Here is a 144179-nt window from a genome sequence, read left to right as displayed (position 1 = left end):
TTGTGGCAAGAAGGGACACATTAAAAAGCAATGCTACAAATGGAAAAATGATCAAAAAGAAAAGGGAAAAGGCAAAGACAAAGACAAGGATGAAGCCAAAGATGTAAAGCCAAGATGTAAAGCCAAAGGGCAAAAGTGGAGTCAAAATTGAAGAAATCAATGTGTCACATGTAGGTGACAGTGAGGATGAGGTCCTATTTACTTCTTCACTTGATGCCCATTCACTTCTTACAGGTGGTCATGGTATGCACTCATGGATCATTGATTCAGGTGCCTCCTTTCATGTCACAGGTTGCAGAGACTTGTTTGTCAGGTATACTGCTAGCAATGAAGGAGTGGTTTATTTGGGTGATAACCATGCATGCAAGATTCTTGGCAGAGGTGATGTAAGGCTTGTGTTTTCAGATGGCTCACAGCTTATGCTCCATGATGTCAGGCATGTGCCTGAGATCAAGAAGAATCTGCTTTCTACTGGACAGCTTGATGATGCTGATTATGTTACCACATTTGGTCGTGGAAAGTGGAAAATTAGTAAGGGCTCACTGGTTGTTGCCAGAGGCTCTAAGGTGGACACTCTTTACTTCATGCATGCAGGTGTTTGTCACCATGCTAATGTAAATGCAACCGAGTTGCCAGAAATCTCTATGTGGCATAGCCGGTTGGGACACATGAGTGTCAAAGGAATGGAGCAATTGTCTCGTTTGGGTTACTTGCCTTCTCTAAAGTTTTCAAGTTTTCAATTTTGTGAGCATTGTATATATGGCAGGCAACTGCAATCCCCCCACAAGAAAGCTCTTGGACAGAAAGATGCTTAGTTAGAGCTTGTGCATACAAATGTATGTGAGATGCCTCAGCTTTCTTTGGGAGGGGCAAAATATTTTGTGTCTTTTATTGATGATGCCACACGCAAGGTGTGGGTCTATCCTCTTCGTTTGGAGAGTGATACATTCTCAGTGTTTCAGAAGTTTGTTGCTATTGTTGAGAATCAAACTGGCAAAACACTGAAGGCTTTGCGTTCCGACAATGGTGGAGAGTATATGTCCAAACAGTTTCAGGACTTTTGTGATGCTAAAGGCATCAAGAGGGAGCTCTCTACTCCTTATGATCCTCCACAAAACGGGACAGCAGAGAGGATGAACAGGACCATACAGGAGAAGGTCCGTTCTATGTTGTCACATGCTGCGTTACCTCTCATGGTTTTTGGGCTGAAGCTATTATGACAGCCGTTCACCTTATAAACAGGTCGCCTAACACGAGGCTTGGTGGGAAAGTGCCAGAAGAAGTATGGACAGGGAAGCCTCCATCATACAAGCACTTGAGAGTGTTTGGTTGCATTGCGTACGTGCACATACGCAGGGAAATGCGCACCAAACTTGATCCTAAGTCTCACAAATGCATATTCCTAGGATATGGTGACAGAGGAAAAATGGGGTATAGACTTTGGGATCCCGTGAATAGAAAGATTATACGCAGCAATGATGTCATTTTTGATGAAACATGCATGTATAAGGAGCCTGGCAGAGTCATCTTTGATGATGATGGACATCATGGACAACAACCAAGGGCTGTAAATCAGCCATTACAGCAGGAAAACCAGCCCTTAAATGGTGCTAAAAATGGTCCAAATGGACAGCCAGAGATGGCAGAAGATATCCCTATGGATATACCACAGTTAGAAGAAATATGGGGCATGATATTTCAGCCTTATGGCATGGAACAGGAGCCACCAATGGGTGATATGCAGGCTGGACAGTAACTTGCAAATGATGGTCATTGGGTACGGAGGTCCATTAGACCCTCCAGAGCCCCTGACAGGTTTGTTCCAGGGGTTGACTACTTGATGCTCACTGACTGTGGGGAGCCCTCATGTTATAAGGAGGCTTTACAGAGGGCAGACAAGGCTCTTTGGGAGCGTGCCATGAAGTCAGAGATGGATTCTCTGCATAAAAATGGAACTTGGAAGTTGGTGCATTTGCCTGCAAGCAAGAAGGTTTTGCCATGCAAGTGGGTTTACAGGCTCAAAGTTGCACCTGATGCAAAGCCAAGATACAAAGCCAGGTTAGTGGCTAAGGGCTTCAAGCAGGAATATGGTGTGGACTTTGAGGAGATCTTCTCTCCAGTGGTCAAAATGACCACACTTAGAGCTGTGTTAGCTTTGGTTGCACATGATGATCTAGACTTGATTCAGATGGATGTGAAGACTGCTTTTCTTCACGGTGATCTCCATGAGAGATATATATGCAGCAGCCAGAGGGTTATGCAGTGAGTGGAAAGGAGAAGCTTGTATGCAAGCTGAAAAAGAGTCTTTATGGGCTCAAACAGGCACCAAGGGAATGGTATCACAAATTTGATACATTCATGAAATCCCATAAATTCAGGAGGTGACATAGATCACTGCTTGTACACCAAGTCTATTGATCCTCATCTTGTATGTTGATGATATGTTGATTGCCGGGAAATCTCGTAAGGAGATGGATACCTTGAAGTAGAGGCTGCATCAAACCTTTGATATGAAGGATTTGGGTGATGCAAATCACATTTTGGGTATGCGGATACTTCGAGACAGAAATCAGCATGTGTTGTATTTGTCTCAGAAGGAATACATTGGCAAAGTTTTGCAAAGGTTCAATATGGACGGGGGGAAGAAGACTAGTACTCCTTTGCCTCCATATGTGAAACTCAGTGCTATGGACAGCCCACAGTCGGATAGAGACAGGGCTGATATGGCCAAGGTTCCGTATGCTTCAGCTTGTGGCAGTCTCATGTATGCCATGGTTGCTACTAGGCCGGACATTGCATTTGCAGTGGGAGTAGTTTCTAGATACATGGCTAAACCTGGCAAGAAGCATTGGGAAGCAGTGAAAGGTGTCATGAGATACCTGAAGGGCACACAGGATATGTGCATATGTTTTGGCAAACATGATGCATTAGTGCATGGTTACAAGGATTCGGATTATGCCGGTCATCCAGATAACCGGAAGTCTACTACCAGTTATGTGTTTACATTCACAGGAGGTGCTGTGTCATGGATATCCAGGATACAGAAGTGCACTGCCTTATCTACTACAGAGGCCGAGTATATTGCAGCCACCCACAGAGGCTTGCAAGGAGGCATTATGGCTATCTCGGTTAGTGGTTGATTTGGGTTATACAGGGGATATTCCATTGTTGCATTGTGTCAGAGTGCCATCCAGTTGGCAAAGAACCCTGTCTTTCATGCAAAGACGAAGCATGTGGATGTGAAGTATCACTTCATCAGAGAGGTGATAGAGAACAAGCAAATTCAGCTTGTTAAGATTCATACGGATGACAACCCGGCTGATCTGTTGACAAAGAGTTTGCCTCCGGAGCGGTTTGCTCATTGTGCAGACACTTGATGGGCATTGGATGAGGCCAGTTTCAGCCTTGATATGGCCTTGTATATTATCATGTACATGCTGATTTTTCTTTTCCTTCATTTAAGGGCACTTTGCCTTTAAGTGGGAGGTTGTTGGGGTAAAGGCATTATGCCCACCCTTATAGTGTGTACAAGCCCATAAGTTATAGTACATAGTACACTTAGTACTTTTAATGTACTAAGTGCACTATGTGTACTAGTGCAATATACATGTGTGATAGGGGAGTCACACACTCATTCCCATGAGTTGACTTATCCCCACAACTCTCTCTCTCTCTCTCTCTCCCTTGTTGCTTCTCTGTGTATGTCTCCCACATGAATAACTCTAACCCTAATTCTCCCACACACCTGAGACCGATGGTCAGATCCAAAAGAATAGTAAGTGATCGAGATCGGCCTACCCAAAAGAATAGTAAGTGATCGAGATCCCAAAAGAATAGTAAGTGATCGAGATCCCAAATTCATGTCAAGATTTTGGACTGCATTTTTTGAAGCAGTAGGAACTTTCTTGGATCTGAGCATAGCTTAGCACCCTGAGACCGATGGTCAAATAGAAAGAGTAAACCAAGTAATCGAAGATATACTTCAGTCATGCTATGTGGCAGGGAACCCAAGAAGTGGCTAAGCTATCTGCACCTAGTCGAGTTCGCCTACAATGCTTCTTATCACAGAAGTATTGGGATGAGCCTTTCAAAGCTCTGTATGGACAAGATTGCTTAACTCCATTAACTTGTCTGACCCATTTAGGGTTGAGATGTCCAGACATATGCTTGACGACATGGAGCAGCAGATGCACGCAATTTGCAAAGATATAAAAGCTGCCCAGTATAGACATAAGCAGTATGGAGATAAGAAGAGGACAGACAGAAAATTCGAAGTAGATATGGTCTTTATTCGAGTACGCCCTAAAAGAAGTTCTCTATCTCTTGGGAAGTACAAGAAGTTATCCCCAAATATTGTGGGCCATATCTGATTACAAAGAAAGTAGGTGACTTAGCCTACGAGCTTCTTCTGCCTCCTCATCTCAAAGTACATAATGTATTTCATGTCAGCCTTCTTAAAAAGTATGTACCAAGCCCGAATCATGTGCTTGATGAAATCTTAACTTCTTCAACCCAAGGGGGCAGATGGAACTCCAACCTGAAGAAATCCTTGATGTTCGACAAAAGATTCTCAGGAACAGAATTCTGAGAGAATTATTGGTCAAATGGAAGTTCTATCCTTTTGAAGATGCCACATGCGACGAGAAAGAAGCCGAACTGTTGCGGGATTACCCCCAGTTTGCGAGATGAGTACATCTCGCATTTTTCAAGTGCGAGAGAATGTAAGATTCCTCCCTAGCCTCTCAAGATGTCCAGCATCTTCCCCTATAATCAAATCCCTCTTCAGAAATATAAAAGATCTTGTTTCTACCTGTTTTGGCCTAGAGAGAGAAAATATTCTAGAGAGAGGTTATTCAGATTTTGAATATTTTTGGATGGAAAAATATCTATTCTTATTAAAATAAGTTCCCCCAAAACAGAAGTTCAAAAAGATTTTCAGAAGGTGCATTAGAAATCAAGTATAATCTGTTCAAGAGGCCTTATCCTAGGGGTCCAGATTTTCTAAAAATTTTAAATTAAGGTTTTGAGAGGCCAATCAGATTCATCCAAATGTGTGGAGAAGATAAATAGAAGAAATAAAGAAAATCCCCCCAAAAATGAGTAAATACTCACATAAGATGAAGAGTGGACTAAGGACAAAAGGAAATACTTAAAAAATGGATTTTTGACACCTCACAATGGGAATTCCCCCCTCATGAAGGAGGCGCCTATTTCACATGTATGGTGGAGTTTTAAATTATCAAAAATTGAGATATTTCATCTCTCTTCTCTCCTAATTCAAGTCTAGTTCCAAAAAGTAAGTTAAACTGACCTAAAAATAAAAATTGACCAAACTGATCTGGAAAATTCTAGAATCAGTTTGCTTGGTTAGGAGCTCACTTTTTCCTATAAATAGAAGTCTCCCCCTTTGTTGAAGCTTAATAGTGTTTTCTGCACTATTACTCTACTCCTCCCAAGAGCCAAGAACTGTGAATTTCTTAATAATTCACTAGTTTTTGACCATTCCCTCTTCTAAAGATTTAGTGGCCACTCTTGTTGCAAACAAGAGTAGATCCCTCAAACCATCAAGCCAAAGGAAAGCTCCCAGAATTCATGTAAGTTAGAAATCTTATATTTTTCTTTATTCTTTTAATGGTTTTCTAATTTTTGTTTTGTTTGAAATGATAAATGGATGCTATGCCTTGTTGGAAAGGCTTTCCCCCTCTCTCATTCTTAAAATCAGCCCTTCTCTATCCTAGTTAAGTAATCTAATAGTTGGAATTAAACTTTTCATATTATTCTCTTTTAAAAGTAAAAATTGATTAGTCTAGAATGCTTTAAACCAATTGGGGTTAATTTTTAAGTAAATTAAAGTAGGAAAATTTGAAAAATGGTCAGCCATACAAAGGAGGTTATGGTGAAATTTTCTAAAATTTTGTGAAATAAGTTTCATCTTTTATTATTCTAAAAGAATAATCCCTATTGTTTGTGTATTCTAAAAGTGTCATTTTCATTCTATGCATAGAAAAATGCATAGTAGAAATATATTTATTCTAAAAGTGTTATTTTCATTAGATATAAATTCTATGCATAGAAAGATGCATATTGGTTATTTTTTTAATTATAAAAGAGTGATTTTCATTAGATATAAATTCTATGCATAGAAAGATGCATATTGGTTATTTTTTTAATAAAAGTGTTACTTTCATCAATATATTTTTTTATGCATAAAATGATGCATAAAAGAAAATTTTTTATTATAAAAGTGTTACTTTCATCATTATTGTTAATATAAAAGTGTTACTTTCATCATTATTGATTTTTGTGCATAAAATAATGCATAAAAGAATTTTCTTTTTATAAAAGTGGTACTTTCATCAATATTGATTTTTATGCATAAAAGAATTTTTTTTAATTGTAAAAGTGTTACTTTCATCATTATTGATTTTTATGCATAAAAGAATTTCTTTTTATAAAAGTGTTACTTTCATCAATATTGATTTTTATGCATAAAATGATGCATAAAAGAATTTTTTTTAATTGTAAAAGTGTTACTTTCATCATTATTAATTTTTATGCATAAAATGATGCATAAAAGAATTTTATTTATTTATTATAAAAGTGTTACTTTCATCAAAATTGATTTCTTATGCATAAATAGATGCATGAAAGGATTTTTCTTTTATATAAAAGTGTTATTTCCATAGAAGTTGGATATTATGCGTGAATAGATGCATACAGAATTTTTATATCAAAATAAGAGTTCTCTTTAATCCTATGTTTAAATCCCATGAATATTGGTAAATGAATAAGAAAATACTTTGTGAGAGAAAAATTCTGCCATTTCATATTCTCTAGGATGGTAATGAGAAATTCAGAAAAACTATCGAAGTCGGAATTTTAGATAAATGATTAATTTATTCCTCATAGGAATTCGTGTTTAATTTTGAATTCAATTAAGCAAAATACTCAATGAATGAAATTCAGTAAAGTAGTAATTGAAATATTACCCTTCGACAAAGATAGTTCAGGGAGAACCTTTCAGACTCAAACCCTAAATCAGACTATGACCAAGACGTAAATTCCTTCGTCAGTTTCAAGAAAAGACGATGTGACTAGTTCAGTAATCTACACTCAAATCATCCACCGAATCTGAAATTAAATTAACTCAAATGAATAGATCAACGGTTGTGCCTGATTCAATTAGGAAAAAAGCGTTGATCCCTTTAAGTTAAGTCTGTAATAGTTTCCCTTCTATCTGGTTTATTCAGATAAAGGTTAGCTGAGTATCTTGACCTCGTTAGAAAAATTCGTTAAAAAAATATAAATAGTAGAATTGTCCTCGTTTTCCGGGCGTGGAAAATTTTCCCGGTTTCGGTTTTCGGAATGACCACCAGCTTAGTCTCGTGCTCGGACATTCAAGGGCGAGGCCCCGAGTGAGAAACCCTGCCCCGTGTGCAAGAGGAAGCTACTTCTGCTTTGCTACCTTCTAGGAATCTGGCGCACAGAGGGGGCAGTGGGATCTCACATGCCTCCAAGGCTATAATAAGTTTCCATGGTTCCCAACCTCATCAATGATCCCATGAATCATTGCAATAGTGCAAGATTCCTAGAACACCACAACATATAAGTTCTTTGCAAACTATATAACCATGATGAATGGAGGGAGTGACTGGCATGAGTGAGAGATCACACCTGTGTTTTTGCTTTCCCAAAAGTGTGTGAGACAGAGGTGATCATGGTTGGAGTTGAGACCTAAGTGGAGGGGTTCGCTAATTCTGAATTGAAGTCTTCATTTTGACAAGACCAATCAAATGTTATTCCCAATGTTCAAATAATAAACTTATGCTAAAACACAAAGATATTGAGTACACTTACTGAATCCTAATAGGTCTATGTCATCTTTCTTTGGACTCTGCATTCCATGCTCTTCACTCTCCCCACTTGGGATCATCTAATCATCACACTCCCTGCATGGGACTCTCGTCAACCAATTCTCTCATCATCCTGAGGGGCGCTCTCCTCAGCATCCTCATCATCGTCTTCCCCTTCCCACTCTGGTCATGACCTCTTTTTGGGCGTTGTTGTCATGGTTGTTGCGGATGATGGAGACACGTCTACGGTCAGCTTCTTGCCCTTTTCCTTGGATTGCTGCCCAATGGCCGGCTTCTTCCCCTTCTTCGCTCTTACATCCAACCCATATAGCAAGTATAAACTCTGTATACAAACTTCAAAGTTTATACAATCATGCTACCCTACACAATGATACTTACTCTAAAATTGCTCAGCCTCACTAAGAGGAAACTCTCCTTCAAGATAGTCTATCCATCATGGGCAAGATGTCCATGTCTCCTTGCCCCATAGCTCGTCGATCCACTCCTCAAGATACAAAAATGATACCCTACACAATGATACTTATTTTGAAATTGCTACCCTACACACATGCTACCCTACACAATGATACTTTGAAACTACTCAGCCTCACTAAGAGGAAACTCTCCTAGTTTATACAAACATGATACCCTATTACACAATGATACTTACTCTAAAACTGCTCAACCTCACTAAGAGGAAACTCTCCCTCGATATAGTCTATCCACCATGGGCAAGATGTCCATGTCTCCTTGCCCCATAGCTCGTCGATCCAGTCCTCAAGAGGGTACAATCACATCTCCTCTTTCTTGGACTGCACCCATGCATCTAAAGGGTGCTCGAGAATATATATCGATTACATTGTTAACCCATTCCTAGGGTTAACAAGAGCTACCGCCATTATCTTACATCAATGAGTCAAGGTAGATACACCAAAAGGTCATACATTCAAGATATGAAGCACTGGTGTCCAAATCTATAACTTGGACAGGTGCCCGTAATGGTCCGATGGAATACTTAAGGAGATTCTCGCTTCAAGAGCATGTCGTAGCAAGTTAGGATGAAGTCCTAAGTGATGTACTCCATGGATATATTATGAGAATAGTCATTGTAATAGCATTAGGTCTTTTATGAGCCTAAAGTACATGGCCTGCCATAGTTTAAGTGAGTGTGAACACTTATGGCTATGTATATAAGTGAATTTCTCTCATAATACAATAGACTCTCCCATTGTGCAATTGAATCTTGCTCTTGCTAATCCTCTTGCTAATCTCTCTCCCTAATACATGCTAGTGAGTGTGTGTGAGTGATGTGAGGTGAGAGGAGGGACAAGTACACATAGTAGTGCAATGTGGCGATGTGACAACACTCGTGGGAGGTGCAGTGGAATTGCTTCTGAAGGAGTTGTAGAGCTTGGAGACCTCAAGGGTTACGAGCTCAGCCATTGGAAAGATCCTCACGACAGTTGCAGTTTTCCAGGTAATCTCTTGTTGGATGTGTTTCAGGGGAGGTTAGGGTGAGCCATAACATACGCACATAATTTCTCCACCACCTATTATAAAAACATTTGGAATACTCTTTCAATACGATAGAATAACAATAAAATGAGACACACAATATCAATTATTCTACTACATACCTATACAATAGGCGTTGTGCTTGCATGGCAAGTGTGGTTGTTGATCAGGGTCCAGGGTGGCAAGCATTTGGCCTTTCCACCTTAGGAACTCCTTTTCAAAGTGTGTCTTCCTAAAAGATTTCAGGGCATCCACAATACCCACCCCATAATCGCGTGTGGCTCTCTCGTGTATGCCGACTATGGTAGGTAAGTTCTCCTCCAACTTTGCATAGAGTTGTAGTGTGTACTCAATTAATTAGAACAGGTACACATGGTGTTGTATCCAAGTGAAGAATGCTCTATCCAAAGAAGGAATCTGGGTGTCTCTCATTGGGAACCCACCACATGCCCACCAATACGTCCACAAGCCTACATTTCCTACATTGTGAACCAACTTTTTGTCTCTTACTACATATCAAAAAAGTTCAATACGTCAAGAGAAAATGTGTGATCTTACTCTGCATTCAGAGTATACACATGAGCAATCTCTGCTAGCTTGCGAGTAGTGAATCTGCTTGCCTTTTCACCCCAACCTTGGTAAGAGATCACCTTTTTGACGAACTCTTTGCCATAGTTGGGGTTGGCTATTTGTGAGACAGCTCATGTCCTCTCTTTGTAAATAGCGCCTCCATCTCCACGTCTTTGTAATTCTTATCAAACATGTTTGCATTCTGATTAAACTCTTTACTCCATCACTCAGGCAAGCCATTAACCTTCTTTTGGTATGTGGCATCTTTGCAATTCATTTTTGTTTTAGAAACAACAGATATGGAAATCAAAATATCACTTTATTATTGTGTGTTTATGAGGCACACACATATCTTAAACACTAATTGAGAGAGGAGTGCCATGGGAAGCTTTAGCCACTTAGATCTATTAGGCCCCCGCCGATGCCTAAGAGCTTTCTCTACCCACGCACGATCCTCCTCACTAAACTTTGACAACAATGACTATGGATCAACAAGCCCACACATTGTATCATGAATATGTCATGTGTCATTGTGTTTGGCATATGAATAGTAGTTACCCTAGAAATTTTGCGTGCATAATAAATTAGTAGAATGGTTACATATAAGATGGTTGTTCAATTTAATCACAAAAAAACAGTATACAAGTCCACTTACTTATTTATCATGCATAGCACCATCAAGAACTTAGCCTCCTCCTCTCTTGCAGTAATCAAACCACCCTACAATTCACCTTTAGAACCTTCTCTCTATTAGTTCGTGTGGTTCTTTCCCATTCTTGCTAAGCTTTGAGACGATGATTGCTTCGGTGATTGAATGTAATGGGCTCTTGGCCTATGAAACTCTTTGAGACAATGAACACTGCCATTGTCGTTTGGTAGGTGATCTCTTCCATGCTTTTAATCAACCTTTCAATGCAATCCTCATTCATGCGGATTATAGGGTTTGCAAGGAGGCAACATAGAGGCACTCTAGGAAGGTGGTGTTGATCATCAACCCAATTCGAATGGAAAAAGAAAATCTTGCATTTCAGTTATCTTACTAAGAATGTCTGTGGGTTTATTGATCTAATTACCAAATGTCTGTGGGTTTATTGATCTAATTACCAAATGTTCACAAAATCTTCACCGAAACTTCATAATCGTAGTATGAACCCGTTCTAAGAGGAAGATCGATCAACCACTTGGCTGAAACTCTCCTTTATGGACTCCTCTTCTTCGGTAATTAGGGCACCACTACTGGTGACACGATTAGTGTTGTAGGTACATGCCTCACTACAACTTGTGATCCATATGTATTGGTCATGTTGCTTGATGTGGTAACTCGTGACATGCCTATATCTTGAGATAGTGTAATTGTGTCTGGGTTTTTGGTGAAGCCCTTGGATTGTAAACAATTTTGGGGAGGCATTATGTTACTTTCTTGCTATACCATGAGAGGTTGTGAGTGAAATAGAAATTGTACGGGAGAGGGATTGAGAGTATGTGCTAGAAGGGGAGAGGATAGGGTTGAGATGAAGAGATTGAGGGGATGTAGAGTATTTGAGAGGGTGAGAGGAAGAGAGTGGGAAGAGTTTTTGGGAGAGAGGGTGAGAGAGAGGGGGACAATTGGGACGATTGGGTGGGAGGGAGAAGGTGAGAGGGGGGCGATTAGGGTTTGAGAGGGTGAGAGGGGCTCAAGGGCAGTTTGACATAGGATGGTGGCCGGCTTGTGGGTGTGTGTTGGAGGACTGGGCTCATCCGGGGAGAGAGAGGAAGAAAGAGCCATTTAAAACAGCGCATGCCAGTGTGGCAGGTGTCACGTGTAGCATTGCCTGAGGTCAGGCAATATATGTTGCGTTACCATGTGTGTTGTATACATAACCCATGTGATAGCACCACATGTATTGCACCCAAGCACAGACAATACATGTGGCATTGTCACGTGTATTGCCCACATTCAGGAAATGCATGTGGCATGCCATGTGTATTACCTGAGCATGGACAATACACGTGGCATGCCATGTGTATTACTTGAGCATGGAGAATACACGTGGTGACATTGTTTGTGCACCACGTGTAATGCCACGTAATATACGTGGCATGCCACGAGTATTACATGGCATTACACGTGGCGCACAAACAATGGCACCACATGTAATGCCCACGCTCGATCATTACACATGGCATGGTAAATTTGCCACTTGTAATGCCCACGCTCGGGCATTACACATGGCATAATTGATGTGCCATGTGTAATGCCTGAGCTTGGGCGTTACAAGTGGCGTGCCACATCTATTTGTGTGTGTACGTATACACACATACACACATATACATATATATCTCTGTGTGTGTGTGTGTGTGTGTGTGTGTACACACACACACACACACACATATATATATCTGTGTGTGTGTGTGTGTGTACACACACACACACATATATATATTATTTTATTGACTAATCCGAAAAGTTTATTTTTAAATCCTATTTTTAGGTTTTCACTCATTTTCTTTTTTTAAAGATGCTTTTTAATATTTTAATAATATTATTAGTTATAATTAATAGTACATATTTTAGTCTTATATTTTTAGTTTTTAACTCATCATTTTAAATTCTAAGTTATTTAATTAATTAATTTTAGTTTGTAGAAATATTATAAAAAGATTGTGTTTCTATTTGATTAGTAAAGTTCTTTACACACACACACACACACACACACACACAAACACACACAAACACACACATATGTACACACCTTTGTGAAGACTATTTTATAATTATTCCCCAGCTTTCATAAAGATATTTTCTAATCTCACGCAAAAAAATTGAGTGCTCAAGTGTTATGGCTCACCCAAACCCCCTTTGAAACACATCCAATAAGAAGATTACTTGGTGAACCGGTGGGGATCTTTCTATTGACCGAGCTAATAATCCTTGAGGTCTCCAAACTGCACAACTCCTTGAGAAGCAATTCTACTACGCCTCTTGCGAGAGTGTTGTCACACCGTCGCGTTGCACTATGTGTACTCGTCCCTCCTCTCACCTCACTTCACTCACACACACTCACTAGCATGGATTAGAGAGAGATTAGCAAGAGGCTTAGCAAGAGCAAGACTCTATTGTACAATGGGAGAGTTTTTTGTATTATGAGAGATTTTCACTTATATACATGGCCATAAGTGTTCACACTCACTTAAATTGTGGCCGGTCGAGCACTTTAGGCTCATAAGAGGCCTAATGTTATTACATGGCCATAAGTGTTTGTTGAGATTGGCATTGGCAAAGTGATGGGGGTGAGAGGCGAGTTGGTCAAATCGAGAGATTATATGCACACACCCAAGTTTACATTGAGGAGGGGTGTTGAAATGTGCAATGTAAAATGTGTGGGAGTGAATCTTGGGCTTGAGTATGTGAACTCACCCTAGAGGTGCAAGATATTATGGTAAGATAAGAATGCCACATGTGATATTGTATGGTGTGTGAGCGTTGACCAAAAGAGTGGAAAAGAGAGTAGGACATTGTTGAAAAATATGATATACAAGTGGTAAAGGGTGAGAGAAAGAGGTCATGTAGGTGTGAACACACCCCAAATAAAGTGGGCATGTGGGTGGAAAAGGGATCTAGGGTTGGCCCAACCCTAGCCCTTTTGATGGACCCTACATAAAGGGCAGGAGGCCTCACTTTTTGTAACACAAACACAACACAACCAACACTTGAAGGTGAAGGTTAAGCCAACTTTGGAGTGGCTGAAATAGAAGGTAATATAGAAGCTTTCTATACATCTTGTGTTCTTTCTCTCTCTCATATATGTTTCTCTATCTTGCCATCAAGTATTGCTTCCGTTGTGCATACTCCCAATAATTTTGACACACATGGCATGATGATGTGTAAAGTGGGATAAGGCTAGAAGGCCTATATCATTGTATGGTTCATTATGATATGCCATACAGATTTTTTGTTGAGTGTGTAATATCTCTATCTCTCTCTAGTCATGGAGCTTTTAGTGTGGTATAACCCACCTTAATCTTATGCTTAATCTTGTTTCTATCACCATGATCAATCTCATATTAGGATTGTTAACATGGTATCAGAGCTAGGTGGGCTCTTGGTCATGGTGGTGAATATTTATGTATAGTTTTCTTGGTTATGTGCTCATTTGATTAAGCATTAGTTTCATTTTATTATGAAAAAATTTAGCACTCATTGTCACTAGTATTGCATTTGAAGAGAGATTAAATGCTCATGCAAATTTGGATATTATGGTGCTACCCATGGAAGTTGAAAATGGAGATTTCAGCAAAGATGAAGTCTTGGAAGCCTCATCATCAAGGAAGGTACAAATTGTAGTTTTTTACAACATTAAAGATTAGTTTGTTGTGGATTTTACCTCTTTATTGGTGTTGAGCATGGAAGAAATGCTCATATGTTGAAGGGTTGCTATGGTGGGATTTGTGAATCCTACGGTCCTTGCAATGTAGTGAAGGATGTGGAGGTGCATGGTTCTTGCTTTGCTGCGGCAAAAGCAAGTAATGGGCTACTACGGTACTCCTTGTTGAGCATATCGGAAGGAGTATGGCTCATTGGTTTGCTCATGGCATGATGATATGTAAAGAAGGATAAGGCTAGAAGGCCTATATCATTGTATGGTTCATTGTGATATGTAATAGAGATCTTGTGTTGAGTGTGCAATCTCTCTCTCTCTCTCTCTCTCTCTCTCTCTCTCTCTCTCTCTCTCTCTCTCTAGTCATGGAGTTTTTAGTGTGGTATAATCCACCTTAATCTTAATCTTAATCTATGTTTATCACCATGATCAATCCCATATTAGGATTGTTAACAGTGTTCACACTTAGTTATGGTGGCCGATCGGGCACTTTAGGCTCATAAGAGACCTAATGCAATTACAATGACTTCTCTTATAATATATCCATGAATTAAATCACTTGGTACTTCATCCTACTTTGCTACCACACGTTCTTGAAGCTAAAATTGCCATACGTATTCCATCGGACCATTACGAGCACCCATGCAAGTTATAGATTTGGACACCATTGCTTCATACCTTGAATGTATGACCTTTTGGTGTATTTACCTTGACTCCTTGATGTAAAATAATGGCAGTAGCTCTTGTTAACCCTAGAAATGGCTTAAAATTTCCCTCTTCCTGATGCTAATCGCATCCTCGTGATTGCGTTGAAGACCTTTATGTGGGGAGAATTGAAAAGCTTTGTTGATGGCTTTTGATGTTGAGTGACATTCAATGGTTCTTGTTCCTCCGGAAGGAATAAGAAAGGCTTAGTAAATGAAAAGTTTTTAGATTAGCGGGAATTTCTAACGGGGTGGGGATTTTTATTTAGTGATTGCATTTTTATATTGTTTGTGAGCATTTTTTGGGTATATGTTTTGGTCACTTTGTTTTTGGCAATCATAAGTAGAGTTACATGTTATTTGTGTTAGTTGGGAAACTAAGAGATGTTAATAATAGGGGAGAAGACAAGGAAGGATTTGGACGAATGTAGACAACATCGTTAGAACGAGATTGTGATTCTTAGTTCTTCATTTGAGTCATTGAAGCGACATTCTTCAATTAAAGAATTTTGCTCTTGATGATGTCCCTTTTTGTGGCAGGGTTCTTGTCAAATGTTGTTGAGTAGGACTTGTTCCTGCACGCTTCTTCCCTTGTGCTTTTTATGCTTTTATGTATATTTTAGTGTTCTATGAAACAGATAAACATGAAGTACAAGAATTGAGTCAAATACACTCTTATATTGAGCTACTGCCTATTGAAGTAACCACTTATTGGTGAGGCAAGAAAGAATTACAAGCAACTTGCAAGGTTAATATAGACATCTTCACTAAGGATTAGAGATTAATGTGTTGTGAAGACTCTAGTTTTTGTTTGTGGAGGTTTGCAATTTGAAGGAAAATTCAAGGTGATAGGTTGTACATACTATTGACCAGGCTTTTACCCGCCATGGCCCCTCCCTCCAGAGATGTACGTGGAAAGTTGTCGATGGTGAGGCTTGTTGAGAGATGTAATCGCAGTGTTGTGTGTATGTGGGAAAGCACCCTAGAGGTGCAAGATATTGTGGCAAGATAAGAATGCCACATGTAATATTGTATGGTGTGTGAGTGTTGACCAAAAGAGTGGAAAAGGAAGTGCCACATGGATGATGACATGTAAAGTGGGATAAGGCTAGAAAGCCTATATCATTGTATGGTTTATTTTGAGATATGCAATAGAATTGAGTTTTGAGTGTGTAATCTCTCTCTCCCTCATGGAGTTCTTAGTGTGGTTTAATCCATCTTAATTATGTTGCTTAATCTATGTCTATCACCATGATCAATCCCATTTTTGGATTGTTAACATGGTATCAGAGCTTGGGTGGGCTCTTGGTCATGGTGATTATTTATGTATAGATTTCTTGGTTATGTGTTCATTTGATTAAGCATTATTTTCAGTTATATGAAAAAAAATGCACACTCATATCATCATTTGGATCTGCATTTGTGAGGATTTGAGAGAGATTTGGAGCTGCCATTCTCAAGTTTGAGAGGAGATTTGCACAACAAGGAGGTTGCATAGAAGCTGCCCACCAAGAGTTGCAAATGGGATTTTTGCAACATGGGAAACTTGCTCATCTCATCAAAGAAGCTGAAAATAGAGATTTCAGCAAGTATGAAGGCTATGGAGTGTTCGGTGTCAACAAGGAAGCTGCCAAGGAGACAAAGGTGTCTCAAGAAGGTTGCTTTTGTGAGTTTTGCCTTTTGAAATTTTGAAGAAGGGTTGCTGATTTGTGGGATGAGAAGATCCCATGGTTCTTTTTGCATTTGGGCAAAGAGTGTAAGAGGTGCAAGCTTGTCAACTTGGTGGCAAGCTATAATGGGCTGATTGCAGCTCATGTTGGAGCTTGTCAAGAAAATGGCATGGCTCATAGTTTGCTCAATGAAGGAGAGCAAAGAAGGGGATGGAAACCTTGGCAGTTTCCACATGTTTTGCACCCTGGGTTCATGGGGTTATGAAACCTCAAATGAAGAAAAGCACCCTTGAAAGTTCAGCATGCAAAGAGGAGAGCATGCAAGGTTTAGAGCTCATTGGGAGCTCGTAGTGGCCCATTGGTGGTCACATTGAACTACTATAGAAGCAAAGAAAATCAACATCAAATGGGGAACTTGGACTTAGAATGGTGGCAAAGAGCTAGCATAGCCAAGTTCTTGTCATGTGGAGGCAAAGACTTTGTAGCAAGCAAAGGTGCAGATAAATTGGAAGCAATTGGTAGCCAAGGAAAGAAAAGTTGCACAAGACAAGTGATGCAGTAAGAGAAGAATTGCATCAGCATGCAGATAGCCATAGGATTATGCTGGAAGATGAGTTGGATTAAATCTCCATAAACATTACTGTTATAAAGACAACACATCCACATAAGAAAAGAAGAGCTGCCAATAACAAAGAGTCAGACGCTATGAGCAGTGGTGGATTATAGGAATAAGGTCAAGTGCCAAAAGGCCACAGAAGGCGGGCTTTTAGCAGCATAGAACAGCTGAATAGCAAGCAGTGTGCATGGGAAGCTCCTGGATCGCCATAGCCAGAGACGAATGGGGGGGGCAAGTAATAAAGCAGCAACAACAGAAGAGAGATGGGCATGTGGATGCTACTGGAGGGCCTGCTGCTGCTTGTGAACACGTTGGCCATTCTGAACGAGGAGCGCTTCCTGGCACCACACAACTCAGGCTTCACTGAGATGGGAGGCACATGCACACGGGTTAAGTTCCTCAAAGGCTAGATAATCAGTCTTGTCCACGCCATCCAATACCTTCGCTTGCCCCTCTGATCTTAAACCTCATCCACGCAATCCAGAAGAAGAAGCGCAAGTCCCAAACTTGCAAAAGGCACGTAGCAGAAAATTGGCATGTAGAGCGGCATAAAGACTGGCACCCCTGTGGCAATCCAGCTCGTAGGCAATCGTCGGCGTGTAGCAGAAAATTTGGTGCCTATTAATGAAAGTGAATTAAAATGAATTTGTGAGTAATTTTTTTTAAACCCTTGGTGTTGTTAAGGGTTCACTCACACACAACCGAATTTTCAAAATTTACACACATGGGTCCCGTACTCGATTGTGGTCAAAATGACTTTGTAAAATTTCACCCATATTTTATCAGGGTCCACTGCCCAGTTTTGGCCAAAAGGCATTGTATTTGTTTCACCCATGTATGAGAAGGGTAATCGTACCCGAGCTTGAAGCTCAAAACGAAAAATTTTGTAATCACCCATGGTATGAGGGCTGCCCTGCCCGAGCTCACCAAGAAGCTCAAAATGGTTATTGTGATGTGTGCATGAGCGATGCACTTTAGGTGCATGCGCATGGATTGGTTCCCACCTGAACTTCTATGTTCAAATCGGACTCAGTGTGGTTCCGCTGTGAGCGAGTCGACTCAAAATGGACTTGGTGTCTAAGATGGTAGACACGCGCACACATAATTGGTTGATGGACACTCCAATGTATCATTGTGTTGTGTGTGTTAGTGTGTATTTGTTGTGTGTGTATGTTAGTGTGTATTTGTCTTGATTGTGTGTATGTGTTAGTGTGTATTTGTTGTGTGTGTGTGTGTACATGGTGTGTATGTTTTTATATATGTGTATCCATAGCGAGTGTCTGCATGTACGTGTGTGTGAGCATGTGAATATACTCGTGTGTACATCTATGTGTGTGCACGTGCAGGTGCAGGTGCATATGTGTGTGTGTGAGTGTATGCATGTCCATGTGTGTGCACATGTACTTGTGTATGTGAGTGTATTTATGTGCTTATGTGCATGTATACACATGTGTGTATGTGCAAGCTTGAGTATGTGTGCAAGTGTGCATATCTCTATATGTTGCATGTGTGTCCATGTGTGCGAGTGTGTGTATGTGTGTTTGTATGCATGTGTGCACGTATCATGTGCTTGTGTCTGTGTTGTGTGTGTGTGTGTATGCATGAACATACATGTGTGTGCGTCGATATACATATAAATCTATTTATATATATATGCTTACATACCTATAGATACACAAACATACATAATGGCCAGTGGGATGACAGGCTGTGTGACAGCCATTCTAGAGACTGGCATAGTTATAGCACCAGCTCATTTAGTTGGGTTCACACTATAGAGAACCCTAGTATGTATTTGGTTGAATACCTTTTCATATGGTGTGTACTCTTATCTTTGTATATGGTGTGTTGAGTGTTGTGTGAAGAAGAAGAAGATTTTCAGCCTCTCACCTTGTGTGTTCTCTTTTAGGGTTTTGTGAGTGTGTGTGTGCTTGCAAGAGCTCACGCTCTCTTCTCCCCTACATCTTTTCATGGTATCAGAGCCTGGTTCATGCTAAGGGCTGAGCTGCTGCAAGCAAGAGAAGCACAGGAAGCGGTACGAGGGTAAGACCTTCCTCTACTCTTCCCTATTTGTGTTGGCGACGACTACACCCTTGTTGGGAGATCTACGGGAGGCACCGGCAAACGATCTCTGATTGAGGAGCTTTTTCCCGAGAGTAAAGCTATAGGGCAACTATAGTGTCCTATCAGATAAAATTTTTCGGGCCGAAAATGCATTTTTGGGTGCGTTAGGACCTCCGTTTTTTGAAAAGCAGGCGATTTCAAGCACTACGGGTAAGTCATCGATTCTATGCAGAACTCTGTTTAAGAACTGCAGGAAGACAGATTGGTTGTGCAGACATTGTGTGTGCTACAAGGAGGTCAAACATTTGCCATTGGGTGTATGTATGCACATTGAGATCACTGTGGGTGACATTTGAGTGTAGTACAGTACCGCTGCAGAAAATATAGCAGTTTGTGCAGGACAAACCAGAGTGTTGTTTCTGGTAAATTTGTGTGTCTGGCAAGATGTCAAATGATGGCATAAACTAGATTGTTGCTGAGAAGCTTGATAAGAACAACTTCCATGCTTGGAGGTTCAGGTTGACAAATTTCTTGATGGGAAAGGGTTACCGGGACTACATACAAGGTGAGCATGAAGAGGCACCGGAGATACCGGAGATCAATCTGACTGCTGCAGATGTGAAAGAGTTCAAGGATTGGAACCAAGGAGCCAGAAAAGTTATGTATTGGCTCTCAGTATACAGGACACCATGATTGGGCACATACAGGATGCCAAGTCCCCAGGAGGCGTGGGACACCTTGGTAAAACTCTATGAAATGAATACCAAGGCATGAAAAATATAGTTGAAGAATGAACTTCATACTGTGGAGAAAAAGAGTATGTCTGTGAATGACTATGCATTGAAGATCAAGAGTATTGTGGAATCCCTTGCATCTATTGGTGTTTCAGTAGATGATGATGATAAGGTGGAAATCTGTCTACGTGGTCTCAGGCCACAATACAAGGTGCTCAAGAAGGCGTTCAAGACGTCTATTTCAGACTCGGGAAAACATTCCCAATTTCACTTTGGTGTCTATGTTGATTATAGAAGAGAAGAGCTTGGGTGAAGACCAACAGTCTTCACAAAACAAAAACAGTTCAGAGCAACAGGCCTTCTACACAAGTTCAGGAAGAGGATGAGGTAGAGGAGGCCGTGGACGCGGCTAAGGAGGTGGCCGAATAGGTAATCAAAATTATGGCCAGTAGCAACAACAACAACAGTCCCAGAATTCACAACAACAACAACACGCAGGTGGAAGAGGCCAATTCAGAGGCAAGGGGAGTCAAAGAGGTTGTGGAAATTGGCAAAAGCAGTATAATGATACATGTGGATGCTTTTATTGTGGGGTAAGCCTGGACATGTGCAAGCAGATTGTTATAAGAAGCAAACTGACATGCAAAATGGGAAATTGTAGCAAAACAACTATGCATCCTCGAGCAGAAACAATGAGGATAATGAAAGGTTGTTTGTTATGCAGCATGTCGTTAATGCCATGTCTGAAAATGTTGAAGCAACACATAAAGATGATGTATGGTACCAGAGTGGGCAGAATGTTTACATTGAATGTGAACATGCCTGAAGTGAGTGTTGCGATGTTTGCAAATGGTTCAGGAAGAATTTTTGCATAAAAGAATTTTTTTTTATAAAAGTGTTACTTTCATCAATATTGATTTTTATGCATTCATGATTGTGAATATGGTTAATAAAATTATCAGAGTAAATCTTGTTTCATGATGTATGATGAAATAATTATCTGTTTAAAGAATAAATCATAAAAATTAAATAATCATAAATCTGTTGTCAAAGTTAAGTTGATGAAAATCTCGTTTTGTCAGTCATGAGGCACGTAGCCCGTGCAAGGCAATTGGATCCTCTAACCGATGACGAAGAGTTAGATCCGGATGTTCAAACAGCCCTGCATAGATCCCAACCTGGCCCCTTCAAGGGTGAAAGGGACTGGTTGGGATCTCTGCACTCTTGGTCCTTGACTTCCCTGTCCCCTTGACATGGCAGGAGTCGGGCAGTCTTTCAACAACTGGTGACCAAAACCCTGGCATCCAAAACACCGTAACGTAGAAGATTCCTAGGCAAAAAGGAATCTTCTAGGTATCTATCTTGTCCCTTCTCTGAACCCTATCGTGTTATATATCAATGGATAGCTTTTGAAGAGTAGAATCTAAATATGTGAGGTCCGACAAATTTGGAGTTCGTTTGCAAAAATTTTATCCAGTGCCCCTTTTTGGAGGGAATATTCCGGTCAAACTTCCTTACAGGGCCCCAAAATGAGCTCAAAAATTTCCTAATGCCAGCCCCTTCCTATCAGTCAAATCATGGTCCATCTCGCCCAAATTAGAGTAATCCTCCCAGGAGAACTCTAGCTCAGCCGTCTGCCTCTGTCCAGAGTAGCCTCAGAACTCCTTCCCAGAACTGGGGCGACCAAAGAGAAAGAGTTCCATCTTAGACTGCAGAGCAGCCAGAGTAGTCACAATTGCAAAAGTAGTGGAAGAGAAAAGAGGACAGATTTATGCTGCAATTGAAAACCAAGGGCCAGATCGCCACTTCTTCGTCATTCATACTCCAGCTGAGTGTATCAGGGTAATCCTTTTAAGCTTTTGATTGATTCAGGTAGTACTCATTCTTTCATTTCCCCTGGATGCTTGCATAAGCTAGTCTTAGATCAAAAATCAGGGAAACCTATACAAGTTGAATTGGCTAGTGGGAAGATTCTTTTCACTCACCTTGAGACGGATCGTATTCAGTTCAAACTAGATGGGAATTTAACTGACTGTCAGTTCAGAGTTATACCTTTGGGAGTTTTCGACGGGATCCTTGGAATGGATTGGCTCCACAAAAATCAAGCTGACATTCACTGTCATAATGAAACCATTTCCTTCCGTGACCTTCATGGAAACAAGGATCCCCAAGTCTGCAGAGTTAGTAAAAGCTTCTAAGTTACTAAAAGGACTTAGAAAGAAGCAACGCATTTATCTTGTCTCATCAAAATGAATCCGGTAGACTCAAAGGTAAAAGCTAAAGGACCTGAATGGTTAAGTGATTATGTGATGATTTATTCCCAGCAAAGCTAACAGAGATGCCCCCAATTCGGAAAGTAGATCATGTGATAGAATTGACCCCCAGAGCTCTGCCTAGTAGCCCTGCGCACATACAAAATGCATGTTCCTAAAGCCATCAAACTCAAGGAATAGCTTAGACAACTGTTAGAACAAGGGTTTGTAAGACCCAGCGTTTCACCTTGGGGTGCGCCAGTTCTCTTTCAGAAAAAGAAAGATGGAACGCTTAGACTCTGTGTGGACTACAGAGGTCTCAATCAGCTGACAGTTAAGAATAAGTATCCTATCCCCAGAATTGATGAGCTTCTGGACAGGCTAAGTGGAGCCCAGATCTTCACAAAGATAGATCTCAAATCAGGATATTATCAGATCAGGATTAATGAGCAAGATATCCCGAAGACAACCATCAATACTCAGTATAGGCATTATGAATTCACTGTCATGCCGTTTGGATTAAAAAATGCCCTAGCTACATTCAATCGCTTAATGCAGGACATTCTCAGAGAAACATTCTCAGAGAATTACTTATGCAGGAAAGCAAAACTCCACATGAGTTGAACCGAGTTCAAGGGTACAGCCTGGATGATGGAATTATGTATTATAATCATAGGCTATGCATTCCCAATGATGAGGGAACTAAGGGTCAAATTCTAAATGAAGCCAGAGAGCCTTATTGCAGGACATCCAGGTTTCATCAAAACCTACGTCTGTGAAGAAAAGCTTCTGGTATAGGGTCAAGGTGTGCTAGGATTATTCACTTGAGGGGAGGTGTGCTAGTAGGCACTGGTCGCAAACTATCAAGTAAGAGGGAAACTTAGTATAGGGTCCATGTGTGCTAGGAGTATTCACTTGAGGGGAGGTGTTGAAATATACAAGTGAATAGGGTGTGTGCGGGAACAAGCCCTTGGCAAGAGGCTGTAAAAGAGAATTTGTAAATGTGAGAGAACCTTTGAAAAGGTGAGAAGTATCTACTGGGAGAGAATAAAGGGTAGCATGAGGAGATTTAGGAGGTGTGGAGATATTCTGGGAAGAGGTGGAGAGAATCAAGCAAAAGAGGTGGAGTGAATCAAGGAGAAATCAGTGGGATTAGATGCTTGGATTAGAGGTGTGGAGATATTCTGGGAAGAGGTGGAGAGAATCAAGCAAAAGAGGTGGAGTGAATCAAGGAGAAATCAGTGGGATTAGATGCTTAGATGTAAACCCTATAAATTGAGGCATTGGCCTAATGAGAATTTGTTGGTTTTTTATTATCCATGCCTACATTAAGCTATCAATTAATTTCTCACTAATAATTATCATCTAATCTCTTTGTTAATGATGTTGATTCTAGCATTTGATCCACCATAGCTCATCACATTGCTGCAAAATTAACACTAGTGATATACCCGCCACATCTAGTAGGAGTATCGAGATGGGCAGTAAAGGTGTTGCCCATGATCCTTGAATATGTGCCTTCTTGTGTTGTTGTCCTTCAGAGATTATAGTGTTGTTGGTACCTTCATAACCATACTGTCTTCTTTGAACTATTCGGCTAGTGTCATTGTGGTAATGCATCTTTCTTGTGCAGGTTGGTGGTTTTTGTGCCCTTTCCTTTCATAGTAACTATCTTTGTCCCTCGAACTTTGATTGTCGAGGTATGCAAGAGCGAGTTTTTGTACTTCATGCCTTGATCTCCAGTGTGCTAAGAAAAATGGTTTTGTTCCTGGTGGCTTGTCCCTTTGTTGTAAGGATACTAGATGGCGTCCCTTAATGGTTGTCCTTCATCGATGAAACTACTTTGAGATTGTGGATGGGCTTTGTAAGTTGTGGGCTTCTTTTTTGGGTGATGGTAACTATGGTGTGGGAGAAGAATAGAAGAAGAAGCTATGGGCTCTAGGCAATGGGAAGTGTGAGTTTCTTTAGGGGGGTTGGGTGTACATTTAGGTGATACTTTAGTTGTAGGTTTGGGGATGGGATTTTCTAAACAGGGAATGTTGCTCTTGGGGATATAGATGGTATTCTTCATGATTGTGTGCAGAGAAAATGGAAGGGAAGAGAGAGTGTAGAGGATGGTTGGAGGCAAGGGCTTAGAGCTTACGGTGGAAGGGGTTACTGTATGCAAACAAACAAAGACATATGTATTATTTGTATCCTGTGGTGGTGGGGATGTAAAAAGAGTTACCACATGTAGATTAGCACGGAGTGAATGTTGCTTCTTGATGGTACTGCATTATTTTGGTGAGTGCTTGAGGTGGATCTTTCATGATTATTGGGAGAGGAGTGACATTGTAGAGGTGATGGATGCCTAGGTAGTGGATTAGTGGGGTTATCGCATTGATGAATGGATTTGGTGGCATTGGTGCGTGGTAGGGCCGTAGGCGGTAGCCATTGAAAAATGGCTTCTGGAACCGCTGACCATTGACTGTGCCGAGAAGGAAAGTGCCATCATAGAATTTTTTGATAATCTAAAATGGTCTTGTCCACCAAAGCTTTAATTTTTCAGGATGGGGACCCATTCAAGACTAGAATAAGAGAATTGGATCTTCTTCTTTGAATATCCAAAACTTAGAGTGATGGTCAACCCATTTCTTCCTTCTCTTCTGGATGATCTTAGTGTGACAAAAAAACTTTGGAAGTGTGTTTCATCCAAGGCAAGGAGTTGATCCAGGCGATGTTGTAGTAGGGATTCCTATGGGCTTAACTTTTTTGAAATGGCAATGCGAAGACTTGTTGGTACTAAGAATTCCATTGGAACCACTGCTTCTGTGCCATATACTAATTTGAATGGAGTCAGACTTTGTATGCTGTGCAAAAAGCACTGTGCAAAAAGCCCATAAAGCTGAATATAGCTTTTCATCCCCATCATCTATCAGAATATGCAGCGAAAATGATAACCAAACTTGGGTAGACAAGAGCAAGTAAACTCCAGAAAATAAACAGCACAAGAAACACAGAGAGATAGATGTGTAAACTCTTCTCTATACACAAGATCCTGGAAAAACTGAATGAGAAAGTGGTAGGGGCTGAGGGGCTATATATACATCCCAGATAGGGCAGTCGGCTAGCAGCAAGAGTGCCCACAATTGGAGAAAAATCCCATGACTGCATAAATGCAGTCGGCCAGCATACTGATGCCCACGACTGATGAAAAGCAGTCGGCGAGCAGCCCTGAAGCCCACGACTGATGAAGATCCAGTCGGCCAGCACTGGGGTGCTCCCGGCATCATCTGGCAGCCCTCCCACCACTAGGAAAAATGGGAAAAAATAGGGAAAAAATACGGGGAGTGTGGAAAAATGATAAGACACCTCATAAGGGTGGGCACACCCACAACAAAGGCCCTGGTGTATACAAATAGACAAGAGATGACTTCTAACACCCCCTCTCAGCTCCTGGCTGTGAAACCAACCCAAGGGAGCTGGAGTGCCGCCTGAGCATAGCCTGAGGTAGAGACTTCGTGAAGAGGTCCGCCGCATTGTCCTCCGTCGAACAATAAAGTAGTAAGATGTCACCCGCCAAGATCTTCTCACGTACAAAGTGATACTGTATCTCTATGGCGAGAAAGGCCACTACTGGAGGAAGTGCCCTAAGCGGACAGGGAAGAGTGCTGATTCCTCAGCCTCAGCTGTGAAGACTCCGGCATTTGTGCACTTAGAGATGGTGGACTCCGATGCTTCATCATCTTCGAGCGAGGAGGCAGTTGGCTTCACCGCGAAGGATACTCGGGAATGGATTCTCGACAGTGGTGCTTCCAGGCACATGACTCCATCCTGTGACTTCTTTCTGGATCTGAAACGGCAGTCAGGTCGTATCTTTATTGGCGATAACTCCACTATTTCGATACATAGTGAGGGCCGGATGGAGATTATTCCTGACGGCAAGGGGGGCAAGCATGCTTCCCATGTTCTTTATGTCCCTGCTCTTGGTTTTCATCTTCTGTCAGTGCATGAGGTATGCAAGAATGGCTTTCGAGTGGAATTTGAGGAGCATTCAGTTGCTCTAAGGTACCGTGAGACAGGCAAAGTTGTTTGGGAAGGCGGTGTGGAGAATGGCATCTACAAGCTCTCTGCACTCTCCTCATTGACAAGCTCTCAGGTCGGAGATTTGTGGCACTTTTGTTTTGGCCACTTAAATGTGGATGCTTTGCGGCGCGCCTTCCGGGACCAGATGGTGGTTGGCTTGCCAGATGTTGGTAATAGGTAAGGACGCTGCAGTTCTTGCATACGTGGTAAGCAACACAGGGAATCCTTTCCGAAGCAGGCTTCCAGGCGGGCTTCGAAACCATTGGAGTTGATTCACACTGACTTGTGTGGACCACAACAGATACCATCCTTGGGAGGATCTCTCTACTTCATGATGCTGCTTGTTGATGATTGTACCAGATTCACGTGGGTCTACTTTCTTTCCCAGAAGGACCAGGCTTTTGCTCGGTTCAAGGATTGGCACGTGATGGTGGAGACAGAGTCTGGATTTCAAGTCAAGACTCTCAGGGCTGACAAAGGAGGTGAATTCTCCTCGACTATATTTTTTCAGTTTTGTGCAGATCATGGCATCAAGAGGGAATTGGCCAATATCGGATCGCCTTCGGAGAATGGAGTTGTTGAACGTAAGAACAGGACTGTGGTGGAGATGGCGAGGACCATGTGGAGCATCGTGATCTTCCTCGTCCACTTTGGGGTGAGGCTTTGGCAACGGTTGTCCATACCATTAACCGCTCTCCGACGACTTCTGTACCCCATATGACTCCATTTGAGGCATATTTTGGAAGGAAACCCGATGTCTCGCACTTCCGTGTCTTTGGGAGTGACGCGTATGTACATATTCCGAAGAAGCAGAGGGGGAAGCTTGACTCCAAGTCCCGCAAGCTGGTATTTGTGGGGTATAACTCTCTTTCCAAGGGATACAGGTTGTATGATCCAGAGAGGAACGAGATTGTTGTCAGTTGGGATGTGGTCTTTGAACGAGTATGTTCCAGCATCCACCACTGTCGAGGAGCCGCCACTTCTTGGAGATCCAGAGGGGTTTGATGATGATTCCCAGTCTACTACTCCAGTTGATCCACCTCAGTCATCACAGGAGGTTGAGCCCGCAGCTGGAGTTGAGCCCCCGCGATCACACAAGAGGCTCCACGATCTGTTCGAGTACCTAGGTGGTTGTTAGACACCCTTCGGGAGTCAGGTGTCACGGAGCTACCCTCCGAGTGGACCACAGAGGACGGCCCTCGAAAATCACATCGAGTCCGAGATAAAAGCAACACGGCGGAGTTTCTTCAGGTGAACTATGCTCTGATGTCTCGTATCATGTGGGATAAAGAGCCCAGTTCCGTAAAGGAAGCCCTTTCACAGGATACTTGGAGGAAAGCCATGCAGGTGGAACTTGATGCCATCGAGAAGAACAACACTTGGGAGTTGGTACACCGAGGCCGTCGAAGCGGTCCGTCATTGGTGTCAAATGGGTATTTAAGACCAAGTACGCGTCTGATGGGTCGGTGGACAAACACAAAGCCAGGCTTGTGGCTAAAGGTTATGCTCAGCGGCCAGGCATCGACTACGAGGATACCTTTGCACCGACAGCGCGGATGACCACGATTCGGACCGTTCTTGCCCTTGCTTCTTCTCAAAGGTGGTCCGTGTACCAGATGGATGTAAAATCTGCATTCCTTAATGGTGACCTGCAGGAGGAGGTGTACGTTGAGCAGCCTCCAAGCTTTATTGTTCCACGATCTGAAGGGATGGTTTACAGGTTACGTAAGGCCTTGTATGGTCTTAAGCAGGCTCCTAGGGCTTGGAATCAGAAGATTGATTCCTTCTTTATTCGGACTGGATTTCAGAGATCGGTTGCAGATCCGAACCTGTATCTCTTTCAGGAACGCGGCATGGTCACACTTATCATCCTTTATGTGGATGATCTCATTCTCACCGGCGGTCATGTGGAGCACATTGGAGTGACGAAGGCTGCCTTGTCAAAGGAGTTTGAGATAACCGACTTAGGCTTACTCCACTTCTTCTTGGGATTGGAGATCTGGCAGACCCAGAGGGGGATTTTCGTCTCTCAACAGCAGTATGTTCATGAGTTGCTTTTGAGGCCTTTAGGATGGAGAACTGCAAGCCTATTACTTCACCGATGGACCCAAACACAAAGTTAACCGTTACAGATCCTTGTGAGCCAGTTGATGCCTCGCAGTACCGGAAGTTGGTTGGTTCATTGATCTGGTTGCTGAACACCAGATTGGACTTGAGTTTCTCCATGGGGATGTTGAGCTCTTTTATGCAGACGCCATTGAAGTCTCATTGGGACGCAGGATTGCAAATCTTGCGGTATCTGCAGAGTACGAAGGATCTGGGACTCTTTTACACAGGAGGGAATGGAGTCAAGCTCCAAGGTTGGAGTGACTCAGATTGGGGAGGAGATCCAGACACGACGAGAACTACTTCAAGATACAATTTTACCCTCGGCTCAGGAGCAGTTTCTTGGAGCAGCAAGAGGCAGCCTACTATTGCCCTTTCTTCGACAGAGGCAAAGTATCGGGCTGCTTGCGGTGCTGCTTGTGAGGTTGTATGGCTGCGGAGGCTACTAGGCGAGATTGGGTTTCCACAGAGGAACTCCCTTGGTTAACATGGGTGTGATGCAAGGATACAGTGGGAAGGGGGTATGTTAACATTTCCCTAGGTTAACATGGTTTCACCCACCCAACCTACTGTAACTATTTTAAGGCAGGTTGCCATCTTACCTGCTTGAATGAGCACTTATGTTTTGTAGGACAATGTTGGAACACATGAAGCAGCCTTACCTTGTACTTAATGTCAAATAGGGAAAGTCTAAGAACTTCATGTACATACTTGTGCTAAAGACTAGTTATAGCGGCTTCATGCACATACTTTCTTAAGACTAGTGATAGAGGCTTCATGCACATACTTGCTTAAGACGTCATAGAGGCTTTGTTTATATACTTTCTTAAGACAAGTAATAGATGTTGGACTATTTGTGAGTTTGGAGATGGCTTAGTGTGAAAACTAGTCACTTGTATATAAGTCATTTTTTACAATAAGCAATGAATAATCATTCCCTTGTAATAGAATACTTGTGAGCTTCCCTTCTTCTCTAATCTTGCTTGCTTGTATACTATTAAATCTTACTTGCCTATTGGATACATGCTAGATAGGTTTGTTTGTAGGTTTCCCTCTTACATTAAGCTTCCTCTTCTTCCCTACATTTTGTGAGAGGGAACCATCGTGACAAATACAAATCTATTTTTGCCTCCATATAACCATAGAGAGCTCTTCCTTCACCCCATTGGCAAGGAGCATTCCAGTGTGACAATAGAGTAGGCACATGACAAGCTAGCACACCCATATCAGAAAGTTTCAATTGCAACTCTAAGGTAAGGCCCAATGGCATCATATGATTCAGCAAGGCTAAGGTAAGCTCTTAAGGAGATTATTCCATCTAGTCCTTGAAGAGATTCCAAAGGTATAAGCCATAAATGGGAGCGATATAGCCATATCCTAAGTAATACTCCCAAAGTTATATTCATCCCTCACGAGCTAATAAATGAGATCGATATGGCCATATCCTTGACCCCTTGCTAAAATTGGTGAAAATTAGGGTGTTGAAAGTTAAGCTCACCTTCATTGAAAAAAACTAACCAATCGAGGTGTTTTGTGGACTATCCGTGTAATTTGGTTGATTCATGTGTTATTCTTTGTTCTCTTCTTCTTACTTCTTGAGTATCTCTTTCCTCATCTTTGGTTTCTTTTCTAGTTGTGACTTTGGGTAGTTAGAATTGTTAACTAGTTGAGTTACCTTGTGCTTGTAAACATTCCTTAGATGGTTTGCCAGTTATTTGCTTCTTTCATTTATTTATTTTTGCTTGTGAACATTCCTTGGATGGTTTGTCAATTATTTCCTTCTTTCATTTCTTTATATTTTTCTTTTACTTTTGCTTGTAGGATTCTCCCTTATCCTTTGCATTATCATCAAAGTTGGCATCTTCCTTGCTTTCCTATTTTGGTTTCTTTACTACATTTCAGTTGTCACCCTTTTTGATTTCGAGCACTTCCTCCTTGCTTTCTAGATTTTTCTCCATTTGTGATTGGCATTTCTACTAGCTTCATGTCCCTCAATCATGCTCACCTGCCACGTTAGTTCACTAGTGCTAAGTTTTGATTGTTCTATAATGGCAAGACCAGAAGTAGTAATGGAGCTTGTAGATTCTTGATTTAATAAGCACCTTGGTTGCAATTAGTCTATTTATAGCCTTGCTCTTGATTGTTGTTATAGAGCATGTTTGGATGGTATGGCCCCCTTGGTAGGGTACTACATACTATTGTGTGGCTTCATACATGTAATTGTTGGTCAAGTGGTTATATTACCAACATGGTTGTCGGTTTCATAGTAAAAACCTTATTTGTTAGTACTTTATACACTTGGTGGTAGTAGTGAGGTTTCCTTACTTGATTATATACCACAAATAGCCCCACTGGGGTTGAAACATATGATTATGGGAGGTACACATGCGTGCTCAAGATAAGGGGTGGGTGCACGTGTGTGAATGCAAGGTATATGTGCACATGCAGTGTACAAATGTATGCACGTGCATATGTAAATATAAGTGCATGCAAGGGCATGAAGGTGTGTACACACGAGGGTGTCTGAATGGGAGTGTGGTGCACACGGGGAGGAAAAGGTGTGTGGGGTGCAATGCATATACATGAGCATGTGCACAAGTGGGATGTGTGCACGTGTAGGTGCGTGTGGTCTTAAAAATGAGAGTGTGGTTCACATGCATAGGAGAAGGTGTGTGGGGTGTGGTGCGCATACACAGGCCTGTGCATGGGAAAATGTCTATGCACAAGTGTATGTGCGGGTGCGATGTAGGTGGGTGTGTGCATAAAAATGTGAATGTGTGAGACCCCTCTGCCCCCTCCGTGCACCGGATTCCCCGTTGCTAGCAGCGAAAGTAAGAAAGTTCCTACTGCTTCGAAAAATGCAGTCCAGAATCTTGACGTGAACTTGGGATCTCGATCACTTACTATTCTCCTGGGTAGGCCATGCAATCTGAAGATTTCCTTGAGGAACACTCTGGCCACATCCACTGCAGTGTAGGTTTCTTTTACTAGGATCAGATGGGCAACTTGGTTAGTCTGTCAACTACCATGAAGATGGAGTTGTAACCTAATTGCACTGAAGGTAGTCCGGTAATAAAATCCATATTGATACATTCCCACTTCATCTGGGGGATGTCTAATGGATGTAACTTCCCATGCATTTTTACTCTCTCAGCTTTGACTTTCTGACATACCAGGCATTGGCGTACATGATTAAGTACATCCTTTTCAAGTCCAGGCCAAAAGAAGCTTTTCTTTACAGACATGTAGGTCTTGATGAAACCTGGATGTCCTACTATAAGGCTATCATGGGCTTCATTCAATATTTGACCCTTAGTTCCCTCATCAGCATAGCCTGCTATTGTAATACATAATTCCATCATCCAGGTTGTACCCTTGAACTTGGTTCAATTCCTGAGGAGTTTTGCTTTCCTGCATAAGTAGGGTAGAAATAGGGCCAAAGAATCTATCCTGCATGATCTTCTCTCTTACTTCATTAATCAATGGATTAGACACCACTGTGATTGCAAGCAAGGAGGCTTTTCTGTTGAGGGCATCTGCTACCACATTTTCTTTGCCTGGGCGGTACTTGATTTCAAAATCAAATTCCTGCAGGATCTGCATCCCTTCTTTGGCGCATGTTGAGATCCTTCTGAGTGAAAATCCACTTTAAGCTTTGATGATCTGTCATCAAAGTGAATCTTTGACCCAGTAGGTAATGTCTCCCCACAACTTCAGGGCTGAGACTACTGAAAGTAGCTCCACGTTATGGACAGCATAATTTCTCTCATGTGTTCTGAGTTTTCAGGATTTATAGGACACTGCATGAGCACACCTCCCAGGGAAAAACCACTGGCATCAGTTACTACCTCAAAGGGTAGAGAGAAATCTGGCAATTTCAGAACAGGATTGGTTACCAAGGCGGTCTTCAACTTATCAAAAGCGCTCTGACACCTGGCAGACCATTGAAATGGGGTATTCTTCTTGAGAAGATTAGTCTGGGGGAGGGAAGCTATGAGAGCATACTTAGGTATAAAAATTCTATACCAACTAGTTAATCCCAAGAATCCTCTGACTTCTTTCACTGTCTTTGGTTCAGGCCAATCTATGACTGCTTGGACTTTTACAGAATCTAGAGAAATTCCATCTTTGGATACCAGGAAGCCCAAGTATTCAACATGGTTAGCAGAGAAAGTGCATTTGCTCTTTTTTGCAAAGAGTTGGTGCTTCCTTAGAATCTCAAGAACTTTTCGGACGTGAGCTTCATGGTCAGCTCCATTCTTTGAGTAAATCAGAATATCATCAAAGAAAACAAGAACAAAATCATCCAAGTATTCTCTAAGAATGTCCTGCATTAGGCGATTGAATGTAGCTAGGGCATTTATCAATCCAAACGGCATGACTGTAAATTCATAGTGCCCATAGCAAGTATTGATGGCTATCTTTGGGATATCTTGCTCATTAATCTTGATCTGATAATACCCTGATTTGAGATCTATCTTTGTGAAGACCTGGGCTCCATTTAGCCTGTCCAGAAGCTCATCAATTCTGGGGATAGGATACTTATTCTTAACTGTCCAGCTGATTGAGACCTCTGTAATCCACACAGAGTCTTAGCGTTCCATCCTTCTTTTTCTGAAAGAGAACTAGCGCTCCCCAAGGTGAAACACTGGGTCTTACAAACCCTTGTTCTAATAGCTGCCTAAGCTGTTCCTTGAGTTCAATGGCTTCAGGGACTGGCATCTTGTACATGTGCTAGGCTAGTGTGGCTGAGCTCCGGGCATCTCTGTTAGCTCTGCTGGGAATAAATCATCATACTCACTTAACCATTTTGGTTCTTTAGCTTTTAACTTTGAGTCTACCAGATTCATTTTGACAACATAAATGAGTTGCCTCTTTCTAAGTCCTTTCAGTAACTTAGAATCTTTTACTAATTAAACTGGGGATCCGAAACCTCCAATTCCTTGAACTTTGTTCCCATGAAGGTCACGAAAGGAAATGGTTCCATTGTGACAGTGAATGTCAGCTTGATTTGAGTGGAGCCAATCCATTCCAAGGATTCCATCAAAAACTCCCAAAGGTAAGACTCTGAACTGGCAGTCAGTTACATTCCCATCTAGATTAAACTGAATACGATCTGTCTCATGGTGGTGAGTGAAAAGAATCTTCCCCCACTAGCCAATTCAACTTGCATAGGTTTCCCTGATTTCTGCTCTAAGACTAGCTTTCGCGTAAAAGCATCCAGGGAAAATAAATGAATGAGTACTGCTTGAATCAATCAAAAGTTTAAATGGCTTACCCTAATACTTAACTGGAGTATGGATGACAGAGAATTGACGATTTGGCACTTGGTTCTCAATTGCAGCATAAATCTGGCCTCTTTTCTCTTCCACTACTTCTACTATCGTAACTCCTCTGGCTGCTACACACACTGGGGCGGAACTCTTTCTCTTTGGTTACCCCAGTTCTGGGAGGGATTTCTGAGATTACTCTGAACAGAGGCAGATGGTGGGTGGTTGAGCTGGATTCCTCCTGGGATTGCCTTTATTTTTTTCGAGACATGGACCCTAATTTGACTGATATATGAAGGGGCTGGTCTCTGCACTCTAGGTCCTTGGCTTCCTTGTCCTCTTGACATGGCAAGAGTCGGGCAGTCTTTAAGCTAAAAAAATTTCCATTATGCATCTTTCTATGCATAGAAATTAAATTCAATGAAAACAACACTTTTATAATAAAAAAATTTTCATTATGTATCTTTCTATGCATAGAAATTAAATTCAATGAAAACAACACTTTTATAATAAAAAAATTTCCATTATGCATCTTTCTATGCATAGAAATTAAATTCAATGAAAACAACACTTTTATAATAAAAACATTTCCATTATGCATCTTTCTATGCATAGAAATTAAATTCAATGAAAACAACACTTTTATAATAAAAAAATTTCATTATGCATCTTTCTATACATAGAAATTAATTTTAATAATTAATATCAGTGATATCCATGCATATTCATAGGTGAATATGTACATGGAGTAAATAAGAATATTTCTTTTAGAATGCATAAACGGTGGGAATTACTCTTTTAGAATAACATAAAATTAAACTTTCTTTTTCACAAAATTCAAGAAAATTTTACCATAACCTCCTTTGTATGGCTGACCATTTCTCAATTTTTAACATTCTATTTTCTATTTAAATTAACCCCAATAAGATATAAAGGACTCTAATCTACACAATTTTCAATTTCAAGAGAGTAAACAATAAGAAAAGTTTAATCAGTTTATTTGTTTAATCAGTCTAGGATAAAGAAAGGCTGAATTGTAAAGAAGAGAAGGGGGGCCTTTTCCTCAAGGCATAGCATCAGAATTCACTTTAATCAACTATAAAAAAACAAGAAAATCGGAAAACCATAGATTTGAAATTAAAAAGTAGAAATTTTAGCTTACATGGAGTTTGTAAGCTTTCCTTTGGCTTGAGGGATTGAGGGTTCTACTCTTGTTTGGATCAAGAGTGGCCACCAATTTCTTTGGAGAGGATTAAGTCAAAAACAATTGAATTATCAAGAAAATTCAATGTAATTGGCTTTGGGTAGAAGTAGAGTAACAGTGCGCATAAACACTATTAAGCTTTTACAAAGGGGGAGGCTTTTATTTCTAGGAAAAATTAAGCCTCAAACCAAGCAAACTGATTCTAGAATTTTCCAGATCAGTTTGGTCAATTTTTGACCATTTTTTGGTCAATTTAGCTTACTTTTTGGAACTAGACTTGAAATAGGAGAGAGGAGAGATAAAATGTCTCATTTTATTGATTTAAAATGGGGAGTAATGATGAGAAAAAAGGTGCCTCTCTTATGAGGGGGAATCCCCACTCTGAGGTGTCAAAAATTTATTTTTTTAATGTTTCCTTTAGTCCTTAGTCCACTCTTCATCTTATGTGAGTATTTACTCATTTTTTTTAGGGGGGTTCTTTATTTCTTCAATTTATCTCCTCCCTACATTTGGATTAATCTTATTGGTCCCTCAAAACCTTAATCTAAAATTTTCAAAAAATCTGGACCCTTAGGCTAAGGTCTTTTGAGCCGATTATAATTTATTTCTAATGCACCTTAGGAAATTCTTTTTAAACTTCTGCTTCGGGGAAATTTATTTTAATAAGAAAGGATATTTTTTCATCCAAAGATATCTAAAAACTCAATTATCTCTCTCTAGAATATTTTCTCTCTCTAGGCCCAAAACAGATAGAAACAAGATCTTCTATTATTCTGAAAAGGGGATTGATTACAGGGAAAGAAACTAGACATCTTGAGGGGCTGGGGAGGAATCTTATTGAATGCGGGTGCACATGTGCATGTGTGCATGGATGCAAGCGAATGGGAAATTTTCTATGGATGTGTGCATGTGCTTGCACAAATAAAGGTGCATGTACACAAAAATGGGAGCACGTATGCATTGAAATGTGTGTGTACATGCAAGGGGTGCACGTGTGAGTGGGGTGTCAGGGCATGCGGTACATGCATGAACATGCAAGGTGTGTGCATATACAAGTGTAAAGATGTATGCACGTGTAAATGGGAATGCAAGTGTGTGTGTGTGTGTGTGTGTGTGTGTGTGTGTGTGTGTGTGTGTGTGTGTGAGTATACGTGCACAAATTTGGAGGCACATGAAAAGGAGTGTGCGATGAGCAAAGGTGTTGGCATGTGTGTGACACAAAGCTCAAGGGTGTGTGCACATGCATGGGTGTGCAAATGTGTGGATTGGATTCACACGCATGACAATAGTGAATATGGGGGTGTGGTGCATATGAGCATGCATCAAAAGCAATGTACGAAGGTGTGAATGTGTGTCCACACATGCATGGAGGTGTGTGCATGTGTGTGTATGAAGTGCAAAGGTGTGTGCACGTGAAAATTCAAGAGTGTATGTATGTGTAAGAGTGTGTGAACATAGGGGTGGGTGCAGCTTGTTGCACAACAGGTGGGTACACATACAAAATAATGTGCACGCATGGTGTAACTATGTGTGTACATGTGTGTGTATGGCTATGTATGGTGCATGTGCGGGTAAAAATGTATAAAAATGTGGGCGCATGGGTGCAAAGGTGGCCAAGCACATGCGAGTGCAAGTGGATGTGCACATGCAAGTGCATGAAGGTGTAAGTGTTAGTGAATGTGCGCGTGTGGGTGTGTGGATGCAATTGAGTGAGTAGATGTGTAAGAGTGTTTGCATGTGTACATGAGGTGGAAAGGTGCAAACATGTGTGTGTGTGTGTGTGTGTGTGTGTGTGTGTGTGTGTGTGTGTGTGTGTGTGTGTGTGTGTTCAATTGTGCATGTTTTTAGTTATTTTTGGGTTTTTGTGTTTTTTATCATTCCCAATGAAGGTAGTAATTATACACTTGACTGAAGGGACTATGTTTACATCTATACACATGGGCTAGGGTTCGAGACTTACCATGCATGCGTGCTCACCAAGTGAGGGCAGAGAATCATTTGCCCATTTGGAAAAAAAGCTTGTACGCCATCAGCACCCACCTCGACCGGCAAAAGTTTAATTTCAAGGACCGATTATCCTTGCATATATAAATGTGATTGGTTTCCCAATCATGAACGAGCCTTGCATCTCTCATGTAAGGCCTTTTGAGGATCATGGTGTATGACCCTCTTTGAAAATCCATCACCCGAACGTGTGGTGGACTCCTCTTCTTTAGCCACGTGGAAGAGAAAAAACTTGTGTATAATAAGAGCATAGATGTAAATCCCAATCATTAAATCAAGTCACTTTTTTTGAAGAAGAATTTCAATAGAGGTGTGAGAACTGGAGAAATTCTTTCCTTCTAAGTTGATGTGTCCAATTTGAAATGATTCACATCACATTGTGATATAAAATACAGTGCATGAGGTTTTGTAAATACATGATGTTTGTTGGCTTTCACGACGTGAAGTGGCCAAAAGCCTTATAGTGCTTATGCTAGCTTTGTTGAGCATATGAATTATTAGGCAATGTGATATTTTTATGAACTTTAATTCTTTCATGATCCAACTCTTCTTGCATTTAAACATTTTAAACAGGAATTGTAATGTCAACATGTTTATTATTTAGTACTATGTTGATTACTAATATATTTCACTACCTGAACATTTTGAATACAAAATCTAAATGCAAGCATGTTGATATAACCTCTATTGATACTAAGCTAGCAGTGATTGTGGAGATCTTACAAGCACATTTTTGGCCAAAACATTTGGACAAGGTCTAAATGGTTTTTGGCATCTATTCAAAAGTCAACAATGGAAAACAATGGACTCGATACCTGTTAAATGGTATTTAGCATCTGTTACAAAAGTCAACAATGAATATGATATCTTAAATGGTTTTTAGCATCTGTTATACAAGAGTCAACAACGGACATGATACCTGTTAATCTTATGCAAAAACATCTCAAATCTATGCTATACATAATCACTCTTTTAAATTAATTAATTGTCTAAGGTATCTATTCTAAGGTTGAATGTCTTTCTAAGGTATTAAACGACTATCATTTTTTGCCTTGCATGTCCCCCTCCTTGCCCACATGCGCCCTTTTGAAACCATCGTGCTCCTCTATGTTGAAGACCACCCCCCTCCTCTGCAATTCGTAGACATGATGAGGCTTCACACACAGAGAGGCCTCCCTCCTTTGCCTCTGTGAGAGATGGAGCTCTGAGCTGATGAGAGAGAGAGAGAGAGAGAGAGAGAGAGAGAGAGAGAGAGAGAGAGAGAGAGAGAGAGAGAGAGAGAGTAGTTCCCTTGCTTGACCACCACCTCCAAGATGAATCGCTAGAGAGAGAGAGAGAGGACGAAGGCCAAAATCTTCCCAACACATGTTACTTTAATTAGGCACACATGTCAAAATCTTCCAACCACAAGTTACTTTAATCACACACCCACCCTAGTACCACATGTCAAAAGAGAGAGTAGTTCCCTTGCTTAAACACTGCCACCTTCAAGATGAATCGCTAGAGAGAGAGAGAGAGAGAGAGAGAGAACCAAAATCTTCCCAACACATGTTACTTTAATTAGATACACACACATGTCAAAATCTTCCAACCACATGTTACTTTAATTAGACACACCCACCCCAGTACCACGTCAAAATCACACATCCCATCATTAAGGAAAAATTACAAATTAGAATTTTTACCCAAAAAAACCATCGTTAAAATATAATCATTATTATTAAAAAAATCTCATCATTAAAAAATCTTAAAGTTTTAAACTTGAAAAAAAAATTACACTCCTCCACACAACAAAATTAGGAAACATAAGTCATCTAGACATATATATATATTACAGGGCAACTTTGGAGTGGCCTAGGTAGCAAGTTTTTTAGCCCTATCGTCAGTAATCGCATCACGGGCATTGAACTAGAGAGCTTAGTAGCTTAGCCTAAAGGTCTTAATCTTTGCATCCTGAAGGACGCTTGTTCTCCAGTTGGCAAGCTTGACCACGAGGCTTGTGCATGTGACTGGTGGGCTTCCCGAGGCCACCCATTCATCCTTGGTGATTATACTGACACTGACACCACCATCCATGATTGTGGAGACCATCGTGGCATGACTCATCCTTCTCATCTTCTAGTTTAGATTCAATTATGCAAGCGTTTAAATTTTTTTATCCAACATGAGGTTAGGGTACTCCTTGAGTTTCTTCTTAAGGTTTTTGTAGTCTATGGGTTTGTCTCCATAAGGGAGATGGCTTTGGAGCTATTCTTCGAACCACTTTCAATGATCACGATGTCGTCCACCCTTGACAATTGATCGTGCAATGCGTTTTTGCATGCTCTTCGAGGAATTCTTCTTCTCGACCTCTTATTATGGTTTAGTAGCCTTTTTAGGGGTTGTTGCTTAGCCTTTGGGGCTTATGTCTCTAGCTCTTGGTTTGCTAGCCTCGAGGTCGAAGCTTGAGCTTTCTACTTCTTCATTGCGTCTCCTTGTTGGCTACCCTCGACTTGATTTGGAGCCTCTTAAGGTTGTATATATGTTGTGCAATAGGGATCCATCTTGATGTGCTCTATGCTATATGGTTTTTATAGAAGATTGCATACCAAACCATATCTCTTCGTGGGAATAGGTGTGGGTGTCTTACTTGAGGTGTTGGCTAGGGCTTTACCTTGGGGTTAGCCTTGGGGATGGCCCCACCACCACTTTTGGCCTAAATGGTTGAGTAGATTCTCTACCAACTCATCCATGCTCATGTCCTTAACTAGGAATCTAGCTAGTACTGGTTGGGCAGCCTTGCCCGATGATGAGACTTTGGATGATGTGTCTCCTATCTCTTGGTTTGGGTGGATGATTTCTACATACTTGTCTTGCAGATTGTCTACCAGGTCTATTGCCTCACGGCACCACTCATTGAAGGTGTAGTGCCTAGACATATAGAGATGGTCATAAAGCCTCTTTCTCTCAAGACCAATCATGAATCGATCGTTGATGAGCAATAAATTATCCAGTCTTTCATGGGTGCTACATCTCATTTGAAGATACTTATTAATACTACCAATATATTCCCACATTATTTCACCCTCATATGAAGATACTTGGTACTACCAATATAGTCCTACATTATTTCACCCTCCTCTCGCTTTGAGGTTGTATATATGTTGTGCAATGGGGCTCCATCTTGCTCCACTATAGGCGAGAGCCCCACTATAAAAATGTGTCTCAAGACCTCATAGTAGCTGGCCTTTTCAAGTGGGTTTAGTGAGATCTAAACCATTGGCTTGCTTTGCCTTCATCAAGGAAAAGTCCAAATGAGCTAACCTCAATGGGTTCATCAATCCATGCCATGGTCTCGCAGATTTGATCAAACTTTGTAGGTACTCAATGGGATCTCTAGTTCCGTCAAATTTGGTGATCATCCTTGAGATTTGGATTGTCTTGGTTTTGCCAAACTCTGAGCCTTTTGGTGCTATGTTGGTTCAAACCACCCTTCCCATATTTTGAAAGCCATCCTCAATATGTCTTCTACGTATTCACATGGAAGTGGAATGTAAGGAAGTGGTTGTGCGAAAGCTTAGGATTGACACCAAATTTTGAAATATTTGGGCATCAGACATGGTTTAATCGTTTCCTATGGGAGTCAACCTTGAGGTTCCTAGTCTTGTTCCTGCGCCTTCACTAGAGCTATGCCCAATAATAGGGAAATTGAGGGCACTCTTCATAAAATTTAAGGTGATGTTGATAGAGCTAGTTGGTGAATCTGAAGTTCAAAGGACCGTGGGGGGCGGCTCCTTTTTCTAGGGATTCTGATGTTCCTCCGCTCACATCTATGTTTCATTGACTTATTTCTTTCCAAAACTCCTTGCATGAGGTGGGTCCAAAGGAGTCTAGCCTTCTTAACAGCAGGGGAGCACTCTGCTGAGTGTTGGTCATTTACTAGGATCAAAGGCTTGGTGGGTTTGAGGAATGTGGTTTGATGCACTACAATTAAATGTATTATCGTTTCCAAAAATTAGTCCAGATCGAGTTCGCAACAACAAAGTTCCCTCGTATCTCTGGTATAGGTTTGAAAATGGTTTTAGAAATGTTTTTCTTTTTTGTGATTGGCTAGGCTCACATATCCAAGTTCACACCTCTAGACTCAAGTCTCTAAGCTCATGTCTGTAGGCTCACATGTCTGTAGGTTTACGGATACAAGTTTATGTGTCTGGGTTTATGCCTCTAGACTCATGTCTCTAGGCATATGCATGAGCATTCACGTATGTAGGTTCACGCCTCTAAATACGTGTCTAGGTTCATGTCTCTAGACTCACATCTCTAGACACACGCATGTAGGTTCACATGTCCAGGCTCACGTCTATAGGTTTACATTTGTAGGCTCACATCTGCAAGCTCACATATGTTATGTTCACGTATATGGGTTCATGTGTGCAAGTTCACGTGTGTAGGCTCAAATCTGGAGACTCATAACTTTTTTGTATGAAGTCGGCTCTCACGTACTTCCCAATTATGTAATAAGCCTATCTCGATCACATAAATCTAGGAAATTGGCCTATGACAAGGTTGGTGCACTTATTGGGTAATAATTGTACTTTAATTTCCCAATAATTATGAACGACAAGGATATCCTTGGAATTTATAGGTGTGGTATAGAATGTATGATAAGAAAATCTTGCAACAACAATGACATGAGTAGGCATATCCATACACAAGTCCTTATGGCATTAATAATTTATCTATATAACATTAGTATACCTATCTCTAGACTCGTGTCTCCAAGCTTACGTTTGTAGGCTCACGTGTCCCAACTCACGACTTACATGTCGTCCAAGCTCATGTCTCCAGGCTCATGGCTCACGTGATAAGCTCAGGTTTACATGCTCATGAGTCCATACTCACGTCTTTTTGTACGAGACTGGGGCTCATGTTTCCTACCTGTCGAGAGTTGGTTTGGCCTAGTTTTTTATGGTTTTATGAATTTTTAACTTAATGGGGTGTGATAAATGGCCATAATCCTAATTAAGGGTTTTGATGCAATTAACTAAATATTTTTTTGTTGTTTCTTAAGGGATTTGTATACTTCTAAGCTACCAATGAAAATGCATAAAAATAATTATGTTTTTTTTAAATGCATGAATAAAAATAATCCCACTCTAATTCACCCTAATGGAGCTTAATGCTCATGTTTTTGGAGTACAGTCCACTTCTAATCACAATTGTTAAGCTAGTCCTTGGAGCTTAATGCTCATGTTTTTGGAGTATAGTCCACTTCTAATCACAATTGTTAAGCTAGTCCTTGGATCAAAGCAATAAATTCTAAGTGTCTTCGGCTGCTCCAATTTCATGTAAATCAGCTTACGGGGTATAGAAATCTTAGAATTGTTCCTATGAGAGGGTTGGTATGTAATTATTGGATACTAAGTGTACTTTAATTACCCAACAATTATAAAGGACAAGAAATTTTCTTGAAATTTGTAAATGATACAGATTATATGACAAGAAAATTATCCAATAGCATAAGTAGTTATGTCTGTATACCATAATAATTGGTATGTATAATGTTAGATAGCTATACCTATCTCTAAACTCATGTATCCAAGCTCACGTTCATAGGCTCACATGTCCAGACTCACTGCTCACGTGTCTAGACTCACATCTTTTTGCATGTGACTGTGAACTCATGTCTCCTACCCGAGAGCCGGTTTGATCTAGTTTTGTTGATTTTTGAGATTTTTTGGACTTATGGAGATGTTAACTTATGAAAACTTATGAAATGCATAAATAAAAATTGAGAATCCCACTCTAATTCAACCTAATAGAGCTCAATGCTCATATTTTTGGAGTGAATTCCACTCCTAATCATAATTGCTGACCTTCATTAGCTGCCATGAACCATGAATAAATATAGGAGCACTTACCAAACTTGACAATTTCAATTTCAAAAGAAAAGTATTATGATGATGGGAGATTATAATTTGCTATTGAAAATGACGTGTTACTAGAAATACAAATATTGCATCTTTCGTGAAATCAAAATAGCCATGCATGACATGTACAATAGTAATTGATATGATTGAAGACATAAATGCTTTAAAAAAACAAGAATCCACTATACATTTCCTACATGGTAGTACTGTCAAATCAAGTCTTTTTTCCAATAATTAGACTTTTTAGTTGTTGTGTCATCAACTTTATGTTGAAGATGAAAACATAGAGTATGATGTTGCCAAAGTATTAGGAAAGGAAAGAAGTAGTTACATATGTATACTACATAGAGAGTATGATGTTGCCAAAGTATTAGGAAAGGAAAGTAGTTACATCTATATAATACATTGTGAGCTTGAATGAAAGACAAATAACAAAACATACCAATTTACAAGCAAAACGATAGATATTCATGTTAAGTAGAGTTTGAAGTTCTCAGTATATTTTGGTGTAACCAATGAAAAATAAACCAATAGGTAATTATTAATAAAACACAACATTATGACTTCCAAATCATTAGAAAGTTGACGTGTAATATTCTCACTTTGGTATTTTTGTCAAGTGAAGGGTACATTCTCATTTTAGCATTCTAGCAAGCTGAGTTTCATAGAAGATTAAATTCTACAATAGTGTATGGACAGTACATATAGATGTGTAAATAGACGTGTGAAAGGAAGTTCTTACAAATAGTCTATGATTTGAACCACCTTAGTTTGTAAGAGTGGAAGGAAGCTTGATAAAAATGTTGACGAGTTGGGACAGTGTATATATATGTGTGTATATGTATATATATATGTTGTTCTAGGGTTCTCTCTCTCTCTCTCTCTCTCTCTCTCTCTCTCTCTCTCTCTCTCTCTAGGTTGTGTATCTCCATATATTTTTGCTGTGTAGGGGAGTACACACGGGTAGAAGTTGTGGTCGATGCAAGGGTGATTCAAAGGGTTCACGAGAGGAGGAGCGGTGGTCTTGGAAACGAAAAGAAACTAACCACACGCATCATAGTCTAATGCCTCTACATGCTCCTATCCACACTCGTACAAGACCATTGAGAGACATGGCATACAAATAGTTGTTTTTGTGCCAACAAATAAACAATGGTTCTCTACGAAGGAACAGATCTTTCTAATTTGGTCTTTTTCCAACTTTAGATCCAAGTTATCCCTCCACAATGTGTGGGGCTCCCATCACAGAGGGGAGATGCTATGTCTACTTTGAATTCTATTATGGAGGAGGACGGTATCAGTGTATAATCGTATATCGTCATCATGTACCACCACATGGATACTTTCGCTTATGTAGCAAGTTTTGTACACTTTCTTTTCCCCTGGTACCATGTTTTTTCATGGATACATTGTACTATCTTGTTAGTCCCATAGACCCCCTCGATATTATAGACATTAATATATATACATCTCTCTCTCTCTCTCTCTCTCTCTCTCTCTCTCTCTCTCACACACACACACACACACACACACACATTTTTTTAGTAATGACATATTAGTAGTGGGAAACCTCAGTACAACGTGAAAATCTATGAAGAAATATGCACTGAACAATGATGAGTCCTAAAAGGACCCATACTAGATTTCCTCAGAAACAGTCAAAGAAAAGAGACAAAGTCTACAAATCAATACCTTGGCTCACATAATAGCAGTGTCTGTTGAAGGGAGAGCCTGAAGAAGGTGAGAGATGTAGAGCATATAGTGACATTAAAGAGATACACCACCGTCTTCAGTGGACATCCCTCACTCCGCCAGATCATGGAATCCACAGACCAACACGGATTTGGCCAGTTCTTACCGGAGACAACGCCACAAAGGCGCACTACTACGAACTCATACCACAAGGAGAGGTAGGTGACAGCTCTAGCTCACTGATTTCTTCCAAAGATCTATCCCAGTGCCTACCTTGACAAAGGAGGAGGTTACACTTCAATGCGCTACAGACCTCCGAGCCAGACAGAGACCGAGAGCACCAGGCTACCAGACTCCCAAACTACATCAGAGGAAGATTACAGAGAGACGGGCTCAACATCAACACCATATCCAAGAGCGGCTAGCTCACTTACACTCACACCCGGAGATCATGCTCCGAGGGATTTTTGCCTCGCCATTGCCTATGTTTCACATGTTACACCCCCATTATGGTACTGGTTGGAGCCGGACAGATCTGCATTGCATTCTTGTATACCCTACGGATATAGGTTGCATACTGTGCCTTTAGCAATAATGCTCCATCCATCACTCCCCCCCCCCCCCCCCCCCCACTAGCTCAATACTTTCATAGTTTATTTCATGTTTATTTTGTCCTTTTTTTTGGACATCCAAAGGACATTAACAGTTGTACATTGATTTGTCTCATAGATCGAGTTCGGCCTCTAGTAGACATTGATGCAGCTTTCTTTCTCTCACACACACACGCACACAATCACACCGAGAAGAAAAAAACAAAGGAAATACAAGGAACAAGAGAGGAAGCAAGGACTGGCGGTACACACAAGTGGCGATGGTAAGAGGCAAGACAGAAGACGCTGAAAGGGAAACCAGACAACAGAAAACTACCAACACTACGGACAGAGGAGGACAAGAGGCCGGCGTAAAAGTTCCACATGAGACGCCCATAACACACACACACACACACACACACACTGTGAAGAACCTCTCTCTCTCTCTCTCTCACACACACACACACACACACGAACAATTGGCCTTGAATCTGCAATGAGGTTTTTAATCTGTTTTGCAATCATCTCTATGTATTGTTGCTCTGTAGGGGAGTACACAAGGGTGGAAGTTTGTGATCGTTCAGGGTGGAAAGGATTTATGAGAGGGTTCTCTCTCTCTATGTACACGCGCACGCGAAACCTCAAGCTACCCAGTGCCTCTCTGTGACACTCTTATTTTAGAAAGCAAGGCGACCTCAAGGGGGGGGAGACCTTCTATTCCATTTTTTGTATGTGTGCAGTGCAAAGATGCCAGCTAGAGGAAGAGGGGGCAAAGATGCCATGCAGCTAGAGGAAGAGGAGGGGGGGAGGGGGGGTGTGTGCGCGCGCGCGCGCGCGCGTGTGTGTGTGTGTGTGTGTGTGTTCGAAAACTATTTTCCACTCCATCCCCCATCCACTTGCATCCATGTTTAAGAGGGCATCAACCACCTCGACAATCAATAAACCTCGATGTAAAAAGATATTGGATCGTGATGAATAAAAGCAAGGGAATTGATCGTCTTCATTCCACACAAACACAAACACGCATGCACGTGCACACACGTCAATAGCCTCCCATACCCTGTGTCTTCTTCTCCTTTCTCATCACACCCCGGTCTCTCTTGCATCCATGTTTGAGAGAGCAGAAACCACCTTGACAATCAATCAGCCTTAATTCAATCAAGAGGGTACAGAACTGAATCGTGATGAATAAAAGCTAAGAAAAGAAATAAAACGTCGTCGTTGTCATACACCATTTCTGGAAAAACCCTCTACCACGTTTTAAAGACTAGAGAATTTCAAATGGCTAGCCCTATCTCAAGGGCATAGAGAAACCACCTGCTTTTTCTTTTTGTATGAAACAGCTTTATTGAACTTGCCACGGCCTCTAGAGCTTTGGCCAGCATGAAAATTATCGTTTGGCAAGTCAATCAAACTTGCCGAGAGTGCTCACTTATTACTCTCATTCTATGGAAAACCTAGCCTTTGGATTGCAATAAATTCCACAACTAGAAGCAAACTTGAACACCTTGCTCCAGCATCAAAGTGAAATTTGTGTCATCCGCAGTTGGACCTGCGAATTGGATGGGACCTGAAGAAAAAACATACAAACTTGTAAATTTTATGTTGTATAAGATATCAGAAAACAACTACATGGTGAATGCCTCAAAAGAGTAATGGGTTTGAGGGAACCTGGACTGCAGAATCTGTCTTCAAAAGCCCATTCTTGTCGTATTGAAGCAAACTTTTTGAAAGGAGCACCTACATGTAACAAGATCCACTTGTGATCCTATCACTGCTAATTAATATAAATGGTTAATGGATCAAAGTAATGATTTTTCTCGTCTCAACATGCTTTCAATAGTGCAGAAAATTTTTTTTTAAAAAGGGGAAAAAACCCGCCTTCCCCATCCCAAGTGTTGAGGACCATCAAGTTTTCAACCTCGTGGAAATTTGTTATACCAATACATGCTTGAACATTTCAATGGAATGTGATGGTCAAGGCTTTACACCAATTGATCTCTAAGCTTTTCTTGGCTCCTAATCCTGGCTAAAATAGAAGGTTATGTCCATATCTGTGCATGTGACATCCCCTCCTACTAAGCTTGATGACGGGAATCCAACTGATCTTGGATGACTGACATCATCTATTTACTCCATGATGTGGACTCCATCCTTGGCATCCTGCTTCCAAAACTTGAGGCAATAGTGCTTCACCACTTGGATCTTGTCTTGAAAACCTTATGCTACAACCTTGGATTGCTCCAATCTCTACTGCTATGTTCTGCATTGAGAAAAGAGCACATGTTCTTCTTGTCCCCTCCTTGGGCTAAATCCTTGTATCTTTCTTAGGCTGAGAGTTATATCATTCTTGGAAACCTGCCAAGCTGAGCATTTACGCGAACCCACGATGCCCACCTAGGGGCTCTATACCCCATGGCTGCCCTCATTCTGGCATCACCAAGATACCTGATGTTGAAGAATCACTTGGTTGTGTTTTCCCCGGACCAAAAACCACCACCTTGTACGTATCTGCACCAATTCAGCACCTCTAGAACTTCCACCATGTAATATGCAGAAGAACTAACAATATTAAGAACTATGCAACAACACAAAGTTGAAGAGAGAGAAGAGAGATATGTTGCTGAAAACAGTGCTTTCTGTATATGTATCAAGATGTACATAAATCCTAGCCAATCATGGACTCCAAAAGGAATCTCCTATGCCCATCGCCACCAAAAACGAGAAACGGGAACGGAAACGTTTGAGGAATGGAAACGGGAAATAAGCTTTTAGGAGTGGAAACGGCCGTTTCTTGTGACAAGATCACTTGGGAAACGAGAAACGGCCATGGAAACGGAAGGGGTCCGGAGACAAAGAAACGCGTTTCTAGGGACTGAAACGGCCGTTTCCAGTGACTATGCCTATGCCTATGGCTCGTCCCACAAAGCCTGGGATGAGATGCCTAATGACTAAGTGACCCTTGCTATTTATAGGCTCATGAAACTGCCCCTTCGGCCAGGTCCTTGGACAGCAAAACACCAAAAATCCCATAGAATAGCTGGTCAATGCCTAAAAAGGCTCCTAATCCTAGCTAAAATAGAGGGTTAAGTATGCCCACATCTGTGCATGTGATAAGGTCTCCATCACCCGCAGAAATAGAGTGTACTCGTTCTATTCTGAACCATCCGTAAGGTGAAACATCTACTCATGAAGTGCTCATGTTTCTGCTCCTTGTGTTCACACACATGCACACGCGCCCACAAACCAAAACAAAGAGAGAGGCTGTAATATCCCCAAGAGGAACCGGTAAGAATCTTTCTATTCCTACTCCTTGAAGCACTCCTTTTTCTTGTTATCAAGATCTTTTTCCTTATTTCTTTAGCAGACAAAACTGAGTAGTAAAAGACATGAGGCCATTGTCACATCCGTCGGTCCTCAGATGCAAGTGCCATGGCTTCATGGGCCCTGGGGACATGTACATGGTAGACATGGCCAGAGTAGGCTATAAAGAACATTGTGATCCCTCAGTTGGCATCATATTAGGCATATAGCATATGCGGTGGCAACACATGCTTTTTCTTTGTAAAGGGAGTCCTTCCTATAAAAAGGACCCATCTCTATAATGAATTTATGCTTTCCACTACTCTTGTATTTCCCTTAAGCCCTTTTTCCTTGTGCTGATAATCTTACCCATGATGATGTAATTTATGGACATGATGTAACCTTCTGGTCTCATAGGTCATTATGGCCTTTTGTAGACGTTAATACAACTTTCTTTCTTCTCCCCACTAGCTATGTGCTTGCACTCTTACCCTAGGAATATCACCAACAATTGGTATCAAAGCTTTTTCCTTGTGCTGATAATCTTACCCATGATGATGTAATTCATGGACATGATGTAACCTTCTGGTCTCATAGGTCATTATGGCCTTTTGTAGACGTTAATACAACTTTCTTTCTTCTCCCCACTAGCTATGTGCTTGCACTCTTACCCTAGGAATATCACCAACAATTGGTATCAAAGCTTTTGCTACCTCTGCCTAGCTGCTGCCCGTGGAGCACCACGCACAGAGTCAAGCGCCACCGTCTGCCACCCCACAGAGCTAGGCACCGTTGACCTCCGCTGGTTCAAAGCCCGCCATTGCCCAACCAGACGGGTAGCGCAAGTGCTCAACTAGCCATCACCGTCGGCTCTTCACACAGCAAATCCCGGCCAGCAAGTGGCGCAACCATAGCGAGCACCACCGTTGTCGGCAGTGCGCCTGACTGCGCTATTACTCTTGGTGGTGCTACTGCAAGAGGCGCCAACTCCACCCACTGCCTGCCCCCACGTTGGCTCTGAGACTACTTCTGCCAGTTGCTCCGCCTCGGCCCAAAGAACGCCGCTCAGCCACCTGGCTCTAAGACTGCCTCTGCTCCATCTCCGCCCTTGGTTCTGAGCTCCTAGCTCCACCGAGACAGTGGATGCTCAAGCAATGGCCATGATTGCTCTTTCAGTCAAGCCATCCATTGTTCCTCACATCCGATCGTATAGCTCTGCAAAGGCTGCCTAGGTGGTCCTCGAGACCATGTTCCAATCCCGTAATGGAGCATGAGTCATGTACCTGATGCGGGAGCTACAACTTGACCATGAACGAGGGTGATTCTATCACTTCTCCATGAGAAGAAGACAAAGAAGAGCATATCCAGGGGTGATGCAAGCAAAGGAGACCAAGCCTTCTACTCTAGGGACAAAGGCAAAGTGGACTCGACATAGGGTGACACCAAGAAGAAGAAAGGAAAGTGTCGTTACTGCCACAAGCTAGGGCACTACATCCAAGAGTGTCACAAGAGAGGAGGAGGCAATCCTATATCCTTGGAGGAGCTGGTTGGATTACTTCTCCTGAGAAGAAGACAAAGAAGAGCAGATCCAGGGGTGATGCAAGCAAAGGAGACCAAGCCTTCTACTCTAGGGACAAAGGCAAAGTGGACTCGTCATAGGGTGACACCAAGAAGAAGAAAGGAAAGTGTCGTTACTGCCACAAGCTAGGGCACTACATCCAAGAGTGTCACAAGAGGATTCCAAAGCTGAAAGCTAATGAAGACTCTGCAAACTTTGCTACTTCTACCTCTGATGACAAGAAGCAATAGTCAGAAGAAATAACAAACCTAGTCAAAGATGATTGGGCTTTCTAGCCACTATAAGGGGAATGTTAAATATTAACAGCAATTAATGTGGGAATAAACAAGTGCTAGGTGGTTGTGTAAACTAGCACAATGTTTGGGCTTTAAATAAAGTGGTTCCAATATGTGTGAACAACCGCATCTTTTGTTTGGGAACAGCCTCTTAGAAGGATATTATGTAAAGCAGTGATGTGTGGCAAAGTGACACCCATAGTTGTCACAGTACGAAAATACTATACCGTACGATGCGATACCGTACAAGAATTTTTGGTACGATATGAAATTTTTGGATACCGTACGATAAAATACGGTTTTTTTTTTCACTTACAACCTATGGAGCTTCAAGCTTGAATGTGAGGGAAGGTTGAGAGGGGAGGAGTCTACAGTGCTTGAGGAACCAGAACATGGATATGTGTCTCTCCCAGTTCAATCTCCCGATTGTCTCCAAAAAAGAACCTAGATGGGTAATGCAATACTAAAGGTCTCCCAATGTAGCGTTGAAGGGACCGTCCTTGCACAAATACGAGCAGTGCATCTAGGGTGATAGATTTAGGGACTCCTCTCTAGATCAAAATGGCCGTGTCCAAATCTTCTCCCTCGTACATAACTTGAGGATCTAACTGTCTAGCCTACCTATACCAGGGATCTCCAAGTGATGTAGCAAGATTCTCTCATCCTACCAATCAAGTGTACACTACCAGTCTACCTTGCCAGATTTTTTAGGTCTCTCAACAACCCCATATGGAATACTGAGCGGACACTACGACGTATTGCGAGCATTTGGGATCTTCGTTAAGCAAGGTTTCTATATTTTTTTAAGCATTTGGAATTTTTTGTTTCAAAAAAAAATTAGGAGGGAAAAGAAAAAAAAAACTTGTACCGTACGATATCATACGGTATCGTACTGTACAAATCGTACAATACGAATGGGTTCGTACCGGTACGAGAAACAACTATGGTGGCATCTATTAGGGATACTTGGCATCATATTTGGCATATGGCATATGTGGTGGTAGCATACGCTTCATCTTTGTATACGGGGTCTCTCCTATAAAAAGGACCTATCTCTATAATGAATTTATGCTCTTGTATTTTCCTGAGTACCTTTTGCCTTGTGCTAATAATCTGCCTGGTCATCATCTCTCTCTCTCTCTTCTCCCCACTAGTTGTGTGCTTGCAGCCTTACCCTAGGCACATCACCTACAATGCCCGTGGGTGTGTGTTTGGAGGCAAACAGAAGCAACTCGATTTGGGGCTCCATTAAGTGGTCATGGAGACGTATATACCTAGATGAATCCAGGAACATGCCCAAATTCACCTTTTAGAAACATGCATGTTATATACTCATGGTAGTCAACCCACAAGACTATATAACTATTAACTCCATTATGCATAGTATGGACTAGATACTAAGACATCCCCACTAACGTCATCAATGCCCAATAGTGGGTGTAGAACTCTGTATCAAGATATGCTCTCACACACGCACTCCACACACACACACACACATAAGAGCATATATTCACACAAAGCCCTTCGTACTGAGTTTCTGTCAAACCTCCGGAGATGCAAGGCAGACTCAGCCATAATGAAGCCTAGCACTAAGGGAAGTAGCAAATAGAAAGAATTAGTACAACAAATAAGTAGTTGATAGGGTAATTGCACCACTAAAGATAGAAAGAATAAGCACAATATCAACTGGCCGCAACTCGGACGAAAACTTCACAATGTGAAATCTGCAAGTCCGCTAATACGACTGGATTATATACCTAGATGAATCCAGGAACATGCTCTATTCAAAAAGTTTCTCAACATAAAGAATAGACTCATGTTGTCGCTATAAAATTTTTCAATACAAAAATCTGAGACATTTAGTGCAGCAGCTATATATGTAAACAATCCAACAAAAAATTCAAAATCAGATTCTAAACATACCATCAAGTTCAACCATTGCCTTCTTTATGACTGGCTTGTTTTTGCCTGCAGCATCACGATAATAATGACAAGTGAAACGACCACTACTTTACTGTGATAGAAAAGTCATAGTTGTCGGGAGGCTTGATGATGTGCCTCAACCAAGCTGGATTCACTCCACTTCCACATCTTGGAACTTGTTTGAAAAGAAGTTCTTGAAAATAAAGTATCATTGATGAAATAGACACTGCAACGCAAGAAAAATGTGTATGCAAGTGTTTACCCTTCCGTCTTTCAACATCCATGAGCTGAGTCAGAGCTGTTCCTCCAACTGTCCAGTCCTTAGCGGGTTGTATTAAGTTGCCCACCTACAGAGGCACCCCAGCCCTTCCTTTTAATTAGAGAGAACTGTTTACATTGAATAATTTAGGTCTTCGAGATGGAAGACCCAGAGCTAGTTGACAATAATCAACCCCACTGGGAAAATCTTACAATGTCACAGAAAGTAGATGAAAGACTAACCGATGAAATGAGACCTGTTTCACCAGCATGTACAAGAACACCAGCAGTATACCCTAGCGCATAACAGTACGTTGCATCAAAGTTTGTAGGCATGCCACATCTTCCTTCATACCTGCAAGACCCAGGGTAAACATATTAGTACTCAAAAACTGTAGGAACAAACAAGCCCCCCCAAAAAAAAAAGGAAGCTTCAATTTAGCAGAAAACTAACATAATAGCTGTTATTACAATCAGAGGGAGGAAGGGAGGGAAGGGAGAGAAGGGTGGGGGTGCAGGTGGGGTAGGGGTGGGGTGAGGAGGGGGGTGGGAGGAGAGAGAGAGAGAGAGAGAGAGAGCACACCCAAAAAAGTGTGATTGACCCTTGAAGCTCCCAGAGTATGAGCCTGCGTTTTTGCGCCTTACAAGTTCCGTTTCAACCATACTTATCAGCATCTTTTCAGTTTCGATTTTTGCAACCTTCAGGTTAAGACAGAATCATCCAACTCTTTACAGTAAGCTCCACTTAGAGTTTAAAAAAAGATAGCTTCCTAGCAATGCACAGCAAACCTGGACGTTTCCATGGGGATCTCGCTCCAACAATAACTGATCGCGAATACTATAAGGCAAGAACTCAAAAAGGGCACGAGATTGAGGCTGAAGCTTGGCTTTCCAGTGACCATCCTCATCCACTAAACCATGTGCTAAAATTTCATTGAGCTCCGCAATAAGTTGTTGGACCTGCAGGGATTTAAGCAGGATGATACCAATTAAATCTGCCTAATTAAAACCCAGAAATGGTAGCCAGAAGTTCATAGGATGCTGAGATATTGTCTACAAACTATGACTCATCGCTAGAAAGTCCTAACCTCTGGGATAAAGTCAATCAAGCCCTCGGGAATAAGTATCACACCATAGTTTTTACCATGCTCTGCCCGCTTTACTATAACATCTGTAATAAACTCTGTAACCTGCTTCAGTGTCTGTTTATATCGAGCAACCTGTTCACAAACCCCCAAGGTAAGAAACATAGAATAAGGGCCAACCTTTAAAGTTTAGACCCCAACAATTATTTTTCATAACCCCCCTTGGTGCTTCCAAGGCAGCATCGCCTACAGGCAGATAATTAAGCGCCTACAGGCGGTGAAAAAACGGTAACTACGGGAGGATCTTGGGCCTCAGGCCAGTCGAAAAAAAAAAACTCTTAAGTGTGGCATATGCAGGTTTCAAGAAAGAGCCAAACAGGAATGACCCAAACTTCAAAGTGAAAACATGAGCAAGGGAGTACAGCAGGATTTCATGCCTCATTTAATGGGGTCAAAAGAATGCAAGTGCCTACGTACTCAAAAGCATAGGCATGCTTTCAATCATTGATTTGTAGTAGCCTGAGATGGGAGGAAGCAGATGCAACAGACTTCATTCCTCAAAAATAAAGGTTACAGGAAAAAATCACTAACTTATACTCATAAGATAAGATACCTCTTCACCAATAACTGCAATGTTGGGATGTGTTTGTAAGGCGCATTCTAAAGTGATGTGTGATGCAGCTCTCCCCATCAATCGCACAACTACAAAACAGATACATCAAATCTTCATTTCAGAGGGAAACAAATGTAATCTGTTGCAAAAAATAAAAACAATTAATACCAACAAGCAATTATTCAATAGGTAGATAGAAAGGGACAACTTTCCTAAGGAAAGGGGGCAATTTCTATAATTATATACTAATATTAAAGTTGTGTTCTATTTTCAGGGGGAAAAAGTTAACACTCAGCCCTGAAGTTTCATTAGAGAATAGCACTTACAGTGATAATATTTTCCCGTAGAACGCGCATCCACCATAACATTGCCAATCATCTCTGCATAGATCTGTAAAATCACATTACTGTGATTTATGAGACTAATGGTCACTTTGCCTTTTGGCATGAGTTAGGCTAATCAAACATAGTGGATGGTGATGAGCACACCAGAAATATTGTACCTTGCAAGCAGTATCAAAACCAAAGCTTGTAGGAACTTCCGTGCACTTCAGATCGCCATCAATAGTCTTAGGACAGCCAATAACCTGTGTCTTTATCTTTTTCTCTCTATGATGCAACACCACACATCAAGTCAAAGTGGTCAGATAAGTCATTACTTCTGAGCAAACCATCTGTCTCTAAACTGTGTTGGATGTTCTTAGTACAACTAGAAATATTCACAGAGGGCATACCACACTGTACCTGAAATATTCCCCTAGGAGGCACGCATTTGTATTGGAATCATCTCCGCCAATCACCACAAGTCCATCTAGATCCAGTTTTATAACTGTCTCCTCTGCTTGCTTGAACTGGTTTGTAAAGAAAAGAAAATGTGTTATAATTTGAATTTTACAGTAGGAAACCAAAGAAAAATAAGGCTATCAATAAGCATGTTACGAGTTTTCAAAAAGTATACAATCTAAAAACTCAAAGGACTACCATACTCTTAATGCTGAACATTTAGCACGAACTTATGCAGAGATAATCATATCTCATTCTTGCCTCCCCTATTCTTCTTATGCAGAGATAATCATATATTATTCTTGCCTCCCCTATTCTTAGGCAAATGCAGTAGCAGAGAGCAAAGAGCAGCCGGTGGATGGAAATCAGCAATATTCCAAAGTAAACAGATGTGCCCCCGACAGAAGGAGCCTGACGATTCCGGACCAGACGTTTCAAGTCCGAAACGTTTCACCCTGAAACGCGAAGTTTCAACCCGAAACGTTTCACTCTGTGATACGCACCAACTGAAATGCCGGACCGAAACGCCCAAAACGCCTATATATATATATATATATATATATATATATATATATATATATATATATATATATATATATATATATATATATATATACGTTTCACCCTGAAACGCGAAGTTTCAACCCGAAACGTTTCACTCTGTGATACGCACCAACTGAAATGCCGGACCGAAACGCCCGAAACGCCTATATATATATATATATATATATATATATATATATATATATATATATATATAAAGTCAAGAGAGATAGATGCTAGGTCTACTATTTGTTAGTATAAAAATCTCAAAATTACTCACATAATACATTACCACCATAGTTGCACCCGGTTCGTGCACCGCCGCCAGAGTTCGATTCGGTACGGTTCAATTCGATCCGGATCTCAGGCAGCTGACCGTTTTTTTTTTCTGCCCGTTTTTTGGACACTGGAAAACTTGGGGAAACTTGTGCTGTGTTACGTCTATGTGTCAAGCTGGGGGAACACATGTTTTTTTGAAGTTCGTACAGGCTGGTCATTTGCATTACACGAGCAAAAACGCTTTTTTTTTCTGTTTGTTTGCACATGGCTAGTCAGCTCGCCGGCTGATTGGAGGGCTGACCAACTGGTACTAGGCTGGTTGGGCTGACCCACGTGTCATGTGCACACACATGTACATACTAATCCCAGGGCTAATCCTAGAGGCAACATGATAAAGACTCACTAGAAAATTTTGGCACGGGTTTGACTAATGGAGGACAAAGAAGGCTGTCGGCCAGCATGTCTAGTCGTTTGCAGCAATATTCATATTATTTGTCCAGGAAGCTGGCCGACCAGCAATCGGCCAGTTTATTATGTCATATCCAGCCTATAAATAGAGTTGGATGCTCATCGTTTTTCTCATTCAGGCCAGCAATGCATAGAAATAGGCCTAAAATAGGGTTTTCACCTTTTCATGGAAGGCAACCAAGGGCTGCAAGGATTTATGTACCTTTTTGTACCATATGAAATAATGAATTTCCAGCTCTCTCTCTCTCTCTCTCTCTCTCTCTCTCTCTCTCTCTCTCCCCCTTTTGTCTGCGTTTTTGCATCAGCATGTTCTAGATGGTGTTTAGGCTGAAAGAAGACTCTTAGAGCTTCCGCATGTAACATTGGTATCAAAACATCAGGCTCAGCAAGGCTAAACACTGATTCAGTCTCGTATGAAGGTGTACAGGTCCAAGGTACAGGAAAGTGCACAGGTAAGTGGCCCAAGGCAAGGAACAGAAGATTGGGAAGAACTCCCAGGAGGTTTGTCAAATCCCCAAAGGATCTCCTCGCAGAACGTTCCTGGTACGAGACTCGAAACCTGCAAACAAACCAAACAAACAAGAAGGGGATGCAGGCCTGAGTCCCAAGGTTGCTGACGTACGTACGTACGGATCCGTACAGTACGGTACAACCGTACGGTGCAGTACAATACCGTACTGTACGGATCCGTACGCAATCATTTAAAAAATAAAAATATGTGGCGTGTGTGGTGAGGCGTGTGTTCAGGCGATTGTAGATAAGCGACCAAATTTTGGGCATTTTGTGTGTACTTGCAAAATCGAGTGTCTTGTGTGTACCTGCAAAACTTTGCAAAGCAAATTTCCTCGCTCTCTCTCCCGCCGAGACTTCATCATGCCGCGCAAGACTAACCCGAACTGGGCAATCCACACCAATGTCCTGAGGGTTGTTAACACCCCTTCTCAGCAAGGAATAGAGCAACCCCGATGGCATAGTCACTGGCATCAGTTTCAAGAACATAAGGCGGCCGACTAGGATCGGGTAATGCTAAGATAGGTGCTTCCTTGACTTTATCTTTCAAAAGTCTGAAGGCCATATCCAAATCATTATTCCAAGTGATAGGCCGATTTGACTTACGTTCACGACCTTTCAACAAGTCGGTCATCGGTAGTGTGAGCTGAGAGTACTCCCGCACAGATTTCCAAAGAAAAACAACAAAACCGAGAAAAGAACGAAGTTGTTTCACTGTTCGTGGTATAGGCCAGTCCAGAACCTTCTGAACTCGGTCATAGTCAATGCTCAATCCATCTCTAGTGATCTTGTGTCCCAACAAGTAAATGATGTCTGTCATAAAAAACTCACATTTACTTAACTTAGCATATAGTCGATTCTGTCTTAAAATATATAAGACAATCGTGAGGTGTCTAACATGATCCTCAAGAGTACGACTATATATCAAAATATCATCCAAGAACACAACCACAAATTTTTCCAAATGTTTACGAAAAAGATCGTTCATCATTTGCTGGAAAGTGGCTGGAGCATTGGTTAACCCAAAAGGTAATACGAGAAACTCGTAATGGCCATACCTAGTCCGAAAGACGGTTCTTTCAACGTTCCTTTCATGAATACGTATCTGGTGATAGCCAGTACGTAAATCTATCTTCGTGAAATATTTCGCTCCTGCTAACTGGTCAATCAGGCCATCTGATCTAGGGAGAGGATAATGGTTCTTAATTGTCAGCTTGTTCAATCTCTTATAATCTATACACATTCTCCAAGAGTTGTCCTTCTTTCTCCTAAGCAACACAGGTGCATCCCGAGGTGATTTACTTGGACGGATCTAGCCCATCCTCAAATAATCTTCGAGTTGTTTAGCCAACTCATCTTCCTCAGCTTGGCTCATCCTATGAGGTGGAATACTGACAGGATGAGCACCAGGGATCAAGTCAATACGATGATCTATTGCCCTTTCAGGTGGTAAACCCGATGGCAGTTCCTTAGGAAATACATCTTGAAATGAATCAAGTATCTTCTGTAATTCGTTGCTTTCAAATACACTTAATTCATTGACATTCATGGAAGGAATGAGAAATGAAGAAAGTGGAATCAATATACAATGGAAAGCAGTATACAAAGAAGAATCCATTATATTTCCAAAATCAACTGTATTTACAAGAGGTCTCTGAGAGGGATATATACAATCACCTAAGATACTATGCTGGGTGTTCCTAGAAAAAATATGACTAGACCAATCTATCTGGACTTGAAGAGTCTTAAACCACTCAATCCCTAATAACAAGTCTACATGTTCTAGGTACATAATATAGCATTCCAAAGTATCTTTGTAGTCCTGAATCCGGATTGGTAGCATCTCCACCTTTCGATCCCATACTTGCCGACCCGCAGGTAGGCGTACCTCATAGGTATGATCGCTGGGTGTCGTATCAAGACTCAATTTCTGCACAAGTTTGTAGTTAACAAAGTTGTGTGAGCTGCAGGGTCTAGAAAAATGTGGATTCTATGGCCATTCACTTCTCCATAAACTCGGAGAAGATCATGCAAGACAAAAACTTTAGAGTTAAACAAACAATCAGAACATGTACTAGAGCGAGAAAGTACAGTAACTGACGTACCTGTCAAAGACAAATGGTTGGCTACCTTTGGCTTGGGTCCTGCATTGGTCTTTGTACCCTTTTGCTTTAGGCACTCGTTACGCATGTGTCCTTTTTCTTCGCAGATGAAACAACGTCCCTCCTTCTTGAGCTTCAAAGCTTTAAGGAGACGTTTCTTCTTCGCTGGTGTCGAACTTGAATTCTTCGAAGGTTGGTCCGAAGACTTTCCTTCAGTCGTGTTAGCCATTGGTGCGGAGAACTTTCTTTTGTGCTTGTTCCCCTGCTCGGTAACGGGTTTAGACTTGGAAGAGACCATTGTATCATCATAGATACGAGCTAAATGAATGGCCTCATCCAAAGTTTTGCATTTGTTATTTTTAACCCGTAAACGGTATGAGTCGGGTAAACCGGCTACGAAGAACCCCAAAAGAGTGTGGGATCCATCTTCGTAGCTTTCATCTGCAAGTCTCTAAATTTCTGGAGGTAGACCTCATAAGTGAGGTGCTACGAGGTCATGGTCAAAGCTGTAAACCGGGCAACAACATCATAATCATCCTCTTTCTTGAGGAATTCTTTCTTGAAGACATCTTCGAATTGTGCCCAAGTCGTTGGCTTAGGGTTGAGTTCCTTCCACCAAAGCAAAGCTTTGCCTGAGAGGAAACTTGCTGCTAACTGGAAATGTACTTGCTACTTATGTAGCCAAGTGTCCACTATCTCCTTGGTACGCTACTTTTGCTCACCCCCAAACTATTCCGGAGTAATGTTGGGGCCTAAAGCAGAGACCAAGGTATCCATACCCGAACGAGTAGATAGGATAGTCGTCAACAGAGAGATGGAGTTCTGTAAAGCCTGCATCTGCGCAACGATTTGTGCCTGACGTTCCGAAGAACAAGCTTCGAGAGCAACTTTGAACTCTTGGAAATCTGATTTTGACACATAATCGTCAATCAGCATCGGTATCTTCCATAGCCGGCAAGCCTTCGCGTTCGATAAAGGGCTCCAACTCGGATTCTTGGGTCGACATCTTGAAGAGGGCAAGGAGGGAGAAAATTCGATCTTGCACAAGAAAAGTGCTAGAGAACCTGAGAGCTTGAGAGCTTGAGAGCTTGAAAACTTGAGAGATGTGTGGCAAGAAGCCCACTTAAGGGGTTTATATAAGCTTCCCCAAAAGCAAACTTGAGCTTTTGCTTTTGTGTTATATATATATATATATATATATATATATATTCTATTTTCTTTTAAAAAAAACACCTTTAAGCTTTAAAGTCTTAAAACCCCTCTTATAAGGTTTATCTTTAAAAAAACGAAAGAAAGGTAGCGTAGGTGGATCTTCGTTCAATGTTTTTTTTATAAAAATAAAAAAAACAAAAGCTAACCACCCGACCCTTGCTTTCGCTTTTTTCTGCAACGCCTTCCTGCCGCCTTGCGCTCGCTTGCCAGCGCCGCCAACGACCAGCCTATGTACGGAGCCGACTGCAGATGTGCCGCCTGCGCACCAGCGCTTTCACACGTACCTGGCCCGTCTGCCGGCCTGCGTAGCCCTTGACAACTGCACATGTGCGCTGTCGCCGCCTGGCTGGCGCTGTTGCCTATACAGTGGTGATGCCCGCCTATACGCATGCGCCCACAACAGTTGACAACACCAAACTGCACCCGGCTAGCATTTCCAAGAGCATGTCTAGTCGTTTGCAGCAATATTCATATTATTTGTCCAGGAAGCTGGCCGACCAGCAGTCGGCCTGTTTATTATGTCATATCCAGCCTAAATAGTGTTGGATGCTCATTGTTTTTCTCATTCAGGCCAACAATGGGCTGAGTCATAGAAATAGGCCTAGAATACGGTTTACACCTTTTCATGGAAGGCAGCCAAGGATTGCAAGGATAAAAATCTTATCTTTGGTGCGAACAATTGGTGCTAGAATCACTTTACCCTATATAACCTCATTTGGAGCTTTTCCTATAGATGAATGCATTGTATTGTTGTAGGCAACTCCAGCAAAGGAAGGTATTTCTCCCACTGGGTCTTATGTTCACTAACATAAGCTTTGAGCATATCAAGGAGTGTGAGATTCATGACCTTTGTTTGCCCATGAGTTTGAAGATGGAAAGAAGAAGAAAACTCCAAGGTAGTCCCCAAGTTTTCAAATAAAGCCTGCCAAAAATTACTTGTGAACTTAGAATCTCTATCACATATTATTTCAAAAGGCATCCCATGTAATCTAAAAATATGCTGGATAAAGAGCTAATCTAAAAATGTACTAGATAAAGAGTCGTGCAGCTTGTGCAGACTTCAGTGTTTTATGACAAGAAATAAAATGTGATTGCTTGCTGAATCTATCAATAATAACCCAAATCATGTCATGACCTTGCGGAGTTCTTGGAATACTTGAGATAAAATCCATAGTGATGGATTCCCAAGGAGCATCTGGAACTAGTAAGGATTGCAGCAAACCAGGACTCTTTTGTCTGTCATACTTGGATTTTTGACAAACCAAGCATGACTCTATGAAGTCATGGGTGTCTCTTCGAAGTGTGGGCCAGTAGAAGAAACGCTCTAGTGCATTCAAAGTGGCTGCCCCTACTCGATGACATGCATATGGAGGCTGATGGCCTTCTCTCAACACTTTTTCTCGAAGAGGAAGAGTGATACAAAGACGATTATTCACCAAGAGATAACCGTCTCTGATAAAGTAATATGTATGAGACTCTCCTTGCTGTAAATTTGCCTAAACAGCTGCAAAATCAGCATCTTTCTCATATGTGTTCTACATCTCCTGAAACTCTTCATGATGGGCCACTATCACGGTTGAAATTTGAGGGTCTCTAGAAAGTGCATCTGCCACTACATTATGCTTTCGAGGAGTATACATAATCTGAAAATGAAACATGGATAGGAAGTTTTCCCATTTCGCATGTTTTTCTTGTAGATGCCTTTGAGTTTTGAAATACTTCAAGCTTTGATGATCAATTCTAACCAGAAACTCGTTGCCTAACAAATAATGCTTCCAAATCTTTAAGGCATGTACCATAGCTAATAATTCCTTCTCATAAATGTCATTTAGCCGACGACTTTCAAAAGCCACAGCATGGCCTTCTTGATTGAGAACTGCTCCAATGCAATCTCCGCAAGCATCTGCCTCCACCACAAATGGTTTTAGAAAATCAGGAATGATGAGTAGGGGTCTTGAAGTGAGGGCTATTTTCAGCTTTGTGAAGGCTGCCTTCTCAGCTTCCATCCATCTCGAAGATTCATTGCACTTTCTAAATGTGCCATCCTTCTTCTAAACAAGGAGAACTACGGAGAAATAAGGAGAACTACTTGGCCTAATCAATGCTGAAATTAATTACAACACGTGTACATAAGATAGCAATACATATTGGAAGTAAAGTTGAGAGACATTTTATGGAGCCAGATTGAGGGTTGAAGATGAACAACTCCCCCCCCCCCCCCAAGATGGAAATTTATTTCTACTCAATCCAAGTACTTTAGAATTGAGTTCAGTTACAATCAACCTGAGAGTGAAGAAGAAGTAATCTTCACTCTCACACAGACCATGCAAAAGTCTATGCTAAAGAACATACAAAAACAAGCAAGTATACAAATGAATCTTCTTACAATACATAGATAGTGAGATGCCCGAATGGAAGAGAGAGTAATCAACCTTCTTGTTGATGTAGAGTTGTACAATGGCTGCAACTTTGTACTTGATCCAAAGATGAAGTAAAAAGAGACTTTATAAAGCTGAAATTGGAGTAATAAAAGAGAGCTAAAACCTCATTTATAGACTTGCTGCAATAATGGACAGCATGGGAAAAGGTGAAAGACGGAGTAGTTACATCATGTGGAAGCGTTGGAGGGGTAGGGGTTGTACCCAAGTGGTGTGGGCTACTTAAGAGTGAGTAGACACTGATTTACAACAAGGGAGTTGTGTGTAGAATGAGAAGAAAAAGGGTTATATTTATAGAAAAAGAGAGCTTCAAGGCTCAAGATGGGAAGTAAAGCTGAAAAAGACAAGCGTCCAAACACATGTTAGAAGGTGGGACAAGTGGGGGGACACTTGGAAACTCAAGTAACAAGTGTTGGGACACTTGTCCATTCTTCTAGAACTTTCTATGGTGAGATGTCAACTACCAAAAAATAGAAACCTCCAAATTTAGCAAGCACAATTAGGATGCAAAATTTACTAAATATAGTAAGTGAATCCTAAATTTTACAAAATCTCTATTTTTTAGGGTTAGCCTTCTAAGGGCAAACCAAGGTCCCTATTTTTCCGGACCCGACCCTAGATTTTAGGGACCCCCCAAATATGGGAGTCAAATGAAAGCTCTTTCCATCCACATTCACAAAACAGTAATGGTTTTTCAATCTGATGCATCTAACTCGTGTAAAATGAAAATCAAGCAATCACTCTAACATAGACTTTAATTAGTCATGCCATCTTATCGATTGTGACTGTCTGTTCTAGCGGATCTAGCACACACTCCCAAGCATCAATCCTTTCTATGTGCGAGCTTGACCCTAGTATGCTTGAGTTCTGGCCATAGGCGCCCAATCAGGTCATATAGGTGGAAGTGTGCACTATCCATGTTCTAGCCCACTACGTGGGCCCACCATGACCTATGGCCACTCACCAGCAGCTCCTATGCACGAATCTATCCAAATGAATGGATTTTCTTACTTATCTAAATTCAAAGGAAAACAAGAAAAACATAGAAGAAAGTATAATTATTACAATGGATACAAAGAATTCTTTCGTTCATTTTGCGTTGACATGAGCACTTAGACTAGATTATATACGCTATAGAAATCATTTGTCAATGGCAAATGCATTCAAGCAAGCACCCACAACAACCATAAACGGCTAGGAAAAACCGCCAAAAAAAAATGGACAAAAAAAAAGGCTATAAAAAACGGCCCCAAAAAAACACCGTTGAAAAAAAGGCTAGTTTTTTGCATTGTTTCGTGCTGGTACGGTACGATACGTACTGTTTCGTACAATAGTTGTAGGACGTCATTTTCAAAAAAAATTGTTTTGCTCTTGTCTAGTACAAGCAAGTTCGTTTCGTTTCGGCTTTCACATACCTGATGAGTGGGAAGCATCCCTGAGACGACTATGCTCTCAATGTAAGTGAAGAAAGGCAAACTCTTCGAGGAATTGATTGCAACGATCCATTCTCGCTCACCAAAACCATGGGAGATGTTTCTAATCCAACATTGATTTAAGTAGGGAGAAATTAGAGTACTTTAGGTTGATTTAAAATGAGGGTGGTGGAGATAGTAGCTATAGGAAAGACTAGATATTAGTTCTCAATACAAGCACATTGTTGTGTAAAACATCAAACTCCTCACAGAGTCCAACACTTGAATTGTTTCTATATTACAAGTTTCCTGAACTTCAACAAGCAAAAAAGCAATCAAAAGCTAATTTTTTCTTATTTTCAAATGGCCAAAAGCAAGACCTGCTCAGGGGTTTCAATTTTATCCCTCCCACTGCAAATGATGTCAAAGCCACCCTGCAAGTCAAAAATCACTAATTAGTCATTTTATTGAGGCAAGACAAAACATTGATGCACAGCACTTCATAAGCAAAGAGATTCAAGGTGGATATAACACCATACGGTATACCGTGTAACTCATAATAATTGCAAGTTCCATAAAACCAAAGTATCCAAAAAGAACATTACAAACACAAGGATTTCAAAATCACCTGATTTCGATAAGGATAAAGAAACTCATCAGTAATCTCAACAAACTTGCACTTCATGATACCGACAGGGCCACCTTTGAATCCGAGCAAAACACTTCCCTTCACACGATCCTGTAAATAGTCTGCAACACATGCAAAATATTGGTGCTGGTATTTTTCTAAAAGACTCTGCAAACACCATAAAACTACCCAGCAACAGAAGACTCTACCAAACACAATCACAATCCTCCTTGTATTATTAACAACAAAAGAATGTGCCACTAAATGCCTAAAATATCTTTAGTTTGTTGGGACATCACCCATAACCATGAAACAATGGAAGATCAAGATATTGAACAGCACTCTGATAAGAAGTAAATTGTTAAAACATCCTATTAATCGGGGGACAACAAGGAGGCACAAGAGACATGAAAACGAGAAAAAAAACTTCGCATTGCTTTCTTTCCTAAATGGAGGAGAAGAGGAAAGGAGGGAGAAGACACATGAATCATAATTTGAAAGATGGGTCACGGTCACGCAATTGTAGACAAGTGTGTTAACAATCTTGATCAAGTTGCAAACTAATGGTAATCTTGCTTGATGCCGAGCAACACGAATGAAAGCCTTGAAGAAAACATACTTCACACTAGTTTGGTAAAACAACATATAAGAGTCGTTTGACATTTTCATGACCTCCAAACTTGTTGACTTTGGAATAATCGGTGGGTCACATTCTCTTGTAGTTTTGAGTGAATCCTTGTGTAATCACATGCTTATACATTGAAGAAACCTCCTATTTTTTAATTGTATCTGAATAATTGTTTATAAAAATAAATTTAAGAGAAAAGATTACTAAAAAAAATAAGCCTAAAAATAAGCTAATATAAAGAAAAAACAACAAGGTTATAAAGCACATAACATTCTATAGTCTTGTTAGAACTTTTTTTAGTCATTTAGTATGTTGTGTGAAGATTTTGAAACTCATCATTAGGATCATAGTTTTCCATATTTGCATTCTGTACTCGTACTCAACATCGTAATCTATATGGTACTTCGCATATTATTACACAGGATGTTCCATACAATGTAAAAAAGCACAAGCTTCTGTATAAATTTTAAAGTTCTTATTTGTCCTAGACCCTATTAGGTGGCCCCTATGCCTTATATATGCATCCAATATACTTTCTCATCCCTACACGCATTATGCTTACACAATTGTTTTCAATATACAATATTATATACTATTCAAAATAGTGAAGTATTTAATGTATCCTATCTTATCAATGCTTTTCATTATTAAATAGGTATTGTACGTATCGTACCTGACGTTTCTAACCACCTTGCAATAAGCTATTTGTAAATTAGCTTCAGCATCTCAACATAGGGGCTTTAGTTGTTAAACCACTAAATGCAAAATTTAACATGATATAAAAACATATATCTTTTTGTATTAAAACAATCATCATTAAACAAGCTCCTTATAATCTTTAAAATGTAATACTTTACCAAAAATATGCCTACACTACGTCTTATTGTATATCATAGTTGCAAAAAAACCCGTTTTAAAATTTTTGAAAACGTTCCAAACGTTTTAAAACTTCTCGGTTTTTAAAGCTCATTTTATAATCATCAATCTAGAGAATTTTTCACAACCTTAGAGACTCCACGCGATAACTCCATGGCCGAGAGATCCTGCACGCTCTTTAGTAACCCCACACTACTGCGTGGCTACTTGATCTCTTGTATCGAATAAGTAACCCGAAGTCACTTATACAATAATAACCTTGCTATAAGTGGCTTGCTTTTATTTATAAAGCTTTCTTGCTTTATTTATAAGCTTTTAGCCAAGTTATTATTATTAGCCTGTGGCTAATATTTCCAATCCCACAGCCAATCTAGACCTCCTCTTGCTATGGTCCTTAGCCTACGTGTGAACCCTCCAGGTCTCCACACCCTTGGCTAAGCCTTAACCCTAACTCTAGGTTAACCCTAATCTTGGGTTAGTCCACACTAGCCCTAGGCAAGTTGAGACGTAACATACTTTCCCTCGTAATTTAATTCACATCCTCGTGAACACATAAGGAGAACAAGCTTCTGTAAGAAAATCATCAGATCCAAACATCCATCCATAGCATTTACTTAAACCTCTTATCTAAGCCAATGTAAGAATCCTCTTGTAGAACTTGCTATAAAGATCCAATTGCTTATTGTCAATCCAACTCTCATCCAAGAACTGAATCCCAATAGGACAACCACTCCACCAAATTGGGAATGGACATGTCCTCATGTAGGAAGTATAACATCAAATGTGGAGTTTCATCCACCACTAAGCGATCTTCGATATGCAACCTGGTCTTAGGCACTTAGTCCTAGACAAAGAAGTTCTTGCTGCTCCTTTGTACCGCCTGTGCAGGGAGAGAATAAGCTGTTGTACCCTACCTGCGCAAGAGATAAAGGGCAGGACAGTATGAGCGAAACAGGATGAAAAGGCTATCCGAATGATAGACCAATTTCATACGCCATTTTACCAAGTAAACATTTGCTTCACCTATCATACGAGTATGATTTGAACTATGGTCCCTTTGCTAAGCCTTAACCCTAATCTTAGATTAGTCCACGTGTTCCCCGTCCTAGCCTTAGGCCGGTTGGGACGTAACAATTGGGTTCATGAATCAGCCATTGGGCATGGAAACCAGTTCATAATCAGCCATTGGGCATAGAAATAAGCCACACCGGGTACATGAATCAGCCATTGGGTGACAAGTGAGCATGGAAATCAGCCATTGATGTAACGCGCGGAATGCTCTGGGTAGTCTTCTTTCAGCCCTAAACACTCTTGGAAACCTTCTGATGCAAAAACGCACCATCTGATGCAAAAACGCAGGTAGAGAGAGAGTAGAGAGAGAGAGAGAGAGAGAGAGAGAGAGAGATGCTAGAAATTCAGTATATACTATGGTACAAAAAGGTACATATCTTTGCAGCCCTTGGCTGCCTTCTTGAAAAGGTGATAACACACCAAAACTGCCCTAGACTAGGACTCCTAATGACTCATACCCCTAGTGGGTTGAATGAATAAGACATTGAGCACTTGGTGCCTTTTATAGGGTTCTTGGACAATGTGGGAGCTGGCCGACTGCTGGTCGGCCAGTTCTAAAAGCATTTAATGCTTTTCCCTTTAACGCAGCCGATTGGTCTTCTTGTTCATGATGCGCAGCCTGCTGCCCTTGTCCCCTGGTTCAGCCGACACCTCCTACAGCCAGCCGACTCACTTCTGCAGCCAACCGACTGCACTTATCGGGATCAAGGTTTGCTCCAAGTCCTGCTCCATGTCCATCTTCTACTGGTTCATGTTCTTTATCTGCTTGCCCCTTCTGGATCTAGTCTTGAGAAGGTCCATGGCATTGCTGATGATCCATGGCATTGCTGATGCACATGACAATTGGGTTCATGAATCTGCCATTGGGAAACCACTAGGCATGGAAAGCAACCATTGCGTACATAAATCACATTACGTAAACCATTGTGCATAGAAAACAGATATTAGGCACATGGAACAGCGAAGTGGACTATTCAACAACCAAGTGGGCTATGGAATAGACATATGGGCTCATAGAACAGCCTTGTGGGCCCATGAAACAACCAAGTTGGCTCTTGGGATAGCCAATGGGTTATTGGACAACCATATCTTACAATGGAGTTCTTAGACTAGTCATGTAATCTTTGCATGAGCCATAAAGACTCGTTCTTGAACAATGAATTCACTTGTCTCTAAACTCCTTGTCAATGCTAGAATTTGTTTAAGTAGACCCATCATTTAGAGCTTGAGGAAAACCAATGTCTCCTAGAGGTAGTCTCTTCGTTTTCAAATTACACCTGAGATAGAACTTGAGGCAAACCAAGGTATTCCAAGTGGTAGTCCCTTTGGTTTTAAGTGCACCTCTCTCAGATAGAGCTTGAGAAAAACCATGTGAATCTACAAGGTAGTCCCTTTGTTTTTAGATACACCTAAAAAAGATATACTTCTTCTTGTAAATCACCATGCAATAAGACATTCTTTACATCCATCTGATGTAAAGACCAACCCTTTGCTGCAACCATAGCAATAATAGCTCTCACGGTTGCTATTCTTGCAACTGGCCTGAATGTCTCCTCATAGTTAATGCCATAGGTCTACACATAGCCCTTGGCAAATAAATGGAAGGACTTCCTCCTAGAATACCCTGAGACCCATCCTTCAAACATATCTCCCCTCAATAATGGGCATCTTCTGTTTGTTAAAAACAACCAACAGAAATTTATTTAACTTTCAGCACTTGCAAACTGCAAGTAGCCTCTTCCTTGCCACAAGGCTAATTGCTTCTAATCTTGAGGCTAACTAAATGATTGGACCAACTAATTGACTTGATGAAATAACTTGAGTAATTTAGGTTCCCCTCTTGATACGCGCAGACCAAGAGTCCACAGCGCAAAGCCTAGAATCCCTGCTAAAGCACCCTTACCCATATCATCAGCTCCCAAAAGAAAGCACAGCTTTGTATTTATTTGATACAAATATATCCCATATTTAGTTTCTACCACTGCCTTCAAACTGAAGGGCAGAAGGCCTGCACTAAAATAATAGCACACATAATATGCATTAACTCTGCAAAATATCTTGCATATAAAAGTCAGTTTACCCTCAGTCATTCATCATAAGTTGCTCAAAGTGAATGCATACTAGGCTCTAGTAGCAGGGAGCTCTCCAAATGTTCTGACAGAATTTTAAACACTCCTACTATCTCTATCATGCAGCTTGTCCTAATTGATATAGACTCCTTCCAGTCTATATTGGTAAAAGAGTGCATGTTAAGTGAGAAACTGCGTACCAAAAATGCCAGCAATCACATTGTGTCCTCCAGGAGCTTGTCCACCAGACAGCACCACACCTATTGTCAACTTGACATCTGTTGGTAATGTCGCAGAAGCACTTGGAACAAGTTGTGCTGATGGCTGGCCATAAAGGTTGGGAAAAAGCTTTGCAATCTCTTCTGCAATCCAGGTACAAGGCAAGAGTGAAAAGATGAGAATGAATCTGGGCACCTTGCATTTTTCTTTCTCTTTTAATTTTGGTTTTTATCTTCTTTTTTTCTTTTGGGAAAGGTGGGGGGTGGGTTTGCGCGGGAGGGGAAGAGGTGTGGATTTAGGATATAAAAGCAAGATTTGCGGCAGGCACAAGTTGCTGTTTCCAGACTTCCGCGAAATTTGTGTATCGTTCTGCCACACTCGCTCTTGGCAAGGAGATCTACCATTTCTTCAGCAATTCAGACGAAAAGCAGGAAGACTATGAAGTTGTGAATCTTGGTGAGCAATGTCAGCAAACAGAGATTAACGCTCCAAAGCTAAGATCGAAGAGGCATACCAGGGTTTCCAGCCGCAGTAGATGGAGGCCCATGCACGACCTTGAAGGGGCTGAGCAGGACAGATGGCAAGGGAGGCTTGTGATCCAATCGAGTTGCCTGTACTACGCTGTAAGCCGATATGTCTTTGCCGCTGCTGTTTCCTGGCTTTGCAGCCCCGTTTGCCACAACGCCCGTCATCTTGAAAGAGCCTGAGGGCCAAAGGTCACAAGACGCCTCTTGTAATCAGAACAAATCACACGCAGAAAATCCATTACTGAAAGCTAGCGTATTTCTGTTCATCTAAAGCGAATGAGACTGCCTGCCAGAGCAACGGAAGGGGCCTGAGAAAACTCGCACACACACACACACACACACACACACACAAAACGCACAACACAGTCCTAGCGCTCTGCTCTGGAGCTCGAAGTTGCTAAAAATCAACGAGAAAGGAAGGTGTATGTTGCAACTCTTACAGGGTATGCGAGAGGGGTAGAGGAATTACCTGGGGCGGAAAGGAGAGAGCACGCAGAGAAATGAGAAGAGGAAAGAGGGCAGGTGAAGCTAAACCCTCGTGAGCTTTGTGAATATGACAAAAATACTTCCCCTAGGCAAATGCCGCTGATCTCTATCCATTGTCCAATATATTTTTCCTTTGTCGCATTCACGTTTGCTCCCAAGTCCCAAAATCTAGGTGCCAGGGCCTCGTTTTTTAATGAAATAAAATGAAAATATAGAAACGAATATGCCTTAGCATACATGTCCCTTTTGGCCTACCTTGGTATGTTTTTCTTTCAAAAATCTACACCTCAGAACTAAAATCTTTAACGTTAAATTCAAGGCCAGCACAAATTTCGACCATTTTTCCAAATTGAGCCATGACACTCTTTTTTTCCTTGGCATTGGAGGCTCTCTCTCTCTCTCTCTCTCTCTCTCTCTCTCTCTCTCTCTCTGGGGGATGGGGTGATGCCCATCTAGAAGCAACCTTCCTCTCTCTCTCTCTCTCTCTCTCTCTCTCTCTCTCTCTCTCTCTCTCTCTCTCTCGGGGATGGGGTGAGCCGAAGAAAGAAGAAAGGTTGCTTCTAGATGGGCATCATGTTGGTTTTTGGTCATTTTGGCCATTAAATACACCCACTTATTTTGAGTGGCCATCAAAAATTAAGGTAAAACAAAAAAAAAAACGAGCACCCGTCATTGAAGGATGACCCAACTCATCAAAAATTGTCCCTAGGTTCGTGATAGTCAAGATCTTGGCTCAAAATGGGGTTAAGGATTAAACTAAAGTTAGACCTTACTAGGTAGCCATGCCTCATCATCACTTGTTGCATGATATAGGCTAGTTTCTTTTGTGTGATAATGTAATGTGGCAATATAAGGGTATGACAAAAAGATTTATTTCACGAAAAGATGATATCGGTCATTTAGATGTACTAGTTGGGAACCCGTGCTTCGCATGTCTTTTGAAGCTTACAAAATCAAATTCTACCCAAACCTCCTCCTCTCCTTTTCAAACCTGCAAATTCTTGCCACGTGGTAGTTTTGTGAAACTCTTCCTTAAGATAATGTAGAGAAAAGAACATGGTGAGTGTGGTCCAGTCTAGAGTCACTTAGATATATCGAACGTCCCTCCCAAGGCTGGCTAGTCTCGCTTATTAGATTGAACGTCCCTCCCATGGAAGGCGTTGTTGCCCACAATTGGAAAGGTCAAAAGACCTCATGCATCTTGCGACCTTAGGCATAGAACACAATTGGAAAGGTCAAAAGACCTCAGGCACCTACATCTTGCGCGACGAGGTCGAGTATTTTGGTGGCTAAAGCTTGTCGTGGCCTTCGTGCCATCTCCGTCACCCAAGAAACCCCTTTGCCACCACCCAGATCCCCCTGCCTTGCTCTCAACTCGGCCTTCTATACACTCGCTCCCACTCGCGTGGAACAGTTCTGTGTGTGACAAGCACCTTTCACCTATAGCTCCACTACGACCGGAAGTTCAAGCTCCAACCCATCAGCTCAAGAAACTCACCTGCATGCATGACACGCATAAATTCTCCATCACACACCTTGACGGTTCAGCCTTCCGTAGAGATAGAGAGAGAGAAGGGGAGGGTTACAACTGTGCAAGATGCACATTCAGCCAAGCACTCATAGCTCATAAGATTTTAGATTTTTTTATATATTAAAAGTCTGGCAAATTAAAAATTGCAACTCACACACCCCATCTTTACAGGGCACCAACTCAAGTGGCCACCAAGGTTTAAACTTGCAACCTCATGCATCTCATGCATGGACTTCAAACATATTACTAATAACTAGGCTATGCACATGTTGGTATAGGTGAATGAAAAGTGCAAGGTGCACACTCAGCTACTCGCTCACAAATGATAGATCTCTCAAGCTCCCCTATTCACAAGTGATAGATCCCTTATTCACACAGGTGATAGATCTCTCAAGCTCCCCTATTCACAGGTGATAGATCCCTTATTTGTCTCCTATCCACAGGTGATAGATCTCAAGCTCCCTTATTTGTCTCCTATCCACAGGTGATAGATCTCAAGCTCCCTTATTTGTCTTTTGAAACATGATGGGGCCAAATAGACTAGTAATGTTTTTTCGGTGGTGGGATTACACCTCCCAGACACACTCTTTTGCATCTTCGCACATGTTATGCATCTTCCCATACACACTCTAACACATCCTCACACACAAGTTACACCCTAAATTTCTTAATGTGAAAGGGTTTAGAGCATTGAAAATATGGAAAGCGTTACTGGTTACTTGTGTAAGAGTATGTGTAGAAGGCCTAGTGCATCTTGAGGGATGTGAATCCATGACCATAGGCTACACACAAAACTGCACTAACCATCTAGAAGAGAGCCATTGGATGGTTGATTTGATTTTAAAATATTTAAAGGGCAAAAAAAAGAAGTCTTTTTCTAGTTGGCCAACATCGATGGGTCACACGACAAGTAGTCCCCCCTTAAGACAAAGGGGGGGAGCTTGTGATTTGTCCAAATGCCGCAAAGGCCTATTAGCATAGTGTTAAAGATGGCACCGGCGGTCGTGTCCAAATATAACCTTTTTTAATATGTGGGAAACCCCTCCAGCTTCCAGGATCAGACCGTGTTGTTGCTGTGGGTGCACAGAGGGTAGGCATTGGTCGCGACCCAGCAAAGACAGGGACTTATTTAAGTCTTCAACTGAAATCGATGTTCCCAGCAGGACCAAACCGATGTTCCCAGCCAACAGTGTCTTATTCTTGTTTTCTGCTGGTCTTCACGTTGTCCTATCAATCACAAATTGAATCAATTCGTAAGAAGTGGGACACTATAAAGGAAGAAGGTGCAGTGGTGGATTCTGCCTACTCAAATAATGTCAATGTTGGGCAGGGTGAGACGCTTTTCTTTCAACAGCCAAGGATTCGAGCTACACAGCCAGGGCCGGGATTCTCCTAGCGCTTGTAATTTATTGCAGGATTCTCGCATTCACTGCTTTTTTTTAATGGAAACCGAAATATTTACTTCCCGCCATGCAAGCAATCATTCCTTATGTACCTGGAAGGGAATGCCAAACCAATCCGAAGGATGCTCGTAATCCAGTGCTTTGCACCAGGGTAGCAAGGTGGGTGGGGCTTTTTTGGCAAATCCTTTCGTTACCTTTTTGGTTTGGAAAGTTTTTTATTTTGAAGGATGCTTGCTTTTTATTCGCTCTTCGATAGTGAGAAGCTGTTAATTTAATAAAGTCTTTCGACAGTCCTAATACAATGTTGAATGGTGGGAAAGTGCATCGTTGGATATAGAGGCTTAGACGTAAGAGGCCCTAGTCTAGCGATGGGTTTGGTTATCTAATGCCAGCTCCAGGAAGGTGGCCAAGCCGAAGTGATCTTGAAAAAGAAGACTAGAATAATGGAGAAATGGCCTCGATGCTTGTGATAGAAATGAAATCTGCTTATGTCCATTGGATAGGCACTCGGCGCAAAAGAAAGGGTTTGGTGTATCTATCAAACAATGAAGCTGAGCGCTGCGAAGCTTTGAGAAGGTGCATCGAAAGCTGTCTATCTGCTGAACTATAGAAGCTGAAGAAAAAGGTATATCGAAAGCTGCCCAAGAGCTGAAAGGATCAACCGCATACACAGATTTTCTATAATCAAATACGGTAAAGAAGCCGACGTGATCTCATAGGAGGTCGTGAAAAAGCTGATTAATAATTACATGGGATAAACCCAGGCATAAGCTCAAACAAAGAGGTAAGCTTTGTAGGACCAGAGTCTGCAGTGCTGGCTAAAGTCAAAACGAATCTCGATCTTCGTGGGAAAATTACCTCATTCAGCCGTCTAAAAGTGCAAATCTTCGTTCCATGTTGCATAATTCCTTGGCCAACTTTCAATAGGTGTGTTGTCACGTCATATTGACGTATCCACGAGCGACTGACGCCTCGGTCCGGCATGAGTTGCAAACGTGACCTTAATCTGTTTCTGACGCACTTCTGTAATCGAACTTTTGAAGGTTCCAACGTAACCCCGTGATGTTGCCGCCGCTACGTGCCATAGAATATGCTCACTCACGATCCCTCACCACCTCGAGGGGTGTTATGATTTAACCCAGTATGGCCTCCTTGTTACCTTCAATCAACCCAATTCACGCAGAAAAATAATTGATAAAATCGATTCGCTTCCGGGCCGCCCCAATGTGTTGAAGCTGGCACCCATTTGGCCAGGGTTCACGACCTGGTAACGGGTCATAAGGATAAGACCCTTCCCAATAAGTATCCTGTCCATGGTTGGGGCAGTCAAATCCGCTATTGAGTGAGGCTATCCTAGGGCTTGGGATGAGTTTAGCCCAAATCTCGTTGGTGTGCAAAAGCACCGGTGAACTTGCTGAAAACAGGTAACCAGGAAGCTTGAACTACTTCACTGTAGTCGCGTGACCTAGTCGTCGAGGTTAAATCCGATAGGATTTGATGGTGATGTAACACTACCGTAACCATTCTGGACGTGCTTTAAGGTTTCCATTCCGGGAATGAGAGGGATTCTATCCATATATACATATATGCATATATCCATATAAAATAGATTTATCTCAATATGAATATGTATATGCATATGTGTTTAGGCTATATCTATGGCGGCGAAGAAAAGATTTGCACTAGAAATCACAAATAAAGCATCCATCAAGGAATTAATTCCTAGCTAAAGGTAAAAACTTTTATCATGGAATGGGACAGTGTTTTTTTATTGACAATATCCGATATGGAACTCAAAAGTCATCCACGTACTAAAGCGTAATGTGGTTGGGACCTTGATCAAGGACCAGGTGGACACACCTCCCCTCTTACCTCTGAAAGGATTTTCGATAGCTTTACCACCTTATTGAGATTTCACCCATCGAGATAACTTAGGGCACCTCGACCGAAAAGCCTTTGGTATGAAACTCGTCCCAAGGGAAGAGTTGAACCTGGGGGAAGGTCGAGGTTTTGTTTTAGGCTCGCGTTATTTCTTTTGCTTCCTGTAGGGGAACGAGAACTGCCGGGGATAAATTGCCGTTATTTCCCGGGTTTCCTAGGAATGACCAAGAAATGTATCAAATTGGACAAATCCCGGTATAGTAAATAGCCAATTTTTCTTAAGTCGATTAGGTAAATCTTTAGTAGGGAACCCTGCAAGTTCCTAGCGTTCACATGCTGCAGTGTCCCTCGTGGATCTTGTGGTGGCCCCTGCTTCACTCACCAACTACCGTTGCCGTTCCAACGGACGGCTCAGTCAATATCTCCGCCATTAGTAGAATAGGTTTCGAGTTATACGGTTCAACGGAATCAACGCCGTGGGGTTTATGAATCTGATGCCCTAGACGAGCCAAGCTAAGCGGATACAACGTACCGGCAATGCGCTCTACCCCGATCAAGCTTCCTAGACAGACGCTACAGACTAATTTACACTGAGATTAACCAGCACAGAAGAGCCATCTTGTAGAATGCATAACTTTCATTTCTCTAAATACTCATATAAATAGATAGCATACAATATAAACTAGCATCCGCCCATGTTTTGTATAAATGGATGTATCAATTCATTTTCATGCTATGGCCTCCATCCGCAGTACCATAAAGATAATTAGAAAATTGCACCTGGTGATGCATCATAAGGGGAGAACAAATAAATATATTATTTACACTATGCTCAATACTACCCTACCAAGGCAAATCCTGGAGAGAGTTTGGTTTGTATAGCATGTGGTTCAATTATATGGCCTCCTGAGTTGATACCATTGCCACATTGAAAATTTTAATTGAAAACGTAGCCCTTGCAAACCACATGTTTTCTATCTTTCCAATAATCTATAGGTATATGTACTTATTGATTAAGCTAGCTTTGGTTATTAGAACAAAGAATCTTATTGTTATTTAATTATAGTGATCATTGGACTCTTTTAGCTTTTTACAATACACACGTGAAGTGCGTTCATGGATTACCTTGAATGAAGAGTACCATACTCTTCTTTACTCCTTGTCCATATGCTAACCTTATCTATCGGTAATGCATAGGTAGACCACCAACAACACTGAATCTTGTTATCATTTGAGTATCGCTTGTTTTGTTTTCCCTTATTAATGTATGCATTGGGGTATTGCAACATCTCACTCCAAATTATACTAATCCAATCTTGATGCTTCAGCTTAAGATCCCACATAATCACTTTGAGTTCATGTAAGTGGACGCATGAATCATGTTATGTATGTCCTTGTGTCTAGCATCAGCTCAATTAAATGCAATTCGTTTACTATATATGCACATGGTGTTGATCTAGGTACCATGTTAACCAAACAATGTTGATTTGGATATTATATCTCGGCATTCATGAGGTATCTTATTGAGGGGGCACTGATGAATAAGAGGCCTAAGAAATGGATTATGCTCTACCCTTATTTCTTTAGCTTGTGTGTTGCCATGTCTTTTATGGGAAATATAAATATCTCTTGTATGTTGTATGTCTCTCTATGCTCTTCTATGCTAGATAACTTTATGTTGATTTTTATTGTTGTCTCTCAAATAACAAAAAATATTAAGGTTGGTTTCAAAAATAAGAAAAATATGTATATATGTCTCTCAACGAATGAATCGAATAACTTTGTCAACTCTCTATCTCTCTCTCAAATATAAAACCTAGAAAGCTAGTTTCAAAAAAGCAAACTCTCTCTATATCTCTTAATGTAAATGAATCAGACGACTTTATGTTAGTTTCAAATAGTAAACTCAGGTGCGATAGTAAAATCGAGTGGTCCAAGTTTATATGTACAATATAGTCCGAGTTTACTATAGCAATTAAAGACCATGGAAATAGAATAGTTCTTGGCGGTCTCTGAAAGGTGGTTTGAGTTTACTTTCCCAGTCCGAGTTTGTTATCACATTTAAAGACCATGGAAATGAAATAGCCTCTAATCTCGACAAAGTAAATCTAGAATATGAGTAACTTGGACCATCCAAGTTTACTTTCATAGCCCATGTTTACCATGGCGATTAAAGACCATGGGAATAGAATAGCCTCGGACCAATGATAGTAATCTCGAATTGTGAAAGTAAACTCGGATGGTCGAGTTTACTTTCACATAGGTTCGAGGATTGGGAATTAAGATATTATGAGCTTGCATTTTGTAATATGGATTGAGTACACTTATGAAATTGGTAAAATTGAATATTATGAGCTTGCATTTTGTAATATGGATTGAGTACACTTATGAAATTGGTAAAATTGAATATTATGAGCTTGCATTTTGTAATATGGATTGAGTACACTTATGAAATTGGTAAAATTGAATGTAGTTAAATTAGAAGAAGTTAATAGTAGATGGAGTACTGCTTAGAGTACATAAGTAGGATACTATCTTGAGAAGCATAAATTGGTAAAATTGAATGTAGTTAAATTAGAAGAAGTTAATAGTAGATGGAGTACTTCTTAGAGTACATAAGTAGGATACTATCTTGAGAAGCATAAATATTTATCCTTTGTTTTCCATTTAGAAGTGTTAAAGAAAAAAATCGTTCATCATCATAGAGGTATGACACTCATCATCAAGAGGTAGGATACTCATCATCATCAATAGAGGTAGGATACTCATAAGTAGGATCCTCAAATGAGAAGAATAAATATTTATCCTCTCTTGTCCATTTGGAAGTGTCAAAGAAAAAGATCGTTTATCATCAATAAAAGTAACTTAGAAGAGGTGATTTTCTACACATAAGTCATTAGTTCATGTCAACTTTGGACCTCCTTATTGATGGGGATGGTCTCAACACCACAAGGGCATGCCTCATGGTTAAAGGAAATAATACATGGCAAGTGTGACATGAAATGGTAACTAGTGGATCTACCATTAAGGTTCTTATACAACTAAATGTGATGCCTAATACATTAATGCTACCACCTCAATATGCCAGCTACACAAGTATGCTTGTTGGGTTGGGAGGATACAAAGTATGTTATTGAAAGAGATGTGTCACATGTTCGTTCAACCCATTCCTAGGGTTAACAAGAGCTACCGCCATTATCTTACATTAAGGAGTCAAGGTAGATACACCAAAAGGTCATACATTCAAGATATGAAGCAATGGTGTCCAAATCTACAACACTTGGACAGGCGCCATAATCGTGTGATAAAATATTTATGGCGATTCCCACTTCAAGAGCATGTGATAGTAAGTTAGGATGAAGTCCCAAGTGAAGTACTTCACGGATATATTATGAGAGTAGTCATTGTAATAGCATTAGGCCTCCTATGAGCCTAAAGTGCCTGGCCGACCACAGTTTAAGTGAGTGTGAACACTTATGGCCATGTATATAAGCGAATTTCTCTCATAATACAAGAGACTCTCCAATTGTGCAATAGAGTCTTGCTCTTGCTAATCTCTCTCCCCTAATGCATGCTGATGAGTGTGTGAGTAAAGTGAGGTGAGAGGAGGGATGAGTACCCGTAGTGCAACGTGGAGGTGTGACAACACTCGCAGTGTGGTGGAATTGCTTCTTAAGAAATTGTAGAGCTTGGAGACCTCAAGGGTTACAAGCTCAGCCAATTGGAAAGATCCTCACGAGATAGTTGCGGCTCACCAGGTAATCTCTTGCGCTGGATGTGTTTCAAGGGGGGTTAGGGTGAGCCATTAACATTTTTTGTACTGCTCTGCTGAGGAGCCATCCCTTGGATTTTTCTATTGTTTTTTTCTAATCTATGCATTACCCATTGCCCATTATCTGATTAATGGTTTCCCATGAAAAAGACATGGATTTGATGGAGATTTGTGTGCGATTTCGTGAGAAATAGCTCTCTTTTTTGTTTTGTAAAGAATGCTTCTTTTGTTTAATTTATTATTTTGGTTATTATTAATGTGGTTTCTAATGTTCCTAGGGCTTGCACACAGAGTTTATTAGGCTTAGTTTGCGTCCATTGCATCATCAAATAATGCAAGAGAATGCAATTTTTAGTGAATTTTAGCTCTCTCTTTAGAGCTAAACATAGAGATCAAATCGTTAATTTTTGTTCGAATTGTGTGTTTTTGTTTGATTTTTTATGCATTAGAGTGTTAGCAACCATTAGGAGTAGCTTAATCATTTAAAAAATTTCTCAAAACCATCAAAAATCTTGGAAATCGACTAATTTATCTTAATTGACTGGTTTTGGTCATTAAGAGTAATTAATCTAATTCAAGAGGCAAAAATTTTAGAAAATGTGTTATTTGGGGTCCAATTTTATCATATAAGAAGTCAAAATTAATGTTTTTGAGAGCATCTAGATGCATCAAAACATCTAATTACATCAAGTTCTTCATTAATTGGATGAATTTCTCTCTCTTTTGCTTAATTTTGCTTAAAGAGAAGAGATAATAATTAAGAATTTAATTAATCTCTAATTATACATTAATTTACACATGAGTTGATGCACATAGCTTAGCAATTTCATGCTTTATCCAATGGTGTGAATTAATTAGTAATTAGTGGTTAATTAAAATCCTTGATTAGTCTAAAAAGAGGAAAAGATTAGTGATTAGTGATTAATTAGAGCCCTTGATTAATCTAAAAAGAGGGAAAGATTAATCTTTGATTAATATCTAAATACTTTTTTACATAACTCATTAAGGCTAACAAGCATTGAATGGGAAGATGCTAATGAGAGTTGTCCACTTGTCCATTTTGGGGGTCATTTATGAAGGGTATAAGGGGGTGTTATAAAAAGGTTGACTTTTTTTATTCCCACTTACCTTTTTGGGAAAATGCCCATATCTCCCCATTTTAAAATTCAAAGAACATTCCCCTCCAAAGAAGGGAGTTCGAATTTCCCTCTAGACTCCACATAAAAATAAATATAAAAAACTGTGCGAGACACGTATCTCACACCGTGATCCATTTCTGCACTTTCACGCCTTAGGGCCTCATGCCTTAGGAGTCCGCGTCAAAATTTAAAGAAAACATCATGTGAGCCACGTGTTTCACGCCATAAGCCATTTGAAGTCTCATGTCGTGGAACAGTCCGTGCACAAAAAAGAAGGCTCACACCGTGAACCATTTCTGCACTTTCACGCCTTAGGGTCTCATGCCTTAGGAGTCCGCGTCAAAATTTAAAGAAAACATCATGTGAGCCACGTGTTTCACGCCATGAGCCATTTGAACTCTAATGTCGTTAAACAGTTGGTGCGCAGAAAAGAAGGCTCACGCCTTAAGCATGTCATGCCTTAAGGCCTCATGCGAAAAAAAAACGGCCCACGTCTTAAGGCCTTATGTGGGAAAAAAATCAAATTTAATAAATTTCGTGAAGTCCATTTCACACCTTAAGGGTTTACAGCGTAAAACCCTTAAGTGTCTCACGGCGTGAAACAGTCCCTGTGCTTAAAAAGAAAACAAATTTAATCAATTTCGCGAAGTCCATTTCACGCCTTAAGGGTTTACAGCATGAAACCCTTAAGTGTCTCACGACGTGAAACAGTCCCTGTGCTAAAAAAAACAAATTTAATAAATTTTGTGAAGTCTGTTTCACACTTAAGGGTTTATGGTGTGAAACCCTTAAGTGTCTCACGGCATGAAAAGTCCCTGTGCCCCAAAAAATATAATAATAATCAAATTTAATAAAATCCTTGAAGTTCGTTTCATGCCGTGAACTCTGGAAAACAACCTTGTTTGGAGGCAGGTATCTCCTAAACCGTGAATCTGAGAAGGTTCTCTAGTGCTTCAGAAAGCTGATATCTAGCTCTTCAAAATTAGTCTTGTCCATTCGAGGTTAAAATATGAGAAGGTGCTCTAGTGCTTCAAAAAGCTGATATCTAGCTCTTCGAAATTAGTCTTGTCCGTTCGAGGTTAAAATCGATCGTTTTGGCCTTCGACCAACAGCCTCAAAATTCGACCCGAAAATCAAGACAGAACAGTCAAAGCACTAAAAATCGCCCAAAACAACGCGAAAATGATTACGAACCATATTCGGGCTACTTTTGAGGGTCTACACGACAAAATCACGAAAGACTCAGAGAGACAAAGTTGTAGTACTTCGAAAATACTACAACCTCTCCTACATAGTTTTTCCAAATTCCTTTCGGAACACCTTCAAAAGTGGGCTGTAAAACATGAAAAAAATTCTCAAAAAAATTTTTTCGCCTTGAGATAATGATGGAAAATAGGTTTTAGGACCTTTTCTTTCATCTACGAAGCTACTAGCATGCACCTTTTCCGAAAAAATATCTCTAAGGTTCACGTGCGTGTAGCGCCTAAGCTTATTAGGGCAAACGAACACTCCTTTGACCCAACGAAGAGTATGCCAGGCCTCCTGAGGCTGTAATAGGCTGTGAAAAAATATAAAAAGCAAAAAAAAAAAGTGTGTTTGCTCATTAAAGGAGCAATCAGAAACGTCAAGATATGGCAACGATAGAGAGATTGCTACGGCTCACACACGGATTGAACCCAATGGCTGACATCTTTGAGCCATTGAGATCTATGCCCTAGTTGCAACTTTCAATACTATTTGCCATGCCAACAAGTGTGTCATCAGGGTTTTTGTAATATTATATGGTAGTGATGTGTGTGAACACACTTATAGGACCACCGGGGCACTATTTCCCTCACTAGGAGGTTTTTTTCCCTGTGCGTATGTACACTCTCTTATCTACTCATTTTGGGCTGTGTACTTATCTTTTATATCTGGCACACGTTTGTTCATTCTAATCTAGTGAGTTTGTGTGTTCTCAAGTTTCTCTATCTTGTGTGTGTGTGCATTGTTGTAACCCTAACCCTAATTCCAACAATTGGTATCAGAGCTAGCTTCCTTTACACTTGATCTAGTAGTCTGCCTCCCTCCTCTCATGACCCTATTTTTCTGTCTTCTCTGATTGAGATACCCTCTTAAGAGAAGAAGGTATTGTGAGTGCGATTCAGGCGTGTTTTGGCATCGCAAGGTTTCTGCAGATGTTCTGGAGAGGCGTCATTTTGGATTGGTTGTGCTCGATTTTGGGTGTTTGAGCTGTGTAGTGGCAAAGATTTGGTGTGCATCAGCATCTACATTGTCTTCAACAACATCGACCATCATACTTTTGTCAAAAACACTCTATTCTCTACTCTATGTTAATTTTCACACACTTTACAAGTGATTCAGTCAGTTTTTGGTAGCCATCCAAGGTTGCATTTAGTGAGTACTTGCGGAGTGTGTTGAAAGATTTTGCATTTGGTAGAAAGTCATGGCTGGCAGTAGTGATGTATATCAACATGTTGTCTCTGCTGATGAGGACAAACTTGATGGGACTAACTACCCATTGTAGTCCTATATGATGAGGCATGTATTAGTTGCTAAAGGTCTTTGGAATGTGGTCAGTGGTAGTGAAACTTATCTTATTTCACAACTACCAGTGCAACCAGGTGCTGCATGTACATCTGAAGTAGAATCTGATACAGATGTGGCTCCTCCACATGCACCACCAATACCTCCTACTACTGCTCAAACGAGATGGGATGGAAGACATGCAAAGACACATGCATTGCTTACACCTTCTGTGAAGCGAAGTATTATTTCGGATATTCGGTCATGTAAGACTTCAAAATAGGCATAGGATGCACTTGCTGCATTATACTAGGTGCGCAATGAAGCACGTGTTGCATGTCTGCACAAATAGTTGGAGTCTGAGCACATGAATGAGGGAGATTCAATGGACAGCTTCTTGACCAAGATCAAAGATTTTTAGGAGTAGCTTGCTAGTGTGAATGAGATATATTTTGATAGTACATTGGTGCCCACAGTTCTCAATGCATTACTCGATTCTTATCAGATTTTTACCTCTACCCTTATACTCATGATGAAGGGAAATCTAAATGCCCTTACATTTGATGAACTGGTTTCTATACTCTTGCAAGAAGAGCAATCTAGACAAAACAGATCTAATATGCGAGTTGGTAACTAAGCTTTTGTTGCTAATCAGAAAGGCAAAGGTAAAGCTTCTTTGCATGGTGTCTATAAGCCAAAGTCAGAATCCTTAGGTAAGGATGCAGAGAAAGAAAGTGATAAGCCTAAAAAGAAGAGCAAGTGTCACTATTACAGGAAACCAGGGCACTGAATACATGAGTGCAAGAAAAGGCTAGAGAAGGAGGAAAGAAAGAATTGGGCATGGCTGTGGTTGATGCATCTGCACCAAGTGTAGAGAAGAAGGAATCTGCAAGTTTTACTCAAGATGATTGGGCATGGATTTTACATTACAGTTATGACTCTTCTGTTCATGATGCATGCATGTCAGTGGTGGCAGAATGTCAGTGACGGATTTTACATTGCAGTTATGACTCTTCTATTCATGATGCATGCATGTCAGTGGACAGAATCGGATGCTTGGTACTTTGACAGTGATGCTAGTAAGCACATTACTTCACAAAAAGGTTTGTTCTCATCTTTGGAATCTATCCCAAGTGCAGGAACTGTCACATGTGCAAATGGTTCCTCATATCTTGTCAAAAGAGTTGGTAGAGTGGCATATATAAGGTTTGTTCTCATTACTTCACAAAAAGGTTTGTTCTCATTACTTTGGTAGCATATCACAAGTGGAATGTACATCAGTTGGACATTAAGACTGCATTCTTGAATGGTGATTTACATGAGGAGGTGTATGTATCGCAGCCTCTTGGTTTTGATGTGAAAGGAGAAGAGTCTAAAGTATGTAGGTTAAAAAAGGCTCTTTATGGCCTTAAGTAGGCTCCTAGAGCATGGTATGAGAAGATTCATGCATATTTGGTTTCAAATGATCTTTGCAACAGTCCAATAGAGAGTACCCTCTATGTGAAGAGGAGTAAGGATACATTTTTGGTCACATCGTTCTATACGTTTGATGACATGCTGCTCACGGGACCCGATATAGATCAGATTTTAGCCTTTTAAGGCTAATTTGCAGTCATCGTTTGAGATGTCAGATTTAGGACCCTTGCATTATTATTTGGGGATTCAGTTTATGCAACGTAATGATGGCATTGTTATGCTACAGTCTAAATATACACAGAAGCTATTGAAGAGGTTTAATCTTGAAGACTGTAAACCTGTGGCTACACCTATGGAGACAAGTACTCGACTTAATCTTCAAGATGCAAGAGATTCTTTTGATGCTAGTTTGTATCAGCAGGCTATTAGATCCCTTCTTTATGTATACAACACGAGGCCAGTTATATAGTATGCGGTCTCATAGTTGAGTAGATTTATGCATAGCCTAGGTAAGAAGCATTGGCAGGATATCAAATGGATTTTTTGCTATTTGCAGGGCACTCAGTATTTTGGATTATTTTAGCCAAAGAGGGGTGAGTCACAACTGCATGCTTTTAGTGTTTCAGATTGGTCCGGATGTTATGACACACAAGTTTCCACTAGTGGGTTTTGCTTTTACCTTCGTGATTCATGTATATCATGGCTCAGTAAGAAGTAGCCTATAGTGGCCACTTCCAGCTATGAAGCTGAGTATAGGGCAGCTTTTACAGCTATTGTTGAGTGTGTGTGGCTCAGACATCTTATGATTGATTTGGGTGTTGGACAATCGTATGGATAATCGTCTAGCACTACGATTTTCATTGACAGCCAGAGCGCATTAGCAGTTACGACGAGGAACCCAGTGTTTCATGCTCGCACTAAGCACATTGAGGTGCATTACCACTTTGTCAGGGAAAGACTCTCTACGACAGAGATCAGCTTGGTCTATGTGCCTACACATGACAACATGGCATATTTATTCACGAAGGCTCTTCTTCTATGAAAAGTTTGAAGCTTTTCGTAAAGCTTTGGGCTTACTGCCTTTTCAAGATTAATCGGCCATACCCTGTACATATTCACATTATCACTCCAGGGGGGATTTGTAGCATTATATGGTAGCGATGTGTGTGAATACACTTGGACAAGCGGGGCACTTTTTCCCTCACTAGGAGGTTTTTTTTCCCTGTGCATATGTACACCCTCTTATCTTCTCATTTTGGGGTGTGTACTTATCTTTTGTATCTGGCACACATTTGTTCATTCTAATCTAGTGAGTTTGTGTGCTCTATCTTGTGTGTGTGTGCATTGTTACAACCCTAACCCTAATTCTAATAGTTTTACACCCCCCTGTCACTTCAATCCCATCGGGCTTTGATCCTTTACTTAACATTCCCACAAATACTATAGGTATCAATTCTTTTCAACCCCTAAATACTCACACCTTGGATATACTGACTAATCTAGGAAGGGGGGTTGCCCAAGGACTACATGAGGTCCTACCCACATTACCACCCACACATGGCCTCAGTGAATCCTCATACAAAAACACGGCCATACAAATTTCCAAAATCATGGGTAAATATGATGGAAAAACTGATCCTAAATCAATTCATTCAAATGTTTGAACAGAGGAAGCCTTTGGAAATCCAAACTTCCCCACCAAGGTAAATGCGTTGAACCTATGCTTAGTGGGAAAGGCTAACCGATGGTTCATCACATTGATGCCTGGTGATCAATGACAAACCACAAAACCTTGAAAACATCATTTATCCACGGCTTTTCAAGATAAGGTGATCAGTAGAGTGTAGCGAAAGAACTCTATTCAATTAAGCGAAAACAAAACGAAACCATCCTAGATTTTATCCTTTGGATAAAACTCTTGGACTCACGATGTGACTCACGATGTGAGCCATGAGAGAAACTAAATGATGCTCAATTGAAGAGATGTTTCATGATGGGCCTAAAAAATAATAGCTTACACAACTTGATCATTGTATCCAACCCGAAAACATTCGATCAATGTTGTAAAGAAGCAATATAGTTAGATGACAGATGAAAGATAATCATGATACGAGATGTTCCTCATCTAAACCAAGTGAAGCAATGGCTAATGAAAAATTGATCTCGGAGTTGTCATTCCCTGAATTCTATGCAACCTTGCTTAAAAGCTGGTTAAAAGCTTACAACCGACATCTCTAAGAGAGGATGAGATCCTTTGAAACCAAACATCCTTAATGCCTCTTCTAGTGATGAGCGAAATGCCTTGTGTTTAGTGCAATCACAATGTTTAATGCCTTGTGATGAGTGAAAATGCCTTGTGTTTAGTGCAATCACAATGTTTAATGCCTTGTGATGAGTGAAATGCCTTGTTCTCGTCGCATGGGTAAACATAATGAAAACCTAACGATCCAAAGAAAGTCAGAAGATGAACTAAATTCTAGTACGTCGTTAGGTGAGGATGAAACAAGTTTTGATTCGGCACTAGGTGCAATTCATTGACTAATCATGAAACTAGAACCCACCCAACCACAAAATCATGATCACATGACATATGCGGAACACAAAAGGCAATCTCAGGAGAGCATGCTTAGCATGGTTGAGTGTCATACAAAAATCACCGGTTGTGATTGAACCTCATAATGTAAAACCTAAAAAATAAACCAAAATACAAGAACTTGAGGAGTATTGCTTCCCCTTTCAAGAGGAAGACGCACTCTCTATAGAAGAGTCGTTTAGAAGTAGATTGCACGAATTATGTGGTTGAAAAAGCACGTGAGGAATTCGATGAATCCTTTACAAAATTAAAGCAGTCTCTCAAATCCTCATTTGGAGGAATACTCTTCCCTCATGGGATAAAGCTAGCATAGCAGCAACACTTGTACCTTTAAAGGATAAACATGAGATATACCAAGACATAAAGAACTCCATAGAACACGATTGTGAGGATTCACAAGTTTCCAAACAAAACTCAGTTAGAATTGTTAGAGGACCAAGAGTGCTATTATACACATTGGGTACTCTTGAAAAAGCTAAGAGCCAAAAAGAGGATGGAAGTGAATGGGAATATGAAACTGAAATTGAATCTGAAGCTGAAACATCCATGGTTCCTCTTGAAGATTCTATCATGGTATGGTTAGATTTCCCTACCAGCAATGATGTTAAGCATAAATGTGCATTAAGATTAGCCCTTGAGCTAGTTATAATATCATGACAATAGACACTTGGGTGTCATTGGGGTAACCTAAAATCATTCCTAAAGACAATGGTCTTGCAAGAGGAGCCAATGGACAAAACATTGAAGTTCCATGTTACTTTAGCTATGCTGCTCAAACAATCGATGGAGATGTGGAATTTAAATTCCATGTTATCCCAAATCCCCTTGAGGATGATGTCATCCTTGGTAGAACTTGGATACATGACTTGTATTCACTTGTTGAATCCATGCAAACAATCACCTTGAACACTCATACAGTCATTGTGCAATTGCTCTTACGGGAGGAAGAGACCTTAGAGGAGCTAGAACTTCCAACATATCTTATTGAGAATGTCCCAAGAAATTATGGTTGGATTGGAACTTTCCAATAAAATCACCAACGAGAGCAGAATCTCATGACGCTCGAGTTATGGGATTTGTTGGGTCAACCAACACTCACGGCTCATCCCGAAAAGAATTCCATTTACATAAGACTGGAACATGCCATGTCTGGGTTACTTTGAACATACAATTTATATTGAAACTAACCCCCTTGTAAGTTTTATGTGATTGAGTATGTGTTGGAAAATCAAATTTGATTTTGGGGCATGAATGGACTTGCTACCCAAGCACCACTGTGCTTTACTAGCGAGATAGGGTCATCATGACGGTCAACGACACAGAGTTGACAATACCATACTGCATGGAAGAGAATCCAATCCTAATGGATTTCTATGATGTTGAACGCAAAAAGTTACAAGACTCTTCCATAGAAGCCCCTCTACACAATGACCTACCATCTGCATTAATGACCAACTCGGACAAAGCATCTACCTCTTCCACTCCATCCTCACCAACAAAGTATAATGCCAAAACCACGCAATCAACCACTATTCCTAAAGAATATCCCTAACAAGGAACTCAAAGTAAAATCCCCAGAGCCATAGACAAAACATTGAAGTTCCAGGTTACTTTAGCTATGCTACTCAAACATGCAAATAGTCACCTTGAACACTCCTGCAGGCATTGTGCAATTGAAGTTCTAGGTTACTTTAGCTATGCTACTCAAACATGCAAATAGTCACCTTGAACACTCCTGCAGGCATTGTGCAATTACTCTTACAGGAGGACGACACCTTGGAGGAGTTGGAACTTCTAACATATCTTACTAAGAATGTTCCAAGAATTATGGTTGGATTGGAACTTTCCAATAAAATCACCACAATTCAAGCACAACTTCATCCAACACAAGAGCAGAATCTCATGACTCTCGGGTTATGGGATTTGTTAGGTCAACCACAATACTCACGTCTCATCCTAAAAGAATTCCATTTACACAAGACTTTAACAAGCCACGTTTGGGGTACTTTGAACATACAATGTATATTGAAACTAACCCCCTTACTTGTAAGATTTTGTGATTGAGTATGTGTTGGAAACAGATTTGATCTTTGGACATAAATAGACTATTGCTTCCCAAGCACCATTGTGCTTTGCTACTAGCGATAGGATCATCATGATGTTCAACGACACAGAGTTGACAATACCATACTGCATGGAAGAGGATCCAACACTAATGGATTTCTATGATGCTAAACGCAAAAAGTTATAAGCCTCTTTCACAAAAGCCCTTCTACACAATGACCTACCATCTGCATTAATGACCAACTCGGACAAAGCATCTACCCCTTCCACTCCATCCTCACCAACAAAGTATAATGCTAAAACCACGCAATCAACCGCTATTCCTAAAGAAGATCCATCTATCTCTAATAAGGAACTCAAAGGAAAAGCCTTGGAGCCAACGCCTCTTTATTGACAAACCTCACCAAAGGAGATGGCAATATGCTCAAAATCTTCATCATCGAATGCCACTCCACAAAGGACTCAAGCTTCATCAACAACAACACCCATGAGTCTCAAACCCGTAACCTCAGTGCAAACCAACGTGATGGAGGGTCCCAAACCTTCCCCTTCAATTAAAAAGACAAATCCACCAAGACAACCAAAATCCAAGTATCTTAATGGTATCAAAATGTGGGTAGAGAAGCAGCTACTTATAGCCCAAGGTTACTACGAAAGCGCTTATCCGATTTGGGTGCCACGATCATCAAAGCCTGTTCCTCAGCGTAACACTCAGAGGCCCCATGAAAAAAAAAAGTAACCCACAATACCGTCGACAAAAGCCTATGCGAGTTCCTCAACGAACTCCAATATATCAACAAGTGTGGGCACCCAAAAGATTTCTACAAGCACAAGGGTACTACCAAGGAAATACCAAAGCTTGGATTTCCAAGCACATCAAAAAGTCCCCTAAGCGTGCAAACAAAGAAACCTCACCACCAATAGCATCAGCCACACCAAATTATAATGTTCATCAAAGATGGGTGCCTATGCACTTGCTTCAATAAACAAGGATACTATGATGGTAATTCCATCATATAGTTGCCAAAATTGAACCAAGTGAAGACAGCCTCACCACCGACTTTAACCCCAACAGCTTCACCTAAAGTTCAACAGGAATGGAAACCCACGCAACACCACACAAGCCATTCAATAAATAAACAAGAGCTTGCGTGTTCATTCAAACCCAATTGCAACCAACCAGAAGTTGTACCTACTGCCTGGACAACACTTGTATCAAAAGTTCACGATTCAATTCCCACGTTTGCAAATGGAGACTTATGAGCACATTAAAGACAAACTCACAATGCTCTTTTCACCCCTCTGGATGTGAAGCATAAGTGTAGAAGCTACGCGGCAGACATAAGAAGCTATTCTCTCAAAAAGGAGAGTAGCCACCATAAGAACCTGTTGCTCACAAGGTGATAGCCAAAAAAAAAACACACAAACACAAGGGAGTCACACATATGGCCTACTTACAAGTGGTAGAATATCACAAACAACTCCCAAGGATCTTAAATAACCATTCCATCTTTGTTAATCTTATAGCTTACTATTTTTTTGGTTAAGTTAATGTAGTAGCTACTCCATGAGTACATATCCATAATCATGCATTGGAGGACAATTGCACCAAGGCCTCATCATTGATAACTTTCCAGGTACATCTATGGATGGGGGACCATGGTGGACGAAAGCCTGGTCAATGGTACAACCCATTGCCTAGAACTTTCCTTCAATTATAAACCTCTCCAAACACAAGTCTTCACAAACGCATGGGTCTCAAATCCTTAGTGAAAGAAATCTTAGCCTCGCAAGTCAACGTAATTCTTTCATGTCTCATCAACAAGTGGCCACATCAATAAGTAGCAGCTCCATAAGACTCAATTCTTGTACTTCATATATATCTGCTTTATTAGTGCACTTACATATATATAAAAGAAAAAATAGCACATGGGAAGAAGCATGTAGGAACAAGTTCTACTCAACAACATTTGACAAGAATCCTGCCTCAAAAAGGGACATCATCGAAGGCCAATTTCTTAAAATGATAAATGTCGCTTCAATGAATCAAATGAGGAACTGAGAATCACTATCTCGTTCTGATTATGTCTATTTCTCCAGATCCTTCCTTCTCTTCTCTCCCTTTATTAACATATCTTAGCTTCCCACACTAACACAAATCACATGTAACCATGCTTATGATTGCCAAAAACAAAGTGAGCCAAAAAAGAGAAAAAAAAACATGCATACTAAAATATAAAAATGCAGTCATTCGTAAGAAATTCCACCCCACCCTTTTATAAATTCCTAATAAACTACTAACCTTTTAATTTACTAGCTTGCCTTTCTTATTCCTTCCAGAGAAACAACAACCACTGAACGTCACTCAACATCAAAGCCATCTACAAGCTTGTTAATTCTTTCCACACAAAGGTCTTCAATGCGATCACGAGGACATGATCGGCATTAGAAAGGGGGAAATGTTAACCCATTCCTAGGGTTATAAGAGCTACTACCATTATCTTACATCAAGGAGTCAAGGTAGATACACCAAAAGGTCATACATTCAAGATATGAAGCAATGGTGTCCAAATCTACAACTTGGACGGGCACTTGTAATGGTGTGATGGAATACTTATTGTGATTCCCGATTCAAGAGCATGTGATAGTAAGTTAGGATGAAGTCCCAAGTGATGTACTTCATGGATATATTATGAGACTAGTCATTGTAATAGCATTAGGCCTCCTCCTATGAGCCTAATGCTGAGCCTAAAGTGCTCAGCTGGCTAGACTTTAAGTGAGTGTGAACACTTATGACCATGTATATAGGTGAATTTATCTCATATCATAATACAAGAGACTCTTCCATTGTGAAATAGAGTCTTACTATTGCTAATCTCTCCTTAATGCATTCTAGTGTGTGTGTGTGAGTGAAGTGAGGTGAGAGGAGGGACGAGTACCCGTAGTGCAACGTGGCGGTGTGACAATGCTATAGGAAGGCATGGTGGAATTACCTCTCAAGGAGTTGTAGAGCTTGGAGACCTCAAGGGTTATGAGCTCGGCCATTGGAAAGATTCTCACGGGGACAGGCAGTTCACCAGGTAATCTCTTGTTGGATGTGTTTCAAGGGGGGTTAGTGTGAGCCATTAACATTCATAAGATTGTCTTTAGATATCTTTAATTTATATGATATAGTCTCCTTTATATTTGTATCTTTGTCTGGGATGACTTTTCCATGCATTGATGTTGGGATGAGTATCCACATGCGTATCCATATGAGGAGAATCCTATTAGTATGTTTAGATAGGTGAACTAATCTAGAATTGCCCAAAGTAGTTGGCAATTTACAAAGACATTTCCCCAAGGTCAAGAAAGGACAAGCAATAATGCTAGTTTGGGGCCGCATGAATACATCTTATGATATCACACCATGGCCTTGGAGAAAAATGGTCTAGTTGTGTGTGCTAGAAGAGTCATTTGTAGCTCATGTGAAAGGGGCTTGATAGTTGGTGACAAGGAATAATTAGAGTAATGTACATAGGAACACACTATGGGTGAAACAATGGATCAAAATACTTTCTCTAGGTCCCCCAGATGTGTTGGTATAGGTGGCACCAATGCACAAAAAATTACAATTCAATATTTTTTATATATGAAAGCAAACATGGTCTGGGATATGGGTTTTGATACTTGGATGAGTGTCCCATATGTGTGTTCCTCTTGAGGATTCTATCATGATATGGTTAGATTTCCCCTATGCGGGCACTGATGTTAGGTGCAAACGTGCGTTGATTACCCCTCGAGCTAGTCATAACATCCTGACAATAGACACTTGGGTGTCATTCGAACAACCTAAACTCATCCCTAAAGAAAACGGTCTTGCAACAAGAGGAGCCAATGGACAAAAACATTGAAGTTCCAGGTTACTTTAGCAATGCTACTCAAAACAACCCTACGGGCTGATCTACAGAGTATAGGGACCTGCAAGCGCTCGTGAAAGCTCACCTCAATCGAAGAACGTGAGTCGGAGGGTGCTAGCAGCGTAGCCCTAGGAGCCGATGCCTGCTCTGATACCAATTGTCGAAATTAGGGTTGCAGGAAAGCACACAAAGCTTGGAGAAGAAGAAGCAAGAATGCACACAACACACAGTGTATTAGATTGTGTCAATGTACAAAGATAAGTTAGCCCTAGAATGATGGGCGCATATACAAGCCGCGGGAAAAAACCTCCTAAAAGGAGGGAAAAAGTGCCCTGGCGGTCCTAAGTGTGTTCACACACATCACTGCCTATATATATGGCAACACCAACTTCAACCCCAATAGCTTCACCTAAAGTTCAATAAGAATGGAAACCTAAGCAACACCAAGCAAGTCACTCAACCACTCTCGTACATTCAGCACCTACACAAGAGCTTGTGTGTTCAAGCAACCCCAATGGTAACCAACCAACAGTCTTACCTACCGCCCCGACAACATTTGAGCCAAAAATTCAAGAATCAATTCCCACGTCTATAAGGAGACTTATGAGCACATCAAAGATAAACTCACAATGCTCTTTTCACCCCTCTGGATGTGACGTATAAGTACAGAAGCTACGCAGTAGACATAAGAACCTATTCTCTTAAAAAGGAGAGTAGCCACAAGAACCTGTTGCATGGTAACCAACAAAAAAAAAACACAAACATAAACATAAGGGATTCACACATATAGCCTACCTAAAATTGGTAGAATATCACAAACAACTCCCAAGGATCTTAAATAGCCATTCCATTTTTGTTAAGCTTATAGCTTACTATTCTTTCGATTAAGTTAATGGAGCAGTTGCTCCATGAGTACATATCCATACTTATGCACTCGAGGACATTTACACCAAAGCCTCACTATCAACAACTTTCTTGGTATATCTCTGGATAGGGGGCCATGGTGGGCGAAATGGTACAACCCATCGCCTAGAACTTTCTTTCAAAAGTAAATCTCTCCAAAAAAAAAATCTTCACAACACAATGATCTCTAATCATTAGTAAAGATATCATAGCCTCGCAAGTTGACGTAATTCTTTCAAGTTTCGCTAATGAGTGGCTACTTCAACAAAAAGAGGAGCTTGATAAGAGTATATTTGACTCGATTATTGTACTTCATATATATTTTCTTCATTAGAGCACTTAAATATACATAAAAGCATAAAAAGCACATGGGAAGAAGCACGCAAGAACATGTACTACTTAACAACATTTTACAAGAATCTTGCCATACAAAGGGACATCATCGACGACCAATTTCTTCAAATGATGAACGTTGCTTCAATGAATCAAATGAGGAGCTGGGAATCACCATTTCATTCTCATGATTATGTCTACGTTCCTCCGGATCCTTCTCTCTCTTCTCCCCCATTATTAACATTTCTTAGCGTCCCCACTAACACAAATCACATGTAATCTTGCTTATGATTGCCAAAAACAAAGTGAGCAAATAACACATTTAAAAAAAACATGCTCACACAAATATAAAAATACAACAATTCATAAAAAAATCCTACCCACCCACCCGTTAGGAATTCCCAAAAAAATCCTACCCACCCACCCGTTAGGAATTCCCAAAAAACCACTAACCTTTTCATTTACTAACTAGCCCTTCTCATTTCTTCCAAAGGAATAACGACCATTGAACATCACTCAACATCAAAAGCCATCAACAAATCTTATCAATTCTCCCCACACAAAGGTCTTCCACACAATCACGAGGATGTGCTCGCCAGCAGAAGGGGGGAATGTTAACCCATTTCTAGGGTTAACAAGAGCTACTACCATTATCTTATATCAGGGAGTCAAGGTAGATACACCAAAAGGTCATACATTCAAGATATGAAGCAATGGTGTCCAAATCTACAACTTGGATGGGCGCTCGTAATGGTTTGACAAAATACTTATGTAGATTCCCGCTTCAAGAGCGTGTGGTAGTAAGTTAGGGTGAAGTCCTAAGTGATGTACTTCATGGATATATATGAGAGTAGTCATTGTAATAGCATTAGGCCTCTTAAGGGCTTAAAGTGCCTGGCCGGCCACAGTTTAAGTGAGTGTGAACACTTATGGCCATGTATATAAGTGAATTTCTCTCATAATACAAGAGACTCTCCCATTATGCAATAGAGTCTTGATCTTTTTAATCCTCTTGCTAATATGTCTCCCTAATGCATGCTAGTGAGTGTGTGTGAGTGAAGTGAGGTGAGAGGAGGGATGAGTACCCATAGTGCAACGTGGCGGTGTGATAATGCTCGTGGGAGGCATGATGGAATTGCTTCTCAAGGAGTTGTAGAGCTTGGAGATCTCAAGGGTTACCAGCTTAGCCATTAGAAAGATCCTCTCACGACAATTGCAGTTCACCAGGTAATCTCTTGTTAGATGTGTTTCAAGGGGGGTTAGGGTGAGCCAACAATCCTGAGTGTCATCAGGCATGTTTGCTCTACAAAGTTGGGACTACGAAAGATTCTTTTCTAAGTTACATAAAGATCCTTCAAAAGCCCTGCATGGCTCTCTCATTATCTTCTACATGTTTATTACTCAAAGCTTCACAACCATATGCATATCATAGATCTTTGTGTATACCATATATGTAAGAGCTCTCTATGTAAACATAGGTGGTTACATAGATGCTCTTTGATGTTACCATATCTATAGGAGCTATATGCTAACACACATGGTTACACATTTGCTCTATGTAACCATAGATGGCTACGTAAATGTTCTATGCTCTTATACATGCATAGAGCTCTTACTTATATGTAACCATATACGCAAAAGCTCTATGTAACATAGATGGTTACATAGATTCTCTATGTTTTGATACATGCATTGAGCTCTTACATGTACTCTTATGCATATACTAAAATTCTCTATGCTATACATGCTCTATGTATGGATAGCATAGCATAGATATCTTCTTATGTATTCTTATGCATAAGAAGAGCTCTTCTTATACATTCTATGCTATGCTTATGCATATCTCTACGAATACAAAAGAGCATGTATAGAGAGCTCATAGGCTCTTATATGTGTGCTTAAGTAAAGCATTAAGTTCTTATGCATGCGCAAAAACGTAGAGCTCCTATGAATGCATTGAGCTTACCATGCTCTATACATGCATTAAGCTTGCACATAGTTATACATTGCTCTTTATGCTCAATGCATGATCTATTCTCAAAACATGATTTATTCACAATACATGATCATGCTCAATGCGTGGTCTATTCTCGATATATGATTTATTCTCAATGCATAGATCATGCTCAATGAATAGTCTATCATCAATACATAGATTTTTGCTCAATGCATAGCTTTATGCAAAATACATATATATGACCTTGCATAAAAGTATGCATTGAGCATAGCATACTCTTATACTCTAAAGAGCATGCATTTATGTCTATACATGCAGTTGATCTTATGCATCTATGTATGCATTGAACTCTCCTTGAGCTTAGCATGATTGTCTCATTCTCTTCTACTTATTTATCACCCAAAACTTCTAAGAGATTGAGCTTAGCATGATTGTCTCGTTCTCTTTTTTTTTTCTTTTTCTTTTTTTCAATTGGCCTTTGGCCCAAGATCCTCCCATAGTTACCAAGTTTCCCCGTCCGTAGACAGCCGCCCATAGGTCCTTATTTATCCACCCGTAGGCAATGCCGCTGAGGAAGCACCAAGGGGGGTTTTTAACCCAGGACCTCTTGGTTCTAGGCAAAACACCCTCACCACTTGAGCTATCATGTCATTGGCAAATTGTCTGACTCTCTTATGCTTATTTATCACTCTAAACTTCCAAGAGATATGGGACACATCATCCAATGACTCCACAACAAAAGGAGCCCAACCACTACAAGATAGGGCTCTATTCATGAGCATATATGAGTTGGCACATAATTTGCTCAATCGATTAGGCCAACACTAGTAGGGTCAACCCTAGGGTATAACCTTAGGGCCAACCATCGTCAGTTACATATTCGGGACATCCACACCTATTTCCATGGAGAGATATGGCTTGGTGTATATTTTGTTGCCGTAATCACAAAAGCATAGAGTGTCTAATGCTGAGTCCAATATCGCAATAGTTTTATGCTCATTATACCAGTGCTCTGGAAAATATGATACTTCACATTTCTAGAGCTACACTTCTTCGAATTATTGGTGTCAAGGAAACCCTATAGACTGGACTTTGGCACCACATCAAATGCTCGTTCTTGGTACTAAGGAAACCCTATAGGGTGGACTTTAGCACCACATCAAATGCTACCACCAGTGCTTAGTCAATTATTAGCCTTGCTCCCCACCAAATTCTCCTCAACCATTCGCCAATTGAATGCTCTTCAATTGCCATAGAATACTATGCCAATTCATCATAACTCTCTATTGAGTGCATACTACCATGAATGCCATTGCCACCTCTCATTCTACTATCTTAACCAGTTCCTCCAATAACCACACCAATATAACAAGACTCAACAACTCGACCAACAGTTTTATAAAGTCCAAAACACGTTGTATGGTATGCATGCATATATATTTTATGCATGCATTGATCTATCAGATCTCTTCATGGTATGCATGCATATATATTTTATGCATGCATTGATCTATCAGATCTCTTCATGGTATGCATGCATTTGACCTGTCATATCTTTTTATGGTACGCATGCATAGATATCTTATACATGCATTAACCTTTTATAGCTACTATTATGCATTGCTCTTATGTTGGCATGGTTCTCAAAAATGGGCTTGTATCCTTAGTTGGACTTTTGTGAATTATCTGTGCAAACAACCTACTACTTTGAACCATTCCAAATGTGTTCAGCTAGACATACCAAAAGGACTCCCCTCACATGGACACACATGTGGGGCACTCAACCCAACATCAAAACCTGTGTCATATCGCAAACCATGCTTGAGTTTGCATACTAAAAACTAGGAACTTTTTTAAGTGCTATGCTACCACTAGTACTAGCCCATTTGGGGGACTACTCGGAGAAAATATGTTAACCCATGGTTTCACCTGTAGCTTGTCCAACATATCTACTACCACGTGATGGTGGTGTCAGTTTTTCACAAATTGACCATGTGACCCTCCTAAGAGTGGGGTTTTCACCATCTATGCATTGCTTTGTTTATGTCGTAATAATGCCAACAAATGCATATATATGAAAACCCCACTCTTAGGGTGGTTACATGGTTAGCTTTTTTTGGGTGAAAAGTTGCCACCACCATCACGGCTTTGATTATGCCCTAATGCGAATTATCTAGCCCTTTCACAAGAGCTACACTTGACTCTTCTAGCATAGGGCTAGAACTTAGTCTCACTAACCATGGTGAGGTATCACATGATGTCACCTAGCCCCAAACTGGCATTGTTCCTTGTACATGCTTTTAGGGACTGTTTGTGCAAACTGCTCGCTATTTTGAGCCATCCCAAATGCATTGACCTGTCTAGACATACTGGAAGGACTCCAATTGGTGAGCTTTATTATTTTCACCTTAACCACATTAAAAAACTATTCCTAGACTAATTAATGAATAATTTTTTAAGCTCATTATGGCCCCCTGTTGGGTATTTGTATATCTCAAATGAAAAGACACAAAATGGAATTTTACATAAAGTCACTTCAGTTATAGGTACACCTAACTTATGACTCTAGTAAAGGAGAAAATGGTGTTCAATTAAGGATGTGTCATCCATATAAGTAAATTGAATTGGAGGTCATGGTCTCTAGTTAATAATTTTTCATACAAAACATTTCTACAAGCAAAATTTTGATTCAATTATATGAATGTAGTTTCTTATTTTTACGTGGGGAGGAGGGACTAAAATGGTTGAAAGTGGTGAATAATGAAAGCAAAAGTCATCTACACATGAAATTTTACAATCACATTGACCATTTGAAACCATATTGCATGCATTTGTGGTCATTGGTTGACACCTAACTTCTTAGTCTCAAAGAATAGGAGATGTTTGTGTACAACGATTTGATTTGTATGTAGTATTTTAGATGTAAATTGTCATCTTTGGTGGATTTCTTAACACTTATTATGAAAGTGCAAGTCATACGTACAACTCACAGCAAATGTTTAGAGAGAGAGAGAGAGAGAGAGAGAGAGAGAGAGAGAGAGAGAGAGAGAGAGAGAGAGAGAGAGAGAGAGAGAGAGATGGAATAGCTCAAGCCAACTCAACTTTGTTTCTATCAAGAAAAGGATTTTGTTTGGTTTTTATTCCTTGTGGTGTTATTATAATAATCTTCAAAGTGATTCAAGTTAATTGAGGTTTTTAATAATAGAACAAATATATATATCTAGAGTATTGATTATTTTGATTAAGGTCCAAAATGAATCTTGCTCAACGGAATGGACTTTTTTTAAAAATCCCTCTACATTTCACTACACCAAGCTACTCTATAGAACAAAAGCTACTCTAGCCATTTATTTCATCAATGTAGCTCTCCACATAACTTTAATGTTAACAACCTAATCTAGTATAGATATAGGGATAGTAAAAAAAGAGAGGATATACTTTGTGCAAAAGTTTGAAAGTTAAAGGTAAACTAGCAAAGTACTTGTAAGAATTTTCATGCCCAACAAAGTACTTATAAGGATTTTCAACCACATTATGAGGAGGAGAAGTTCCAACTTCCCATGACAATTCAAAGTCTTATAGGAAGGAGTGGTCATGCTTTCTTACTAGCATGATTGCATGGCATCTAATTTGTAGCACTTTGTTAAACTACATGGATTTCAAATATAAAGAAAAGTTAAACATAATTCAAAGAGACAAGTACCCCTTTCTCTTTTGGTTTTTTTCTATGCAGTGCTTATATCCAAAACGTATTTTTGAGCATGCTATAAATACTTCCCAGAAGCAGATTTTGATATCTATAAAAAATAAAGGTTACAATAGCTTTCTTCAATTGGAACAAGGTTTAAGAAAATCAATGAAAATTTGCCTATTGAAAAAGGGATATGTTTATAAAAAATTCAATTACATACCCTTCAAAAAATATTTAAACAAAAAGGTTAGGATTGCAGCATTCTAGGTACTCTTAAAATTTGAGGTTTACCTTTGGACTTGGAGGAGGTGATTGACAATGATTGTTTTATTCCTTAGAGAGTAACCTACTTATGAGCAAGAGCATGAGCACGAGCATAAGGTCATCACATCATAAGTTCTTACTTCTCTTAACGTCATAACCACTAATTGTTACTTCACATTTGACATTCATTCTTTCATAGTTATACATATTTAATGGCTCTAGTATCTTTGAAAATTTATATATTCCAATTTATTGTAAGTAAGAAAGAAATACAACCATAGGTTTTTAAAACCATGCTAAAAATTCATATGGAAGAGATTTTTTGATTAGGTAGGCTTTGATTTAGAAGAGGGCATAGGAGAGAGAAGAGAGAGAGAGAGAGAGAGAGAGAGAGAGAGAGAGAGAGAGAGAGAGAGAGAGAGAGAGAGAGAGAGAGAGAGGCACGGTGGTGGAGACATAAGAAATTCAACAAAGGGTTAATGTGAGGAAAGGAAAAAGTATAAGAAAGAAGCCAAAGCGGTATAGACAAAGGGGTGTCAGATTTGAATGGGAAAAGGGCAAAATGGGGCATGCAAAAAGGTGTAGAAAGAGGAAAACAAGGGAGGATGCATAAGGGATATGTTGAATAAGAGTGGAAGCAAAAGGAAGAAATGAGAAAATGAAATCTATCATGGCATCACTAAAAGTGGTAATAACCTCGTTGAATGTTTTGATTAGAGCAAATGGTTTGAATCATACAAGCTCACAAACCCTATGTTTTAGATAAACATAGAAACCCAAATTGGATGATCTGGCGTACGGTGGGCCAGATTCCGTTTCTTGGCATGTACATAAACCCCCTAAGGGTAAGCGTCGATCACCATTTTCTTTTCAAATAACATTTTAAGGTGAATTCTCTTATGTGATGTTGAGTTTTCTCTTACCTAATCAACAATGTTCCAAAGGATCATCCTACGGCTAGGACATAGAAATTATTGCATTCCATGGTGATGTTAACACACTTATGCACCCACGAAATTGTGATTGAATTGGGATTCACCATTATGTGCCTCGTAAGGGTAGGCATTTTCATGTTCGGGTCATTGTTGAATTGGTTGTCATCAGGGCTTGGAAGGCAGATAATGTACTGCTAATCTGTATTCTCCGGAGTGTGTATGCTTCGCCTTCCGCATACTCATTATTGACCGGTTTAAAGCACTCTACACACGTGCATGCTTACGTCTATGATAAATGCACATGCTCATGACTCACTGTTGTTGTAGCCACTCACCTTGTTGGTGAGCTACTAACTATAGCCATGTTTGCCCAATTGCCTACGCATTGTTGTGATGTTTTTTTTTGGGGGGGAACTCTGGGGCACCGTCCATTATTGTGAACCTTAAAAACTCCAAAGCAAGTTGATTAATTGATTTTCATTTTTCACTAACTAAATGTAGTGTTGTTCCCTCTTGTTGGTGACAGGGGCAGTGGGGATCAGCAAAATAGAATAAGAACAAAGGCATTAAAGGTTACATTGGAGAGGGAGTGGATGATTGGTGGCGAGGGCAGGACATGTAGACTTCCAGAAGGTTCAGATTGCGGCAGCGGGGTCCAAGGTGAGGTATGGCAGGGACTTGGTTTGCCTATAGAGAGGGAGCGCCCTAGCGTACCAAAAGTAGCGAGAGAGAGAGAGACAGAGAGAGAGACAGCGGGCCACCAAAAGGAGACTTTCTTAGGCTGGACTGGTTGATACTCTCTCTCTCCCTCTCTCTCTCCTCCCTTCTTTCTCTGTCTCTCAGGGGCAGCAGCCAGCGCAGAACCAAGGGGCGGCAGCTTGGTGGTTACCGCAGCTGCATGATCATCCTTTCCCGGCATGAATCAGAATCGGTGGTGAAAACGATGAAAAGCAAGACGAGAGATTCAATAGGCCGATCGATATCCCTGTAACACCTTTGTTTCATGTAGCTCTCCCCCCACCAGGTTGGTTTGCAGCAGGGGCGAACGATGTCGATACTGGCGTTTGAGAAGTTCTACGTGCAATGGCTACGGGAAACGAAGGGTCGCTTCGGGAGGTTGCGGGCTGCTTTGCAGCAGGTGAGCCGGGCGAAGGAAGAGGATGTCGCGGCGCTTGTGCAGGCGTGCTACTTGCATTACTGCGAGTACATGGACGAGAAGATCAAGTTGTGCAAAGAGGACGCCTCCTTCGTGGTGGCGGGGATGTGGCGCACCCCTCTTGAAGCTGGCTTCCTCTGGATGGGCGGCTGGAGGCCCACCACCGCTGTCGTCCTGGCCTATTCTCTCATGGGCATGCAAATCGAGAGCGAGCTTCAGAAGCTCCTCGAAGGAATTGAGCTCCCCACCATGGCTGCCCTTTCCGCCAGGCAACTGTCAATGCTGGATTCTTTGCAGCAGAAGCTCCGTGTGTCCGAGGATGGCCTCTCCAACCGATTAGCCGTCCTCCAGGTAGGCTTGCATTCATTTGGGTACGCATGTTCGTATATAAATTTTATCCCTGAGCTAAGCTGCCCAATTTTATCTCCCACACAGATGTTGCTGGCTGACCAGCAGATGGCAAAGGCTACAGCAGCCAGTCCTCCACCCAGTGAGTCCCACGATCTTTCGGATGTCCGGGAGGCCATGGAACCCAAGCTAGCTGGCTTGCGTGACCTCCTAGCAGAAGCAGAACAGCTAAGGGGGGAGACCATTCGGGAAATGCTTAATATCCTAAGGCCTATACAAGCAGGACAGTATGCTTTGGCTGCATATGAGATGGCAATTGCTGTCCAGAAGCTAGGGAATCAAAGGGAAGACAACAGTCATCTAGCCACTGTACCGACTGGTGCATCCACAAACATCAGGGAACTTGCATCTCGAGGTCATGTAGATTATCTGCAAAAAGCGCTAGAGAGTGGAATTGATCCATCCGAACCAGACTATGATGGTCGAACACCTCTGGTGAGATCTTTTGTGGCCAAGCCCTCGTATTGAGATCTTCCTTTGCTGGATGTGTAAAACAATTAATGTTACGTTTTTGTGTGTGTGTGTGTGTGTGTGTGTGTGTGAGTGAGAGAGAGAGAGAGAGAGAGAGAGAGAGAGAGATTAATGTCTAACAAGATCATAAGGGTCTAGGAGACAATGCTTTGCCATGTACATAAACCCTCTAAGGTAAGCATCGATCACCATTTTCTTTTCAAAGAACATTTTAAGGCGAATTCTCTTTTGTGATGTTGATTCTTCTCTTACCTAATTGGCAATGTTCCAAAGAATCATTCTAAATCTAGGATATAGAAATTATGGCATTCCATGGTGATCTTAACCACGTCATACACACCTATGCACCCACGGAATCATGATGGAATCAGGATTTGCAATTCTGTCCCTCTCGTAAGGGTAGGCATCCTTTGTGTTTGGGCTGCTGTTGAATTGGATGTCCTCAGGGCTTGGAAGGCAGATAATCTACCATTAACCTATATTCACACTCATGCGAGGGTAGGCCGATGTTGCATAGATGTGTGGTCACCACTCACACAGTTGTTGAGCTACTAGTGTGACAATAGCACCGTGTCATGTGCATGATCAATGCCATGTACCTTCTCAGGGCTAATCCAGAGGAAGGCAACCAAAAAAAGAGCATGAGAACCAGAGTTGGGGCACAAGGAGCAGAAGGTTGGACAGGAAGGGAAGCTTGAAGAAGACCCAGAAGGAGTTGTCGGCTGCAGGGAGGGCATCGTGGGCTGTACCAGATCAGGTCGGCTGCAACAGGCACCTCAATCCATGGAGAAGCGCAGCCCGACGAGCAATATGTGTGCTTCAGGCCCAATCGGCTGGTCTGACAGCAGTCGGCCAGCTTCTATATTGCTCAATAACCCTATAAAAGGCAACGTGTGCCCATAGTTGAGATCATTCAACCCTCTAGGGGTTTGGGTCACTAGGATGTCCCATAGGGGACAGAATTTTGGGTGTTATCACCTTTTCTTCAAGGCAGCCTAGGGCTGTGTGTAAGAGTACCTTTTTGTTAGCAATATACTGAATTTCCAGCATATCTCTCTCTCTCTCTCTACTCTCTCTATATATTTGCGTTTTGCATCAGATGGTTTACAGGAGTGTTTAGGGCTGAAAGAAAGACTCCCAGAGCTTCCGCGCGTTACATTGGTATCAGAGCATCAGGCTCAGCAAAGCTAAACACTGAATCAGTCCCATATGATGGTGTATAGGTCCAAGGTACTGGAAAGTACACGGATACGAAGCCCAAGGCAAGGAACACAGAATCGGGAAGAGCTCCCAGGAGGTTTGTTGGTGGTGTTCCACAAAGCTAAAGGGGATGGCAGTCCTGTGAGCCAGATAGGTTCTCGGGCAACGGTCCCAAGGGAGGTTTATCCTCCAAGGGTGATGTGAGGGTGCCAGACTCATTTCTCAGGAATGAAGACCAAGACAGTGTTCAGAGTCGGGGCAGGAATGGATTGTGGACTAGATGGAAACAGATGCATAGATCTTAGTCTGAGACAGAGTGGTTTGGAGAACAGGCCGGGCTTTCAGAGAAAAAGGTTGTCAGGGATGGATGGATGACAGAGGGACTTCGGGGAAAGATTTGGGATGATGACAGTCATCCAAGAGCAGGTTGGAATCCTGTCATCAAGTTTAGCAGAGGTGGATGTCATGTGCATGATCAATGCCATGTACCTTCTTAGGGCTAATCCAGAGGAAGGCAACCAAAAAAAGAGCATGAGAACCAGAGTCGGGGCACAAGGAGCAGAAGGTTGGACATGAAGCAAAGCTTGAAGAAGACCCAGAAGGAGTTGTCGGCTCTGCAGGGAGGGCATCGTGGGTTGTACCAGATCAGGTCAGCTGCAACAGGCACCTCAATCCATGGAGAAGCGTAGCCCGACCAGCAATATGTGTGCTTCAGGCCCAGTCGGCTGGTGTGACACAGCAGTCGGCCAGCTTCTACATTGCTCAATAACCCTATAAAAGGCAACGTGTGCCCATAGTTGAGATCATTCAACCCTCTAGGGGTTTGGGTCACTAGGATGTCCCATAGGGGACAGAAGTTTGGGTGTTATCACCTTTTCTTCAAGGCAGCCTAGGGCTGTGTGTAAGAGTACCTTTTTGTACTATAGCAATATACTGAATTTCCAGCATATCTCTCTCTCTCTACTCTCTCTCTATATCTGTGTTTTGCATCAGATGGTTTACAGGAGTGTTTAGGGCTGAAAGAAAGACTCCCAGAGCTTCCGCGCGTTACACACCGTTTGCCTAATTTGCCTGCGCATTTTCATGGAACTGTGGGGCGCCATGCATTCTTGTGAATCTTAGAAACTCCAAAATAGTTGATTAATTGATTTTCATTTTTCACTACTTGTGGTGTTCCCTCTTGTATAAAGGCTGAAACTTAATATTTTGGTTGTATAATGGCTCAAACTTTATATTTTGGTTGAATTAATTAATAGGGTACTATCGTGCTCTATTAATTAAAATAAGGTTTCACGGTTGTAAAAATTCAAGATTAAAGTTTATAAGGCATCAACCGAGAATAAATATGATGGGGAGAAACCTGAATTAGGGTTAAGGTTCATTCATGGGAGACATACACAGAGAAGCAAGGGAGAGAGAGAGAGAGAGTTGTGGGGATAAGTCAACTCATGAAAAGCATGAGTGTGTGACTCCCCTATCACACATGTATATTGCACTAGTACACATAGTGCACTTAGTACATTAAAAGTACTAAGTGTACTATGTACTATAACTTATGGGCTTGTACACACTATAAGGGTGGGCATAACGCCTTTACCCCAACAACCTCCCACTTAAAGGCAAAGTGCCCTTAAATGAAGGAAAAGAAAAAATCAGCATGTACATGATAATATACAAGGCCATATCAAGGCTGAAAATGGCCTCATCCAATGCCCATCAAGTGTCTGCAATGAGCAAACCGCTCCGGAGGCAAACTCTTCGTCAACAGATCAGCCGGGTTGTCATCCGTATAAATCTTAACAAGCTGAATTTGCTTGTTCTCTATCACCTCTCTGATGAAGTGATACTTCACATCCACATGCTTCGTCTTTGCATGAAAAACAGGGTTCTTTGCCAACTGAATGGCACTCTGACTGTCACAATGCAACAATGGAATATCCCCTGTATAACCCAAATCAACCACTAACCGAGATAGCCATAATGCCTCCTTGCAAGCCTCTGTGGCTGCAATATACTCGGCCTCTGTAGTAGATAAGGCAATGCACTTCTGCATCCTGGATATCCATGACACAGCACCTCCTGTGAATGTAAATACATAACCGGTAGTAGACTTCCGGTTATCTGGATGACCGGCATAATCCGAATCCGTGTAACCATGCACTAATGCATCCTGTTTGCCAAAGCAAATGCACAAATCCTGTGTGCCCTTCAGGTATCTCATGACACCTTTCACTGCTTCCCAATGCTTCTTGCCAGGGTTGGCCATGTATCTAGAAACCACTCCCACTGCAAATGCAATGTCCGGCCTAGTAGCAACCATGGCATACATGAGACTGCCACAAGCTGAAGCATACGGAATCTTGGCCATATCAGCCCTGTCTCTATCTGACTGTGGGCTGTCCATAGCACTGAGTTTCACATATGGAGGCAAAGGAGTACTAGCTTTCTTCCCCCCGTCCATATTGAACCTCTGCAAGACTTTGCCAATGTATTCCTTCTGAGACAAATACAACACATGCTGATTTCTGTCCCGAAGTATCCGCATACCCAAGATGTGATTAGCATCACCCAAATCCTTCATATCAAAGGTTTGATGCAGCCTCTGCTTCAAAGCATCCATCTCTTTACGAGATTTCCCGGCAATCAACATATCATCAACATACAAAATGAGAATCAATAGACTGCCATCCAAAGCTTTCTTGGTGTACAAGCAGTGATCTATGTCACTTCTCCTGAATTTCTGAGATTTCATGAATGTATCAAATTTATGATACCATTCTCTTGGTGCCTGTTTGAGCCCATAAAGACTCTTTTTCAGCTTGCATACAAGCTTCTCCTTTCCACTTACTGCATAACCCTTTGGCTGCTGCATATATATCTCCTCATGGAGATCACCGTGAAGAAAAGCAGTCTTCACATCCATCTGAATCAAGTCCAGATCATCATGCGCAACCAAAGCCAACACAGCTCTAAGTGTGGTCATTTTGACCACTGGAGAGAAGATCTCCTCAAAGTCCACACCATATTCCTGCTTAAAGCCCTTAGCCACTAACCTGGCTTTGTATCTCGGCTTAGCATCTGGTGCAACTTTGAGCCTGTATACCCACTTGCATGGCAAAACCTTCTTGCCTGCAGGCAAAGGCACCAACTTCCAAGTTCCATTTTTATGCAGAGAATCCATCTCTGACTTCATGGCACGCTCCCATAGAGCCTTGTCTGCCCTCTGTAAAGCCTCTTTGTAACATGAGGGCTCCCCACAGTCAGTGAGCATCAAGTAGTCAACCCCTGGAACAAACCTGTCAGGGGCTCTGGAGGGTCTAGTGGACCTCCGTACCCAATGACCATCATTTGCAGGTTGCTGTCCAGCCTGCATATCACCCATTGGTGGCTCCTGTTCCATGCCATAAGGCTGAAAAATCATGCCCGGTATCTCCTCTAACTGTGGTATATCCATAGGGATATCTTCTGCCATCTCTGGCTGTCCATTTGGACCATTTTCAGCACCATTTAAGGGCTGGTTTTCCTGCTGTAATGGCTGATTTACAGCCCTTTGTTGTTGTCCATGATGTCCATCATCATCAAAGATGACTCTGCTAGGCTCCTGTTGCCTTGCAGGCTCCTTATACATGCATGTTTCATCAAAAATGACATCATTGCTGCGTATGATCTTTCTATTCATGGGATCCCAAAGTCTATACCCCATTTCACCTCTGTCACCATATCCTAGGAATATGCATTTATGAGACTTAGGATCAAGTTTGTTGCGCATTTCCCTGCGTATGTGCACGTACGCAACGCAACCAAACACTCTCAAGTGCTTGTATGACGGAGGCTTCCCTGTCCATACTTCTTCTGGCACTTTCCCACCAAGCCTCGTGTTAGGTGACCTGTTTATAAGGTGAACTGCTGTCATAACAGCTTCAGCCCAAAAACCATGAGGTAATGCAGCATGTGACAACATAGAACGGACCTTCTCCTGTATGGTCCTGTTCATCCTCTCTGCTGTCCCGTTTTGTGGAGGATCATAAGGAGTAGAGAGCTCCCTCTTGATGCCTTTAGCATCACAAAAGTCCTGAAACTGTTTGGACGTATACTCTCCACCATTGTCGGAACGCAAAGCCTTCAGTGTTTTGCCAGTTTGATTCTCAACATGAGCAACAAACTTCTGAAACACTGCGAATGTATCACTCTTCAAACGAAGAGGATAGACCCACACTTTGCGTGTGGCATCATCAATAAAAGACACAAAGTATTTTGCCCCTCCCAAAGAAAGCTGAGGCATCTCACATACATCTGTATGCACAAGCTCTAACTGAGCATCTTTCTGTCCAAGAGCTTTCTTGTGGGGGCACTGTAGTTGCCTACCATATATACAATGCTCACAAAACTGAAAACTTGAAAACTTTAGAGAAGGCAAGTAACCCAAACGAGACAATTGCTCCATTCCCTTGACACTCATGTGTCCCAACCGGCTATGCCACATAGAAATTTCCGGCAGCTCGGTTGCATTTACATTAGCATGGTGACAAACACCTGCATGCATAAAGTAAAGAGTGTCCACCTTAGAGCCTCTGGCAACAACCAGTGAGCCCTTACTAATCTTCCACTTTCCACTACCAAATGTGGTAACATAATCAGCATCATCAAGCTGTCCAGTAGAAAGCAGATTCTTCTTGATCTCAGGCACATGCCTGACATCATGGAGCATAAGCTGTGAGCCATCTGAAAATACAAGCCTCACATCACCTCTGCCAAGAATTTTGCATGCATGGTTATCACCCAAATAAACCACTCCTTCATTGCCAGCAGTGTACCTGACAAACAAGTCTCTGCAACCTGTGACATGAAAGGAGGCACCTGAATCAATGATCCATGAGTGCATACCATGACCACCTGTAAGAAGTGAATGGGCATCAAGTGAAGAAGTAAATAGGACCTCATCCTCACTGCCACCTGCATGTGACACATTGATTTCTTCGATCTTGACTCCACTTTTGCCCTTTGGCTTTACATCTTTGGCTTCATCCTTCTCTTTGTCTTTGTCTTTTCCGTTTTCTTTTTGATCATTTTTCCATTTGTAGCATTGCTTTTTAATGTGTCCCTTCTTGCCACAATAATGGCATTCCAAATCCTTTTTGGAGCGAGACTTGCTCCTTCCCCTTTCTTGGCTTTTACCCCTTTGCTGGGATCTCCCACGTGCATTCATTGCATTGGACTTTCCAACAGAGTTGTTCTTCCTGTTCATCTCTTCTTGAAGAAGAGCACCCTCAACATCTGCATATGACAACATAGCATTCGAATTGCTAGTGGCTGTCCTGAATGTGTCCCAACTCTCTGGCAAAGTGCATAACAAAAAAGTGGCTTTGAACTCATCGTCCATTGCCAACTTTTGATTTATAACCTGGCTGACAATACCATTAAACTCATTGAGATGGGCTGTCATAGAAGCCCCTTCCTTCATCTGAAGACCTATGAGTTTCTTCAACCAATACACTTTGCTTGAGGCACTTTGTTGGGCATACAAGTCCTGCAATCTCTGCCACATTCCCCAAGCTGTCTTCTCTTCACGAATGCTGAAAAGTAATGAGTCTGACACAGACAACATGATAGTAGATCTTGCCAGCTCATCCATATCTTCCCACTCTTCAGCAATAAGAGAACCGGGCATCACACCCCTTTCTTTGATAGGCTTGTGCTGCTTTTTCTGGAGCAACACATTGTAGCACTGGGTTTGCCAAATATCATAATTATGCGAGCCTTCAAGCTTCTTGATGTGAAGCAATGAAGAGCTCTCACCTGTGGTTGCCATAGCAAAATGCAACCTGTCAATGCCTGACTCCCTGCAAATGTGCAAACACTGCACCAAAAGATGTGCAAACACTGCACCCAAAGCACACAAAGTGCTCACAAATGTTCTCCCAAGCTTTATCTCCCACTGCGGAAGCAAGAATGCAACTTTTCTCCCACTTTTTGTGATGAAAACACCAAAATCTGGTTGCTGCAGATTTTGGACAGCACCTTAAATGTGCTCTTTTGCCCTTCCAAAGTACTGTACAGCAGTACCAAGTGCTCACCAATGATGTACCAAACCTGTACCGGCAATTTCAGCAGCTGAAATTGAATCTTTTGGTCACTCAAAACAGTGTACAGCCATGCCAAAACATGCACAAAGCTGTGCCAAATCTGTACCAGCAGGTACAGTAGCAATAAATGCTCTCCTGGCTGTCCAAATGAGTGAAAATCAGACTTTTACAGTCCTGTACACTGCATAAAACAGTCCCGAACAGAAATTGGGCAAAAGCCCCTTGACTGCAAGCTGATTTTTGAGGATTCAAGGCATAAATGTCTTGCCTGCTGCTTTGCCAAGCTCAAAAAACATGAAAACTTGAAAAGCCCCTTGATTTGAGATCAATTTCTGATCATGCATGGTACATTGGCGCACATGAAGGCATCCAGAGTGTTCACGATGCTTCCCCCTGGCCACATATACATCAAATACATGAAAGCCCCTTGATTTACAGGCACATTGAGTGCTTGTAAGGCATCAACACATTATCCACAGCATCAAACGCGATTGCCTGCATGCAAATCAACCAAATCGGCACAAAAGCCCCTTGATTTGCACTGCAATTTGCTGCAATTTTGCCCAAATGTGCGATTTTTCACATCATACAGCATGTATGAGTGCTTAATTGCACATTTACATCAAAAGCCCCAAATTTCGACATCCAATTTCCTGCAAATTGATCCTGATTTGACCAATTTCCTGCAAATTGATCCTGATTGTGACCAATGTCACCCAATTTTGCCAATTTTGCTCAAAAATTGAGCAATTGGGCACCTGTACCTGCTCAATTGATAATTGTACCTGCTCAATTGCAAGTCCCAAAAAAAAATTGAAGCAAAATACTTTTCAAATTTCTGATTTTTCTCTTCAATTTGCAGGCTGTTGCAGGAAAAGAGGGGTTGATGCTGATGCTGATGCTGATGCTGATGCTCCTGCAGCTGTCGATGCCTAAGACTTCCTTGTTGCCAGTGGCCATGAAGACTTTTAGGACAGAATCGGTCAGCTTCCCAGAAGCTAAAGTTTTCTGGAAGAGGTCGGCTACAATGGCGTCTGGGATGGAGTTGAGGTTGGTGATGTGGTGCACGTTGCAGCAGCTGCGTTGATGGCAAGGTTGAGCACAGAAGGCGGATCAGGTGGCGTCGGGTGGCGCCTACACTTGCAGTCGACCACGCTTCGCCTGGCTGCTGTTCGCTTCACTCGCCTAGCGCCTACACGATTAGAGTCGCTCACGCTTCGCCTGGCTGATATGCGCTTCACTCGCCTAGCGCTATTGTTGACGCAGCCTACGACCGAGAGCCAGCCGACAAGTCACCTTCGCTATGCTGCCTCAGCCACGCTATATGCCTTCGCCGCTTGCGCTACACGCGTTGTGTGTTCGCCCGACTACGCTCCGCCTGGCTGCTGTTCGCTTCACTCAGACAGCCTAGCGCCACTCGCCTTGAGCGCTTATTGCCTTCGCCTAGTAGCGCTTATCCGCCCAATGCGTTGCTGCAAGCGCACGTGTATTCGCCTAGAGCCTTCTACACGTTTGAGGTCGACATGCTGCTTGCTTTGGACTGGGAAGAGAAAGGCGACCAGAATTCAGCACGACCAGTTGATGTAGGCGCCTCACCACATTCACACGAGCAAGCCTGCTTGCACAGAGATTCGACGGGCACCGGCTCTGATACCAGTTGATGGGGAGAAACCTGAATTAGGGTTAAGGTTCATTCATGGGAGACATACACAGAGAAGCAAGGGAGAGAGAGAGAGAGAGTTGTGGGGATAAGTCAACTCATGAAAAGCATGAGTGTGTGACTCCCCTATCACACATGTATATTGCACTAGTACACATAGTGCACTTAGTACATTAAAAGTACTAAGTGTACTATGTACTATAACTTATGGGCTTGTACACACTATAAGGGTGGGCATAACGCCTTTACCCCAACAAAATAAAAATGAAACATCAAACTACAAAAAGAAAATTAATAACACTTTATTGCATAAGCACACAAAGGTGCTATTCAATTACAAGGAAGACATCCAAAAAGGATGGAATTTACAATGGGCATAAGAAAAAAGGCACATGCCAAACAAAGTATTAACTTTGTGATCTTTAACATGGGTGAAACAGATAAAGCATCAAGTGATGTATGCATCCTCAGTGACTCTTTTAGGAGGTGGGAGAACAAATCTTGCCCTTCTGCAAATATGGCCCTCTTCATCTCGACATTCCTCCTGGTGATGGAGACGTAGGAGAGGGGTAGTCTTCCACTCTTGCACAAACACTAGAATAGACAACCAAACACATGAAATAGCGCAGCAGCACACTTAACAGCCCATGGCTAGCATAGTAAAGGGGATGAGGAGGCCTGCTACATGTGGGTTAGGTTAATATTACAACCTCCAAATGCATCTATGTGGCAATATGCTATTTTGTTCCGGATTCTTCACATATGCCCCATAGGAGTGGAGGGAGTCCCCATACACAGCTCACTAAGGATATCACTGGCTTCTCGGTACTATGCGATGTCCTCTTACTTGTAGACTTCAATGCTAGGACCAAGAGTGAGCACATACAAATGTATGATTTTGAGGACCCTATCAAGTTGCAGGTGATAGACCAGGATGGCATAGGGCTACAACAGATTTCACAAGACCATGGAGCCATCACTTTTTATAGGAGATGCCTCCATGGTTGTTTCTTGTACCGGTACGAACCGTACGTTTCGTACGGTATGGTTTTTTTTCCCCACCTTGAGAAATAGATCCCAAATGCTCAACAAAAATAGAAATCCTACTCAAGGAAGATCCCAAATGCCCACAATACTTCGCAACTTTCGTATCCACTCAGCATTCCATATGGGGTTGTTGAGAGAGCCAAAAAATCTGGCAAGGTAGATTGGTAGTGTATAGTGTACACTTGATTGGTAGGATGAGGAGATAATCTTCCTACATCACTTGGAGATCCCTGGTATAGGTAGGCTAGACAGTCAGATCCTCAAGTTATGTACAAGGGAGAAGATTTGGACAGGGCCGTTTTGATCTACAGTGGAGTCCCTAAACCTATCACCCTGGATGCACTGCCCATATCTGTGCAAGGACAGTCCCTTAGTCATAAACACTACACTGGGAGACATTTGGTATCGCATTACCCATGTAGGCTCTTTCTTGGAGACAATTGGGAGATCCAACTGGGAGAGACACATCTCCATGTTTTGGTTCCTTAAGCACTCTGGACTCCTCTCGCCCCCAACCTTCCCTCACATTCAAGCTTGAAGCTCCATAAATTGTAAGTGTTAAAAAAAAATCAGTATTTTTTTTTGGGGAAAAAGATCCTTCAATTAGTTAAAGAAAAAACAGCCGCAAAGGGCAAAGTACAACCACGATGGGCTAAATATAGCCTCACCTCATATAAGGGCGGGAGACAAATGATCAAAGGGAAAGAGATGCTTCTCCTCTGGCTGGCCACTTTGTGAGAAGGCTATCTCATAAGAGAGGGTCGGCGAAACAACCATAGAGGTGGTGTGTAATGCCAAATGGGGTCACCGTCTCTATCCGTGAGGAAAGGGCCAGGCCTCCAAATTCTCAAGAAGGCTTCCCGCCGCTTCTGCATGTGGTAAGAACCTCCCTAGAGCTTCCCCCACTAAACGCAGGGGGGGTGAATGATGTCGAGCCATATGCTCTTGATGGTTTTAGCCGGCGGAGTGTGGGTGCCCTCGATGGCCTCGCTACACTAGCACGCCAGATGTGCTAGGCGGCTATGCTACTGCAAATCTCCCATCGCTGGCATGAGCCTGGTTGTTAGACACTTGCCGGTGGGGCCGTGACTGGACTACTGCAATACGATGGTGGGAGACTTGAAGGGCTCCCCCATCCTCCTTGTACGTCCTGACCACTCTAGCCTTGGTGGCCCAAGCGACAGTACCCCAAGTGATGATCCGGGTCGATGCCCTGTCCATAGCGAAGATGCGGAGAATCCGTTGTCAAATCTGCCGAGCCTTTGGGCAATCCCAAAGGCAATGTTGCTGAGACTCCTAGGGGTGGCCGCATCTCGGGCAAGCTGCTGACCGACTTCCGACTGCCAGCCACGTACCAACTGCCAGACTCCTGTGTGCCGTTAGCCAAAGGAAGAGAGTGATCTTCTTTGGCCGAAAACTGTCCCAAAGCCTCTTCTAGAAATTTGAAAGGAAGTGCTGTGATAGGCCCTGAGACTGCCAATGTGTTGTTGCCGGTGTGCCATCTATCTCCGGCATCTGGATCCTGTGGCCGAGCCGCGCTGTATATGCAAAGAAAGGGGCATCCAGAGTCTCCACCCGATCTGTGGGATCATGCCAAGTCCACTCTCCAGGGTCCCATTGCAACCGTGTGAGAGGTCGGCACTCCTAAATCCATAACCGCCAAAATCTCTCCTTGGCCACCTTGGCCGGTGCTGGATCTATGTGCCGTGCCCATGCCCGAAAACCAATCACCCTCACCCTCACCCTCTGCAAGGTGTAGCCTTTGAAATCCTCCATGCCTAGCCACACAAAAAGGGGGGGGGGGCTTTGGAATAGGAGTCAACCACTCCTGAGGAATAGCTGAGTTGATGTCGATGCTGAGCCTGTCTCTACCCTGGATCCCGGTCATACCTCTCTCCTGCTACTCCTGAGGTAACTGCCTGTGTGCAATCCAATCTCCAAGAGACCTAGCTGGTCCCATGCTCAAGGCACCCCAGGATATGTGTGGTCAGGCCCCAAGCATGTGGCCACTGGGTAAATGGATCAGGGGGTTCCATATCAAAGGCTGCTGAAGCTGTTCCCTTGAGGCCGCTGGAACAATCTGTTTGAGGGTTGGCCTGAGATGAGCCCAAGCATGAAGTAGACTGGTTGTGAATGTGTTCTCAAAGGCTAGACTAAAACCATTGGCTCGCATCTTTGTGAATATCCATCTAGTACTCTGCGGCCACGGGCCTCCAAGGCTCAGAGTGCGGGTTGAAATCCGGGCCAAGAGAAAATCCTTCCAAGGCTCACCATCGGGTAGGAGTCCTCTGACAATCAACTTGCCCAGTAGGGCACGGCTCTCTATAGCTGGATTGATGAGGCCAAGCCCCCCGCCTGCTGCTACGTGGTTGAATGATCACTCTCCATGCCACCTTGGCCTTGGTTGGCCTTCCATCACTTCTGGCCCACAAGAAGTTCCGGATCAAATGCTATACCTGGCCAATACAACCATATTTTATGGTACGGTATCCCAAAATTTCATATCGTATCAAAAATTTCGTATTGTACCAAAAATTTCCGTGCGGTACATATCGTATTTTCGTATTATGACAACTATGGATGCCTCCTACAACTTGGCTCACACCATAGCTTTGCTATCTATAATGGGATGGCATGGTGGCTTGCATTAGGAAGGCTTGCTAGTTTTCTGTACAAGGGGGGCACTAGTACACTTGATTATCTTATGGGATTGCCAAAACTAGCCTTGCGGATACCTGACTTTACCATCCCACCATGCCCGCTTGGTGCCGACCATAGCTACCTTGCCTTCACCCTCATCTGGACACCACCTACCCTAGCTTAGGCACTGCCCATCTCACATTACACCCAAATGCATTTCACCCATGATTGTGATTTCACCTATGCAAATTAGCTCTACCATTGTCTCTTGGATGTAGACCCATCTGCACCCCTCACCACCCTCACCTCACATGTATATCTTTGATGTTTCTTCTTTTGGAATGTTTAAGATTATAAGTAATAAATTTCACAAAAATGGGGAGCTTAAAAGCCCATTTTCTGTTTAGATCATTCTAGTTGCTAGTTGTTATTTATCATTGCTTCCAGCAATCTTGCTTAATCATTGATTTAATAGGGAAGTGATTGTTTTGCTAGTCTAGTAAGTGCTAGACTTCATGTGTCCTTACCTCTGAAAAATTGATAGAAACTCAGCTCGTTGGTCTCTCCATAAAAATTGTCCTCTTGGTTAGGACAAAAAGTTTTAATATGTAAACTTGCATCTACTCTTGGGCACCAATGACGGGAGTAGGGATGTCGTAGCACCTAGTCCATGCTATGCATGATGGAGTTGATGATCTTATACTTCACGATTGGACAATCTTTGAGGTAAAGTTTGCACTTTTTGTATTCTTATCTTTGCTCGTTTTGTTTTAGTGAATTAGTCATTTAAAGTTTGTTTTGTTGTTACTAATTAGTCATTCAAAATTTGTTTAGCTTGTTTGTTCTTCTCGGGTGTCTATATTAAGCTTTCCTATTTTTGATTTGTTTGTTTTTAGTGATTATCTTCTTTCTTTTAAAATTATTCGTCGTAAGTTCAGATTCATGTGGCCTTATGATGGTATATCCACACAGCCGCCATCGATTGTTTTCCACCCCCTTTGCCAAAGCCCACACAGGTACCATGCCTCATAATTGTTGGTATGAAGACGAATGCCATATCACACGTGTACGTCTTTTGCGTGAGTTAGCTACCGGCCAAATCCAAAAGCATGAAGTTGAACGTGCCACAAATGATGCTTAACACCCCCCCCCCCCCCACAATCACAGACCCACGCATCTGGCACTCATGCACACGCATTATACCACATACCCCACCAACCCCCCCTCCCACATCCACCTTACGCACGTCCCACCACATCCACCTTCTTCACAAGAGACATGGTGGTGAAGGCTATACGTAGGCTTCAGAATGGCCGATCACAGGATCACGAGGGGCTTATGGCTAAGCACCTCTCTTGTGCAAGGGACACCCTGGCACTCCTCCTAGCCCATACGTGTAATAGTTCTTCCAAGGGTGATGCCTCAAACAAGAAGAATTGGGTGTTTTTGACCATAGAAGAGGTCAATGATGAGTTGTCTCTAAGTGCATGTGAGGAGAGTCAACCTGTTTGATATGTAGACAGTGGAGCTTCCGGGTGACATTCCCATATTCTAAAATTTCTGAACAGCAAGGTTTAGGACAGCAAATACCTCCGGATGAGCTTGGAAATCAGCCCATAATTGAGCCCTATGGACAGATAAATGTTGAGGAAGCTGTTGTAACACGCGGAAGCTCTGGGGGTCTTCTTTCAGCCCTAAACACTCGTGGAAACATGCTGATGCAAAACGCTGATATGAAGAGAGAGTAGAGAGAGAGAGATGTCAGAGTTGGTGCAGCGGAATACACACACACGTAGAGAGAAGTTGACGCAGAGAGAGAGAGAGAGAAAGAAAGAAAGAAAGAAAGAAAGATTTTATTAACGTCTTCCAAAAGACCGAACTCGGCCTATGAGACAAATCGGAGTACATGTATGGGGTATCCTCTGTCATCCCAACAAAATGAAAAAGTACTGAATAAAAAAGCTGAATTTGGGTGTGTAGGGGATGGAGCTCTATTACTAGGAGAATGCAAAGCTATATGCATGGAGTATACAATCATGATATGCAACCTAGCTAGCTCCATCCTGTACCATACTGGGGGTATAAAATGGTATACATCAGTGAAGGGGGTGTCCACAGCTCCCTGAAGAACATGCCTGGGTGTGCTCTGAAGCGAGCCAGTCGCTCCTCACCCTCTCTGTGAAACTGAGCTCTGATCTCTGTCATCTCTCTCTGGTATAGGCGTGGTGTCCGAAAGCCAGGTGTCCTCTGTCTCCTGCGGGCTCTAAGTGTCTTTGCTCTCTGGAGAGTAATTCCCTGCCGTGTAGGGGCTGGGAGGGGTATGGATCTCTGAAAAAATGTAGTAATATGTGTCTGTCGCCCCCCCTCTGGAGCTGTCTGAGCCTGTAATAATGTCTCTCTGTGGCGCTGTATGTCTAGAATGTATCTCCCCAGTATGCGCTGGTCTGCTGCCTCAAAGATCTGGCGTAGGGAATGTGGCTCTCTGAATAAAATGGGATATCTCTCTCTGATGGCTGTATATGCTCTGCATCTGCATACATAATGCTCCTCACTCTCCACCTCCTCTCTGCACAATCTGCATACCCTCTCCTCTCGGGGGATCCGTGCTGCTCTGCCAGTCTCAATCTCCAATCGGTGTGATGAAACTCTGAGCTGACCAATAGCCACTCGGGAGCCGTGTGGTAAAAAGCCCTCCATGTATCTAGGCCTCTCTATAAATCCATCATCAGTGATACTCATGAAGTGATCTCTGTAGTATAGCATCTTCGGTGGAAGAGGCTGTGTAGGCGATATCCATGTCTCTCGTGTATAGAGCTGCCATAGATCCTGTCTCAATACTCTGTTCCTCTCACTATGAGAGAGACGGATATGTGGTGCATCCCTGTCATACTGGAATGGTGGTAGATGATCCATGTCTAGGCCATGCTGTGAGAACCAATGTGTGACCTGTGCATACCATGATCCTCTGTCTCCTGCCTCAGCCAACTGTCTAGATGCCTGAAAAGCTCTGTATGATAATCTGTCCTGTGGCATCTCTCTGAATCTGTCTAGCAGGCATATAGTCTGAAATATGGCCTCTACCATCATAGGAGGCGCAGCAAACTCTGCTCGGATAATGTCATGAGGTACTGACGGTTTGCTGCGTATCATGCGTGCCATCATGAGGGCCTGTGGTCTCTCTATCTGTGTCCACCAATGGGTAGCAAGGCCTGGCGCCCATACTGCTGCTCCATACATCAATGCCGGTGTGACTAATGTGTCAAATAGCCACCCCTTCGTCCGGGGCTCCTGAAAATGCGCCTGGTGGCACTGTCTCTCTAGCATAGCCAATGCTGCATATCCCCGTGTCAATCTAGCTCTGGCTGCTGAACCCATGGTAAAGCGTGTGGCTGCTGCAGAGAAGGTAACCCCTAGGTACACGTATGATGTCACCACCTCCACCTGGCATCCTGCGAGAGTGAATGTCAGCTGACTCCTGCCCTGTCTCGATGTATGAAAGACCATAACCTTGGTTTTCCCAAGGCGGCAAACCCTCTGCTAGTGCCCTGTTAAACAGGTGTGCAAGAAAAGGAGCTAAAGAATCTACTGCATATATGAGATGCTCACCCTGCAGGCCCATATGGTCGGCGGCCCGTCCATGCTGTAGGCGGCGGATAGCTTCCTGTACCATCGAGTGGGTAAAGAAGCTAGCTGTGGTAGGTCGAGGCTCCTGTGGCTGAGGTATAGGTGGCTGCTGTGGGGCATGGTATAGACCCTCTGCATATGTGTGCCATGTCTGTGGGTCTGCAATAGGTGTCGGGGTCCGGGGCTCTCTGAAGTGCCGCCATGAGATAGGGCTATCTCTACTCATGAAGAAATGAAAGATCTCTAGCTCCTGTATCTCTGCGAAGGAGAGAGAGAGAGAGAGAGAGAGAGAGAGAGAGAGAGAGAGGTTGGCGAACAGCTTTGATATGTATTAGCAATGAATAGGTTGAATTTTACAATGGTTGGGCATGGGTATATATACCCTCTAAATGGAAATGGCCGACTCACTTAGATACGACTGAATCCACATGAGATACTATATTTTAACACCCTCTCTGTAGCTCATAGTGGACATAGAAAAGAAACTAAGTCGATGTAGATGCAACCATGGACACCTCAGTACTGGCCGGATACTGAATACACCTCGGAAAATGCTCCAAACAACCTGTCTCCTCAAGGAATGCCATCTTGAGCTTCAGCTGCCACATAGAATAATGAATTGCAGACAACTCCACATTCATGATCCCCCATTCGTTGAACTGCGAACACATCACGTTCAAAAAATCCTCTGAACCTTGAACTGTCGACACATGACGCCCAAAATTCTCTGACAATGAACTAGGAACTCATCCCATCCATAGTCTACTACCAATGAACTACGAACACATCACGTCCATAGATTTGTCAAGCTGTTCCATGCCAGATGCATGTGCCTTGAACTCCGACACACGGGTCCAAATCACCAAAACGGGAGCACAGACTGCCCCTCTCTGCCACTCACATGCCTCTCTCTGGCTGAAGCACGTGGTAGCATCCATCCACCAAGCTAGAATGCTGGAGTATGTGCCAGTGAAGTTCTCGCCACACCGGCAGACGCCGTAGCATCCCTCTTAGAATCACTATCACTGTCATCCTCGTCAGCTTTGCCTTTGCCTTTGTCATTTGTCGAGCCTTGAGCTTTAGCTTTGGATTTGCAATCCCGAGCCAAATGCCCTCGCTTTCCGCACTTATAACAACGGCTCCTAGACTTCTTATTGGATTCCGATGCAGCATGTGCCGATTCTACATCCTTCGGAACCCGAATCTTGCCTTGGGAAATGAGCACTGCTTCCTCCTCAATGAGAAAAGAGCTGAGATCATCAAATTCCAGCTTTTCCTTCGTGACTTGTAAGCGTAATGCCCTCGAGACCATCTCGTACTCCTTAGGCAACTTCGTAAGAACCAAGGCAGCTAACTGGGTACTAGTTAATGCACTATTCATAGCCGATAATAACTGATCATGGATAACCTTTACCTTCATTAGAAGTGACTGCATAGAGGTCCCGGTTTCAAACTTGATAGAAAACAACTGGTCGAGAAGGGTTACTGCTCGCATTGTTGAGTCTCGATCAAACATTCCTGCAAGCTTTGACCACATTTCCTTGGCAGTCTTTAAAGTCTGAATGGCAGGGGAAATTTCCTTGGTGAGAGATTCTGCAATCGCCGACATCGCCTTCGCATTGTGAGCTTCCCAATCCACAAGAGATTTGAGAAACTCCTCCTCCTGAAGACGTGTGAACCGATTGCTATCCCTTCGGGGACGTTCCTCCGAGCCATCAACAATGTCCCATAAGCCTTTTCTGCTAAACCATAGCCTCATGATCAAATTCCAATGCGCATAGTTGTCGCCATTCAGTTTGTCGTCCTTGCTTGAACACGGGAGACCCATCTCATAAAACTCCGTCCAAGATCTTCTCAGTCGAACCAAACCTCCTCTCCGTAGCCGACGCACTTCTCGTTCCTCCTCTTGTAACAGTCAACACAGTTGAAATCTCGTCCCGAGTCCTCGAGCACTTTGACCTGCAAGTCTTGGCCGCGTCCTGGATTCCACTCCCGAGGCTCCACCCTTGCGTCACCGGTGCCCTCCTGGCTTGCTATGATGCTGTCCAAAGCAAAAACAGCCTCCAAAGTGCTCTAAAAAACTGGCCGACCAGCAGGGCAGGAAAACGCAAGCCCACAGCCAACCAAGAGAAAACGCAGCACTGAAGCTCTTGCTCGCTGCAGCCGCTTGTGGTGTGCAACCTTGCGCCACCAAGCGCTACTGGAACAAAAAACGCAAGGTGCCGCCCCAGTCCCTCCTCACCTTGTCTGCAGCAACGCCGAAGTACAACACAGCCCCTCACCTGATAGCGAAGCCGAAGTACAACACAGCCCCTCGCCTGATAGCGAAGCCGAAGTACAGCAGCACTACACCACCTTTCACGATCGCCGCCAATACAGCACGCAAGCCAAAAAAAAAAACGCAGCTCTTGTTCTCAACTGCTCCTACCTGCACTTGAGGATCATTGAGCCAGAAGCTCTGATACCATGTCAGAGTTGGTGCAGCGGAATACACACACACGTAGAGAGAAGTTGACGGAGAGAGAGAGAGAGAGAGAGAGAGAGAGAGAGAGAGAGAGAGAGAGGTTGGCGAACAGCTTTGATATGTATTAGCAATGAGTTTAATGAATACAACTATGAGCACTCATGCCTTTATATAGGCTTCTTGAACCAAAGATGAGCTGGCCGATTGCTGTCGGACCAGCTGATTGGGCACTTTTTTCCATAAATTGTAACGCCTGAAGCCGCCTTGCTCTCCAAATCAGTCGACCATTCCTGTAAGCAGCCGACAGCTTCTTGCTTAATTCTGGTACAGTCGACAGGCCTTCCTCTTCATGCCCTCTAGCCTTGCTCCAAGTCCACACTGGCCTTGTGCTCCAAAATCCTAGCTCTACTTGTCCTTTTCTAGCTGCCCCTTCTGGATTAGCCCTGAGAAGGTACATGAGCATGTCATGCACATGACATCCCCCTCTGCTAAACTTGATGACGGGATTCCAACCTGTTCTTGGATGACTGTCATCATCCAATCTTTTCCCGAAGTCCCTCTGTCATCCATCCATCCATCTCTGGCAACCCTTTTCTCTAAAAATCCGGCATGGTCTCCAAAACCACTCTGACTCTGAATAAGATCTATGGATCCGTTCCCTCCAGTCCCCAATCCATTCCTGCCTTGACTTTGAACACTGTCTTGGTCTTCATTCCTGAGAAATGAGTCTGGCACTCTCACATCACCCCTTGGAGGATAATCCTCCCTTGGGACCATTGCCCGAGAACCTATCTGGTTCACAGGATTGCCATCCCCTCTAGCTTTGTGGAACACCACCAACAAACCTCTTGGGAGCTCTTCCCGTTCCTGTGTTCCTTGCCTTGGGCTTCGTATCCGTGTACTTTCCTGTACCTTGGACCTGTACACCATCCTATCTATGGGACTGAATCAATGTTTAGCTTCGTAGAGCCTGATGCTCTGATACCAATGTAACACGCGGAAGCTCTGGGGGTCTTCTTTTAGCCCTAAACACTCCTAGAAACATGCTGATGCAAAACGCAGATATGAAGAGAGAGGAGAGAGAGAGAGATGCTGGAAATTCAGTATATTAATATAGTACAAAAAGGTACTCAGTCCACAGCCCTAGGCTGCCTTCTTGGAAAAGGTGAACATCACCAAAATCTGGTCCCTTCTTGGACCCTAAGGACCCAACTCCTAAATGAGTTGAATGAATACAACTATGAGCACTCATGCCTTTATATAGGCTTCTGGAACGAAAGATGAGCTGGCTGACTGCTGTCGTACCAGCCGACTGGGCACTTTTTTCCGTAAATTGTAACGCCTGCAGCCGCCTTGCTCTCCAATTCAGTCGACCATTCCTGTAAGCAGCCGACAGCTTCTTGCTTAATTCTGGTGCAGCCGACAGGCCTTCCTCTTCATGCCCTCCAGCCTTGCTCCAAGTCCACACTGGCCTTGTGCTCCAAAATCCTAGCTCTACTTGTCCTTTTCTGGCTGCCCCTTCTGGATTAGCCTTGAGAAGGTACATGAGCATGTCATGCACATGACAGCTGTATGGGATGAACGGACAGCCATACCAGAGGCTAGAACAGTCCCTAGATGGCTGATCCATACCCTTGAAGAAAGCAAGCTTGGTGCTCCTTTTGAGAGCAGGACAAGGGCAGCAAGAAGAGGTGAATCTAGCAGGCATGAAGTGGATTATGCTTGCATGGGTAGCATGTTTGCTTCTGAGGGACTGTCCTCTTATGAGCAAGCTCATGGCAATGAGCATTGGGAGACAGCCATGCAAGAAGAGTATAGTTCCATCCAGAGAAACAATACATGGGAACTAGTTGACTTGCCTCCAAGCAAAATGTGATTGGTACGAAGTGGGTGTATAAGATCAAACACAAGCCAGATGAATCCATTGACAGCTAAAGGCTATTCCCAAGGGAAGTGGATAGACTATGATGAAACCTTTGTCCCAACTTCAAAAATGACAACTATTCGAACTGTCACCAATTGGCCGACCATTTGGTCCATTCCTAGTTTTTGCGTCTCGTTCACTTGAGGCCAGGCCGGTGTCTCATGTGAAGAGGCCAGTATTTTGCTGACATGGACGGGAGCCAGACTGGTGCCACCCGTGTGTTAGCAGGATGGTGTCGTATGGACGGGAGCCAGATCAGTGTCACCCGTGTATGACCTGGACTGTGTTCGATCCATGGGACTGTCACGCCATGGAAGAGCCAGTATTCGTGCCGTGTTTTGCCTATGGGACTGTCACACCTAGGGAAACTCGTGCCTGGAACTGTGTCTTACCTATGGGACTGTCACTCCATAGGAAGACCAGGATTTTATGTTTTTATGTCGTGCCAGTTTTGTGCCGACAGATATTTTGTACATGTTCCATGAACGGGAGATATGTCCATGTTACTTTTTGCACATGCACACATGATTTGCATGCTTGAAACTGTTTTCGCATGACATGTATTTGTGTGTTTGCCTGCTTGACGTGTTACTTACTGAGCGGGGACGCCTGCCAGTGAGTCGTGAAGTCTGCTCTATATTCTGACGAGTTTCAGTGCATGTGAACAGGTGGTAAGTATATGGTACATGTTGTTTTATGTTATTTAATTCTAACCCCTTTGTTTTATAAGGTTAGGGGTTCACACTCATTTAAAAGTGGGCACCCCCTTTGGGCACCCACTTAGGGGCCAAGGTGGGGAGCCTCACTTTTAAGTGAGTGTGGGGGTGGGCATGGTCACCAACCCCCACTAGTCCCCCTTCATGCAAGCGTGGAAATCTTGAGTTGTATCTTCACATTAAATTTTATTAAAAAGGTTTACCCCTTCAAGCGTAGAATCAATCGCATCTTCTTGGCGTTGATTTCATCACCCGATTCCACCATCCTTGTGAAGATCAAGAAACGGCGACCACCTCCTACTCTTCTGCTCCTACAGCAACCAGGCGGCTACCTCTGCTTCTTCTCTCTCAGGCGACTGCTTCTCCACATGCTGCTGCAGGTGGCTGCGCCTACACCACCTCCACTCCCACAGGCGGGCTATGCAGTCGGCAACCAAGCGTTACTGAACTGCACATCCAGGCGGCTGTGCGCTCCACCCGCATCCAAAACGACTGCACAAACCTCATCTCCCATACAGGCTGCGCAGGCTGCCAGGCTGCGCTATTTATGCTTCAGGTGGCTGTGCGCATGATCACCAGCCGACGGCGTTTCTCCCTCAGGCAGCTGCACCACTAGTTGCTGCGCTGCACAGCAGCCGTCTGGGTATCCATCACCAGCAGGTTACGTGTACATTTCCAACAAGTGGTGTTTGCATTCAGGACGTTGTCCACCAACAGCAGGCTGTGCTCCAGCAGGCGGCTATCCACACCAGGTATCTTCTCTAGGCGGCTGCCTCCTCGGCACAGTGGCTGCTGCCCTTCTCCCATACAAAGTGATTATACCATCCCCACAGGCGGCTCCTGCCACCATCTTTCAGGTGGCTGCATCCCTGGTATCCCCCACTAGGTGGTTACCCCTTCTACACGAACACCTCCGGGTATTGGTTTTTCTATCGGCCATTTACAAGTAAGTGATTTTCAGATTTGAGTAAAGCATTTAATGTTTAAATCTGGTAAGGGATTCATCCCTCTACGGCCACACCCGTTCGGTGCCGGGTTGTCCAAGCTGTATTGGCGAACCTCGGTCCAAAGGTGCTGAGATCGGGAGAGCCAGGCGTTAGTACGAGAGCGCCTGCCTGTGCGTGGTCTCGGAACACCAGTGTGGCGCTCTCCGCGGAGTCCAGTGAAAGCACAGGACCGTAGCGATTGGACCACACTAGTGGTCGATCTGCTTCGAGCTTCTACATCGAAATTCGAGCTATTTGTTTGGTACTGTTTTCATATGTACATGGACATTATCTGGTTCTCAGAATCCATGGAGCATTGTATTCATTAAATACTCCCAATAAATATATCATATATTGAGGGGGGGGTCGGCCCGTTCCGGCCCCAGTGCTGGTGTCCATCTTTCCATTTCTGTTCATTTAAATTTCAAGTTGTTTTAAGTTGTCCATTTCATATTTGTGGTTTTAAAGTTGTGCTATTAAGCGTGTGGGTGTCCAACGGAGTCCTTCCCACTTGACGGGATCGGTTTCATTGGTATCAGAGCACGGTTGTTTCCCTCTTCCTAGTGGGGAAACGAACCTGTGTACTGGACATCCCGCTTTTAGCAAACTTTGAACACAATGGACAGCCAAGGCAACCCTTTGGAAGTACCAAATTCGAGGGGTCCCTCTAGTGCTTCTCGTGGGTTTGATGCCCTGCGAGGTAGACACAAGCCTCTTGAAAGGGTTATGGATAGTGAATCCAAAGGTCAACTGTCTCCAGGAAAGACAGTTATGCTTGAACAAGAGCCTGATGCTATGAGGGCTGAAATGGAACATATGAGAAAACTTTTGCAGGCTCAAGAGCAAGAATTGAAGTTTTTGCATGAAGATCCTCATCTACAAAGTGCTATTGAAGCCAGGAAGGTTGATGCTATGGTTGATGTAACCTTTGAATCAATGGCTCGTGAAGTGGGCAAGAAACTGCATGGGCTCCATGGGCCGTCAAAGAAGCTTCATGGGGCACGGTGGCATGTGCTCCACGAACTCGAAGCTCAGATGCATGTGACTTACCTGCATATGGCATGGTCTCTCCATGAGACAACTCAGAAGGCAAAATTTTTCTGGAAGCAGACCTGTCACCATGAGATACATATCTTGCATGCATGTGACTTTCGTGCTCTCCATGAGCACTGGCATACATAAATCTGTCAGGCTTAGTGCCTTGGGGAGAGGATGCATGTCGAGAGGTGACAGTCACCTCTTCCTTTTGCATAAAAGATTTCAGCCTCTGGGATGCGGGATCTCCATGCTTCAAACGAGGTGGATTTCTGAATTTCAGCTCTCCGTCATCCCCCTCTTTGATATCACCTTTGCAAAGGAGATAGGCAAGTGCCAACTCCCTTGGCTACCCCGTTCGATAAGGGGAAAAGAAAAAGAGAGGACCATGAGCCTCATGCCAGGAAGCTCAAGGAGTTCAAAGCAGGTGATAAATCTGTCAAATTTGATGTCTTTCATGGTGAACATGATGCTTCTAAGGTGCTAGCGTTTGTGGCACAGTTCGACATTGCTTTTAGCGATGAGGACTTTACAGAAAAGTCGAAGGTGCGCCATGCTAGCATGTTTCTGAAAGGCACTGCTGCCCATTGGTGGATCACTGAAAAGATCACCAAGGATCCCATCTCTACTTGGAAGGAATTCAAAGATAGATTTTATGCTCAGTTTTTGCCTCCCAATGCAGAGCAAACTCTCACTCAAAAGTGGGATAGGCTGGAACAAAAAGATAATGAGAGTGTGCAACAGTATGTTAACAAATTCTGGAAAGTGTTGCTGGAAGTGACTCCCTTCATGCTAATCTCTGAGGAGGAAAGAAAGAGGAAGTTTCGTTCTGGATTGCAACCTGCATATAGATCGGGTATTGAATTGCACCCAAAACATACGTTGCAACAACTCACAGCTTCTGCTCTTGCCACAGAGCAATTGGTGCTCAAGATCAAGCAAGATCAAGGAGGTTCTAAGGGGAAGGACAAGGCTGTCCCAAATCAGCAAAAGGGTGGACAGCCACCTAAAAAGAACTTCCGGGAGCCTTACAAGGGTGGTAAAGCTGAAAATAACCCATCTAAAGAACAGGGCCCAAGGAAGAACAAATTTGGCTTAACCCCGGAGCAAAGAGAGCAATATGCTAAGGATGGAAAATGCTTTTCTTGTGGTAGCAAAGACCACATGCTTCGGCAATGCCCAGATCGCAAACCAAAGCACGAGGACAAGCACACCAAAGCAAATGTTCATGCAGTTCCTGATGTGCAAGGTAATACAGGTCATGATGCAAAAGAGCGTATGGTTTGCAAGGCTTGGGGGCAAATCAAGGATCAGCCCGCATTATTTATGTTTGATGATTGTGCAACTGACAATTTCATCTCTATGCAAATGGCAGCTGCATTGGGTATTGAGGTTGAAAACATGGGACCTCAGATTGAAGCTGAAGCTGCATTTATTGGCAAAGAGGTGCAGGTTACCCCTTTGATTGGGAAGTTGCGTATCCATATACAGGGCTATCTTGATAATGAGCATTTCCTAGTTGCTCCTCTGAATGGATGCGATGTATTGTTGGGCAAGCCATGGCATCATAGGCTTGAGCCCCGCAAAGACTACAAGTCCAATATGATTTCTTTTATGCATAAAGGCCTCATGCACTTTATTGATGCTGGCAAAGAAGGGGATTCCATCCCAGTTGTATCACACATCCAAATTAATAAAGCAATGAAAAAGAGTCTTTCTGCGTACTTGGTTTTTGTGCGTGATATTCTTGTGCCAAATCATCAACATATGGATGCTATGTCTAATGATAGGCTGAGTTTTCTTAATGCATTCAAAGACTGTTTTGCTGACTCATTGCCAGGTGAATTACCTCCCCAAAGGCCCGAAGATCATCGTATAGATCTTGTGCCAGGTAGTTCTCCACCTAACAAACCCGCATACCGAGTAAGTGCTGCACAACAAGAAGAAATTATGAAGCAGGTTAACGAGCTTTTAGAGAAAGGTTTGGTTCAGCCCAGTTCCTCACCTTACTGCTCTCCTGTGCTTCTTGTTCAAAAGAAGGACGGATCATTCCGTATGTGTGTAGACTATAGAGCTTTGAACAAGCTTACCATCAAGAACAGATTCCCAATTCCACGTATTGATGATATCTTGGATAAGCTTGATGGTTCAGCTTGCTTTAGCAGACTTGATTTGAAGAGTGGTTATCACCAGATACGCGTGGTACCACAAGATGTCCATAAGACTGCATTCAGGACAGCCTTCGGACTATATGAATTCTTGGTAATGCCTTTTGGTCTCACCAATGCTCCTGCTACTTTTAATCGAATGATGGATAGGATATTTAGATCCTATCGCAAGTTTACAGGAGTCTTCTTTGATGATATCTTGGTTTTCTCCAAGAATGAGCAGGAACACAGAACTCATTTGGTCACAGTGTTCGAAGAGTCGCGGAAGCATAAACTTTTCGTCAATGCCAAGAAAAGTGAGTTTTTCCTTTCAGAGATTCATTATTTGGGTCATATTGTATCCAAGGATGGAGTTACAATGGATCCTGCAAAGATAGAGACTATTCGGAATTGGCCCGAATTGCAAAACGTACATCAAGTACGTAGTTTTCTGGGATTATGTTCGTACTACAGGCGTTTCATAAGGCATTTTGCTATGATTGCCACTCCTCTACATGATCTCACGAAGAAGAAAACTGCTTTCAAATGGACTTCAAAGGAACAGGATGCTTTCTTGCAGCTCAAGCATGCTATTATATGTGGTCCAGTATTGATTGTTCCTGACTTGCACAAGTCATTTGTGGTTGAATGTGATGCTTGTGGTGATTGCATAGGAGCTGTCCTAAATCAAGAAGGGCATGCAGTTGCATACGAGAGCCGTCGTTTGCATGATGCTGAGCTTCATATGGATATCTATGAGAAAGAGCTCTTGGCTGTAATTCACGCCTTAAAGATTTGGAAACATTACCTTCTTGGGGCTGAATTTGTAGTCAAGACAGATCATCAAAGCTTGAGATACTTTCTATCTCAAACCAAGCTTTCAGAGAAGCAGATGAGAATGGCAAATTTTCTTTCCATGTTTCATTTTCAGATTGTGCATACTCCAGGAAAGAAAAATGTCGTGGCCGATGCACTATCTAGGAGACCTTATATTGCTGCAGTCTCAGTGGCCTCTCATGGAGATCTATCTGCTATGAGAGATTTGTATCATTTGGATGCTGATTTTTGCCATATATGGACTGATTTGATGGCTGGTCACTCACATGCCTCTTATGTTATCAACGAGGGTTATCTCATGAAGGATAATTGCCTATGTGTGGTGAAGGATTTGCGTCCAAAGGTTATGGACGAATGTCACGCTCCACCCTATGCTGGTCATAGAGGTATTATGCCTACTACTCGCATGATTCAGAGGTATTTCTTTTGGCCAAGCATGCGTAAAGACATTGAGGCTCATGTGCGTGCATGTATCACTTGCCAAAAGGTGAAATTTGATAGGCAAAAGCCTCCAGGTTTGCTTCAGCCATTGCCTATTCCCTCGCAACCTTGGGAAAGTATCACGATGGATTTTATTATGGATTTGCCTAGATCCCAGCATGGGAATGATGCTATTTGGACTATTGTGGACAGGTTTAGCAAGCAAGCTCACTTCTTGCCCGTCAAGAAAACCATTAAAGCTGATCATATGGTAAAGCTTTTTCTTGCTAATATTTTCAAGCATCATGGTATGCCTAAATCCATTGTTGGGGATAGAGATCCCAGGACTACAAGCCTATTTTGGAGGGCTTTGTTTGATAATATGGGCACTAAGCTTGAGTTTTCATCAGCTTATCATCCCCAAACGGATGGCCAAAGTGAAGCTGCAAATTCAGCTGTGTTGGATTTGTTGAAGTGTTATGTAGCAGATCAAAAGAGTGCATGGGAAAAGTATCTTCCACTTGTTGAGTTTGCCTACAACAATACAATCCATGCTTCCACAGGAAAGGCTCCGTTTGAGATTATTTATGGTAGAGTGGTCTTGCCACCCATCCTTCGAACAAAGGATGAGATTTTTGCAGCTGATGAATATGTTCGTGACTTGGATGTTGCCTTTAGTCAGGTGCGGACAGCCATTGCAAGATCTCAGGATAAGCATAAAAAGGCTGCTGACAAGCATAGAAGGGACATGGAAGTCAAAGAAGGTGATTGGGTATTGCTGAAATTTGAGAAGGCTAGGCTTCGGAAGAGGCCAGGACGAGAAGGATCATATCCTAAGCTTTCTCCTTGCTATTATGGACCCTTCAAGGTGATTCAGAAGATCAATGAAGTGTCCTACAGGCTTGCTTTACCTAGTCATTGGAAGATTCACAATGCTTTTCATGTGAGTCTATTTCGGAAATATGTGGGGCCAGATCCTGATGAGCCTGTCACAGAAGATCCGCCAGAAATTGAAGAGCTTGAGGAGATCCTCCAGCCAGAACAGATTGTTTTTCACAAGGAGAGAAAGCTACCTGCAGGAAAGCTTTCCAGGAGATACCTTGTGAAGTTTAAGAATTATTTGCCTATTGATGCCAAATGGGTAAATGAGGATTATTTTGCAGATTATCCGCAATTATTGCAGGCATATCTTGAGGCTTTTCAGTTGAGGTCAACTCTTTAGAAGCCCGGGGGGATGTCACCAATTGGCCGACCATTTGGTCCATTCCTAGTTTTTGCGTCTCGTTCACTTGAGGCCAGGCCGGTGTCTCATGTGAAGAGGCCAGTATTTTGCTGACATGGACGGGAGCCAGACTGGTGCCACCCGTGTGTTAGCAGGATGGTGTCGTATGGACGGGAGCCAGATCAGTGTCACCTGTGTATGACCTGGACTGTGTTCGATCCATGGGACTGTCACGCCATGGAAGAGCCAGTATTCGTGCCGTGTTTTGCCTATGGGACTGTCACACCTAGGGAAACTCGTGCCTGGAACTGTGTCTTACCTATGGGACTGTCACTCCATAGGAAGACCAGGATTTTATGTTTTTATGTCGTGCCAGTTTTGTGCCGACAGATATTTTGTACATGTTCCATGAACGGGAGATATGTCCATGTTACTTTTTGCACATGCACACATGATTTGCATGCTTGAAACTGTTTTCGCATGACATGTATTTGTGTGTTTGCCTGCTTGACGTGTTACTTACTGAGCGGGGACGCCTGCCAGTGAGTCGTGAAGTCTGCTCTGTATTCTGACGAGTTTCAGTGCATGTGAACAGGTGGTAAGTATATGGTACATGTTGTTTTATGTTATTTAATTCTAACCCCTTTGTTTTATAAGGTTAGGGGTTCACACTCATTTAAAAGTGGGCACCCCCTTTGGGCACCCACTTAGGGGCCAAGGTGGGGAGCCTCACTTTTAAGTGAGTGTGGGGGTGGGCATGGTCACCAACCCCCACTAGTCCCCCTTCATGCAAGCGTGGAAATCTTGAGTTGTATCTTCACATTAAATTTTATTAAAAAGGTTTACCCCTTCAAGCGTAGAATCAATCGCATCTTCTTGGCGTGGATTTCATCACCCGATTCCACCATCCTTGTGAAGAACAAGAAACGGCGACCACCTCCTACTCTTCTGCTCCTACAGCAACCAGGCGGCTACCTCTGCTTCTTCTCTCTTAGGCGACTGCTTCTCCACATGCTGCTGCAGGTGGCTGCGCCTACACCACCTCCACTCCCACAGGCGGGCTATGCAGTCGGCAACCAAGCGTTACTGAACTGCACATCCAGGCGGCTGTGCGCTCCACCCGCATCCAAAACGACTGCACAAACCTCATCTCCCATACAGGCTGCGCAGGCTGCCAGGCTGCGCTATTTATGCTTCAGGTGGCTGTGCGCATGATCACCAGCCGACGGCGTTTCTCCCTCAGGCAGCTGCACCACTAGTTGCTGCGCTGCACAGCAGCCGTCTGGGTATCCATCACCAGCAGGTTACGTGTACATTTCCAACAAGTGGTGTTTGCATTCAGGACGTTGTCCACCAACAGCAGGCTGTGCTCCAGCAGGCGGCTATCCACACCAGGTATCTTCTCTAGGCGGCTGCCTCCTCGGCACAGTGGCTGCTGCCCTTCTCCCATACAAAGTGATTATACCATCCCCACAGGCGGCTCCTGCCACCATCTTTCAGGTGGCTGCATCCCTGGTATCCCCCACTAGGTGGTTACCCCTTCTACACGAACACCTCCGGGTATTGGTTTTTCTATCGGCCATTTACAAGTAAGTGATTTTCAGATTTGAGTAAAGCATTTAATGTTTAAATCTGGTAAGGGATTCATCCCTCTACGGCCACACCCGTTCGGTGCCGGGTTGTCCAAGCTGTATTGGCGAACCTCGGTCCAAAGGTGCTGAGATCGGGAGAGCCAGGTGTTAGTACGAGAGCGCCTGCCTGTGCGTGGTCTCGGAACACCAGTGTGGCGCTCTCCGCGGAGTCCAGTGAAAGCACAGGACCGTAGACCACACTAGTGGTCGATCTGCTTCGAGCTTCTACATCGAAATTCGAGCTATTTGTTTGGTACTGTTTTCATATGTACATGGACATTATCTGGTTCTCAGAACCCATGGAGCATTGTATTCATTAAATACTCCCAATAAATATATCATATATTGAGGGGGGGGTCGGCCCGTTCCGGCCCCAGTGCTGGTGTCCATCTTTCCATTTCTGTTCATTTAAATTTCAAGTTGTTTTAAGTTGTCCATTTCATATTTGTGGTTTTAAAGTTGTGCTATTAAGCGTGTGGGTGTCCAACGGAGTCCTTCCCACTTGACGGGATCGGTTTCACGAACAGTCACTGCATTGGCAGCTCACCGTGGTTGGAGTATGCATCAATTGGACATAACGACTACGTTCCTGAATAGGGATCTTTTGGAAGAGGTGAATGTACAACCACCTCCAGGATTTGTGATTGCAGGACATGAAAGCAAAGTGTGTCTTTTAAAGAAGGCACTCTTTGGTCTCAAGCAAGCTCCTTGAGCTTGGTATGAGAATATTCATGCACATTGGTCAGCCAGGGATTCGAGAATAGTCCCACTGAGAGTACTCTTTTAAGTGTAGAGAGATGGTTCAAACATTGTCTTAGTCATCCTATACATGGATGATCCCACTGAGAGTACTCTTTATGAGCTTGGGGTAGGCCCACCCGATTTCCAACATGCTGGGAGCTGAGCCTTAAGCCTCGCTCCTACTTGGTTCCATGTCGGATAGTTCCAGGGCTTGGTCATGGTGGACCTTACAGAGGTGCATCATGGGCCAGTGCAGTACGGCATCTAGTCTTCCTAGGAGTTTCTACAAGCGCAGGTGCCTCGTTTGATTGCTGACTGGTGCTTCCATCTAAAAAGCTAGTGATTGTCTGCTGTGAGGTGTCGCGAGGTTGAACTCTGTGCTCTCTCATGAGAGAGTCTGTGTTTTCTAAGCCCCATCAAGTAAAGTCCCATGCACTTCTGATCAGGGAAATCAATGATCCTGGACTATGGACCAAATCCCTCCTAGAAGAGGCAGTGCAATCTCCTCTTGATCTCATAGTATGCCGGGCATCTGCAGATGTCTATAGAGCAGAGTCTACAAATCATGTCCTCTCTGCTCAGGGAAATTAATGATCCCGGACAATGGACCAAATCCCAAGAGGCAGTGCAATCTCCTCCCAATCTCATAATATGTTGGGCATCTGCAGATGTCCTTAGAGCAGAGTCTACAAATTGTGTCCTCTCTGCTCAGGGAAATTAATGATCCTAGACAATGGATCAAATGCCTCCCAAAAGAGGCAGTGCAATCTCCTCCTGATCTCATAATATGCTGGGCATCTGCAGATGTAGCGCTCCTTCATCTCGATCTCCACAGAGCAAACTCTACAAATCCTATCCTCTGTGGCAATGCCCTCTACTCTCCTTGTCTCCACTTGAAGGTGGTGAGATGAGACGACCTGGATCTTGCCAATTGTGATCTGCATGGCATGTGACATATGTCCATGCAGGTATCCCAGCCTTTGGATGAATCCATCTGTTGTGATCCTCTAGAAATGATCTTTGTAGAACCGCATCTTCGTGGTAGCGCTGGGGGTGGGAGCCATCATGTGGTATGAGTGTGTAGACTGGGGAGATTGGATCAAATGACCTGATTGGTATTGTGATGGGTGAGACGGAGAGAGGGTGTTTTGGAAAGGTGGTAGACGATCTTGTGGAGCCCCCGTGTTACAGGGACCCTAGCATACCATACCTGGTCATGCCTATGCTCTGCTAATTATTGAGAACACTACCAAGCAAGCCTTGGTAACCTGTGGCTGTCCAGGGTGTGGAGGTGATGTAACTATGGTGGTGGTTAAAAAATATATTGTGAGCCACTAGGCTTTTATGTGAAGGCTGCAGCCCTCACACTTTGTCAAAGCATTTGAACTACAAAAGCTTATGAGAATCTCATTCAGTTGCTGAAGCATTCCTGATTTTGATTACAGAAGTTACCCATGATCAGTGTCTGCCCCAATTGAGCTCTATGAATTCACTTACAATTTTGAAGCTACAAAATGCGTTTCACTTATTGTTTTTGCACGACTTGGCGTATTGCTGTCTCATCTAGGTTGTGCTCACGGAGTATTCATTCTGACTAGTCTACAAATGCATTGGTTTTGGTATTTTTTGCACATCTTTTGCAGTATAATTGGAGCTATTTTATTACCTCTTTAATTTCCCATATATGTTTTACACTTCTTTCTTGTATTTCTACAGCATCTAGCAGCATCTGAAGGCCATACCGATTGTGTATCTTTGCTCATAAAAAAGGGTGCCGATGTCAATAAGAAAGGTCCTCTCAACAAACTTGGTTCTTTGAAATTAGAACGCTTTACTGGCAGTATAAGCATCGATTCCTTCTATATTTACCAATTTACATGGCTTGGCTGCATGTCTTAGGATCAAGGGATCTTTGGTATGTTGAAAGCACCAGAGGGTTAAATTTTACCCTTTGTAATGGTGCTTGAAGCAACAAAACATAGACTGATTCAAAGTGGGGTCTTTCTCGGTCTCGTTATTTTTTAATGCAAAGAGCTACTCTTTTTCATAACATGACAACAATTTCATTGAGGCAATTGTCTTCAAGTGTTGCAGATAATTTTGGGATGACTCCTTTGTTTGAGGCTTTAAGAGCAGGACATGATCCTGCTGCACAAATTCTCGTTGAGAGTGGGGCTAAAACCCACTTAGAGGTGAGTTATACTAGCGGTCCAAGAACTTAGTTAACCTACTGTCTAATTTCAAGATGCGTTTTTGGACTCTAGTAATGACTATGTTCCTCATCAAATTTTGTAAATTTCTATCAGTCCATTCTGAACTAGAAATATGTGTATCTGTTGAGATCGCCCTCTTAATTTCTGAACTTAGACCATAAAGCTATATACCTTCTTTGGGAGTCCTTGAATCATGCATACTCTACAGGGAGTCCTTCAATCATGCAGACTCTACAAATGACGTGCTCATATAGTGCCATTGTAGCTCAAATGGTGACCACACTGCTACCTCAAGCTGTCTTAATCTGCTTATCAAGAGTTTCCGGGGGACCATATCAAAGGCTTCCTGAAAGTTTAGGAAGTAGCAAACATCATCGTCACATGCATCAGTCCTTACTACCACTCAGATGCATGTGTAATACCAGGTGCATAGCTAGGGTTAGGTTGAGGAGAAAATCCAGCCCAAGTTCAAGCTCCCTTACAAAGAGGTTACGAGAGTGTGAGTATGAATGCCTAGGGTAGATGTAAGATGGACCAGCCTATGAGAGTGTGGGGCAGGGAACTGGAGGAGCAAAGAAGCAGGCAAAGTCAAGCAGACACAAGAGTAAGCATGCAGCCGGGACCAGTCAGCAAGAGTAGGTCGTGTGAGCTGCCATCCAGCTAGTTTTTGGTCACCAAAAAAACAGGGCTAAAAAGGTGTCTGATATTAGCTGAGGTTTAGGCAGCTAAGCAGCCCAAAAAATGGTCCATAATACTTAAAAACCGGGGCAATTTGCAGTCCTAAATAGCCCTACAGTCATTTTGTGCATTCAACATTTACAGACCCAGCTCACACAACGTGCACACTTACATGAGCAGATCGAACACTGAGCAGGCTTGAGAGCTGCTCGATTTAGAAGCACGTCTCCATAGCTCCAGAGTTATATAATCTGGCGAAGGGGATCAATCATCAGACCCTTTGCTCCATTCCTAACCCCGTTTCTTAGAGTACACATTGAGGATCTTCTTGCACATCGCATTCAGCCATTCAATGTGCACTCAAAAGTAAATCAAATATACCGAGAAGTGGCCTGGTTTCTTGGGTGTTGAAAACTGTCACATACTGTCATTATACAACTTGGAAGCCACTGCTTCTCGGTAGCACGAAATGAGGAAAGAGAAGGAGAAGGTGTTAAGGTAGCTTAAAATTGAACCATGGCATTGGGCTCCGCCCAATCCCTGTTCTCTGATAACATGAATTGTCGTCCTGCTGCAATACGAAATGTCACATACTTTCTTTAAAAACTACTGCTGCTCAGTAATATGAAGCGAGGAAAGAAGGAGAAGTGTTAAGGTAGCTTAAAATTGAAAAACCATGGATTGTCCTCCTGCTGTAAGACCAAATGTCACATACTTTCTTTAAAAACCACTGCTTCTCAGTAACATGAAATGAGGAAAGAGAAAGAGAAAATGTCACATACTTCCTGTAAAAGCCACTGCTTCTCAGTAACATGAAATGAGGAAAGAAAAAGACAGAAGGTGATAAGGTTGCTGAAAATTTATAACCATGGCATAGAATCATTCAATTTTTCCTTGACGTATATATGGCTGTTTCTTTTTCATAGCCATTTGCTAAAGTTTTAAAGGCATCAAAGGCCATGCTCAGGCCATCTGACTTCTAGTGAGTTGTCTTGGTCATGGACTGTGGCACCATCTCAGATCCATCCTTCATTCATGTGACATGCGTAGCACACATGTATAAAGAGTTCGACCTTAGAAAACATTTGTCTTGATCATCTGATGGTTGGCAACAGTCTTGAACATGACATTTTAACCAGTAGCCTGGGCCACTCGTCTTTTAGACCTTAATTCCCTAGCTAATGATTGAGGGTGAATGGCTATGGATATTGATAAAATGTCGTGTTCAAGATTATCATCAAGGATTAGTTGATTAAGACAAGATTATCGCCCTAGTAAGATTGACTGGCAAGGTGCCTAAGGAACTAATGATCCGCGGAGGATAGGCTTGATAGATCATCACTTGTAAGTAGTGAGGGACGATGACAATAGTGTGTGAGACTAACCTATTTATGCATGTGTGCTATGGAGGTCATGTGGCCAAAGGATGACATTGAGATGTTGCCACATTAGCTAGAGGTCAGATGGCTTGAGCATGGGGGGCCAAAGGATGCGTGTTGATGCCTTAGGACCTTAGTAAGTGTCTATGAGTGTGAGAATGGCCATTTATATAGTAGCGGGTATTAAAGGAGGGGTGATTAATTGATTAATGAAATGGGTTTCAATTTTTAGCAACATTATTATTGTCTCCCTCTCTTTCAGTAGGACAATTCAAGGTATCAGAGCATAGGGACTGGACCAAGGCCTTGTTGAGGTTAGCCTCTTTCTTTATACTACTTACAATGAAAAGCGCTGGGTAGACAGAGAGCAGGAGTGTAACATGATGTTAGTTGGTAAGTATATCATGTAAAGTGAGAAACCACTCCCTTCTGCCATCTTTTGAATCGTCATGCTCACATGAGAGTTGATAGTGACGTGGTAAGTGATATTCTTAGATATGGACGGTGGTGGGTTGTTAGAGCTTTTGAGGCTGAAAGAAAGGTGACTTTGGTTGTGTTATATGCATATTATGTGTGCATATATTAGGAGGCTAACCCACATTAGGCTTGTGAGCATGGGAGCATGGGAACAAGCTCTAGTGGAGCATGGGTTAGGACTAACCTTAAGGGTTAAGGTTAGGGTTAGGCATCCAAGGGTCACACATGAGAAATGGAGAGTCAAGAGTCACTTAAAGGCCCTCCTATATAATAGGGGCATGGGACACACTCATGGGGGCTTGGGGGCTTAGGCTATGGTCTCTTGTGTAGAGAATTATATCTACTCACCTACCATTTCACACTATAGCTACATGCTATTGGATTGGAGTTATACCTCTTGATGGTATGGGACATCAAGGTAGAGGTATGATGTATTTCATTTATAATTCATGCGTGCATCCCTTGGGTTCGGGGATGGTTGGGTGGATGAGTTTATGCCTGCTTTATGCATGTTTATGTATAACAATTAATTATCTAGAGAGATCTTAGGGTTTTAACAGGTTGGGCCCTGGCATGAGGGGAGGACATGAAAATCGGGCTCTTGGTAGTCAAGTTGGGGGATGCAATAAGATCATTCGATAAGATATATTATTGAATGTCTTAGACATTGAATTTTTATTCTTTTTTGTAAATGGAAATAACATCTGGGCCAGTTGATTACAATGTAGTATCAAGTAGAGGACAAGAAGAGTTTATTGGCTTGCCAAATAATTTACTAGCTGCCATCCAAGGTGGCGCTCCTTCTTTGTTTAGTAGTTTTCTTCTCTCCTTCGCAAATAAGAATTCTTTTATTTGATTTTTATTAAAAAGGAATATTCCTTCGGCCTTGCAAAAATCAATGAAGCAGCATTATAGCTTTTGTCTCCCATGTTAGGCTGCCTCAGTAATGGCTTAGATATGGCCAAGTGTGGAGTGGCCTTGCTGAATGTGTGTTTTGCCCATGGGTCGGATCCCAATTACTCAGATGTGCCTCTACTATTGATCCATATATCGTAACCATGAGATTCTCAAGCATGTCGGTCTAATAGTTGTGTGGATTGGGTCCCCTGCCTTGTAGATGGATATTATGATGCTCTCATACCAAAATTTGGGGTAAGCTCAGAAGGATAGGTGCAAGGGTTTCTCACGGAGAGGAAATAACTTCAGTTGTAGGCTGGTTAGCTACATTGAGTAGTTTGTCAGTGTATGCCTGGCTTGGGAGAGGTAGATTTCCTTTTGACGAGGCAATGCCCAAATTCTTTGGTGTTCCTGCTCTAGAAAGTATTAAGCAATCCATGCTCTTTTTACAAAAAACTCTCATTTTTGTGTTCAAGGAGATGTCTATACTCTCATGTCTAGTTGGCTTATGGATGATGATGGAGTTTCTCATTCCTCTTTGGGTGCAGGGGCATGGGCCTTACATGCCTCATCGGATTATCTATTTTGCAGGGTGGTGCCTTCTCGGAATTTTTTGGTTGACTTGACTTTGAAGGGAAAGCTTTGTTGAGCTGCATGCAGCATGGAGTGCATGGCTAAGAAGGGAGGTTTTCTCTATTGAGTGTGGGGAGGGTGTTATTAAGGGCAAGCAGATTAGTCAGGTTGATGTGGTAGCTTATGTCATGCTCACATGAGAGTTGATAGTGGTGGTAAGCAGATTAGTCAGGTTGATGTGGTAGCTTATGTCATGCTCACATGAGAGTTGATAGTGGTTGTAAGTTGATAGGGACGGTGGTGGGCTGTTAGAGCTTTTGAGGCTGAAAGAAAGGTGATAGTGGTTGGCCCCTGGCATGAGGGCAGGACATGAAAATCGGGCTCTTAGTAGTCAAGGTGGGGGACCCAATAAGATCATTCAATAAGATTTATTATTGAATGTCTTAGACATTGATTTTTTTCTTCTTTTTTGTAAATGGAAGTAACATCTGGACCAGTTGATTACAATGTAGTATAAGAAGAGTTTTCTGGCTTGCCAAATAATTTACTAGCTGCCATCCAAGGTGGTGCTCTCTCTTTTTTTAGTAGTTTTCTTCTCTCCTTCACGAATAAGAATTCTTTATTTTTATTTTTATTCAAAAGGAATATTCCTTAGTTTTTATAGTAGCTGGTTATTTGAAAATGCGATTTTGAGATATGCCCCACCCTACATGTTTCAACTGGCTGATCAGTCATCACGTGCTCATGGAACTGTTGCAAAGGTCTTGCAAAAATTTATGAAGCAGCATTATAGCTTTTCCCCCCCATGTTAGGCCACCTTGATGATGGCTTTAAGTGTGAAGATATGGCCAATTGTGGAGTGGCCTTGTTGAATGTGTATGTGGCCCATGGGTCAGATCTCCATCACTCAGATGTGCATCTACTATTGATCCATATATCGTAGCCACGAGATTGCCAACCACGTCAGTCTGATAGTTGTGTGGATTCATTGGGTCCCCTGCCTTGTGAATGGGTATTATGATGCTCTCACACCAAATTTGGGGTAAGCTCAGCAGGATAGGTGCAAGGGTTTCTCTGGATGGCTTGGCTGACCAACTCGTGGAGAAAGGGAAAACTTGGTGTGTCGGGATACCTGTGTGACGTCAATGGAAGCTGGTTAGCTACATTGAGTAGTTTGTTAGTGTATGCCTGGCTTGGGAGAGGTAAATCTCCTTTTGACGAGGCAATACCCAAATTCTTTGGGGTTACTGCTCTAGAAAGTATTAAGCAATCCGTGCTTTTTTTTACAAAAAACTCTCGTTTTTGTGTTCAAGGAGATGTCTATACACTCGCTATGTCTAATTGGCTTATGGATGGTGATGACAGAATTTCTGATTCCTCTTTGGGTGCAGGGCCTTACATGCCTCATCGGATTATATATTTTGCAGGGTTTTGCCTTCTCAGACTTTCTTGGCTGACTTGAAGGGAAAGCTTTGTTGAGCTGCATGCAGCATGGAGTGCATGGCTAAGAAGGGAGGCTTTCTCTATGAGTGTGGGGAGGGTGAGTCAGGTTGATGTGGTAGCTTATGTCAGTCTCACATGAGACTTGATAGTGGTGTTAAGTGATACTCTTGGATAGGAACGGTGGTGGGCTGTTAGAGCTTTTGAGGCTGAAAGAAAGGTGACAATGGTTGGCCCCTGGCATGAGGGGAGGACATGAAAATCGGGCTCTTAGTAGTCAAGGCGGGGGACCCAAATAACATTGTCATCTACAAAATTTCTCCTTTGATTCCCATGGGGATGGCAAGTGGAGTCAAGAGGCTGCATGCCATTCCATTAAATATAAGAGAGTGTCCATCTCATATGGCGTCATCTGAGAGAGAATTGATGCATCCTCTGTGCGGCCAAGTATCTCTCCATCTCTTTGTTGTGTGTGCATTGAAGCTCCCCTGCAGAAAAATTCTTGTGTCTTTAAATAAGGCTGGATATTGGAGTCCTGGTTCCAGCTTGGAGATGCCTTTCGAGTATGTTTACTTCTGTGGGAGGAAGTAGCATAAATACATCTCGATTCTCACCTATGTGATTGGATCCACGTTTACCTAGCATGTGCATCTCAGCACTACTGAGCTTTGCACTTAATGTGCTGTCTGCAACAGTGATTCACCATAGCCCTGTCTCAATTCTCAGATGGTTCGAGCAGACTCTAATCTGACAAATGGCAATCCTCATGTAGTATAGAGTTGTGCGGCGTGCCTCTGATGATAACCAGGCCTTTGTTAAGTGGAGTAGGAGCATCCAAGCTGTACTGGAGTCTGGAAGGGTGGTGATCTGTCCATGTGGATACTGTAATATATACTTTTTGCTGAGGCGACCATCTGAAGCTATTGGCATGGTGTCCTGTTGCCATGAAAAACCAGTGCCCTTTGTAAGTAAAGTCCTATGCATTCCACTCCTGGAAGTATGGAAAATTGTCACCTTGGCCCCCCCAGCTCTTTCTAGTCAGAAAATCTCAAGAGATCTAAATGAATATGAGAGAGAGAGGCATTTTTGTGTGTGTTGTGTTGACTTGTTGGTCATGGGATTAAGGTTACCTAAGATGGCATTGCAGGATGCAGGAATTGAGCTTTGTAGAGCGGCGGCTACTGGAGATATTCCATACATAGGAAGGCTAGTAAAGTATGGAGTAGATCCAAACGTTACTGACTATGGACAGCGGACTCCTCTTCATGTCGCTGCTGCAGAAGGGAATCCGCAAGCTACGCAGCTTCTTTTGAGGGAGGGTGCTGATGTTCTGGCTAAAGACAGGTAGTGCTCATCTAAAGGATAAGAAATTGAGCTGCATACTCCACTCTCTTCTGGTTTGAACACTTTTTTCCAACCAGGCATGGGTTTACACCATTGGATGAGGCTAGAGTATCTGAAGATCAGGCTACCATTCAGCTCCTGGAAGGTGAGGTGATAAGACGACAAGGAGCTGAAGGCCTTGAAGGGTCGGAACAGTTGCTGCAAAGGCAGGATGGGCAGGGCACATAAAGCATGAAATAGATACCAGGTATGAAACACCGTAAGATGTTCAATTAGGAATTGGAAGGTTTCAAAGTACATGTATGCACACCTATGTATTTTAACATGGTAGAAGCTTCTCATGGTTTGTATGTTGTTCTTGTGTACGTGTAGGGTTGCAATCGATCACATACCAGCTGCATAAGCCATTGGAGGCAGATTCTGGCACTTCGAACAACCCTGCTAATGTAACCAGGCTTTACGTAACCCACCATATTACCCAGACTTGTGTTGTTACCTGCAAATCTGCTGCTATCTCAGACTCTCCTCCCATATTCGAGCGAGAGATCAACTTTAAAAGCATGGGGAAATGTTCTTCGAAGCATCAAAACACAGGATTGCGTTCACTGGACTGTTGGGTGGCCAGCTACAAGGCTGAGTTGTTGCTTCGTGTTTTGAAATGGCAGTCATTGATGAGCCATCTTGTTTCGGGGCTGGAATAGAATGCATGCCTCTCTCTCTCTCTCTCTCGTCTTTTTGTGTTGCACATGTGCCTGTTTTGAATGATGGGGCAAAAGTACATCTGGCACTTTCTTGTAGAGGTTCTTCGTTGGAAGTATCTTTTTTTAAGCAATTGAGGGCTAGATTTAGAATGATCAAAAACTAGTTCAATACATCGCGTTTGCTGGTCTTGTACAAATAGAACTTCGTGGTTACATTTTTGTGATATTAATTAACAAAAAATGTAGGTTATAGTGAAGGGTGCTCATCATCTCGATAAGTAGTTAATCCTCTTTTTTGTTCATCCCACCCTTCCTTTCCTCCTTTCCTTTCCCTTCCCTGCTCTCTCTCTCTCTCTCTCTCTCTCTCTCTCTCTCTCTCTCTCTCTATGTAGGCACTTCTCAAGGTCCTCAACCAACCATCACTAGATCTCTTGGGCGTTCCTGGATCTTCATAATTGGAGAACTAATGAATCAAAGGTTTTACAAAGTGCAAGGCTTTGCTCGAGGCTGGGAGATGAGCAGCCTTGTCATATCTCAATGTTTAAGGTGGTCGTGGCTAGGGTAATTCCCATTGGCAAGGTAGAGGATCCTATGAAATTATGTATGTGTAAAACCTTTATAGTAAGCAATACTATGACTAAAGATCTATGCTTCAACGTTTCATACCTGCCAAGGGTGCTAACAAAAGGACTGGGGTTCAAGCTTGAGCTCAACATGAGTTACAGACAACAGAAAGTGGCACTTTGTAAGTGCCTCGAAGGAAGACGAGAGGAAAGGATGACTCATTATCAAGCAGTCGATCATTCCAACTACCCTTATATCATGGTTAGTGGGAGGTGGTAGTGATGTCAAATAATATATCAACATTGCATTTAGCACATTCCAATGGACGCCATTGGAAATTTGTCGCCTTGTTAGGATATGGAGAAGATTGCAAGGTGGTCTTTCTGGTTTTTTCAAGAGAATAGCATTGACATCTTCGTTGTTTTGCAAGAAGACGTGCTGATTTGATCGCGGTGAAGCAACTTATGTCACATGAGAATTGTGGCAACATAGGGTCATAGTAGGAGCTTCTAGAGATTTAAAAAAAAGGTCAAAAGTCAATATCAGTTGATTGGGGGCCCGTGGAAATGAAAGAATTAGCATGGATTTCAAGAAAGCAATCAAAGAGGTCTTTAATAGAATAAGAAGGGCCAAACTACAAGTTTTGCCAAAGTTATTCCTCGCCGATGCAAAATATAGTTTGATTGAATGCAACATGCACATAGGGTGTGGTGTCTTGAAGATGTTTTGTGG

General features: G+C 42.2%; 3 protein-coding genes across 6 annotated transcripts; 1 reads left to right on the top strand and 2 right to left on the bottom strand.

Moving 5' to 3' along the window:
- Positions 1 to 46308: 46308 nt before the first annotated feature.
- LOC147623486 (pyrophosphate--fructose 6-phosphate 1-phosphotransferase subunit beta-like) lies at positions 46309 to 70691 on the bottom strand. Of its 3 annotated transcripts, XR_015269386.1 has the most exons (18): positions 70446 to 70691; positions 69964 to 70152; positions 69431 to 69592; positions 64587 to 64708; positions 64339 to 64392; positions 54956 to 55062; positions 54715 to 54820; positions 54539 to 54602; positions 54213 to 54301; positions 53603 to 53734; positions 53304 to 53474; positions 53098 to 53213; positions 52758 to 52869; positions 52519 to 52603; positions 52257 to 52301; positions 46848 to 46916; positions 46600 to 46746; positions 46309 to 46361 (listed from the first exon to the last, which is right to left on the bottom strand). XR_015269386.1 is itself a non-coding variant. In XM_086821648.1 (17 exons), exons 2-17 carry the CDS (start codon positions 70139 to 70141, stop codon positions 46664 to 46666), a joined length of 1695 nt encoding a protein of 564 aa, XP_086677774.1. In that variant the 5' UTR covers positions 70142 to 70152; positions 70446 to 70691; the 3' UTR covers positions 46309 to 46663. The 3 variants fall into 3 exon arrangements, 2 of the variants coding, with proteins under 2 accessions (XP_086677774.1, XP_086677775.1); XM_086821648.1 differs by having other exon boundaries at positions 46309 to 46746; XM_086821649.1 differs by having other exon boundaries at positions 46309 to 46746; positions 69964 to 70182; positions 70446 to 70463.
- A 30722-nt stretch (positions 70692 to 101413) lies between these two features.
- LOC147623484 (protein DOG1-like 3) lies at positions 101414 to 143133 on the top strand. Of its 2 annotated transcripts, XM_086821646.1 has the most exons (7): positions 101414 to 102276; positions 102361 to 102768; positions 134898 to 134973; positions 135276 to 135373; positions 141986 to 142182; positions 142260 to 142429; positions 142555 to 143133. In XM_086821646.1, the coding sequence occupies exons 1-6, from the start codon at positions 101818 to 101820 to the stop codon at positions 142408 to 142410; spliced, it is 1389 nt and encodes a 462-aa protein (XP_086677772.1). In that variant the 5' UTR covers positions 101414 to 101817; the 3' UTR covers positions 142411 to 142429; positions 142555 to 143133. The 2 variants fall into 2 exon arrangements, with proteins under 2 accessions (XP_086677772.1, XP_086677773.1); XM_086821647.1 differs by lacking the exons at positions 134898 to 134973; positions 135276 to 135373 and having other exon boundaries at positions 101465 to 102276.
- LOC147623485 (uncharacterized) lies at positions 120913 to 123074 on the bottom strand. Its single transcript, XM_086820974.1, has 3 exons — positions 122817 to 123074; positions 121341 to 121486; positions 120913 to 121099 (listed from the first exon to the last, which is right to left on the bottom strand). Exons 1-3 carry the CDS (start codon positions 123072 to 123074, stop codon positions 120913 to 120915), a joined length of 591 nt encoding a protein of 196 aa, XP_086677100.1.
- Positions 143134 to 144179: the final 1046 nt, after the last annotated feature.

The sequence above is a fragment of the Cibotium barometz genome, chromosome 27, assembly GCF_041138505.1.
Source record: "Cibotium barometz isolate CiBa-2024 chromosome 27, ASM4113850v1, whole genome shotgun sequence".
In the NCBI taxonomy this organism is placed as follows: domain Eukaryota; kingdom Viridiplantae; phylum Streptophyta; class Polypodiopsida; order Cyatheales; family Cibotiaceae; genus Cibotium; species Cibotium barometz.
Note: the sequence above shows the minus strand (reverse complement) of the source record. Positions and strands in the feature narration are given on the sequence as shown.

What these genes read in the sequence shown, in the direction of transcription:
- LOC147623486 (XM_086821648.1), bottom strand. Translation starts at nt 70,141, where the DNA reads ATGACGGGCGTTGTGGCAAACGGGGCTGCAAAGCCAGGAAACAGCAGC. An exon ending in TGTGATTGCTGGCATTTTTG is followed by an intron (nt 64,709 to 69,430) that starts GTACGCAGTTTC and finishes CATGTGTTGCAG; the next exon opens with ACTATTTACAGGATCGTGTG. An exon ending in CTCCTAGGGGAATATTTCAG is followed by an intron (nt 54,821 to 54,955) that starts GTACAGTGTGGT and finishes GTTGCATCATAG; the next exon opens with AGAGAAAAAGATAAAGACAC.
- LOC147623485 (XM_086820974.1), bottom strand. Translation starts at nt 123,074, where the DNA reads ATGCTCATGTACCTTCTCAAGGCTAATCCAGAAGGGGCAGCCAGAAAA. An exon ending in AGTCGGCTGGTACGACAGCA is followed by an intron (nt 121,487 to 122,816) that starts GTCAGCCAGCTC and finishes CCTCAAGTGCAG; the next exon opens with GTAGGAGCAGTTGAGAACAA. An exon ending in TACTTCGGCTTCGCTATCAG is followed by an intron (nt 121,100 to 121,340) that starts GTGAGGGGCTGT and finishes TGCTTTGGACAG; the next exon opens with CATCATAGCAAGCCAGGAGG.
- LOC147623484 (XM_086821646.1), top strand. Translation starts at nt 101,818, where the DNA reads ATGTCGATACTGGCGTTTGAGAAGTTCTACGTGCAATGGCTACGGGAA. An exon ending in ACCGATTAGCCGTCCTCCAG is followed by an intron (nt 102,277 to 102,360) that starts GTAGGCTTGCAT and finishes TCTCCCACACAG; the next exon opens with ATGTTGCTGGCTGACCAGCA. An exon ending in ATGATGGTCGAACACCTCTG is followed by an intron (nt 102,769 to 134,897) that starts GTGAGATCTTTT and finishes GTATTTCTACAG; the next exon opens with CATCTAGCAGCATCTGAAGG.